Source organism: Netta rufina, assembly GCF_964035555.1.
Source record: "Netta rufina genome assembly, chromosome: 2".
Classification (NCBI taxonomy): Eukaryota; Metazoa; Chordata; class Aves; order Anseriformes; family Anatidae; genus Netta; species Netta rufina.
Window position 1 is genome coordinate 96239009 of NC_140124.1, and position 144179 is coordinate 96383187.

General features: G+C 44.9%; 3 protein-coding genes across 6 annotated transcripts; all 3 read right to left on the bottom strand.

Annotated features, from left to right (window-relative positions):
• Window positions 1-26641: 26641 nt before the first annotated feature.
• Window positions 26642-49824, bottom strand: GLIPR2 (GLI pathogenesis related 2). The gene is made up of 5 exons (XM_084281794.1): window positions 49699-49824; window positions 38923-39031; window positions 36695-36798; window positions 29214-29291; window positions 26642-28170 (listed from the first exon to the last, which is right to left on the bottom strand). The coding sequence occupies exons 1-5, from the start codon at window positions 49709-49711 to the stop codon at window positions 28010-28012; spliced, it is 465 nt and encodes a 154-aa protein (XP_084137920.1). The 5' UTR covers window positions 49712-49824; the 3' UTR covers window positions 26642-28009.
• Window positions 49825-55581: 5757 nt separating this feature from the next.
• BLOC1S4 (biogenesis of lysosomal organelles complex 1 subunit 4) lies at window positions 55582-66165 on the bottom strand (the record flags this gene model as incomplete). Of its 4 annotated transcripts, none has more annotated exons than XR_014619360.1 (6): window positions 55582-55689; window positions 56655-60286; window positions 63710-63844; window positions 64594-64695; window positions 65652-65723; window positions 65908-66165. XR_014619360.1 is itself a non-coding variant. In XM_084307015.1 (5 exons), the coding sequence occupies 5 exons, from the start codon at window positions 66163-66165 to the stop codon at window positions 60191-60193; spliced, it is 663 nt and encodes a 220-aa protein (XP_084163141.1). In that variant the 3' UTR covers window positions 56413-60190. The 4 variants fall into 4 exon arrangements, 1 of the variants encoding a protein (XP_084163141.1); XR_014619361.1 differs by lacking the exon at window positions 55582-55689 and having other exon boundaries at window positions 56413-57212; window positions 60036-60286; XR_014619362.1 differs by lacking the exon at window positions 55582-55689 and having other exon boundaries at window positions 56413-57212; window positions 59514-60286.
• A 2747-nt stretch (window positions 66166-68912) lies between these two features.
• PARD6G (par-6 family cell polarity regulator gamma) lies at window positions 68913-114840 on the bottom strand (the record flags this gene model as incomplete). Its single annotated transcript, XM_084281485.1, has 3 exons — window positions 68913-70095; window positions 106912-107134; window positions 114769-114840. 3 exons carry the CDS (start codon window positions 114838-114840, stop codon window positions 69236-69238), a joined length of 1155 nt encoding a protein of 384 aa, XP_084137611.1. The 3' UTR covers window positions 68913-69235.
• Window positions 114841-144179: the final 29339 nt, after the last annotated feature.

The window sequence follows — 144179 nt, forward strand, 5'->3', positions numbered from 1 at the left end:
GAGGACGTGCTGCTGTCTGCAGTGTGACCTCAGCGCTTACCAAACAGTAGGGAATACGCAGAGAAGGGCGTTAGGAAAACTTCAAGCACCAGATACATTTTATGTGGAAACCATATTTCCCAAGATAACACTGGACACAACTCCATAATCAAAATGTATTCATTTCTTGGTTCATCCAACTCCTAGGTTTTAGGTTTAAAACGTTTCTGTCTTGGCTTAAAGCGCTCTCCCAATCTCTGTTTCCAGTTACTATGATTTCCTGAAATAGCTAATCCCATTTTTTTCTTTGTACAATCTCACAGTCTCTTCTTTTTTACCTCTCCCCAAGAAACTTAGAACCGCTCTCTTCATACTTGACAACTAGATATGGAGCTGTATCAGCCAGAAGGAAGTTTTCTTCACACTTTCTGCTTCTTCCGGTATCTGGGCTCTCACCTGTACTCTTACTCGCCCTTCCTACATTAGCACAAAGAAAGCTGTTTTGGAGATCTCATGTCTTGTTTTCCAGAAGCTACCCTGAATCACCTTTACGAGAGCTGTCCCACGCTGCGAGCATAAGTCTTGCAGTTGGGCCAGATATTTGCCTTCCAAGTCAATAACCAAATCTGTCAAGTTAAGAACATGTAATTAATGGAAAGGAAATCCTTGTATTTGTATTTGTATTTGTATTTGTATTTTTTTTTCCGAGACCAAGAAGGAATGAATTGTGGGGAACAAACGAAACTCATGTGAAAAATGAAATGAAAAATGTTAAGGTCAGGCAGCTTGCCCACTGCAAGTGCTACCCTGAAAGCAGATGGAGTGCATCTTCATACACCACAGCCTGAGACACTACTCGACAGGCCAGCCCATGTGATGAAGTCCATTGCTGTCCTGAATTTGAACGTGACAGGAGTACTCTTAAGCCTCTTGTTTATGCTTTAGTCTATGGGAGGACCACAGCACGCTCTTCTCTGTCTACCCTTATTTGTTGATTGCCTGTAGGAAGAAGAGAACGTGCAGAGGCCCTCACCCGTACATTGGGTCTGTTCTCACTCTGTGCAGCTACATCATTGAGCAAAGTACCAAGCTTGATGCTTCTGTAAGGACTTTACACAAACTACAGAAGACTAAAATGAAGCATTTGCAACAAAACCACATTTTTTTCCTCAGCCAAGCATCAAAACACTTACAGAAGGGCATGGGCCCTCTCTGTGCACCTCAAGGGGAGATCCACAAATCCTCACGTGCTTTCGTCACATCCAGCACCCTTCTCTGTCCCTCCCAGCTAAACGTGCACAGAGGCAGCTGTTCCCAAAGTGCTGTGGTGACATAATTCAGGTCTGTTTCTGAAGTCATCACCGCAGGCGCCTCGCAATGACGGCACAACACTCCCTGTAGCTAATGCGTATGTCTCAGCAACAGCTAGAGAAGTACCACTATGCCCACACTGACTTTAATTAGAGTAGTTCCCCAATTATTCTCTGCTCCCCTACATCTGTGGAAGGTGTGGGATAAATCTGTTCCTTGAGAAAGGATTACAGACAAAAAGAGCTTGATTCTGATACGTTGCCCGTACTTGGAGAGCAGTTCACCTTTGATTTCCATGTAAGAAAAAAGAAGGGGAAATCAACAATTCTCTTCCTCCGAGCTGGCAATATGAAATAACCCCAATTCCCCAGGAAGCCTTAACAAGGGAACTATGCATTTCCTTGTTAAACATCTTGTTTCTTCGGAAAACTTTTCCAGTCCTTTGCAACTGCGGTGGTCTGAATCGCGTGGGCAGCTGAGTTCCACCACGGCCGCTCTCTCACTCCCCCTCCTCAAAGGGAAAGGGGAAGAAAATATGGTGCAAAGGGCTCAAGGGCTGAGATAAGGACGGGGAGATGGCTCAACAATTATCGTGACGGGCAAAGCAGACTCAGCATAGGGAGACAGTAAGAGTTATTGCCTACTACCAAAAACTAGACACGTGAGAAACAAAGGAAAGAAACCAAAAACGCCTTCTCCCCATCTGCCCTCTTCCACCTCCTCCCCCTTAGCAGCACAGGGAAATGGGGGAATGGGGGCTGCGGTCAGTCCCTGATGCTTTGTCCCCGCCGCTCCCTCAGGATCCCTCCCTGCCGTGTCTTGCATCCCTTGCCTTGTATCCCTTCAGCAACACAAATACTTGGCTCCAGATCCAAAATGTCACGTATTTGGCAATTTTATTTATGGTAGCACTCCCCACCCCTCCCATCCCCTCTTTTCCCTTCCCTCCACTCCCCTCCCCTATGCTCCCTGTCCCTACACTCTGCTACACTCCCCTCCACTATACTACCCTACACACCCCTATACTCCCCTCCCCTACACTACCCTACACTCCCCTTCGCTACATTCCCTTCGCTACACTACCCTACATTATCCTATGCTCCCCTCCCCTACGCTCCCCTACACTCCCCTCCCCTATCCTACCCTACACTCCCCTAAACTCCGCTCCCCTACACTACCCTATACTCTCCTATGCTCCCCTCCCCTCCCCTCTACTACGCTACCCTACCCTATCCTACCCTATCCTACCCTATCCTATCCTATCCTATCCTATCCTATCCTATCCTATCCTATCCTATCCTATCCTATCCTATCCTATCCTATCCTATCCTATCCTATCCTATCCTATCCTATCCTATCCTCCCCTACACTATCTTCCCCAGCCCTCCCCTGCCCTCCCCTGCCCTCCCCTCCCCTGCCCTACCCTGCCCTCCCTGTCCCTCCCTGTCCCTCCCCTCCCCTGCCCTCCCCTGCCCTCCCTGTCCCTCCCCTCCCCTCCAATCCCCTCCCCTCCCCTCCCCTCCAATCCCCTCCAATCCCCTCCCCTCCAATCCCCTCCCCTCCAATCCCCTCCCCTCCCCTCCCCTCCTTTTCTTTTATTCCCTCCCCTCCCCTCCCCTCTTGTCTTCTTTTCTCCTCTCTTCTTTCTTTCAGGTAACTTCAGATCGCTTCAGTCGTTCTCATAGCTCCTATCCCTGGCTGATTCACGGGAACCCAGCAGCAGCAACCAGAAGCGCTCCAGCTGCTGTGTCACTGGTTGAGCAACAGTCTCCAAGTGGGAATCGCTGACTTGGTTCTGTGGCTCAGACAGGTGCCTTTCAGTTCCAGCCTGGCCTGGACGTGTCCTCTTGCTGTGTCCCCACCTGCATCGCGGTTCTGCTTAGATGCGGCAGCAGGGTTTGGAAGTAGTCCCACTACTTCCATTTTCAAGGGTTTAGCTTGGCTAGCCGGCTGCTGTCTGTCAACAGAAGACAACAAAGAGATTTGGGTTAGAAACAGCTAACTGAGTAGTTCCTTTCCACAAGGGCAAGGAATATTTACCCCTTGCTAATGGAGACTGCAGTGTCAGAGATAATGACAGGTCCTTCAGAGAGCTTTGAAATATCCCTTGGGGATGCTGAGTCCAGAGGACCAGAGTGAATCTGTCTAAAGTACACCATGGAATCACTCTGGATTACTTCCTAGCAGAAGCATGTGTCCGACACGGCTTCAGCCGGTTGCAGTGTTCTTCTTCACCTAATACCTAAAGTAAGATAAGAGGTCTCAATGCAGATGGAAAGATTGAGAAATATAGAAATCACTGATGCGCTTTGAGAACTTCTAAGAACTGAGAACTAAGTAAATCCAATGTTGTAACATTAAGGATTGGTTAGAAGAGTAAACGTTACAAACAAGTAAAGGAGAAGAACAAGTAAGCTTTCTTAAAGTATCTATTCTATTTAAAGGATCTTTAAAGAAGTAAATAAGTAATGAAATATATACGCAGAGAGATAGATAGATATACAGAAACCTAAGAAACTGCTGCACAGGTTAGCTTCTTGCTCTCTTTTCTCAAAGTCACAGCGAATACAGCATCTGTGTGCGTTACAAGCATTACCCTCAGTCCACCACGGGTACACACGAGAGGACAGCCTGCAGGTTCCGGAGGCAAAGAAACTGCTCTGGCTGGATGTGAAGAGCCAAGACTGAAGTTGCTGTCAGGGAAAAGATGCACAGAGGGGATGAAAAACACGCAGTGCGCTTCCGACCTTCACAACTTCTAAGCAAGTGGAGATGAGGGCGTGGAAGAACCAAATCAGCTGTTGATCGAGAAGCAGCCTGAAGATTGTCCTTAACCAGGGCCTTGCATTCTTCGTTTCTATAGCATTGCTTGCCTTCAAGTGCACGATCATGATTTTATTAACTTTATTAACTTTTATTAACTTTTATGAACTTCTACCACTACAGAACTGCACCGGATTCTTTCACAATACTTACGGGTGGTAATTGGAAATATTGGTCTGCATTCTCTATTGCCTTCTTCATCTCAATTCTCTTTTGGCCTGTGAAGCTTTTCGGATCAGAGGAGAAGATCCGCTGTAATACGGAGTTTTGGATACTGCAAAGGAAACGAAGAATCGTACTGACAACTCTTGTCAACCTCACCTGCAACCATCACAGAAAAGAATACCAAAAGCACACCGCTTTAGCATGGGAAGCATAAATTTGAGCATAGGTGTCCTCTAGCTGAAGCGAGGTGAAGCAGGTTCCAAACAAGGTGAAGGAGCACACCCAGAAGCATTTCCATAAAGCTGTGTTTTCAAACAAATGGTTTAAAGACTTAGATTTTCTTACAAGTGAAGAATGAAACAATAAAGAAACAAAAATTACCTGGACATCCAGTTTTCCTCTAGCTTGCTTTGCTTCTTTCAGAATCTGAGTCTGGAGTGACAGTCAGGGAGCAGCACTGTGCAGAAATGCCAAAGCCTCCCCAGCTTGTTGTACCTTCATCAACAAGGCCTTTGGTACTGCTGCCTCCTCAGCAACATCAGCAATTTCCTGGGAAAGCTGGTGTCTACCAGGTCAAATAGGAATGGGAAACCCCTCTTGCCACAGCTTCACACTCACACCAGAGCTGGCAGGACAGGCCGATGGACAGAGAAGTGTCTGTAAGAGTGTTAGAAAACAGCCTTGAAACAGATTTCCGTCAACCCAGGATAAATTACTTGCTCATCTCTTCAAACTGAACTCGAAGTAGAAGGAGGTGATCCCAAGCTGCACTCCTGACATCTATGCTGCAAAGGCATCGAACGTGACATGTTACTGTACCAGCCTGTTACGAACAGAAACAGGACTTTGAAGGTTATGCTGTCCACCAGCTTGAATGAACTCGGTCATAGGCGCAGTTGTGTCCAAGCCATTCTGTTGCTAGACGTGTTGTGAAAACAGAGAGCTAAGTGGTGGGGAGAGGACGTGCTGCTGTCTGCAGTGTGACCTCAGCGCTTACCAAACAGTAGGGAATACGCAGAGAAGGGCGTTAGGAAAACTTCAAGCACCAGATACATTTTATGTGGAAACCATATTTCCCAAGATAACACTGGACACAACTCCATAATCAAAATGTGTTCATTTCTTGGTTCATCCAACTCCTAGGTTTTAGGTTTAAAACGTTTCTGTCTTGGCTTAAAGCGCTCTCCCAATCTCTGTTTCCAGTTACTATGATTTCCTGAAATAGCTAATCCCATTTTTTTCTTTGTACAATCTCACAGTCTCTTCTTTTTTACCTCTCCCCAAGAAACTTAGAACCGCTCTCTTCATACTTGACAACTAGATATGGAGCTGTATCAGCCAGAAGGAAGTTTTCTTCACACTTTCTGCTTCTTCCGGTATCTGGGCTCTCACCTGTACTCTTACTCGCCCTTCCTACATTAGCACAAAGAAAGCTGTTTTGGAGATCTCATGTCTTGTTTTCCAGAAGCTACCCTGAATCACCTTTACGAGAGCTGTCCCACGCTGCGAGCATAAGTCTTGCAGTTGGGCCAGATATTTGCCTTCCAAGTCAATAACCAAATCTGTCAAGTTAAGAACATGTAATTAATGGAAAGGAAATCCTTGTATTTGTATTTGTATTTGTATTTGTATTTGTATTTTTTTTTCCGAGACCAAGAAGGAATGAATTGTGGGGAACAAACGAAACTCATGTGAAAAATGAAATGAAAAATGTTAAGGTCAGGCAGCTTGCCCACTGCAAGTGCTACCCTGAAAGCAGATGGAGTGCATCTTCATACACCACAGCCTGAGACACTACTCGACAGGCCAGCCCATGTGATGAAGTCCATTGCTGTCCTGAATTTGAACGTGACAGGAGTACTCTTAAGCCTCTTGTTTATGCTTTAGTACTTGAGGTCTATGGGAGGACCACAGCACGCTCTTCTCTGTCTACCCTTATTTGTTGATTGCCTGTAGGAAGAAGAGAACGTGCAGAGGCCCTCACCCGTACATTGGGTCTGTTCTCACTCTGTGCAGCTACATCATTGAGCAAAGTACCAAGCTTGATGCTTCTGTAAGGACTTTACACAAACTACAGAAGACTAAAATGAAGCATTTGCAACAAAACCACATTTTTTTCCTCAGCCAAGCATCAAAACACTTACAGAAGGGCATGGGCCCTCTCTGTGCACCTCAAGGGGAGATCCACAAATCCTCACGTGCTTTCGTCACATCCAGCACCCTTCTCTGTCCCTCCCAGCTAAACGTGCACAGAGGCAGCTGTTCCCAAAGTGCTGTGGTGACATAATTCAGGTCTGTTTCTGAAGTCATCACCGCAGGCGCCTCGCAATGACGGCACAGCACTCCCTGTAGCTAATGCGTATGTCTCAGCAACAGCTAGAGAAGTACCACTATGCCCACACTGACTTTAATTAGAGTAGTTCCCCAATTATTCTCTGCTCCCCTACATCTGTGGAAGGTGTGGGATAAATCTGTTCCTTGAGAAAGGATTACAGACAAAAAGAGCTTGATTCTGATACGTTGCCCGTACTTGGAGAGCAGTTCACCTTTGATTTCCATGTAAGAAAAAAGAAGGGGAAATCAACAATTCTCTTCCTCCGAGCTGGCAATATGAAATAACCCCAATTCCCCAGGAAGCCTTAACAAGGGAACTATGCATTTCCTTGTTAAACATCTTGTTTCTTCGGAAAACTTTTCCAGTCCTTTGCAACTGCGGTGGTCTGAATCGCGTGGGCAGCTGAGTTCCACCACGGCCGCTCTCTCACTCCCCCTCCTCAAAGGGAAAGGGGAAGAAAATATGGTGCAAAGGGCTCAAGGGCTGAGATAAGGACGGGGAGATGGCTCAACAATTATCGTGACGGGCAAAGCAGACTCAGCATAGGGAGACAGTAAGAGTTATTGCCTACTACCAAAAACTAGACACGTGAGAAACAAAGGAAAGAAACCAAAAACGCCTTCTCCCCATCTGCCCTCTTCCACCTCCTCCCCCTTAGCAGCACAGGGAAATGGGGGAATGGGGGCTGCGGTCAGTCCCTGATGCTTTGTCCCCGCCGCTCCCTCAGGATCCCTCCCTGCCGTGTCTTGCATCCCTTGCCTTGTATCCCTTCAGCAACACAAATACTTGGCTCCAGATCCAAAATGTCACGTATTTGGCAATTTTATTTATGGTAGCACTCCCCACCCCTCCCATCCCCTCTTTTCCCTTCCCTCCACTCCCCTCCCCTATGCTCCCTGTCCCTACACTCTGCTACACTCCCCTCCACTATACTACCCTACACACCCCTATACTCCCCTCCCCTACACTACCCTACACTCCCCTTCGCTACATTCCCTTCGCTACACTACCCTACATTATCCTATGCTCCCCTCCCCTACGCTCCCCTACACTCCCCTCCCCTATCCTACCCTACACTCCCCTAAACTCCGCTCCCCTACACTACCCTATAGTCTCCTACGCTCCCCTCCCCTCTACTACGCTACACTATCCTATCCTATCCTATCCTATCCTATCCTATCCTATCCTATCCTATCCTATCCTATCCTATCCTATCCTATCCTATCCTATCCTATCCTATCCTACCCTATCCTACCCTACCCTATCCTATCCTATCCTATCCTATCCTATCCTATCCTATCCTATCCTATCCTATCCTATCCTATCCTATCCTATCCTATCCTATCCTATCCTATCCTATCCTATCCTCCCCTCCCCTGCCCTCCACTCCCCTGCCCTCCCTGTCCCTCCCCTCCCCTGCCCTCCCCTGCCCTCCCTGTCCCTCCCTGTCCCTCCCCTCCCCTCCCCTCCCCTCCCCTCCCCTCCCCTCCCCTCCCCTCCCCTCCCCTCCCCTCCCCTCCAATCCCCTTCCTCTCCAATCTCCTCTAATCCCCTGCCCTCCCCTCCAATCCCCTCCCCTCCCCTCCCCTCCTTTTCTTTTATTCCCTTCCCTCCCCTCCCCTCCCCTCTTGTCTTCTTTTCTCCTTTCTTCTTTCTTTCAGGTAACTTCAGATCGCTTCAGTCGTTCTCATAGCTCCTATCCCTGGCTGATTCACGGGAACCCAGCAGCAGCAACCAGAAGCGCTCCAGCTGCTGTGTCACTGGTCGAGCAACAGTCTCCAAGTGGGAATCGCTGACTTTGTTCTGTGGCTCAGACAGGTGCCTTTCAGTTCCAGCCTGGCCTGGACGTGTCCTCTTGCTGTGTCCCCACCTGCATCGCGGTTCTGCTTAGATGCGGCAGCAGGGTTTGGAAGTAGTCCCACTACTTCCATTTTCAAGGGTTTAGCTTGGCTAGCCGGCTGCTGTCTGTCAACAGAAGACAACAAAGAGATTTGGGTTAGAAACAGCTAACTGAGTAGTTCCTTTCCACAAGGGCAAGGAATATTTACCCCTTGCTAATGGAGACTGCAGTGTCAGAGATAATGACAGGTCCTTCAGAGAGCTTTGAAATATCCCTTGGGGATGCTGAGTCCAGAGGACCAGAGTGAATCTGTCTAAAGTACACCATGGAATCACTCTGGATTACTTCCTAGCAGAAGCATGTGTCCGACACGGCTTCAGCCGGTTGCAGTGTTCTTCTTCACCTAATACCTAAAGTAAGATAAGAGGTCTCAATGCAGATGGAAAGATTGAGAAATATAGAAATCACTGATGCGCTTTGAGAACTTCTAAGAACTGAGAACTAAGTAAATCCAATGTTGTAACATTAAGGATTGGTTAGAAGAGTAAACGTTACAAACAAGTAAAGGAGAAGAACAAGTAAGCTTTCTTAAAGTATCTATTCTATTTAAAGGATCTTTAAAGAAGTAAATAAGTAATGAAATATATACGCAGAGAGATAGATAGATATACAGAAACCTAAGAAACTGCTGCACAGGTTAGCTTCTTGCTCTCTTTTCTCAAAGTCACAGCGAATACAGCATCTGTGTGCGTTACAAGCATTACCCTCAGTCCACCACAGGTACACACGAGAGGACAGCCTGCAGGTTCCGGAGGCAAAGAAACTGCTCTGGCTGGATGTGAAGAGCCAAGACTGAAGTTGCTGTCAGGGAAAAGATGCACAGAGGGGATGAAAAACACGCAGTGCGCTTCCGACCTTCACAACTTCTAAGCAAGTGGAGATGAGGGCGTGGAAGAACCAAATCAGCTGTTGATCGAGAAGCAGCCTGAAGATTGTCCTTAACCAGGGCCTTGCATTCTTCGTTTTTATAGCATTGCTTGCCTTCAAGTGCACGATCATGATTTTATTAACTTTATTAACTTTTATTAACTTTTATGAACTTCTACCACTACAGAACTGCACCGGATTCTTTCACAATACTTACGGGTGGTAATTGGAAATATTGGTCTGCATTCTCTATTGCCTTCTTCATCTCAATTCTCTTTTGGCCTGTGAAGCTTTTCGGATCAGAGGAGAAGATCCGCTGTAATACGGAGTTTTGGATACTGCAAAGGAAACGAAGAATCGTACTGACAACTCTTGTCAACCTCACCCGCAACCATCACAGAAAAGAATACCGAAAGCACACCGCTTTAGCATGGGAAGCATAAATTTGAGCATAGGTGTCCTCTAGCTGAAGCGAGGTGAAGCAGGTTCCAAACAAGGTGAAGGAGCACACCCAGAAGCATTTCCATAAAGCTGTGTTTTCAAACAAATGGTTTAAAGACTTAGATTTTCTTACAAGTGAAGAATGAAACAATAAAGAAACAAAAATTACCTGGACATCCAGTTTTCCTCTAGCTTGCTTTGCTTCTTCCAGAATCTGAGTCTGGAGTGACAGTCAGGGAGCAGCACTGTGCAGAAATGCCAAAGCCTCCCCAGCTTGTTGTACCTTCATCAACAAGGCCTTTGGTACTGCTGCCTCCTCAGCAACATCAGCAATTTCCTGGGAAAGCTGGTGTCTACCAGGTCAAATAGGAATGGGAAACCCCTCTTGCCACAGCTTCACACTCACACCAGAGCTGGCAGGACAGGCCGATGGACAGAGAAGTGTCTGTAAGAGTGTTAGAAAACAGCCTTGAAACAGATTTCCGTCAACCCAGGACAAATTACTTGCTCATCTCTTCAAACTGAACTCGAAGTAGAAGGAGGTGATCCCAAGCTGCACTCCTGACATCTATGCTGCAAAGGCATCGAACGTGACATGTTACTGTACCAGCCTGTTACGAACAGAAACAGGACTTTGAAGGTTATGCTGTCCACCAGCTTGAATGAACTCGGTCATAGGCGCAGTTGTGTCCAAGCCATTCTGTTGCTAGACGTGTTGTGAAAACAGAGAGCTAAGTGGTGGGGAGAGGACGTGCTGCTGTCTGCAGTGTGACCTCAGCGCTTACCAAACAGTAGGGAATACGCAGAGAAGGGCGTTAGGAAAACTTCAAGCACCAGATACATTTTATGTGGAAACCATATTTCCCAAGATAACACTGGACACAACTCCATAATCAAAATGTGTTCATTTCTTGGTTCATCCAACTCCTAGGTTTTAGGTTTAAAACGTTTCTGTCTTGGCTTAAAGCGCTCTCCCAATCTCTGTTTCCAGTTACTATGATTTCCTGAAATAGCTAATCCCATTTTTTTCTTTGTACAATCTCACAGTCTCTTCTTTTTTACCTCTCCCCAAGAAACTTAGAACCGCTCTCTTCATACTTGACAACTAGATATGGAGCTGTATCAGCCAGAAGGAAGTTTTCTTCACACTTTCTGCTTCTTCCGGTATCTGGGCTCTCACCTGTACTCTTACTCGCCCTTCCTACATTAGCACAAAGAAAGCTGTTTTGGAGATCTCATGTCTTGTTTTCCAGAAGCTACCCTGAATCACCTTTACGAGAGCTGTCCCACGCTGCGAGCATAAGTCTTGCAGTTGGGCCAGATATTTGCCTTCCAAGTCAATAACCAAATCTGTCAAGTTAAGAACATGTAATTAATGGAAAGGAAATCCTTGTATTTGTATTTGTATTTGTATTTGTATTTGTATTTGTATTTTTTTTTCCGAGACCAAGAAGGAATGAATTGTGGGGAACAAACGAAACTCATGTGAAAAATGAAATGAAAAATGTTAAGGTCAGGCAGCTTGCCCACTGCAAGTGCTACCCTGAAAGCAGATGGAGTGCATCTTCATACACCACAGCCTGAGACACTACTCGACAGGCCAGCCCATGTGATGAAGTCCATTGCTGTCCTGAATTTGAACGTGACAGGAGTACTCTTAAGCCTCTTGTTTATGCTTTAGTACTTGAGGTCTATGGGAGGACCACAGCACGCTCTTCTCTGTCTACCCTTATTTGTTGATTGCCTGTAGGAAGAAGAGAACGTGCAGAGGCCCTCACCCGTACATTGGGTCTGTTCTCACTCTGTGCAGCTACATCATTGAGCAAAGTACCAAGCTTGATGCTTCTGTAAGGACTTTACACAAACTACAGAAGACTAAAATGAAGCATTTGCAACAAAACCACATTTTTTTCCTCAGCCAAGCATCAAAACACTTACAGAAGGGCATGGGCCCTCTCTGTGCACCTCAAGGGGAGATCCACAAATCCTCACGTGCTTTCGTCACATCCAGCACCCTTCTCTGTCCCTCCCAGCTAAACGTGCACAGAGGCAGCTGTTCCCAAAGTGCTGTGGTGACATAATTCAGGTCTGTTTCTGAAGTCATCACCGCAGGCGCCTCGCAATGACGGCACAGCACTCCCTGTAGCTAATGCGTATGTCTCAGCAACAGCTAGAGAAGTACCACTATGCCCACACTGACTTTAATTAGAGTAGTTCCCCAATTATTCTCTGCTCCCCTACATCTGTGGAAGGTGTGGGATAAATCTGTTCCTTGAGAAAGGATTACAGACAAAAAGAGCTTGATTCTGATACGTTGCCCGTACTTGGAGAGCAGTTCACCTTTGATTTCCATGTAAGAAAAAAGAAGGGGAAATCAACAATTCTCTTCCTCCGAGCTGGCAATATGAAATAACCCCAATTCCCCAGGAAGCCTTAACAAGGGAACTATGCATTTCCTTGTTAAACATCTTGTTTCTTCGGAAAACTTTTCCAGTCCTTTGCAACTGCGGTGGTCTGAATCGCGTGGGCAGCTGAGTTCCACCACGGCCGCTCTCTCACTCCCCCTCCTCAAAGGGAAAGGGGAAGAAAATATGGTGCAAAGGGCTCAAGGGCTGAGATAAGGACGGGGAGATGGCTCAACAATTATCGTGACGGGCAAAGCAGACTCAGCATAGGGAGACAGTAAGAGTTATTGCCTACTACCAAAAACTAGACACGTGAGAAACAAAGGAAAGAAACCAAAAACGCCTTCTCCCCATCTGCCCTCTTCCACCTCCTCCCCCTTAGCAGCACAGGGAAATGGGGGAATGGGGGCTGCGGTCAGTCCCTGATGCTTTGTCCCCGCCGCTCCCTCAGGATCCCTCCCTGCCGTGTCTTGCATCCCTTGCCTTGTATCCCTTCAGCAACACAAATACTTGGCTCCAGATCCAAAATGTCACGTATTTGGCAATTTTATTTATGGTAGCACTCCCCACCCCTCCCATCCCCTCTTTTCCCTTCCCTCCACTCCCCTCCCCTATGCTCCCTGTCCCTACACTCTGCTACACTCCCCTCCACTATACTACCCTACACACCCCTATACTCCCCTCCCCTACACTACCCTACACTCCCCTTCGCTACATTCCCTTCGCTACACTACCCTACATTATCCTATGCTCCCCTCCCCTACGCTCCCCTACACTCCCCTCCCCTATCCTACCCTACACTCCCCTAAACTCCGCTCCCCTACACTACCCTATAGTCTCCTACGCTCCCCTCCCCTCTACTACGCTACACTATCCTATCCTATCCTATCCTATCCTATCCTATCCTATCCTATCCTATCCTATCCTATCCTATCCTATCCTATCCTATCCTATCCTACCCTATCCTATCCTACCCTATCCTATCCTATCCTATCCTATCCTATCCTATCCTATCCTATCCTATCCTATCCTATCCTATCCTATCCTATCCTATCCTATCCTACCCTATCCTATCCTATCCTATCCTATCCTATCCTATCCTATCCTATCCTATCCTATCCTATCCTCCCCTCCCCTGCCCTCCACTCCCCTGCCCTCCCTGTCCCTCCCCTCCCCTGCCCTCCCCTGCCCTCCCTGTCCCTCCCTGTCCCTCCCTGTCCCTCCCCTCCCCTCCCCTCCCCTCCCCTCCCCTCCCCTCCCCTCCCCTCCCCTCCCCTCCCCTCCCCTCCCCTCCCCTCCCCTCCAATCCCCTTCCTCTCCAATCTCCTCTAATCCCCTGCCCTCCCCTCCAATCCCCTCCCCTCCCCTCCCCTCCTTTTCTTTTATTCCCTTCCCTCCCCTCCCCTCCCCTCTTGTCTTCTTTTCTCCTTTCTTCTTTCTTTCAGGTAACTTCAGATCGCTTCAGTCGTTCTCATAGCTCCTATCCCTGGCTGATTCACGGGAACCCAGCAGCAGCAACCAGAAGCGCTCCAGCTGCTGTGTCACTGGTCGAGCAACAGTCTCCAAGTGGGAATCGCTGACTTGGTTCTGTGGCTCAGACAGGTGCCTTTCAGTTCCAGCCTGGCCTGGACGTGTCCTCTTGCTGTGTCCCCACCTGCATCGCGGTTCTGCTTAGATGCGGCAGCAGGGTTTGGAAGTAGTCCCACTACTTCCATTTTCAAGGGTTTAGCTTGGCTAGCCGGCTGCTGTCTGTCAACAGAAGACAACAAAGAGATTTGGGTTAGAAACAGCTAACTGAGTAGTTCCTTTCCACAAGGGCAAGGAATATTTACCCCTTGCTAATGGAGACTGCAGTGTCAGAGATAATGACAGGTCCTTCAGAGAGCTTTGAAATATCCCTTGGGGATGCTGAGTCCAGAGGACCAGAGTGAATCTGTCTAAAGTACACCATGGAATCACTCTGGATTACTTCCTAGCAGAAGCATGTGTCCGACACGGCTTCAGCCGGTTGCAGTGTTCTTCTTCACCTAATACCTAAAGTAAGATAAGAGGTCTCAATGCAGATGGAAAGATTGAGAAATATAGAAATCACTGATGCGCTTTGAGAACTTCTAAGAACTGAGAACTAAGTAAATCCAATGTTGTAACATTAAGGATTGGTTAGAAGAGTAAACGTTACAAACAAGTAAAGGAGAAGAACAAGTAAGCTTTCTTAAAGTATCTATTCTATTTAAAGGATCTTTAAAGAAGTAAATAAGTAATGAAATATATACGCAGAGAGATAGATAGATATACAGAAACCTAAGAAACTGCTGCACAGGTTAGCTTCTTGCTCTCTTTTCTCAAAGTCACAGCGAATACAGCATCTGTGTGCGTTACAAGCATTACCCTCAGTCCACCACAGGTACACACGAGAGGACAGCCTGCAGGTTCCGGAGGCAAAGAAACTGCTCTGGCTGGATGTGAAGAGCCAAGACTGAAGTTGCTGTCAGGGAAAAGATGCACAGAGGGGATGAAAAACACGCAGTGCGCTTCCGACCTTCACAACTTCTAAGCAAGTGGAGATGAGGGCGTGGAAGAACCAAATCAGCTGTTGATCGAGAAGCAGCCTGAAGATTGTCCTTAACCAGGGCCTTGCATTCTTCGTTTTTATAGCATTGCTTGCCTTCAAGTGCACGATCATGATTTTATTAACTTTATTAACTTTTATTAACTTTTATGAACTTCTACCACTACAGAACTGCACCGGATTCTTTCACAATACTTACGGGTGGTAATTGGAAATATTGGTCTGCATTCTCTATTGCCTTCTTCATCTCAATTCTCTTTTGGCCTGTGAAGCTTTTCGGATCAGAGGAGAAGATCCGCTGTAATACGGAGTTTTGGATACTGCAAAGGAAACGAAGAATCGTACTGACAACTCTTGTCAACCTCACCCGCAACCATCACAGAAAAGAATACCGAAAGCACACCGCTTTAGCATGGGAAGCATAAATTTGAGCATAGGTGTCCTCTAGCTGAAGCGAGGTGAAGCAGGTTCCAAACAAGGTGAAGGAGCACACCCAGAAGCATTTCCATAAAGCTGTGTTTTCAAACAAATGGTTTAAAGACTTAGATTTTCTTACAAGTGAAGAATGAAACAATAAAGAAACAAAAATTACCTGGACATCCAGTTTTCCTCTAGCTTGCTTTGCTTCTTCCAGAATCTGAGTCTGGAGTGACAGTCAGGGAGCAGCACTGTGCAGAAATGCCAAAGCCTCCCCAGCTTGTTGTACCTTCATCAACAAGGCCTTTGGTACTGCTGCCTCCTCAGCAACATCAGCAATTTCCTGGGAAAGCTGGTGTCTACCAGGTCAAATAGGAATGGGAAACCCCTCTTGCCACAGCTTCACACTCACACCAGAGCTGGCAGGACAGGCCGATGGACAGAGAAGTGTCTGTAAGAGTGTTAGAAAACAGCCTTGAAACAGATTTCCGTCAACCCAGGACAAATTACTTGCTCATCTCTTCAAACTGAACTCGAAGTAGAAGGAGGTGATCCCAAGCTGCACTCCTGACATCTATCCTCCAAAGGCATCGAACGTGACATGTTACTGTACCAGCCTGTTACGAACAGAAACAGGACTTTGAAGGTTATGCTGTCCACCAGCTTGAATGAACTCGGTCATAGGCGCAGTTGTGTCCAAGCCATTCTGTTGCTAGACGTGTTGTGAAAACAGAGAGCTAAGTGGTGGGGAGAGGACGTGCTGCTGTCTGCAGTGTGACCTCAGCGCTTACCAAACAGTAGGGAATACGCAGAGAAGGGCGTTAGGAAAACTTCAAGCACCAGATACATTTTATGTGGAAACCATATTTCCCAAGATAACACTGGACACAACTCCATAATCAAAATGTGTTCATTTCTTGGTTCATCCAACTCCTAGGTTTTAGGTTTAAAACGTTTCTGTCTTGGCTTAAAGCGCTCTCCCAATCTCTGTTTCCAGTTACTATGATTTCCTGAAATAGCTAATCCCATTTTTTTCTTTGTACAATCTCACAGTCTCTTCTTTTTTACCTCTCCCCAAGAAACTTAGAACCGCTCTCTTCATACTTGACAACTAGATATGGAGCTGTATCAGCCAGAAGGAAGTTTTCTTCACACTTTCTGCTTCTTCCGGTATCTGGGCTCTCACCTGTACTCTTACTCGCCCTTCCTACATTAGCACAAAGAAAGCTGTTTTGGAGATCTGATGTCTTGTTTTCCAGAAGCTACCCTGAATCACCTTTACGAGAGCTGTCCCACGCTGCGAGCATAAGTCTTGCAGTTGGGCCAGATATTTGCCTTCCAAGTCAATAACCAAATCTGTCAAGTTAAGAACATGTAATTAATGGAAAGGAAATCCTTGTATTTGTATTTGTATTTGTATTTGTATTTGTATTTGTATTTTTTTTTCCGAGACCAAGAAGGAATGAATTGTGGGGAACAAACGAAACTCATGTGAAAAATGAAATGAAAAATGTTAAGGTCAGGCAGCTTGCCCACTGCAAGTGCTACCCTGAAAGCAGATGGAGTGCATCTTCATACACCACAGCCTGAGACACTACTCGACAGGCCAGCCCATGTGATGAAGTCCATTGCTGTCCTGAATTTGAACGTGACAGGAGTACTCTTAAGCCTCTTGTTTATGCTTTAGTACTTGAGGTCTATGGGAGGACCACAGCACGCTCTTCTCTGTCTACCCTTATTTGTTGATTGCCTGTAGGAAGAAGAGAACGTGCAGAGGCCCTCACCCGTACATTGGGTCTGTTCTCACTCTGTGCAGCTACATCATTGAGCAAAGTACCAAGCTTGATGCTTCTGTAAGGACTTTACACAAACTACAGAAGACTAAAATGAAGCATTTGCAACAAAACCACATTTTTTTCCTCAGCCAAGCATCAAAACACTTACAGAAGGGCATGGGCCCTCTCTGTGCACCTCAAGGGGAGATCCACAAATCCTCACGTGCTTTCGTCACATCCAGCACCCTTCTCTGTCCCTCCCAGCTAAACGTGCACAGAGGCAGCTGTTCCCAAAGTGCTGTGGTGACATAATTCAGGTCTGTTTCTGAAGTCATCACCGCAGGCGCCTCGCAATGACGGCACAACACTCCCTGTAGCTAATGCGTATGTCTCAGCAACAGCTAGAGAAGTACCACTATGCCCACACTGACTTTAATTAGAGTAGTTCCCCAATTATTCTCTGCTCCCCTACATCTGTGGAAGGTGTGGGATAAATCTGTTCCTTGAGAAAGGATTACAGACAAAAAGAGCTTGATTCTGATACGTTGCCCGTACTTGGAGAGCAGTTCACCTTTGATTTCCATGTAAGAAAAAAGAAGGGGAAATCAACAATTCTCTTCCTCCGAGCTGGCAATATGAAATAACCCCAATTCCCCAGGAAGCCTTAACAAGGGAACTATGCATTTCCTTGTTAAACATCTTGTTTCTTCGGAAAACTTTTCCAGTCCTTTGCAACTGCGGTGGTCTGAACCGCGTGGGCAGCCGAGTTCCACCACGGCCGCTCTCTCACTCCCCCTCCTCAAAGGGAAAGGGGAAGAAAATATGGTGCAAAGGGCTCAAGGGCTGAGATAAGGACGGGGAGATGGCTCAACAATTATCGTGACGGGCAAAGCAGACTCAGCATAGGGAGACAGTAAGAGTTATTGCCTACTACCAAAAACTAGACACGTGAGAAACAAAGGAAAGAAACCAAAAACGCCTTCTCCCCATCTGCCCTCTTCCACCTCCTCCCCCTTAGCAGCACAGGGAAATGGGGGAATGGGGGCTGCGGTCAGTCCCTGATGCTTTGTCCCCGCCGCTCCCTCAGGATCCCTCCCTGCCGTGTCTTGCATCCCTTGTCTTGTATCCCTTCAGCAACACAAATATTTGGCTCCAGATCCAAAATGTCACGTATTTGGCAATTTTATTTATGGTAGCACTCCCCACCCCTCCCATCCCCTCTTTTCCCTTCCCTCCACTCCCCTCCCCTATGCTCCCTGTCCCTACACTCTGCTACACTCCCCTCCACTATACTACCCTACACACCCCTATACTCCCCTCCCCTACACTACCCTACACTGCCCTTCGCTACATTCCCTTCGCTACACTACCCTACATTATCCTATGCTCCCCTCCCCTACGCTCCCCTACACTCCCCTCCCCTATCCTACCCTACACTCCCCTAAACTCCGCTCCCCTACACTACCCTATACTCTCCTACGCTCCCCTCCCCTCCCCTCTACTACGCTACACTATCCTATCCTATCCTATCCTATCCTATCCTATCCTATCCTATCCTATCCTATCCTATCCTATCCTATCCTATCCTATCCTATCCTATCCTATCCTATCCTATCCTATCCTATCCTATCCTATCCTATCCTATCCTATCCTATCCTCCCCTACACTATCTTCCCCAGCCCTCCCCTGCCCTCCCCTGCCCTCCCTGTCCCTCCCTGTCTCTCCCCTCCCCTCCAATCCCCTCCCCTCCCCTCCCCTCCAATCCCCTCCAATCCCCTCCCCTCCTCTCCCCTCCCCTCCCCTCCAATCCCCTCCCCTCCCCTCCCCTCCCCTCCTTTTCTTTTATTCCCTTCCCTCCCCTCCCCTCTTGTCTTCTTTTCTCCTCTCTTCTTTCTTTCAGGAAACTTCAGATCGCTTCAGTCGTTCTCATAGCTCCTATCCCTGGCTGATTCACGGGAACCCAGCAGCAGCAACCAGAAGCGCTCCAGCTGCTGTGTCACTGGTCGAGCAACAGTCTCCAAGTGGGAATCGCTGACTTGGTTCTGTGGCTCAGACAGGTGCCTTTCAGTTCCAGCCTGGCCTGGACGTGTCCTCTTGCTGTGTCCCCACCTGCATCGCGGTTCTGCTTAGATGCGGCAGCAGGGTTTGGAAGTAGTCCCACTACTTCCATTTTCAAGGGTTTAGCTTGGCTAGCCGGCTGCTGTCTGTCAACAGAAGACAACAAAGAGATTTGGGTTAGAAACAGCTAACTGAGTAGTTCCTTTCCACAAGGGCAAGGAATATTTACCCCTTGCTAATGGAGACTGCGGTGTCAGAGATACTGACAGGTCCTTCAGAGAGCTTTGAAATATCCCTTGGGGATGCTGAGTCCAGAGGACCAGAGTGAATCTGTCTAAAGTACACCATGGAATCACTCTGGATTACTTCCTAGCAGAAGCATGTGTCCGACACGGCTTCAGCCGGTTGCAGTGTTCTTCTTCACCTAATACCTAAAGTAAGATAAGAGGTCTCAATGCAGATGGAAAGATTGAGAAATATAGAAATCACTGATGCGCTTTGAGAACTTCTAAGAACTGAGAACTAAATAAATCCAATGCTGTAACATTAAGGATTGGTTAGAAGAGTAAACGTTACAAACAAGTAAAGGAGAAGAACAAGTAAGCTTTCTTAAAGTATCTATTCTATTTAAAGGATCTTTAAAGAAGTAAATAAGTAATGAAATATATACGCAGAGAGATAGATAGATATACAGAAACCTAAGAAACTGCTGCACAGGTTAGCTTCTTGCTCTCTTTTCTCAAAGTCACAGCGAATACAGCATCTGTGTGCGTTACAAGCATTACCCTCAGTCCACCACAGGTACACACGAGAGGACAGCCTGCAGGTTCCGGAGGCAAAGAAACTGCTCTGGCTGGATGTGAAGAGCCAAGACTGAAGTTGCTGTCAGGGAAAAGATGCACAGAGGGGATGAAAAACACGCAGTGCGCTTCTGACCTTCACAACTTCTAAGCAAGTGGAGATGAGGGCGTGGAAGAACCAAATCAGCTGTTGATCGAGAAGCAGCCTGAAGATTGTCCTTAACCAGGGCCTTGCATTCTTCGTTTCTATAGCATTGCTTGCCTTCAAGTGCACGATCATGATTTTATTAACTTTATTAACTTTTATTAACTTTTATGAACTTCTACCACTACAGAACTGCACCGGATTCTTTCACAATACTTACGGGTGGTAATTGGAAATATTGGTCTGCATTCTCTATTGCCTTCTTCATCTCAATTCTCTTTTGGCCTGTGAAGCTTTTCGGATCAGAGGAGAAGATCCGCTGTAATACGGAGTTTTGGATACTGCAAAGGAAACGAAGAATCGTACTGACAACTCTTGTCAACCTCACCCGCAACCATCACAGAAAAGAATACCGAAAGCACACCGCTTTAGCATGGGAAGCATAAATTTGAGCATAGGTGTCCTCTAGCTGAAGCGAGGTGAAGCAGGTTCCAAACAAGGTGAAGGAGCACACCCAGAAGCATTTCCATAAAGCTGTGTTTTCAAACAAATGGTTTAAAGACTTAGATTTTCTTACAAGTGAAGAATGAAACAATAAAGAAACAAAAATTACCTGGACATCCAGTTTTCCTCTAGCTTGCTTTGCTTCTTCCAGAATCTGAGTCTGGAGTGACAGTCAGGGAGCAGCACTGTGCAGAAATGCCAAAGCCTCCCCAGCTTGTTGTACCTTCATCAGCAAGGCCTTTGGTACGGCTGCCTCCTCAGCAACATCAGCAATTTCCTGGGAAAGCTGGTGTCTACCAGGTCAAATAGGAATGGGAAACCCCTCTTGCCACAGCTTCACACTCACACCAGAGTTGGCAGGACAGGCCGATGGACAGAGAAGTGTCTGTAAGAGTGTTAGAAAACAGCCTTGAAACAGATTTCCGTCAACCCAGGACAAATTACTTGCTCATCTCTTCAAACTGAACTCGAAGTAGAAGGAGGTGATCCCAAGCTGCACTCCTGACATCTATGCTGCAAAGCCATCGAACGTGACATGTTACTGTACCAGCCTGTTACGAACAGAAACAGGACTTTGAAGGTTATGCTGTCCACCAGCTTGAATGAGCTCGGTCATAGGCGCAGTTGTGTCCAAGCCATTCTGTTGCTAGACGTGTTGTGAAAACAGAGAGCTAAGTGGTGGGGAGAGGACGTGCTGCTGTCTGCAGTGTGACCTCAGCGCTTACCAAACAGTAGGGAATACGCAGAGAAGGGCGTTAGGAAAACTTCAAGCACCAGATACATTTTATGTGGAAACCATATTTCCCAAGATAACACTGGACACAACTCCATAATCAAAATGTATTCATTTCTTGGTTCATCCAACTCCTAGGTTTTAGGTTTAAAACGTTTCTGTCTTGGCTTAAAGCGCTCTCCCAATCTCTGTTTCCAGTTACTATGATTTCCTGAAATAGCTAATCCCATTTTTTTCTTTGTACAATCTCACAGTCTCTTCTTTTTTACCTCTCCCCAAGAAACTTAGAACCGCTCTCTTCATACTTGACAACTAGATATGGAGCTGTATCAGCCAGAAGGAAGTTTTCTTCACACATCTGCCCTCTTCCACCTCCTCCCCCTTAGCAGCACAGGGAAATGGGGGAATGGGGGCTGCGGTCTGTCCCTGACTTATGCTCGGTCTCTGCCGCTCCTTTACGGTCCCTCCCTGCCTCTGCTCCCCGTGGGGTCCCTCCCATGGGATGCCGTCCTTCCCCAGCTGATCCCACATGGGCTGCCCATAGGCAGCAGCTCGTCAAGCACTGCTCCCACACGGCTCCATCCCACGGGGTCCATCCATCCCCCAGGAGCAAACTGCTCCAGCACGGGTCCCCCGTGGCTGGGCGGCAGCTCCCCCTAGACCCTCTGCTCCTGCGGTGGCTCTCCATGGGCCGCAGCCTCCTCCAGGCCACATCCACCTGCTCCACCGGGGGCTCCTCCACCCACGGGGGGGCTGCAGCGTGGAGATCTGCTCCATGGGCTGCAGGGGGACAGCCTGCTCCACCAGTGGCCTCTCCACAGGCCGCAGGGGAACTGCTGCTGCCTGCCTGGAGCACCTCCTGCCCTCCTGCTGCACTCACCTGGGGTCTGCAGGGCTGCTTCTCACTCCTCTCTCTCAGCTTCTGATCCTGGCAGGCTGTTTTTTTTTTGTTTTCCCTTGTCTTAAATATGCTCTCACAGATGTGCAAACAGCTGATGGTGGAGATGGAAGTGTAGATGGTTATTCTGGTCCTTAGGCTATATGAAGGAGACGGAAATAATGCCATTTTCACATTTCATTATCCTACTGTGCAAAAATTGTAGCAGCCTGATCCCTGACTTTCTCCTGTGTTCTCTCTGGCAATGCAGCTTTCTGATGCTTGTCATGCCAGGTTCAAAAAGGGAAGGAAGTGGCTTTGACTCACTTACTTTCTCTGTGCCATCTCAAGACCCTTTTCCACTCTGCTTGCCATCAGACAGCCTCCAGGTGGCATCCTACAGATGGCCCTTTCCTCACCAAGCCTCTGGTTGAAAGGATCTAGCAGTGTCCTGTATTCTGACCACAAAACCAGCAGCACTGATGTTTTTAACCAACAGAGCAGGAGGCTTTGCTCACTTTCTCATGTTATTGGCTTCCTAATACAGATCAAAACAACTATCAGAGACAGGAGCAAACTAAATGGCAGTGAACACTCTGTTTTCTTAAAAGTTTTATTTTCTTGTGTCATGGTTCTGCTCGAGTGGGCAACCGAGCTCCACCACAGCCGCTCTCTCACTCCCCCTCCTCAAAGAGGAATGGGGAGAAAATCTGTGAAAAGGGCTCAAAGGTTGAGACAAGGATGAGAAAATCACTCAGTAATTATTGTAACGGGCAAAACAGACTCGGCATAAGGAGATAGTAAGATTTATTGCCTATTACTAACAAGCGAGAGAAGTGAGAAAACAAAGGAAAAAAAAAAAAAAAAAAAAAAAAGCACCTTCCCCCCATCCACCCTCTTCCACCTCCTCCCCCCGAGCGGCGCAGGGGAACGGGGGAATGGGGGTTATGGTCAGTCTACAACACTTCTTCTCTGCTGCTCCTTCTCGGTCACTCTCGTCCCCTGTGCTGTGGGGTCCCACCCACGGGATGCAGTCCTTGATGAACTGATCTAGCGTGGGCTTCCCACAGGCAGCAGCTCTTCCAGAACTGCTCCAGATATGGGTCCGTACCACGGGGTCCATCTCTCAGTAGAAAACTGCTCCAACCTGGCTCCCCCACGGGCAGCAGCTCCTGCCAGGTCACCTGCTCCTGCGTGGGCTCCTCTCCACGGGCTACAGGCCCGGCCCGGAATCTGCTCCGGCAGGGGTCTTCCACAGGCGGCAGCCTCCGTCGGTGCAGGGCCACCTGCTCCACCGTGGTCTCCCCCACGGGCTGCAGCGTGGAACCCTGCTCCACCGTGGTACTCCATGGGCTGCAGGGGGACATCCTGCTTCACCATGGCCCTCACCACAGGCCGCAGGGGACTTCTGCTCCGGCGCCTGGAGCACCTCTCCCCCTCCTTCTTCACTGACCTTGGCACCTGCAAGGCTGTTTTCTCACTCCCTTCACTCTCCCGGCTGCTGTGTGGCGCAACGTTTTTTTCCCTGTCTTAAATATGCTCTCACAGAGGCACAAAACAACATCACTTACTTATTGTCTCAGCTCTGGAAAACAATGGGGCCCTTCCCAAACATGGGGCAGCTTCTAGATCTTTCTCACAGAAACCACCCCTATGGCCCCCTGCTACCAAAACCTTGCCACGTAAACCCACTATATCTTGTACTTAAGATGTCCTATACCTCAGCTGTCTGAGTTTTATTTATTTATTTTTCCAATCAGCTGCTTGGATGTTGTAGGACTGCTGAAAGCAGATGCTGAAAAGACAGGTCAAATTAGCATTAAAACCAGTCAACTGGAAAAGCATCTTTAAATACTGAATTAGACAAAAGAAAAAAAAAATAAAAGGCTAACAAAGTAAGAGATATTCACAAAAACTAAAAAGCATTCTTAGGGCACTAACACTGTTCAAAGGCCTGCAGTTCGGCAGTCCACCAGCCTGACACAACTCCTCCATAGTTCACACCACCAAGTTAACCACTTTGCTAGAAGCAAATCCACTCGAAAAGCTAAAGCCAGAGAGAAGTAGAGTGGCTGAGCTCATAAGAAGGAAAGTGTTTCCAAGTGGAGTTTGTAAGACTTCAGCCAAGTGCTCACATTTTTTTGCTCATGTGTTTATTATTATTTTTGTTCATGAGATAAGTTTTTTTGTCTTTCTTCTTTGGGTGGGCTGATTTTATCTAGACCTTTTTGTTCCCAGCTGATCTTTGAATCAGCTTTTCCCACAAAATATAGACATGGGCCAACCCATACGTACATTAAATATGAAATAATTACATTATGCCTACAGTTCAAATCAGGATTTGAACAGAAAAGCTATGAATGATTCTGGACTTAAAAGTCTTCTAGACAATTCTAACAATAAAAATGCAATCACAAAATATAATTGGCATGCATGGTTTCAACCTCTACTGTGGAAGAGATTTGAAAGCTCAGCTGGTAATTTGGCTTCATGTGCTACAAGATGAAATCACTTTACCTGTTTCAGGTGGCTAAACAACTGTTACATCCTTGCAGAGCCCAAGTCAGTTTACAAAAATAAATAAGCAAACAAACAAACAAACAGGAACATATGTTACAAGGAAGGAAGGCTTCATTACTGTATCTCAGAGAACTGCACGGGGGTACCAGTGGTCTGCAAGGCCTCTCAGGGTGGAATACAAAAAAATGCGTCACCCAAATCTTCACTGACTGCCTCTGCCTGTGTCCTGGTGCTGTTGCAGAGCCCCCCCTGCTACCAGTACTGCAGTGCTCTTGCAGTGCTTGTCCAGCCATGAAGTTTGCAACTCGATTTCCAAGTCATTTTCCTGCTCTTCCTGCAGGAGGCTCACATCATCCTTGTTACCTATGCTTTCAGAAGTGATGTTCTGGAGAATTATTTTGTACCATAACAAACTTGGTCAGCTTCAGGTAAAAACAGCTCCCTGGTCTTCTAACAATATTTCTACCACTTCTCAGTGTCATCTTCCAGTTTTTGGAGGGGCGATTTCCTGGTTTTTAGGACGATGAAGGAGTGAAGTTGGCAAATTAAAATGTGTAAGGCAGGCTTCCCTTTTGGCACTTTTTAAAGACCAATCCCATTTCTTGCCTATGTGCTTTTTTATTATTTAAACCAAAAAATCTGGAAATGAAATGTCAGACAATGTAGAAATCTTCCTCCTCCTTCTGCAAAAAAGTACTGACAAACCTTCTCCAGGCCTCTCAAGACAGATATTTTCCACTGGTATCAGAGCTGTCAGATCAGACTTTCTCTTCATTCCTAGGGTAAAGGTGGCTTCTATGTGTGCTTGAACATCTTGTTCTGTCCTTACATGACAGGAGATAACCTTTCTTTGCCACCTCCCAGTCACCACAGCTCTCTAAGATGTGGTGGAGAGTGGAGCTACACATCTTCACCTACATAGGGTCTTTCCATACAGATTGCTAGTAAATCAGGTTTCAGAGTACTTTTCTCCAAAATCCTATGGCTTTTGGATGAGCAACATAAGCAACATTACCTTTTTCTTTGCATTTGGATTCCTACCTATGCTGTGGCTTACTGAGCAGACAGTTCATTCACAGAAGGCATCAACATTTTAAACTGGCTTCACAAAGAACTAAATTGACAGATCATTGTTGTTTTTTTTTTGTGGATGTTTCTGATTCTATTTATTTATTTATTTTTATTACTATACTCATGCTTACTTGCGTGAAAACTCTGTAGGGTGTATGAAGTGTGTATTGGGTCTATTTGAGTGGCTTGTGTTCCTTACATGTCAGATTATCACTGACACCATGGTCTTTCTAAAAAGCTCTGAAAGCACACTTGCTGCTGTCATTCTAAATATAGATAATGACTAAGTTGGTTTTGTTTTGTTCTCTCTTTACCCACATTACCAGTTCTGACATTAAAAATCTACTGTGTAGCAGCAGAGAAAAAAGCTGACCTGATTCACTGAACTAGATACATACATCAACTATTCAAGTAATTATAAAGTCAATAGCAGCAATGTTATTACAAAAAATAGGGCACTTTTATACCATTAATTTATTTAACATTTCTCAAGTGAAGGTTGAAGATGGGGAGGGCCCAAGACCACATTTACTTAAATGGACACTTGTGTATGGAAGCAAAGTGAATGTTCTTTACTGAGAACATGGCAAATGAGAGAGGGAGTGGCAGAAACTGAACAAAATACAAAGTGGGATTTCAACAGAGAAAGATGTATGACTCTTCACCTTTGGATTCAAGTCAGTGCAAAATTTCTATAAAGAGGTGATAGTCATTTTTGATCTGCTTTATGATTTATCATTTCTTAGAAGGTCTCTCTTCTTTCTTTCCTGCACTAGACTACTTGCTGGTTTATTTGCATATCCTTACATAACTAAATAAACTATATGTTAATGTCCTGGAAATAAAATCCAAAGATCATCCAACAAAGATTCAGGTAACTGCAAAGACTTTAGTAATTCATATTCAAAAATATTTAATTTTCAGATGTTCATTGTATGTGTTAAATTCTTGGTTACAGCAAAAAGTTTATAATATACAGCATCACAGTGACATATAATCAAGCCGTAACAGTGCAGTTTATTACAACTGTGTAAACAAAAAGTATTTCTGCAATGGCACTCTTCATGAACCAAATTCTGGCATACAGAATCTCAGCAGAAGTCAGAAAGAAACATTTACATAAAAAATAAAACCCCAAATTAGAGTATATGAATCTGGCCAAAGTGTCCAGTCCACATTTTTTAAGGAGAAAAAAAAAAAGAAGAAAAGAAAAAAGCGTCCATAGAATTTTTGTTTGTTTTCTTTTAAAGAAATTATTATTTTTTTTTTTTCCCAAGACATCTATCCAGCCTGTGACACATTTCTGCTGTTATTGAATGATAACAACTAAGAGCAAATGTTTCTTAATTATGATCTGGGAATGTTATTATCTGCATTGTATGATACCTGCAGAAGGTATTCCCTAGGAAATAAAAATAAGTTACTGAGAAATAAAATCCAAGATGCTCTCCAAAAGAAACTTATTTTATACATTTAAGAAAAAAGGCACTACCTTGCTTTTCTGTAAGGGAAGTAAACAATTTGATTATAAGATAATGTACATACTGTAAACTGTAGGATGGGGTTAAACTTGAAATACACTTCATCTGAAATAAATTTTAAGTATTAGCACCTAAAAACATAAAGCTAGGATTTAAACATTTCTAGTAGCTTTCTGGTCAAGCATTAGTTATAGCTTGCTTGATGGATACAATTTTGCCAGCAATATGTTAGTGTTCTCTGAGATCCTTTTAATGAAAACATACAGGTCTGAATTGCCCTACATTTTATACAAGTACTTTTCATATGGGAGGCTTTGCACATGTTCTATCTCATCTGTAGAGAGCCGACCCCACAGTTGCAGGAGGTACAGAGAGAAAGCAAAGAATTTAGTTATTAACGAATACTGGAAAACTTGAAATACATGATATAATTACAAGCTGGTATCTTCAGTTTACACAAAGCTACAAACTTGCTTGTTAAGAAAAAGACATCCAACATGTGCTTACTCACATGCTGACACAGAGTTCATGCAAAAAATTTAAAAAAAGAAAAAAGAAAAAAGAAAAACAAAAACTTATAAACTGTTACCCTTCAGAAATACTGCATACACTTCATCCTCAGATAAACTGCAGCCCCCTCAGAAACAACAGGGACCTAATGTGTAGATTGACTCAAGCAACATGTAATTGCTTCCTCTGTAACGAGAAGCGAACAGCAGTATCCAACAGGAAATGTCATTGAATTGTACTTCATTTCAAACACTGTCAAGTCCAAACTTAGGTTCATTTGTCGCTAAACAATAACACTACCTTTTTTTTTTTTTAAAAAAAAGTTATTTTCTTGGAGGAAGGACATTTTCTTCATAGTAGCCTGGATTTACCACATTTCCAGCTGGATCGTACCTAGCTACCACAAATGTAGAACCATCACTAGCAGATGCTTTTCCGACTCCCATCTTTTTTGTGTTCTTCCAAACCATTGCTGTGAAGTGGCCTGAAGAAAGAGAGAAATATATGCAGACATTTTAGGTGCTAAATTTAAACTAGTCCTTTAAACATGTGGAGGGGTTGTTGGTTGGGAGAAAGAGACAAACCTGTTTTTTTCTCTAACAGGAAAGAAAAATGAAGGTGTGAAAAAACAAAAAACCTCTACATCTAGCATTTTGTCTTGAAAAAGCCTACTTTCATCTGGTTCGTTCTACTATTCCAGTTCCATATCCTATTCCCAACTAGTAAGAGAATCATGAAAGACGTAGTTTGATGAGTATCTGACATAAAACTCCACCAAGACATCATGGTCTCTACTTCCTGCAGTATGAACAGCAGTTCTACCACCTCATCTTCCCTCATCCTGCCTGCATGTGCAACTGTTGAAATTAGTACTGGTTTTTTGTGGCTTCTTGTGCCTAGGTCTAATAGCCACCCCCAAGTTGTGTTATCAGTCATTCCCCCTATGCACGGATGAGTACCATTGGAGAAAACACAGATTTTTCTTAATCTCAGATGAGCTTGGGCATATCTCTTGCTTAATTCAAGGAATGATGTTCCTATGTTCATGCCACACTGTATTGTCAATATGCAGTCAGTGACCTGTGGCTGATCTCCAAATTATAGCTGAAGTAATCTCTGTGATTGCAGTGATGCCGCTCAGTAGAAGACACGTGTCAATGTAAACAACAGCACAGTACATTTAATAAGACATCTACATGATTCCAATTCAGTGGCATTTACAAATTAATTTACCTTAAATATAAGTTGCTTTTTAAGAACTTTGAAGTTGGAAGAAAAATATAATATGTAAAAAAAAAAAAAAAAAAAAAAAGATTTTGCTTACTTCCTTATTTCTCACAAGTTTTTGTTTACCCTTCTGTCAGCTTCTAACATAAAAATTTGGAGAAATTCTAATATTATTTTCTCTCTTTTTTTTTTCTCCTAAGAATAAGGTAGATTTTTGAAAAATATCAAGAGAAGCAGAGCAGTCAATTTCTTAAAATAAAAGTTTTGCTTTTGAAGAGAAAGAGCTCAATCTGAACTTACCTGTCCCCGAAGAAAAACCTGGGTTTTGAAAGCTGTAATTTTTTATTTCACTGTACCATCTGTCAGCCACATCCTTCCCTGAAACACAAAAGAAACATGGAATCATGACAGGTCACATAAACACAAGAAAGTAGCTCACTTACAGCATGACCAGAAAGATCTTCTGTTAATAGCTGATGAGAACTGTGCAACTGAAGGCACAACTTCTGGAAACATGATGAAACAGTCTTTTACTGAAGAAAAGTTTCTGAGAAGTAGGTAACATGGTGGCACATGTTACTTACCAAGTATTTATTGTTTTGCACCAGCTGTTGCTATACGGTTACTAATTAGTCCAAAGTTTTTGTGAACTATCTCCTGCCACCAGTTACTTGAGTTTTTCTCAGCTTCTTGATACAAACACAGTCCAGCAGTTTCTTCACTGAAGTGCTAGGAAATATGTGGCCAGCACAGTCTGGCTCAAAGCTCAAGCAAGCTGCAGGAAGAGCTCATCCCACTCCAGGGAGATCTCTGTAGTGCGTTCTCCTCAGGTAGGATGGAGCTGATGAATCACAGAATGGTTTGGGCTGGAAGGGACCCTAAAGCCCACCCAGTTCCAACCCCCTGTCATGGGCAGGGACACCTTTCACCAGACCAGGTTGCTCAAAGCCCCATCCAGCCTGGCCTTGAGCACCTCCAGGGATGGGGCATCTACAGCTGCCCTGGGCAACGTGTTCCACAGCCTCAGCATCCTCATATTAAAGAATTTCTTCCTTGTAGATGATATAAATCTGCACTTTTTTTACTTTAAAGCCATAACTCCTTGTCCTATCCCTACACTCTGTGATAAAGAGTCCATCCCCAGTTTTCCTGTAGAACCCCTTTAGGTACTGGCAGGCGCTGTAAGGTCTTCCTGAAGCCTTCTCTTCTCCAGGCTGAACAACCCCAACTCCCTCAGCCTGTCTTCACAGGAGAGGTGCTCCAGCCCTCTGATCATCCTCATGGAAGGAAGAAGGAAGTGAAAAGAATGAAGAGCGCTTTACTACCTCCAGCAGCTCAGTCAACAGGGCCACATGCCCGTTGTTGCCTGCAGTTAAAACTTTGCAGGGTTGAAGTTAGAAAAACCTACGGACAACAGAGACCAGCGTGGTGTAGCATTTGGATCAGGAGGGTTAAGAAATCCATTTAGCCCTTAACAAAGCTGTCTAGCAGTTTAACACATTGAGTGTTTTTTTGTTTTGTTTTGTTTTCCTGCCCATGACTGTCTGTAACTTTAAGCCTGGAAGGTAGTGAAAGAGCACTCATCTCCCCCATCTTGGATGGGCACTCCTATCACTAGGTTTCTGCATACCTGTTCAGCAGATACTCCCTCTTGGGACACATTTGAAAAGAATTCAGTGAGCCTTGCCAGGTTTTCTGAGCAAAAGAGGGAAGCCTCTGACCTGTGGAGCCAGGTGTTTGAAGAGCTCCAAGCAAACCAAAGAAAAATGACCCTCCTGACATCCCTTAGTTTTGTGCTTTCATCAGCATTTAACACCTCAAATTTCTAAACGCATTTATTCTTAATGGGGTTTACTCAGCACTTGAGCCATGGGGGATTTCTACTTTGAGGTGCTCTAACCCAGGGTCCTACAGTCAGGCACATTAAATATACATGTCTAGGAGCTGGCACTGCATGGAAATCCTTACATGCAGCACTGGCACATCTCCTCAGAGGCATTCACTGACCACAGTTATTTAGGGATCACAACTATGGTTAGTGGCATAGCACTAAATGCCTATAGGTCTCTAACTGTGACGTTTGCTGAAGAAACAATCCTCCCTTGTTTTGTGCTGAAACATTATGGAATCCCATAGACAAGAGCAGATTCTGATAATCCACAATGAATCTCGTCAAACTGACAGCACAGAGGGCAGAAGCTCAGAGCAGAGTTGCAGATGCTGTGCACTCAAAGGTCAGACATGACTTCTTTTCCATTACTGCTTCTTAGGAAATTCTTGTGTCAAACATGGAGGGGGTAAGAAGGGACAGGTTTTTCCTTGAGCTACATCAATAATGAAATTTCTGCTTAGCATTCCAGGAAGTATGACATAAAGCCAGTCCATCTCATAACTGCCAAAGATGTTAAGACTACTGCCATGAAAAATGCTGGTCCCTGGTGGACTCCTGGCTGCAGAACCACAATGACTCATGTTCTGCTATTTTGCAGCGAAAAGTCTTATGTTTGCACTGTTCTAGGAGTCAGGCATTGAGATGTTAACCTCTTTGCACTCATAAGCATCTGAAGTCTAATCTGCTAAACTGATGGCATCGTTAACCTGGCAATCTGGCTGTCAGGGCTGTCACAGAAAAGAAAATATTGAATGAACTGCCATCTCTGAAAGGTTTGTGGAAATACTAAGAACTTACCCATACACCACGCAGCTCATTAGGAATGGTGCTCTCTTACTAAGTCTATTTACATTTTCTGCATAAAAATTTAGCAAAACCTCTCTTGATTCCCAAAGGAAATATTTTGGAAATAATAACAGGTTCCTACTTTCCCTGTTCTCCTTGCAACAAACAACAAATCCTGTAGACCTGTTTTATGGCTGAAGTCTCTAATGCAAATAAAATACCTGTTCATCTGTTACTCACACTAAAGCTAAAATGAAGGCTTAAAAACTTGCAAAGACCAATTAATGTGCAATTCAAGGGAAAAATAAAAAACACACAGGGTAAAAAACAATCATCCTGTCTCACACCAGACCTCGCACCTATGAAGAATTCAGATGTGTTTGTGGCAAGCTGGGTGAAGCAGATGCACAGAGTGTGACAGCAGGCATATCAGCCTATAAAGCATATGTACTTTGTATGTACAAGTGCTTAAATAACTACACTATATAAATGAATTTTTACAGATGTAGTACTGCATTTCCACTGCTATCAACACTTCACTCCATCCATTAGTACACAGCAGAAATAGGAGATCACGAGAAAGTCAACCTCACTCTCTCTACTGCAGCTCTAAGAAGCTTATCTAGGCTCTATGCAACAAGAACTAATAGTCAGCATAATGGAAAGGTTGCAAGACACATGGAAGTTCTGATGTAGTACCTCTTCATTTATTTTATTTTTTGTCTGTTTGCTTGTTTGTTTTAATGTAAAGAATATCATAATGTGAAAATCTGGTAATGCCTTAATTCAAGTAAGATGGCAGTGACATCAGGCAAGAATGCCCCAGTCCTGCACATGCAAGACAACGAGCACAGTTATGCAAGATAAGTTATGATGTGTTAAGTCCCAGCCTTAGTAGTTAAGTTAACTTATTGCAGGCAGACAGTGAAAGTCTAGAAGCTAATAGCTATGCTCTGCTTAAATGTGAAGGATCGGGTTATCATTGCACAGTATTGCTGTCATCCTTGAATTGAAGAGTCATTGCATCAGCGGCTGTGAGAAATTAAAGACTGACTTGTTCCCAGCAAGAGGGAGGGTCACCAAAGGACCAGGAAATGTGTGAAAGACTCTGCCCTGAAATCAAGTTGAAGACGTGCCTCAGAAGTGAAGGGGATGAACTGTATCTGTCAGATGTTGCAGGAGATGGGGGGTTCCTATGTGAAAGTTCCTACCATATGAGAAGACAGGCAGGTACCTAGTGATTAAATGTACTTTTATTCTGACTTTCTGTTCTCCGGGAAGCAGTAAGCAATAAACCACCATTGAAAATAACAGCTGATACACAGGTCACTATGGGAAAACTGTCATGAGCCCAGTGGGGAAAATGAACAGAAAGAGAACACAGGGGAGCAGAGCGCTCAGCCTAGCCCCTTGGATAACAACTTGCATCCTCAGACATGCTGTTTTGGGAGATTTGACCCCAGTATTTCCATTTCCATCACAAGATACATGATGCAGTTATATTCAGTGCCCATTGATTGACCTTGCATTTGAATGTTTCACTGAAAACAACTCCCTCTCCCTCACCCCCCAAAACATGGGCTGATGAGTGTTTGAAATGTATTTCAAGAAGGAAAAAAAACACAGAAAAGAAATCATACTCCCACCCATCATTGCAGATTATAGCAGAAGTGACAGAAGTTTAATTCTATCAAAATCATCCAGATCTGTCCTACAGTCAGTGCTGCAGCTTCTCTTCCGTAGCTCCACTTGCAGAACCAGTGAGTGTATCGCTCTTTCTTTAAATACCCTTCCTGTTTGCATCGCTGTTAACCACATTTACAGTTTCAACACTTTTTCAATGGAAACGTGCTTCAGCTCCACCCTTCTCCTAATGATAGCTGACTGATGACCTGCTCAGATAGACTTACCAGCTGCTCATTTCAGAACAGGCTGTCTTGCTGTGATGAGTTTTGTCGGTAGCACTACTCTCTGGGCACAGCTACATCATACAAACTTTGGTGCAAAGATCCTTAATAGCCAAGTATAGTTCTGATCAATACTAGGTACAGAATAAGCATAGCTGTGTGTATCTAGCATTTACTCAAGCTAAGGGCGAGCAGCATGGCCATTCTGTTTGCTCTCCAAGTGAATCTGACTGCACCTATCTGCGTGGGTCTGTGTGGCCACCTGCACACATATGTGCAAGCTGTGTATGTGTCTGTGTGCACACCTGGGAACACACTCATCTTTGCTGCTGGTTGGACTCAGGGCACAAGGCTGTGGCAGTCCAGCAACTGTATTCAGCTTCATTAATATTTAATTGCTCTGAGGCCAGTCTTACTGTCTCTTGTTATACCAAATAAACCTTAAATCTCCAAGACAACTCACAGAGTAAATTGTTAAAAACATCCTAATAAAATTACAGAATATAGGCCATATTCAAGATCTCTTTAAAAACCAGGTACCCCAAACCTCATATCTTTCTTTTATCATTTTTCTAGGTTTTGTTACCACAATCTCCCTTCCACCAGTCTGAGTGGAAAGCAGGAGAGGCGGGTTTAAGTTTCTCTCAGAAATAAAATATATATCTAGATGGGAATCTAGATACTAGATAAACAGTTTTAGGGAGTAATTCTCTACTCCCAGCATTCCTTGTGAAGGTCTGTATTAGCAGTACTGCATAAGCATGGTGTTGGAGAGTAATAGAGAGCCACAGATGCCTCAAGGTGTGCTCAGAAACATTTCTGACTCAAAGCATGTGCCTTCAGGGCTGGTGCAGAAGGTACCTGCACACTAGACCAGATCTGTCCCCAAACCTGGGTTCCTCCCATCACTGCATGATATCACCCAAACCTGTTCATTTGTCTCACGAACTCCCCCATCAGCCGTAGTGTTTTCAGGGGCAGCACACCACACTCTTCACGACACCGTTCATCCCAGCCAGGATTTAATCATTCAGCGCCTGCCTTCAGCCTGCCGGTACGTGAGCAATGGCGCGAGGCATCCTAAGAAGCCTGACACACCACAGCTGCCAAGGCAGGCCGTGGTCTCCCACATCAGTGGCAGATGACAGCTCACTTACTCGAACGCAGACAAAGAGAAGCCTGCCACGGAGCAGTTCCTGCAGGACTTGGAGGGAGGAAACAGCTGTCAACTATTTCTTGGATTACAGGGATAAACATATTTCCAGCTACAGCTTTAGGCTATGTAACTCCAAAATCCTGAATGCAATGTCAGAGATTCTTGTGCCAGGAGAGGGTCAGGCTAGAGTGCCCTTATAATGTAAAGCTTAAATCTTCTCCAAAACAGGATATACATCTCCTGGCATTATTACGGAACTCCTTAAGAGTCAAAATAAACAATAAGATCACTTTCTTACAGACAATACACAGTATGCTGGAGGTTTATTGAGTTTTGCTTTATCTGGGAAGGAAACTGGAAGACACAGACTCCCTTTGTTAAGCCCTTGAATAGATGCCTAATACAAATTTCAGCCTCATTGAGCAGGCTACAAATTAACTATCCAAAGGGAACTATATGAGAAAAAGAGGAAGAATGAACCAGCTCCACAGAGATGAAGACTAAGCCCAGCTAGGGGAACAACTTTCTTTGAAGAACTAGTTTTCTCATTCTGACACTCTGAATGATCCTGCTACATAGGAAATGTAGAACAGAACAAAAGAGGATGTAGCTTCATTTTCTTAGCAAGGCACTCAACCCCATGGATAACAAATAGCACTAAAATTGCTCAAAATTGGCAAGTTATGCATGGAAACAGCGCATAGAAGAAAACAAATGTGATCCAGAAAAGGACTGGCATTATAAATTTGTGGAAGGATTCGTGTGTTTTGTTTCCAGCTCTCTGAAAGAGAATCCTGTTTCTTTAACCTTGGGGGAAGGAGCACAGGCCATTAACGCAAACAAGAAGGAAGAAGTAAGCTCAGCCAGTGAGTCATCGGCACTGCAAATTTTGCCATACATCTGTGTTTTCCCATGCTATTCTGAAGTCTTGCCTCAGACTCTTGCAATGGACAGAATGCCAAATGTTAGTAGGTCCAATTGTATTTTTCCACCCTGCTTTTCTTTTTTAATATAAAAACGTATACACCAGGGACTAGAGCTGGCACTTGAAAAGGAACCTAGCAGTTCCTTTTTTTGGAACTTTTAGGCCCAGGGACCTGGGTCTGAAACTCAGTTCCTAAAATTGCCAGGCCCTTAAAACGGGACCTACAGTCTGCAGAAATGAGCTTCAATCTCCTCTAGACTGTGCTGGGAATTCCAGGGGCGGATGGGAATAAAGAAGGCAAGTGGTGACTTTTAATACACACCACCTGCTGCCTCAGCAGGCAGAGGTGTTAACCCTGAACACTGGAGGAGGAAAGAGGGAAGAGCCTGCTGAACGTAGCTCTAAGGGTTCACCACGGGCTGCCAGCAAGGCCAAAACTCAGCTCCTAGGGCACCCAAACTGAAAGCTGTCAATTGTGGGTTATGTTTATGAGAAAATGCATGCAGTGCTTTGTCTTCAGAAACAAAGGCAGGGAAAAAGGTTTAGAGCCTGTTTACTGACAGAGCAGAAGAGACCAGATGCTGCTGCCTCTCCCTCTTTGGCTTCCCCTCGCCTTTTTGCCCCCACGAACAGGAACTGATGTGCCGTACGCAACTGCCACATTTCCATCTTCCTCACCACAGCTGGCTTGTGGTCAGCCCTTCCTTAAGTGAGGGCAAACTAAGGATAAAGGTGAAGAACAGGGCACTGGCAGCTTCCCTCCCTTCCTGTCAGGGACAGAGAAATAGCACGCCAAGTAACATCATGTCAAGGACAAACAGAGCAGCCTAGCCACCAAGCCCTACCTCTGAAGGGACATATGGCACTACCAGAGTTCATTACCCCTTCAGAGCCAGTGTGTGTTTCTTGCTCTCAGCACACACAGGTGACTGCACACCAGCATCCTGTCCCTGTACAGCATGGGCTGGGCTGTGGTGGCTGCTTTTTCAGAGCAGAGGAAGTGGGGGTGCCCTTGCAACCAGCCAAGGCATCCACCTCGTTCATACCCTGAGCACAAAGTACAGGAAACAGGCCATTTATCTAGTGTCTGTGAGACAGACAGAGAAGAAACTTTACCTGGTTGATCATAGGATGCCCATGCCAGGTTTTCTCCGCATTTTCCATTAGCAGACTCGGAGCTGTGTTTGAGGACCCTCGTGGTGGCCAGCTCTTCCGCATACCTAGCAAAGGAATCCACACATCATGTCACAGACTGCAGCCAAGTTGTTTCGAGAGAAAGGCTGATTAATTCACTCTAGATCAGGCAGTTGGAAGCACGAGATCTGTGTCTGAAATCATCACCCTATGCTTCATTACAGTCAGAGATAAACAGGCACCTGCTGAGGGTGACTCAGTCATCCTAAAACGGGGATCCAATAGTCAATTTATTTAGCCTGCCTCAATTCTTGGGACTCAAAATAGTAGAAAATAGGCCATTTTCAACACAAGCAGAGAAACAGAGCAAATTAACCAGAGATAGACCAGATACTTACCAACAAAGATACAAGATATATCCAAAAGAAAAAGGTGAGGCTCCTCCTTGTATTTAAGATTATGCACAATCTGTCCTGACAAATATGAGATTTGATATTTCATGTCTGCTATTCAGAACAAAACATTTCTGGTTCTTACCACCAACCAGTTACACCGGTTTCTGAACATGCTTTTGATACTTATAAGTAAGTTACAGGCAGCCAACAAACAAAGGTTTCCCACTGCTGCTCGCCACAGTGAGGAAAGTCAGCTGAGACTGGAGAGGATTGTGAGGAATTCCAGAAGGACCTAAAAATACCCAGGAAGGGCAACAGCACACTTAGAGATAAATGCGGAGCAATGCCTGTTTGGCAGAAATAATCTGAACTATTCATACAAATTGATTCGTTCAAACCATCGGTAAAAGTTTGAGGAGACAAGACGTGTGGCTGACAAGTCAGTGAAACCTCTTCCTCATTGGGAGGCACCACATAAAACAGGAACAAAACAAACCTCTGAAGAACAGGAAGAAAAACTCAGATTACATAGGTATGGAGATGCATCACTGGCATTCCAGAAATACTGCATCTGGTTATCGTGGTGCCTCAAAAACTGGAAAAAAAAAAAGGACCGAATTAGATTTTGATTGCTGCCAGAGGGCACATCAACAAGCCATGTACATGGTGTGCCGTACGGCACATCACCTGGTAGGGATTTCTGGTCTGGGCATGAGGGGACTGTAGCATCTGCACAACAGAGTGTGGCACCATGCTGAGACAATAAATTGGGTTCTGGAAACACTACAGCTTCTCTGGTTCCTGGCCAGACAGCATGGAGAACTCTGCAGAGTTAGGGTAGAAAGCCTAATGGGAGATGAGAGATGATAATGGGAGATGACATTTGCAGGGATCAAGCTGACCAGTCTTTAGCTATTATGTGAAGACATTTATATTCTGAATAGTTTAGTCATCATTTCACCCTTCAACTATTTCTCCTTTGTACTGTGAAGATCTATTCCTCAGCCTGAAAAATAAATTGAAGATGATCAGGTGACCTCCAGGTCCCTTCCAACCTCAGCCATTCTGTGATCCCATGAAAATTGCTTTGAAAATTGTTGCTGTAAGGGGAAATGAAATAATCTGGTTTTCACATCTACAGCAAAGAGCAAAAGCAGTAGTGGACTAGAATTTCTGCAAGGAAGGCTTAAATCAGGCACTAGGAAGTTGGATCCACTGTATGTTAACTGTACATTAGGGAGTTTGCACAGTCTTCAGCACTGGAGAAGAGGTAAGGTGTGTCCCTCCTGAGAGACTAGGGAACAATGTTACACTGACTTTGCTTTCGTGGAAGGAAGACAGACAATTTGATCTGAAATTACTTCCCTTTGATTTCATTGATCTTGGGCCAGTCATCACGTCTTACCATGAAAGACTTTTCTCCACTATTTCAGCAGCAGCTGAGGTTCTGTAGCAGATGACAGTTCATCATCTGACAGAGACAGTGGTGATGAAGCATGTTTTAGGCAACTAGCAAAGGAGACACACGAGTGTAGACAGATGCAGCCCATGTCTCGAAGAGGGTGCAAGGAAGATTCACACACTTGTGGCCAAAGAAGTGCCTGTGTGACTAGCCGGTGTTATGTGATAGAGAAAGAAAGGAAGAAAAGATTTGGGTAGGTAGACAAAAAGAGTAGGGTCCTTCACTTCCCACCCAGTAAGCTTACGTTGAATATCAGCATATCAAAAGGCAAGTATTTTTGCAGTACGCATAGGCAAGCCTAACCAATAAAAGTGACAGAAATCTCATTAAAGAAAATAAAGGACTGAACTCACTGTTGGGCTCCTCTGTTTAACTTCTTGCAGAGTTTTAATGGGGGGACTCCGTGTTTCTTCCTGTAGTCATTGTGTGCTTTCAAGACCTCTTCAGCAAATTGTTTGGAAGCTGAAATCATATCAAAAAATTGGAAAGGTCTGTCAAATACAGACATCAGTGAAGACAGAAAAACATACCCTGTAGACTAAGATGCTGGAGAAGGCTGGACAGAAAGACAGGAGCATACCACCCTCATTACCTCTGAGTTGGATGAAATGAAACATTAATGCCTTCTGTCCAGGAACTCTAAGAGACACTCCCAGTGGGATGGTACAGATGCACTACAGGTTGAAAAACAAACAAACAAACAAAAAAAAACACCCTAATCCTTATTCCCTTCCTCAACAGCAATGTGATTTAAAGTTAGTTTGACTGACTCTCATTTCAAGCTCTCTATGCACCGCATAGCCACTGCAAAGAAATCAGAGTAAGCAAGGATTAGGTCCTCTGAGGAGATACACTAAATATGTGAATTGTTATCTGTGTATGCAAGAATTTGTATCAGTCAAGACACTCCCAAAAGAAAATGGAGATATTAAAATGTGTAGAAGTATGCAAAAGCTTTGAAACACACAGCATTCTTTGTAGGCACTACATAGCACAAATTCACAGAACACTCCAGGTGCACCTGTGTTTGGCTCAAGACGAATAATAGTCACAAACAGCAGGTGGTAACGAAGGAAATGACTGCTGGGGAGGATTTTTCTTTTTTAATCCCCTGTGCTAGAGTGTATTTGGTAAATATCTGAATTTATTACAAAGCTTTTTTTTTTAAACAAAAAAAAAAAACAAAAAAAAAAAAACAAAACAAACAAACAAACAAACAAAAAAACTCATTTTCATACTGTTGGTAAACCTGGGAATTTCAGCAGCAGTAGACAGAGGACAAAGTGCTAACTCACAGTGGCAAACCAGATGCGATTCACTTTGATGGCAATGTTCTCTTTTTTTTTTTTTTTTTGCCTTCCTGATTTTTTCTCAAGTTTCAGGAAAAAAAAAATATCTAATAATCTTCCCTGGAATTGGTCACCTGGTGGAATTTCCTGCATCAAGAGGAATTTGGAACCTCTGAAGTAAGGTATTAGGATAGTTAGAGAAGAATTTTTTTCACTTTCTCTGTACTGCTGTAGCTTCTGAACAGGCTGAGACATATTTTAGTATTTACTCCAGTTTTACTGTAAGGCAGGTTTCTACATGTATTAATGCAATTTGTGACCTAATTTCTGACATATTAGGTATCAGCTTTAAAATTCTATATTCTATGTATCTGAATAATCATAAGTCCTAATTAGGACTCCCATCACTTTCCTTGTAAGATGTTTTCAAAGCCCATATAAATCTCATGACTAGAAAGCTGTTCCTGTTATTAACCTTAGATTTCTCAAGTTTCCCTCATTGCTCAATTTTAACAGCTACAATCACTCATCCCCTCCTTTATTAGCATGTACACTATTCTCCTGTTTGTAGTGATGCATTCTCCCACAGTGTAGCTGTCAGTGTGCATATACTGCTCTTGCAATGCTTTTCTAAGGTAATTACCCAACCCACACTCACGCTTTTAGCTGTTGCCAGAGTTTTCACTAGTTTTAAAAACAGCTTTAAGATAATATTGTGACCTAAAGTAATCTCAACGTCCAAATGCACATAGAAAGCCATCACTGTTTCACTCAGGACCTTTTAACTTTTGAACAGAATATGGAGTTGAGTTTGCTCATTTCTCTGGACCAAAGTTGTGCTGTGGGCATACTCTTAATATATTCTCCATCAAGATGTTTTCAGGCTAGATTTTTTTTTGGTAAAACCTGTTGGCATAAGACAGCTGAGACTTCAGCAATAGGAATCTTATTGAGGGAGATGAGGTCTGCCCACCACATTCCTCCTCCTAGGTCTGCCTTCACTCTTGTGTCACAAATTGCATACCCTCAAATAAAACCGGCGCCCCCACTTCAGCGTGTAAGCACCCACACACCCTTTGCTAACAAAACTCTTCCATCATCCTTACTGGCACTGCTCACAGCTCACTGATGCTATGGAGCCAGGATCATAAACCTCTCATCTGCTGCATCACGGCCTTTTCCTAATGCATCTACCACAAGTTACTGAGGAAAGCAGGCCTACAGGTGATTTCACTGATGCAGGGGTCCATGCTTCCAGCAGGGACATTTTAGGGTAGCCCACAAATCAAAGAATTTGAAATGCACAGCATTAGAATTTGTATTGCATACTCCAGGCTGCCTATTTTCTGCACAAAACAATCTTAGAGTTAGTGGCTGTTATCACCTAGACTTAATTTCTCATCTGCTCAGCATTAAACAGCAGATAAACACTCTGACCTGCAAGTATGAATTTTGGATTCAAGTGATTTGTTTTTGACTACAATAAAAGATTTAAACTCCAGGAAAAAAAAAAAAAAAAAAAAAAAAAAAGAAAAGAAAAAGCTTGAAATCAATTGAAATGCAGTCTTTTTCAATTGTCAGTCCATCCACTAACAGACATTGCACAGTCCAGTTCTGTGCTAATATTTTGATCTACAAAGAGCAACAAAACATGGAAAAAACAGTTTCTTCCAGCCATGGCAGACACCACTCTGCAGTGCTTAGGGGTCTTTCCCTTCCCTTTCCTTTCTTTTCTTTCCCTTCCCTAAAGGTGGCTGCTATATAAACACTTATCTCCAGTGACTCAAGCTCATGTGCTAACCACCTCCCTCTCCTCTGCTCTCTGAAGCGTGGAGAGGGACGCCCAACTGCCAAATACATTTCAGATTTGTTCTGGGAGACATGCTAAGTTTTTCCATTTTAATCAATGCTCCATACACTGAGAAGCCAGATATTAAAAGTGAGAGTTAACGGGAGTTTTCAGGCTCCCACCCAAATGTGAATAGCTTCCCAAGCAGCTCTGGAGATGTATTTTTTTTTCCCTTCACATAGGCTGCTTAAGCTGCTAGAAAAAAAAAAAAAATTTCCTACTGCCAGGAAGTGGGTTTTGGACATGAATCATTACAGGGCTTAACAGATAAAACAATTAAAACTATTAGCTACAGTTGTTTGTTTCTCATTATTCAAACATTTACTGCTGTTTTAGATTCTGCTTGAGCATTGCCTAAGATACGACAGCACATGACAACGAATTTACAGGCTAAGATGTAGTATAGACCACCTTGTAGTATAGTCCAAGAAGGCTGCAAGGTGTGCTTTCAGGTTCATTGATGAACTTTGTTTGAAAAAGTATGCAGAGTCATCTGGGTTGACTTTTCCCATCAGATTTATTTCCCCGAGTATTATATTTCACCATTCTTTTCCTTCCTCCAAGCAGTGCCAACCTCCTCAACCTCTCTCAGGTGAAGTGCTCTTCATGCCTGAATCCTTCCTGCCTCTTCTCTTAACCTTGTCTTCTCCTGCTCTGCTCTCCCCGTCATTTGGCCACCAAAACAGAAGTGAGTCATCTGAACACGTCCTCCATGGTCCTGGCTGCTCTATATCACCTCTGCAGCCATCAACTGCACCTACTCCACTGGGCTTGCAAGATGAGGTGGGGAAAAGTTAACAGTAAAATACTTCACAAAATACAAACACAAAACTGCTCCACCCAATACCTACAACAGATATGCTGCAGGTAGCTCTTATGTCACAACTCAGGGCCCACAGCATTATGCCAAGCATACACTTGAGTAGTAAAAAAAGACACAGGTTTTTAATGGCTATGTATCCATTGCAGTGATTCAAGAAAGAGCACGGTTTTCACTTCTAGGAGTATCATTGTCTTCTCAATGCTCTCTGCCCTATTGTTTATGGGTTAATCTTCACTGGCAATTTTGTACTTTGTGTAAATACTAAGTTTTTCTTTTTGCCTTCAGATAATTAACACATAACAGAGTAGACAAGAAATAGACCTCCTGTAGAATCCTCCCCAGAAGCGTACCAAAATGTGTGTCTCAATTCATCTTTGAGCCATGAGACAGACCTCAACTTTTCACTCTGTGTGTGCACTGCAGGTAAACGAAGATAGTGACCTCACCTTTCAGTTTTGCCCCGAAATAACTAAACAGAAGGGCAGTCATGTAACAGCTGGAACCACATTTCCGAAGGCAGATGCAAAATACGTTTCAAAGAATCCACTCTTTTAGGAGGAGGTAAATGCAAAGAAACTGATCCCAACAACTTTGGTGATATGACTCATATTACCCAGGATACTGCACATTATTTCGACACTCCTTCCTGCCCAGAGCACAAGGAGGAACATTAACAGGGAGAAACTGCTCTGTTCCAACAGAAGAAATGGAGTGTGTAAAGATGGTACAGCAAATACAGTTTTTAATATGCCCAACAGCTTTGTGAGAAAATTGCTTTGAAGTTTTAGGAACTACAAAGTATTTATATGAAGAATTCCTTTTTTACCCACCCAGATAACTAAGGATAACTCTATTTTGACAGACTTCTCAAAGTATATTAACAGATTGGAAACAAACAAAATTCTTCAGTAAAAGCCAACTAAGCCAATGACCACCTCCTCACCTAGACCTAAGAGACCTGGTATATTTCTTATCAGCCATCTTCGTCCTCACATGAAATGATTCTCTAGAAACTAGCCACAGCTGAGTCTTTCGCACAACAAGCATACTGCTTCTCAGTGGAGAAATGATGGCTATGTAATTAACATGAGAAAGGTTAAATGAAGACAGTTGCACCTCTGTCACCATTTTGACTCTGTGCTTTGATTTGAGGACACAAATGCTCTGTGGTGGTTTTATGCTGGTTCACCTCTGCAAAGCCACAAAGACCAAATGTTTCATATTTTTTACTCCATGTATTTGACTGCACCTTCTTGCTCCCTGTCTGGGATAAAAGTGTTTTCACAGACTGGTATCCCTAAATACATCACCTGGGAGCATGGATCTGACACACTAATTCATGCATCACTTCCAGTCACAAAAACTGACCTCCTTCTGCGAGAAACTCCCCCGTACTGTAACAAAACTGGCTGATTGCTTGGAAACACATAGAGGAAATGAAATCATATATACATTTTGAAGGGAAGGAAAGATAAAATGATACCATATTCAAAAAAACATTACATCCTGGGTGGTGTTTCTTTGTCTTTTTTTACACCTTTGAACCAAGAATAGAATAGAGGCAACACCTCCATCCTATACAGTGGGCCTTCATGGGGAATACCATAGTTGTTTGTAGCCAATTTCCCTTCCAACCTGAATTACCCTATTTCAAGTTAGCAGAGAAAATATTGCTTAAGGGCTTGCAAGGAATTGGGGTTTATAATTAGACACAAGTTTGAATGAGAGTAGTTTCCTGGAACTTTCTTGTGTTTAATCAGTCTGCTCAAAATAGCTTTCCCCTCAGTTCAGGGGATCCCACTTCAGGGAGAAGATTCTCCGGACACACTCCCCACTCATTTCATTATCCAGGTTTCCTCTACAGCAAACTGGCAGCTTAATAACCTTGCATTACCTGTGCCATGTGATGTAACACATTGTTCCCCCTCTCCCCCATTCCCAATTTGAGGCATATTGCCTGAGAATATGAAACCACCGGTGTAATAATGTTTCAATGGCATTAGTCATGTCACTCTTTGATTGCAAATCCTATTCTTGCCATAATAGACAGTGTTGATTACTTCCTCACTTAAAGGCCTTTTATAAACTGTTAGGCAATTGACTCCGCTGATTAAAAAGGAACACCTGGTAAATGGGAAACTGCACAGCACAGAGAAGCAGTGGAGCCTTCTGAAATAAAAAAAAAAAAAAAAAAGAAAAGAAAAGAAAAACTAATCAGTCTTGAACACCGACAAAACAAAGCTCTCTTCCATTTTTTTTTGTGGGGGAGAGTGGCATGGGAGAAGAAATGCTTTGCTTGGGGTCCCTCTCCTCTCCAAATAACGAGACCAGCAAACCTTTCAACAACCAAGTAGTTGCTGTCATGGAGTGGTCATCATGCCTAAGGCTGGAAGTGACTGCTCATCAAATCTAGAGAAGCCAGAGTTGGATTTGCACGAGAGATAATCAGAAAACATTATTTTTACCACTACTCTGCTATGGAGGACCACTAATGTTGTAATCATGACACACATGCACAACCCTGGATAGACAGTTAGTGAGTAAACTGCTAACCCTTTAAAAAGGCTGCGAACTTCTCATTAATAAGGCCTTATATTCTTAAATCTAATTGGACATAACTCTGATGGCCTTAACTAGGCCCATGTTGTCTTCCTCCAAAACACCCACGCCCATTGCCATCTCTTACAGGCTCATAGCTGCTTGCACAGGGGCCGGTTCTGAGTGAGAATTGTTAGCCACAGGCTTGGCCTTGCCTCCTCCTCCTCACAGGGCCACGCAGCCTGACTCAGACACAGTTTCTATCTAGACCTTCAAAGACTGGCCAGAACTTGCTTATATCTGCCTGTAAAAACACAACATTGATATGCTTCAGCTAATCTTTTGGAGAACAGAATGGCCTTTACCAAAACAGCTATCTGAAATACTCTGCTGGCCTGTGGAGATAGGCAACGAACGACTCAGCAGTTACCATCAAGAGATTCATTTTCTCTTACTTTTGGTTCCTGTACAGGGCAGCAACCGAGGCAAATTCACATTCAAACAAGATAGATATTAACTGTTGTACTGTTAAAAAAAAAAAAAAAAAAAAAAAAAAAAAAAAAAAAAAGGTCTTTGTTGAATGTTTTCAATGATTTTGAGCAGTAAAAGTTTTCTTCATGCTTAATTATTTTTTAGAATGATTTCTTGAGGGATGCAGAAAGGAGGGTTGATGCTTTTTGATGTGTAACAGCATGGCATGGGAAACCTCAGTAGGCGTCTTTGTTAATACAGACCATCCCATTCTGTCTCATTCCTTGTGAGCCACTTCATGCTTGTTTTGGTGCTTATCTGCCTTGAACACCAGGAGCAAAGGCGACTAATCTAGCAGCAAACAGGAGTAACTACTCTTACAAGAGATGGCTGCTGCTCCTCTGGCCAGTTGTTGGCCTTCTCCTCTGCCTAAACTATGATTATAAAAATTAAGCCCTGAATATTATTTGCTGAAGCCTGATGCCTTCCTGGAAGATCTTCCTCCGCTTCCCATTCACCAAACTTGAACTGAGTAATTAGCATCATCTACACACAAAAACTGGAGAAGCGTGGCTTTTTAAATTGAACCAGCTTGATTTTTGAAGGGCCCTTTTCCTGCTACTCCTCCAATTCAGCTCTGATGTAAAAAGAAACCGCCAGTAACTTGCATTAATCACAAGTTCTGCAGATGCCCCAGCATTACCCAACATGCAGGGCTGGTTACTTGCAGTTTAGGCATTCGTTTCCTGTATCACCACAGGTCCTCCAAAGCCAGCCAACACAAAATGCATTGTCATTTTGTCAGTCTGTGAGTATCACATTTCTCAGAAAGCAAACAGGTCATTTCTCTAGGATACTTGAGCTTGGTTAAGAGCTGCCGCAGCTGTCTCCTCTCGAGACGCTGAGTGCAAGATCAACTGAACATCCTTTTTTTTCCCCCCTGCTCCAAAGATGCATCTTCAAAGCTAAAAACCAGCACATGCTTCTCGGGAAGCCTAAAGGCAAGGAGGAAAAACTGCACTGGGTTTGATTCATATCTCTCTTCTTGTTATTGGAACCCTTTTGTGGCCCTTGCTTATTTTTTCACTGACTCAACGCGCAGCACAGTGGGTAACTCCCAGCCACCTCTCTGGAGACCCACCCACATTTGCAGTGGCAGGAGGGGGGGAAGGAAAGAAAATAAGGAAACCAAACACTGTAAAAAAGATACCCAATATTTACTGAGCCCATTCTTCTCTTTGTCTGCGTGCCCTGCACCCTGCAGCCAGGAGTCAAAGAGCACTTGATTCCCTCCCCATCATCTCTGCTTGGCGTTTAGAGGGCAAAGGGGGGCGAGATCCCTTTCCCGGAGGGGAAATGGAAGAAATGAGACTTTCCACAGCCTCTCTGCCACCTCCCCAGCCATCCCAGTGCGGAGGAGTGGCTCTGGCCGCCAGCTGCCTTCCTGAAGAGGGCTGGCAGCTGCTGCTGTGGATAACCCCTCTGGGGCGATGGCTGCTCTGGGACCCCGGCCTCCACGCACAGCTGCAGGGGGGTCAGAGCTGTGCCGTGACGAGGCTCATAGCAGCATGCCAACAAAAAAAGAGCAGCCAGCTCACTATCGGCTCATTTCCTGCTGAAAACACTCGCCAATATAATTTGGGAGGGGGCTGAGATCTCACGGGAGGGGAGCCTGAGCCACCTGCTAGCCCAGATGCTGCGTAAAAGAGAGAAGACCAGTGGGAGGACAGAGGGGGATCCCCGTGTTTTGCCTCAGTGTTTGCAAAAGTTGTCTCCATGGGAGGCATTTTTCTGAGTCTGATGGGGGAGTTCCAGCGTGCACTTGGTTTTAGCAGCCTGCAGCTTCCAAGGAAGCTGAGTCAGAGATACTGATGTCTTCCAGGGCTCAGTCATAATAAGCGAAGCAAAAACACTGCTGCATCTGCGAGCTGGCTGTAATACTTACAAAGAGCACCCCTTCAAGAGTAACCTAATAGTTAGTAACAAACACATTACTGGGGAGCTTTTATCAAAGTTCCTGCAAGGAACTGAGGTTATAAGCAGCGGGATTTATCTGCTCAGGGACACTTAGACCTCAGGATAAATTCACCAGAGATACAGAGGTAAAGAAACTGCTCTGAAGACATTTATTCTAAAATAGAGAGCCCCCAGTTTATGTGAATTAGGGGTGCTCTAATTCATGAATTATTCACTAAATTTATGCCTGCAGGTAATCTCTGCTGTAGTCTTTCTGATCCAGGAGAGGAGCGTGCACTCTTTGGGTGTCACCAAGAGGTCAGACCAGTCCCAACCTGTTATGTTTCCACACATCCCGGTACAGAGAAACCTGCCCACATCTCCTAAGCCTGCTGTGTGCCCTCAGTAGTACCACGGCTGGACCATGCGATGTTTTACCCAAAACACAGAGGAAGCTGTACTCTTCCAAATAGCTGCTCTCACCCGTTCAATGGCAAACAACACTGAACAGTCTCAGACAGGAATTTAGAGACTTCAGGGCAGTGAAAAGGGCAGATTTAGTCAATGAACCAATTGTCAGGACAGGAGCTCTGATTGTGGTCCATCCAAAAAATACCTCACACACTTCAAAGGCAGCTACCCGGACCCAGCTTGCCATTAATTTGAAAAGCATGACACGAGTGAGAAAAAAAAAAGTTTAAGATGTGCTTAGATCTCAAGCTCTATTTGTGTAACTTCTTGGAGAAGGAAACAAAAGCCTCCATGAAAGGAATTGCTGGTGTGCCTTTGCTCCTAATTTTGAAACAAAGAGCTGGTGTGCAGGGCTAATAGCTAAAGATAGCAATTGCCTTACAACTGTATTAGCAATTTGCAGAAGCTAGGCATTAAAATTAAGAGATTTTAAACCGTTTGGGATTGCGAGGGGCACATCAAGTCTCTACTGCCTTTGCCCAACCAACTTTGCTAACATAGCACGGGGATGCTAGGCTTATATGGCACTTGTGCCTTTCACGCCACTAGCAAGGAACTTTTGAACGTGACACTTTCGAGCGACTACAGTTATTTTAACAGCTTTAAGGTAATTTTACTAATCCTAACCCACTTGAAAACACACAGACTGCAGGCCATGGTGCTAAGCCTGGGCTGGCTGTCGGACTGCCGCCGCATGCCGGGCAGTAAGAGCAAGCCCTGCAACAGCCACGCTTTCAGATGGCTCGGACTTCATATGGCTGCTGACCTTTAAAAAGGAAAAAGAAAGAAACCTCAACACACTTATGCTGGGGCCCATCAGAGTGTTACCCACACACGGATTTTCCTCAAGTTTCCCTGTGATTTTAAGTGAATTTATTGAGATTTTTTTAAACTGGATTTTACCCAGCATGTCCCACATGCGCTCTTTTATGGAAAAGACAGGTAGATAACATGCCACCGGGCTCTGATTAGTTGCAGAAATAACATCCTGACCACAAGAACAAGACTAAACTATCCATTTTTGTAGCGGTTTAAAAATTAAGCACAGATTTCCAGGCTCTAGGCACGTCTCTGTTCAAGGGGAACTGCTTGCAGCTCTAACGGGACGAGGGCGGACCAAGCCCTGGGGCGCGAGCTCTCTCTTTTTAAGGTCTCCAGCTTGTAAGGCAGCTTCAGGGGGATTTTCTCCAACACAGAACGTAGGACCCAGGCCCACAGACAGAGATGAGCGGGCAATAATGCAACCAACAGCTGGCAGAAACAAGAGGCTTCACAAAAATCCGCACAGCTGGGGAAGAACTTTTGAGCCCAGCCAGCCTGTACTTGGTTAAAGCGTAACCAGAGCTTAAATCTAAACCCTCCTGAAAGAAAGGGCAATAAAAAAGCTTCTCTCTCCAAGCCAGCAAGTCTGCAGACTGTCTGCAGCACAGGAAGTGTTGTCAGGCAGCTATACACAAAGCAGTATTAATGCTATCAGGCTTACAATACAACCTCTACATTTTGCAGGTTTTGGGGGGTGCTTTTTCTTTTTTTTTTTTCCCCTTGCTTCTCTAATGTAACGGTCCCGTTTCACTGTGTCATAGAGAATGCTCCTCCCAGCCTGCAAGATGCACAAATGAAAGCAGCCTGCTGAGAGAAAAGCCACTAACGTTTCGGGAAGGCTTTCGGAGCACAAACCCGAGCCATGCTATCGTAAGAACATGCAGCCAACTGCGCGGAAGCATTTGCTCACCTGATTTTCCCATGATCAAGTTGTGCTTTTTTTGTTTGCTTGTTTCACCTGATGTCTCCTCTCTTGATGGAGTTTCTCAGCTTGGCGCTGGCGATGAAGGGCTTGTAATTTCAATGCAACTTCTCCACTCCGCTGCGACTTCTGCTGGAGGAGCTCCGCTGAAATAACCCGTTACCGCCCCTCTCACAGTGCTGGGGAAGCCTGCCCCTGCCTTATAAGGAACAGGGACACTGCTTCTTTTTTTTTTTTTCTTAAAAAGATTCTGTTTAGGGTCAGGAGCTGCGTAGCCTCCACAGTAACCATGCAGCTCAAAAACACCATATGGTTTCACATACCGATTTAGTTTAGTAATCGGGGCTATTTCCTGATAAGAGTATGCTGTGGAAAAAAAAAAAATAATCTGCTGACAAATAGTTATGCTGGCACAACAGGCATCACCCACGGGGTTAATTCATACAGCTGATTACTCGTTAAAGTTTTACTAAGTTATTGCATGTAAAGTTAAAATAGGCAAGTGACACACGAGTTTAACTATATTTTATGACTATGAAAAGTTTCTCTGCACTGCTAAAACAATCTGTACAAGATCTGGGTAAGATGCAGCATAGGATTCTTCAGGGTAAGCAGGAATCATGATGATGGTTTATTTATTTATGTGAAAAGAGTTTGATGTTCATACGCCTTATTTCATCTGTGCAAGCACGCTACAGACTGTATCACTGATACCTTCATAGTACATCTAAACACCTCACGCTAATCTGACAAATATTAACTATCATTTCAACTGCTGGGTGTGGAGATGTTACTCTGATTATTTTTTATTTATTTTTTTAATTCAGAAGTGCTGCATCTCTCCAAGTAATAAGTCAGTTATGTGCTTCCTACTTCCTTCTTTTCTTCATCACAGAAAAACATCTGAGGTCAATACTTCCTTTTTTTTTTTTTTTTTTTTTTTTCTTTACAATACATTTCAAAAATTTGAGGTTTTACTTAAAAAAAAAAAAAAAGGAATAAAATGATTGTTTTTATTTTATTTTCAAATAAAAAAAAATAGCAGGAGCAGATTAGGAAGACAACATCCCTTCACCAACACAACCCTCTTGCGATTGCTTCACCGGTGATGCTGCAGCACATGCTGAGCCTGTGTCATTATCTACGAGCTGCCCTGATTGCTAGGAACAGATATGGGGGTGAGATATGGGGGTGAATGATCACCAGCTGGAGGAGGAAACTGCAGGCTGCAAGGTCAAAGCCGTCTTCACAACTGCCTGACACCTCCCTCAGCTGGTGGCAAGCTTGAGCAGGGTGGAGACAGCAGAGAAGGCGAGCAAGGAAATCTCTTCTGCTCCCCCTGCCTTGAGAGTGGCAGTCACTGGCCCAGGCAGGAGGCACTGCAGAGCCCTCTACACAGAGATGTAAGGGATTTGTTGGATTTGTTTGCAGAAGTCAGCAAACCGTGGGCCAGTCTGTGAACCCTAGCCTCTAAAAATGCTCTGCTAAACCTGAAACGCTGCGTTGTTCTACCCCTAGGATGAACATCAACACTCGGTAATATTCTGTGCCATCCCACAGCCTTGACAAATAGTAGAAGGGAACTCAAATTTGCATAGTTAAGAGGCTCTGGTATTTAAAATTTTAATTTATATCCTCATAATTGGCAGTTATATTTTATGCTGTCCATGTTTTAAGTCTTCATAATATTCAGCTGCATTATAAAGCGACGTGCACTCATGACCCAGATGTCATAAAAATCTCCAAAAGTTAGCACAGTCACCTGCATGTGGTTTTCAGCATATGCTGTGCAATCATTGCTTGGGAAAGAGGGTTCCTCCAATCTGGCAAGATCCAGTGTTACCTGCAGGCAAAACCAGTGCTTTTTCTGTCCAGGAAACATAGAAATCAAAATCACTGCTCGGACGTGAAATGTTTAAAGAATCAGTACAAAATATGTGCGGTGACTCATCAGAGGCTGGAAAGCAATGTAAGCTGAGATACAAACAACAAAGAGGAAGTGGGGAGCAGGGCTTTTTAGCATTTTAACATGACCCGTTGAAATTTCCAGACTAAAAATTATTGCTGACCTTATCAGATGGCAATTTGGAGGAAGTATGTACACTAATAACTAAGAACGTAATCAAATCTTTGAAAATAATGGCAGCGATTAAATAAAAGCCACTGCTAGGGAGAATTGCCAGCTGTAAATCATTAATATGCCTGTACCAGTTTCAGGTAGTATCAAACACACTGAAATCTGAGTGGAAATAAATGGGATTTCCCATTTGCTTGATGATATATCAGAACAACCCCAACTGTGTTCTTGTTTAATTACTGAATGATTCCTTTATACAAAGAAAATAGTACGATGGCACTGGCGTTATCCACTAGTGGGCACTAGGAACTGTTTTCCAGAACCAGAAATGCCCTGACACAATCAGACATGGTCCAGCACCCTGGCTCCTATAGCAACATCTCCTAGATGTTTCTGGAAAAGATGCGGAAAAAAAAAAAAAAAAAAAAAGTATAGTGTGGATTGAGTTATTTTTAATTGTTCCCTCTTTTTGCTAGAAGGAAAAAGTATGGGGACACACTTCCCAGGGGAGTGCACACACATCTGAGGAGCACAGCTGAGGACTCATCTCCATTGTGGATTTCAGCCTGAGGATTTTGGGGTACAAATGATGAAACAGCCAGCCAGGCTGTGCAGGTCCCCAGCTGCTTGTAGGCACGTTCAGACACAGCAAGGGAGGCCTGAGATGAACCTTTTTACCTGTTCATGCTCTGATGGGCCCGGCTGATGCAAATGCCAGTCATCGTTAATGCTGTGAATCACTAATTCAGTGCATGAATTGGTACGAGTTAGGTACAATTAGGTGTTTGCACAGATGGGGACAGACATATGATGATGTTGTCATGTGTAAGCCCTGCCAAGCTGTGTGTGCCTCTCAGCTTTCTATTAACACAACACCCAGCAGTTAGTTTCTCAGCAAGTCAAGCCACGCATACAAAAAGCTCGTGAGCAGTACTAAATATAACAAATCTGTTCTCCCCAGAGACTCTTAACAAGGGATCCTAGGGCCAGCAGTATTCGTATCAATATGAAGACATCATCTGTGAATAACATCATACTTGGTGACAAGAACCATGAGTGAATGCTAGAATAATGCACCAGGCTACCAATGAAAATAGAAAAAATGCATATTGAGGTAAAAGGAAAATGGGGCAAAAATGATGGTAGAGGACATGAAAAAATCCTTCCTGTCCCCAGTTTTTCCAGACTTTGTTTATGGGACCCAAACTGGTGTTGCCATTTCAACTGAGCTGAACACAGTGATCCAGGCTGTGTGGCAGGTCACAACAAATCAACTTCAGCACAGCTGGAGGCATTATTTTTCCTTCAAGGAGAGAAGATGTTCATCTCTGTTTTCTACTTTGGCCACGATTCTGGAGAGAATGGAAAGAACTGAGCTGAAAAGAGCAGCAGCACAAAAGCAAAGCCATTATTCTTCTCTTGGCACTGTGCTGTTATCGGGTGGCTGCATCCATAAAACCCTCACAGAAAACTGGAGACTGTCACTGCAGAGTAGTCAGTCACTTTAACTTCTTCCTACACGCAGCAAGACAAAAGCAGTGCATGATTAATCACCACCAACAATCTTAGTGGCTGGATTCAAAGCAAAGGTTTTGGAGACAAAATGTGGGGATACCATTGGCTGGTGGAGAGTGTGGCACAGAAGAAAGACAGCACCATCCCTGGCTGACATTCTTGAGGCTCAATCCTCGACCCTCTAGGTGTCTGTGAGCATGAGCGCACACAAATCTCATCAGAGCCAGGCCATGAAATGCCCACTTCAGCCCAAGGATATTACAGAGACACAGAATGGTTGAGCTACCAACCTGAGGAAAACACTCCCAATTGTTTTCAACTAGCTCCAAGCAGGAGGAGGAAGATGATACAGGACAACCTCTGTCAGACATGTCACTTCCCACCTCTGCTTGGGGTCCTTCCCCTGCACAGTGCCATGGAGAAGGGCATGGAGGCCTGCTGCTCCGTGAGGGGAGAGCAGGGGAGAGCTCATCCTCAGGGAGCGGGGTACAGAGGGGTTATGGTGCAGAGGCAGAGGAGATGGTGCTCTGAAAGAGCTCTGGCACCAGAAATGGTCTGAGGACATTCAGAAGGAAGAAGGTTTCTGTCAGTGCTGCAAAGTGTTAGCTCTCCCCTACAAGGCTCATGTGGCCTGCACAGTGCCTGGAAGATGTTTATGGGCTTTCTGCTTCCTCATTGTACCTCAGGCTAGGTTAAACTGAACTCATTTTTAGGACCGCTGCTCTGTGGCTGTGACAAAAGCCAAGGGACAGCCCCGATGAGCACAAACGCACACAGGGATCAGTCGAGTAGGCCGGCTGCTGGCCTCCTGTAGCGGTACATCCCTATGTATATAAACAGAGCCACAACAAACACACTGTCAGCACTCACAGCCAGCCCACTGACTTCGCAGCATCCGTGGTTTTGCCTCCTTGTCCTGGTTTGGCCAACTACTCCTTTTCGTACCAGATCCACTTACACCTTTGTTTTGGCAAAACCATCACTCTACCTACTGGAATCACCTGCTTAATGTCCATATATTTAGCTGTTCACTAAAATACCCTTCTACCCGAACCGTTTTATGAGTCAAGAAGTCAATCTGAGCAGTTACTCATGAATGAGATCATGCAGTTATGATGGGTCCTGAAAACATCAGTTTATACGATAAGAAGCAGATAAGAAAGCACATCCAATACTGGGCAGAGGTAGAGGAGGAACAAACAACAGAGCAGAGAATGTTATTGTGGCACTGTTTAAACCTTTGATTTGCTTGTGCCTTGAATTACATAGACAGTGCTGGTTTTCTTATCTCAAAAGGGTAGAGCAGAAGTGGTAAAAAGATCAGAGACGAGCAACAAAGGGCATGGAAGCTCCACACAAACCCACCAAACTTCTTCAGTCAGGGAAAGAGATCATGCAAAGGGAAGTTAGACATTTATGAGATGATCAACACAGATGGGTGTTAAATCCCACAGGTGGGGATTAAAGGAAGTGTTCGGAAAAAGTAATATAGGATTTACCATATTAAATATTATTAATTAAAGTATTTAATAATTTTATCTTTAATAGATAATAATTTATAACTATTAGATTTTATCAACTGTCATATTATGTGTATTTACCACTCTCAGTGAAAAAGAGTGTTTTCTTATGTTCAGACAGAATTTCATTTTTTATTTTGTTCCCATTGCATCTTGTTGTACCAGTGGACACTGCTGAAGTGTCTCTGTTCTTCACTCCCCTGCATCTGGTATTTATATACCATGATAAGGTCCTCCCAATCCTTCTGTCCCCAGACTGAACAGTCCCAGCTCCCTCAGCCTCTCCTCATGAAATGCTCAAAAATCTTTCTGGCGCTGCACTGGACTCATTCCAGTACATCCACACCATTTTTGTACTGGGGAGCCCAGTAAAAACTTACCATGAGGCAAAGAAGGCGTTGAGTACCTTGTCCTGTCCCATGTCACCAGGGCTCTGCTGCATCCAGCAGTAGATCCACACTCTCCCTCGTGCTGTTTGTGCACCCGTAGAGTCCCTCCTTGCTGCCCTTGACATCCCTTGCCAGATTCACGTTCAGGCCAGTACTGGGTGCTGACTGTCACCTCACTGCTTCGTGCAAAGAGCTCGCAGCCGCACTGCGTATCCACTGCGTGCTAACCGCATCCCAGCTGATTTTCCTGAGGCAACGCTTCCCTGGCATGCCTGCCTTGTGCTCCCCATCCCTTGGCTGCAGAAACACAGCTAAATCCAGGAAAAGTCAGGCTAATAAATCCCGGAGGAAAACATGACACGAGATAGTTGTTTGATGACACTGTTTAGAGCATTTTTTAATTGTTTTTCCTGCTGCTGCCTCCCCTCTTCCCCTCCCTGAAGAGCTCGTGCTGCTGTGGGACTGGCAGCAGTGGGCCCTGAGGAAAAAAAAATAAAAATTAAGCTCCTAAACTGCAAACAAGTAGCAAAATCACATGTGTATTTCAGGTCCACTCTGGATTTTCATTTGTACTTCCCCAGCTCAGGGACCTTGCCCTTGGCTGTTTATGCTTTCGGAGGCTCTGGCCCACAGCTTTACCTCTTGGCATTTGCCTTGGCTGCTCTACTCAGTAAACTGTTTTCTGCTTCGTCCACTTCTACAGAATGGTCTCACCATTCCTATTTTTTTTCCTTGTTTTCATATGATTCAGTCTGAACTAGCTTTTCTGCCAGTTTGCAGCTCTCTGCAAACCTTTCACATTCTGAGAAACCTTTCATGTTCAGAGAAATGTTTCAGGTGCACATCAGTTGTAGCGAGCTCTGATTTACAGTCACAGTATTGTGGGGATTTTGGCTACTGCTTTTTTTTTTTTTTTTTCTTATACTTTCTTGTCCTTTCCCTTCCCCTCCCTTCCCCTTTTCTTTTTTTCTTCATTTATATATGCTGTTTTCCATATATCCTTTTTATAAAGATAGTATTCAAGCTCCTGGATGGATAATGTTTCACCAAAGACACATGATTATGTCATTTTAATGTCTTTTTATTCTATTAAATAATCCATCAAACAATGTACAGTCAGTAATAAAGTTGGCCAAAATTAAAAGATGTTTTTAGTCTTTAATGTGAATTTTGGACAGGATACTATGGTTTTCCTATGTATCCATTCATCTTTTATAAAGACATTATTTCAGTTTTTCTTTCTCAAACTGTAGAACTGTTTTTGTTTTGTTTTGTTTTGTTTTTCCATTTCTTCTTCTGTGCTTGTTAGTTAGCAAGTTTAATACACTGATCATAATGAATAATTTGAATTCATGGTTTTGTATTGCAAAACTATAAAAATGACTAACATTAAAAGTTTGTGAGGAGATACCCTCAAGCAAGAAGGTAAAGAAAACACCGTACCTCTCTGAGATGGGCTGGAGGCTGCAGCACCGCCTTGAGGCCGTACTAACACCCATGGGCTCAGAGCCAAACCAGCAGCAGCATGACACAGTGGGCACTCAGGAGTCACGGCAGAGCCTGCCACATTCACCAAACTCCTCGATCCCCTCTGCACTTCTACAAGCCTGTGGGTCTCCACAGCTGAAGACTTTTCAGTCCTGATGATTTAGCTGCAGTGGCTAAAAAGATTACCCACCCAAGCCACGGAAACACCAGCTTCTTTGACCATAGCCAAACCCAGCAGGGATCTCGGTTTTTCAAGGCAGGGCATGTGGGAAATTCTTGGTAGCAGTTCCAAGACAAGATTTTATTTTTCTTCCACAAAAAAACAAGGAAGTATAAAAGTGTCATAATTTATTTATTTTTCTTGTAAGGTAACCTGGCAACATTTACAAATTCCAGATGTAAAGTGCTCTTCATAGACGCAGATGCAAGTTATCTTGCTCCTCTAATTCTGGAAGGTGTTTTCACACAGTATCGCTCTCTGAATCTCAGGATCTGAGCATTTGGAAACAGTTCCTGTGCATGACAGAATCCAAATTAAACTTCCTACTAATTTGTTACCACTGTAGGTAAAACTACGTAAGCTTGAAGGTTATTGTCAGCAGAAGCCATGCACTACTATCAGTTTTGATAACATCAGTGTAATCCAATGCATCTTTAAATCTTAAATCTCAATTTATTAATTGTCTAGATAAATCATCAAATCCGTTTATTTCCATGGCAGTAATTTCCTTAGACTTTATAGCACCTGCACTGGTGTTGCTCAAGTGTGGAACAAAATATGCATGCCCCAAACTAATGAATTACTAGTGTCAGTCTTTATCTGCCTTCTGCAGGCACAGTTTATCATGTAAGTAAATATTTAGTTAAGGCAAATTGCGTTGATTTTTGTCCAAGAGCTATGAGAAATGCGGAGCTCTGACATTCAACCCATCCTGTGTATCTTGTGGATGCAGCTTTTATTATATCTGAACACGCCTCTTACAGCATGCAGATATATTTTAACAAGTCACAGTACTACTTTCAAATAGAAACCCAATCCATACCTAACTATAAAGATATAAAAACTTTTAGCATTCTCTCTTCTGGGATAGGTTAACATTTTGTGTGAGGGAAGAAAAGTAAGATTTGGGTGTAGACGATTCTGTTGCTGTTTAACATCAGCTTGTTTCATACACTTGATAACCAACTTTTAGCAACTCAGCTCATTAAGTGTGTTGTTTTAAATCAGTCCTATATGAAGAACTCTTCATGTTAAAAATAGGTAACATATTGCTATTGTTATTGGCTTCAGATCTTGAAACCCAGGCAACAGGAGAAAGATAAACAGTGTACAGAAAATTATAAATATCAAGCTTAACTCATAATATAGCTAATACTGGTTTCACAGTAATACAAGGTAACAATGGCAGACAGAATAAAGGATTTGAAACTATAAGCTTTCTTTACTGAGCGTGAGCTCTTGGGTTTTACATTATTCCTGCTTGATGAAGAGTTACCACGAGCGAAGAGACGGGCAAGGTAGTACGCATCAGCCCACTCAATACCAGAATGAATGTGTGGATCTTGTATTATAAAAATGCATCAATTTATTAAACTCTCTAATACTATGGTCTCAGATCAGCTGTGACCTTGTTATTCTGTACCATATATATATAAAAAAGCCACAGCTTAGGTATCATCAGTACTTTTATAGAATCACAGAATGGCTTGGGTTAGAAGGGACCTTAAAGCCCAACCAGTTCCAACCCCCTGCCATGGGCAGGGACACATCCCACCAGACCAGGCTGCCCAAAGCCCCATCCAACCTGGGAGCACTGCATGTTATAGCATTTCTTTAGTGAATCTTCAATGCTCTGTCCATTATTGTCAGAATTAAAAATATTCTGGAGCATTTACAACATACAAACTATGAGTCATGGAAATTGCATTGTTTTCGTTTATGGCGTTCTTTGAAAATAAATTATGTTTTCCATGGAACTGTTTTAACGTAAAAGCCCACTTCAGTTTTTCCTCCTTGCATTTGTCAATGAATTCATCCAGCTCCATTCAGTAACAGGAAAAGTTATTTGAGCAGTTGATCCATTAGTTAGAAAGTGGTTCTAAAATTAGGAGGTTTTGTACCATCAGTATCAGTGTGCTTGAGAGTATTTGGTGTGCTTAAGAATATTTGACTGCAGCCTTACGTTTTTACACTAAGTTATAGGCACACCATTTCATTAGATTTCACTGAGAAGGACTAATAAGGCTTTCTTATTCTGACATAAATGGAAAGGTACCCTGCCTTTTGGAAAGGCATCTGCTGCTGCAATGGAACATCTAGAACGAAATGCTTAGGTATTGAAGAAAGTAAGGAGTGGTGAGAGTGTGGGGTGTTCCTCTTCATAGAAATTTGTCTGCTCTTTCCTGTGTGTTCCCATGTAAGTGTATGTTCTAGACTCTACGGTGAAGTTCAGGTATTGATTTTATATTAAAACTGTTTTTTTTGCCTAATGATTTTAAGAATGTAACAAGTAATGATTAACAACTGCTAGATGTTACAGCAGGCTGTCGGCAAAAAGGTTCTCAGAAATAACTGTGCAGTTCAGGACCCTCAGGTGTGATGCAAGAGTACACCAGGTGTTAGATAGCCATTAGTTTATTGACATTTTACTCCCACTCCAGTCAGCACAAGCAGCACCAGTCACTGCACAGAGGTTTGAAAGGGAGAAGTGTAAGGTCAGGGCAGGTGTCCTACAAAGGCTCAGCCCAGGGATAGCCCTGCCTCAGTTTACACACTTTTTCTTTCTGACAGCAGATCATATATACCATGCCCACCTGACTCCACATCGATCAACACAACGCTGCAGGAATTAGAAGGTATGGCCACAGTGACCTGCTGGTCATCAGCAAGGGTGGAATGTCGTGTTGTGAACTGCTACAGGATCCCACACGCCAAGCCATGTCCTTGACTCCTCGCCAATCTTCTGAGTCCTCCCCTTGCCACCTGCACATCCTGCTGCGGTGTGCTTGTCTACACGCAGTGCAGGGACCAAGTTCCAAAACTTACAGTGATTTTATGCATAGAGCTTTTCTTTCACCTCAGTCAGTATATTTAAAAAAAAAAAAAAAGACATCCTTGAGGTACGGCTATTTACATTTGCAGCAGCACAGATACTGAAGTGTTAAAAGATATATAATATAAAAGTATGTTTCCTATTATTTCCCTATAAAAAAAAAACAAAAACAAAAACCAAAAATACACAACCCTGCTGTAGAAGTTCATTTCCCAATATAATCTGAAAATGTATACTGTGTTTTAGGAAGACTTTTCAAAGAATATTCACAAACAAAGATTACCTGAAAACACTGCCTGAAGGAAGACAATGAGAATCAGAATGGCAATATGCCATTAATAACGCTCAGAAATGCAGCTGTTTTGAGGTTAGCATTTCTTTTGTTCACTTGGCTTTCTCTATTCTGGCTGATTAATTCCAATCCCAGAACAAAAATTGTCAATAAGGTGCTTCATTAAGACACGGAAAATAGTCTTCAGTCTTGAAGAGGACTGGAGGTTCATAGGGGGTCTGTTGTCGCGAGGAAGACGATTTCTGCAAATTAGATAAAGTTTATTTTTCACCTCCTTAAAAATCCAAGTTTCAGAACAAAACCCACAGAGCTAAAATGCAAAACAAAAAGGAGTTTTAACAGCATATCCCCTTCCTCAGGTGACTTTAAACCACAGCTCAGATGGGTCTAGCATATTCTTTATGTTACCGAAGAAAACTGGCTTTGGCTTTTGCCATTCTATCACCTGAACAGACTCAGTCTTGCAAAAAAGTAAATGCCAGCTTTGCAGGAGCCAAACATGTAAGGGTCAAGTCACTGTAATCTTTGTCTGCCCAAACCCACAAACCTTTACCTTTCCTCCTCCAGCCTTTTGAGTTCTCCTCAGCCACTCCCTCTGTTAACCCTAGCCTGTGTTCTCATAAAGACTTTTTTTTAGCTTAATAAATATGAAAACAAACCTAGCAGATGTTTCTTTCAAGAAGGTTGCTGCTCCTGCTGAGCTTCTTCAGTAAGTATATATGTTAGAATATATGTGCTATGACATGCTGTTAAAATAATAGAGTAGTAAATTTGGAATTTTCAGGAAAAGTGCATACACTCCCAAATATTATTTGTACATTATTTTGCTATACCAAACGTCTCCTGTAGGTGGACAACAGCAGGGACCACTACCGACTATCACATCGTGCATTTAAGTAATATTGCACTGCAGCATACAGCCATTGTATGATTTCAGTGCATGCCATTAAACAGATGGCTTGAGGCCAAGATCTCATTCGTTAAAAATTCCTATGGACTCATGAAGAAATTCTGATAAACTTTTGCAGAGCTCTTAGTCAGTTTGTCTGCAGAGTTCTTCACGCACTTTTTTTGCCTGTCTGAAATGGGGAAATTAGAAAAGTCTTCACTAATAATAAAGTGAAAAGCAAACCAGTAGTATACTTGGACTTTGGGATGCACCAAATGAGGATGTAACTAAGTGTACCCATGAAACATTTACGTGGAATTTTTCCAGTATTCAGTTAAGGTGTATACTTGTACTCCATATGAAAAAAAGTACCTATTATCCTGTTTATATGCAAATCTATTAAAAACAAGCTTGAATTTTACAAATTGTTGGTTTAGGGTATTTAAATGATATTTGTCTATAACTTTATGATGCCACTTGTTTCTCTGAAATAAGCTTTGTTTTGCTTTTTATACAGCAATAGCATATATGGAAAAAATATATATAAACCAAGGTTAAAACTATCAATAGGAGATATTACCAAAGTTTTCTATTTGAGAAATTTTGCCAAATGTAGGAACAATCTTCAAAATCAAAGTTCCCTTTTAAAATAACATTTCTTGTCCTGTACTGATCTACAAGAAAACACCTTGTAAGCAAGAAAAATGGGTCACAGGTGTTCTGCAGCTCATGACTCTGATTTAAGTTGCATTTGCATGTGTGCAGGGAGGGGCTGATTTAAATCCAGTGAAGAAATTCATAGGCAGGCACAGTACCCACAGTTGCCTAAGAACACGTTTACAAATTTTTGCAGCTGCTTAGCAGACATTTTAACCTTTTGAGTGTCTACATCCTTAGTGCTGTTAGAAGCCTGTACTTTACATTGCCTGGCATTAACAAGGGAAGAACTTGGGGCAAAATCTGAAAGTGAGATTACAAATACACAGCTGAAGAAATACAGAATATACCCTTTCCGTAGAGAAACGGACATTCAAATGAGAAGAGCGTGAGGGGACTTGATCTAATGGAAGTTTTTGCAGGAAACTGTGAACTAACAGCCATGATGAAAAATCATGACACCGATTCCTTCTTTTCCAAAGGGCGAGTGTATTGTGTAAGCTAGTTAAACATCAGGCATGAGGAAAAATCTCTATATGCATTTTCATTCATGCAGAAGTGTGTTTACTAATGAAAACAAATATTTTCCTACACGATACTCAGCTCACTGTGGAACAGTCACCTAGCTTTTATTTACTTTATCAATTAACACCAGTCAGTTCTGAGCGTTGATTATATTCCTATCCATTCCCAAACCACAAAACCATTGGATGTGACAGGTTCTGCTTGCTGACTCTTTCAAAGACTTTCCACCCTATTGATTGTGGAAAAAAATAAGCTGATGAAGCCTTCCCATGCAACAGCAAAAAAAAAAAAAAAAAAAAAAAAAAACACTATTAGAACTCTCAAGCTTCTCAGCTGAAGATTTTAATTTTATGGAAAATACTGTTGAATATTTTTCAAGGCTGAAGTTTAAGGCTACTAGGCTCCTAGCTACAACTGCCATTGTTTTTTTTTTGTTTGTTTGATTTTTTTTTTGGTAATTGGCCTATGAATAGCAGCTTTGATTTTTTTTTTATATTTTTTTTTTTAAGGGAGTGGGGAGGGCTGTTTTTCTAAAAGAAGAAATAAGCAACATCACCCTGAACTTACACGCAAAAAAAACCTACGGAGGAACTGGAAGTTAACTAACTTTAAGATTACACAGAAAATAGCACAGGAAAAGTTTTCCTGAACCAAGTCTTACCAACACAATACATATTCTATTTAGAGCTATTTTTCTCTGCTACCACACAGTTACAGTATGTAACACAAACACCTCAACAGTCACAAATACCTTCCTCTCCCCCTCTGCAAACCTGCTTTATTTCAGCATTCTCCCCAGCATTACGAGACGGAGACCTGAGCTAGTGCAGCAATACTGGGTGCTGACAAAACGCAAGGAGGAGCACTTGTGTGTGGTGTATTAGCAGGTGATGCAAAGAAGCATCAGGTGTTCATGAGGGCCAGAAGATTTTCTTTTTTAATCCAAAATTTATTTTAAAACTAGTGCACAGTGCCAGTTTTTAAGACTAGATAGGGTATCTCCTTGAAACATACTAGAGAGAGCACTTCACATCATCTGAAGTGGAAAAAGTCCACGTGTAGTCATGAAGAAAGGTAGAAATAAATCACACCCCTCTTACCAAGTTTTAAGAAGGTGCTAACACAATTACTGAACTGCATAGATTGGGTATAAATAGAACCTTTATTTTAAAAATACTGTGTAGCACAGCTTTTACTTCCTTTTTTAGATAATATTTTGTCAGTGATTATATTAATGCAGTATAATCCTTTAACAGGCTGTACAGGCTCTTTCTACCTGCTTTCATATTATCAGAGATGCTTTAATAAAGGCTTGGTCATTCTTTACTTGATTTGGACCAATTCATGTTCCCTTCTACACATATTCAAACTACCTTTGGAATGCAACTCAAAACCTTTTAAGAATTCGTGATTTTTTGAGTGTTTGTTTTGCCTTTTTTTTTTTTTTTTTAATTAAGTCTGAGAACTTCACGATAGTGTTAATAAAGTACTGCATTTAAATACAGTTATATTTGTAACAAATTTACAATTATTTTAATAATCCTCTCCGGTAAACAGAACTAAGCTGGACACATACTAACAAAAGCTTACTTACGTTAAGGAAGGATGGCATGCTGATTGTGTGCAAGATTTTCTTGAATGTGCTTGGGAAAGCTCCGAGGTCTGTTTCTGCCTTTATGACCCGTTCTTCCATTCCAGCCACACAGTTTCCAATCATCTTCACAAAAGCCTATTGGAAAATAAATAGATAAATAAGCACAACTTTTTCACTAATAGATAGAAACAGGGCTTTGTATTACACGACAGCAGTAACAGTACTGCTACTACAATGAGAAGTAAAAACAAAATAAAACAAAACAAAAAAACTCTGTACATTATTTCCTTCTACCTACAAGCCCAATTTATTGCTAAAAAGTATTTATGAGATACTTAGCAGCCCGCAAAAACAGGTTAAATCTAATAAAACAATTATTGTTCCTCTTCCTATTTGTTTTTCAAATAACTGATTTAGACTTATTAGGATTTAGATTTTTATCTGCTTTTCTAACTGAAAGTGGGATCAAGAATCTGGATCACTTAGAATTCTAAAGTTTTACCAGAAATCAATAGCTGCCTCCTTCTTTTAATCTAAAAATAGCTTTGAAGACAGTACTGCTATCAAAATAACGCTATCAATAACAAAAAGAAGAAAAAGTGGTACTATTGCTTTCTGAAAAGAGGACGGTTGCCTTGCTTCGAGCAGCAAATTTAGGAACAAAAAGGCATTTTGTTTTTAGAACGTCAACAGTCTCTGGAAATTCCTCATGAACTGTTTTCTCTTCATCACTCTGAGGTAAGAGAGCTGGATTGGACACTGAAGAACAAGAAGGAAATCTGAGCCTGCTCCATGTTCATGCACGTGCACGTGATTATAGCGTATCATCGATTCTTTCCTCCTGCTGAGAAACGGAATGCACGTAGAAGATGGCAAGCACATACCTCTAGGTTGTCAATCTTCTTGTATACCTGTCTCATTTCTGTAGCTTTTGTGTAAATTTCAGGTATGCTTTCATTGATGACTTGGGAGGAATCGCTTCTAATCTAAACAAGATTCCAACAGATAATAGAAAGAGATTAATAAAACAAAATATTATGTACCAGGTTTCACTTCTGAAGCTAGAATTGTGTTCCAATTACACTTATCAAAACTAACAGATTAAAAACACTAAATCAAAACTAATTATCTAGCTTCTTTGTACAGTTTAGCAAGTACCTTTGAACAAAATTTATTTTGCAGAGGAAAATACTTAATTTTATAGTTATATTAAAAGCAGGCTGCTGTAACCTTATCAGAATTAAGATATAAGACATACCGTAGAATCAAATGTATTAAACTGAAGTTCTAACTTCAGTTTTACTACTTGTGTGTTTCCTCATCTTTACAAAAAAAAAAAAAAAAAAAAAAGATTTTGTGGCCTTGTACTGATATAATAAAAAACATAATTAGGTTGTCCTTAGATTACAGCTGCAGGACCATGTGTGCTGTGCTTTCAAAGGCAGCCTGTATACTAGTGCCATTGTACATGGGCATTTCATGGAGTTCCCCCTTCTCCTCTCACGGGGACGCAAAAACAAAGCTGTCTTTCTGACAAAATGGTAAGAACGGGTCTGCCCTAAACTCGTGTCTAGTTTTGGGAGTCTGGCAATTCCAACCAGATGTTTTAATCATTAAAACCATGTAAAATGCCTGTACGTATATTAAAGGGGGATGAATATCACATTGTCTTTTTAAGTGTCTGTCACTGTACTATCCAAAAATGAGATTCCATGTATGTACACCTACAAATGTATGCAAAAGCAGTTATATAGCTATATGTGAATCTTGTTTTGCTCATGCATGGAGGATCAGTAGTTTTCATCCGTGAATTATCAACCAAAACAAGTTTTCTCCCCAGTGACTTACCGTACGGGAGCCCACAGGCCAACACCAAAGGCTGCTTCCCTTCTGCCCCATACTTCAAAACCCAAACCCCATACCGAAACCCAGCACCACGCACCATGTCCAGCATCCCCACGAACTCATCCACCCTGGTCAGCAGCTCGTCCAGGCTCCTCTCCAGGCTCTCCACCTGCCAAAACACGGTTAAACTTAGGAGATGGGGGGGCGGGGGGGAAGAGGCTACGTCCCGCCTGGCCCAGAAAGGAACAAACAACAAAAAAAAGAGGCGTTGGGACGATGCAACGGCTCCCCAAAATAAATAAATAAGCGGATAAATAAACGAAATGCAGGCGCTGCGGGTCTCCGCCCCCCACCTGCTCGCTGAAGGCGCTGCGGTCGACGAGCAGGTAAGCGGCGTAGGCGGCGGCGGTGGCGCTGAGCGACGCCTCCAGGGCGTCCCCCTCCTCGTCCTCCTGCTCGCCGAGCCCGGAGGCGTTGCTGTGGCTCTGGGAGACGTGCCCGCTGTCCCCGTTGTCCCCGTTACCCCCGCTGGGGCCCGGCCCGGCCCCGTCGCCGTCCCCCGGTGCCGCCGCCATGCCGCCGCTGCCCGTCCCGTCAGGCGGCGCCGCCATTACGCGAGGGAGGAGGCGCCGCCATCACGTGAGGGGGCCGTGCCCTGCGCCTGGCGCCGCCCGCCCGCCCTCACCACAGCGGAGGGTGGTGGGTGCCTGAGGGAGGGACTCGGCTCTGTCCCCTCAGCCACCCGCCGGCTTCATCACAGAAACACAGAGGGGTTTGGGGCAGGACGGGACCTTAAAGACCGTCTAAGTCCAACCCCCTGCCCTGGGCAGGGACACTTCCCGCTGCGCCCAAAGGTTCCCTGGTTTCTGCCTGAGCTTCTCCCACCTGGTAGAGCAGAACCAGGTGACAGACCAAAAAGGGGTCCTAAAGAGAGTTAATTCTAAAGAGAGAACTAATATGTGTGTGTGTATATATATATATAGGACTTTTCAGAATGGTACATGCAAAAATAAAAGCTTTTTTTGTTGTTTTTGTTTTTTTTACCTGATGCAAACAAGGGCAGTAAGTTTGCAAGCCTTAAGAGTTACGTTACGAAGTGTTAGCTCCAAAGTTGGTTTTGTCAATGCTCTGCCCTTCTCAACTTGAGATTGAAAGCCAGGGTAAAATGCTTTTATTCATGCCTCTTGAGGCTCTGGGGTGTGAAATGCAACTCGTGTTTCTCCCTTCCTAGGGTGAAGGGCCTTGTCTGCTTCACCCAGACTGCCACAGAGCCTTCCTCCAAACAAGGCTCCGCAGCGTATCATCCTGACAGGGGTATCTTCAGCTTATTCTGAAGCTTCTGAAGCTCTGGAAGTACCTGAGGTACTCAAGGAAGACAGGAGACCTGAAGAAGTCATGCTATGAAGAGTATTGCAAGTTACTTGGTTCCCATACAAATCCATGTAGCAGTACCCTTTAATAAAGGCAGCACAGGGCGGAAATTTTCACTCTTCTGGCTGTTACCTGTGCTAAGTCTTTAATAGCAGAGAAAAAGGCATCAACAAAATGAGTTGGCAAAAAAACATGTCTTGTTTCAACAAGGAAGTGAAACACTTCTGCAGGAAGATGTGCTTCAGGAGAGGGGAAAGGATATAGCATAGATGTAAGATTAGTGCACATTTTATTGCAGACAGGAGGTCACAATTTCATCAGTTAAATAAGGCAAAATGAGTAACTTCAGCCAGACAAATCCACTTGTTTAAAGAAGTTGTCTTATTTAAGATATATCACAATCCTCTGATAAGATGGTCTGATTGACTGAAGCATATCCAGCTCTCTTTTTTTTTTTTTTTACTGCACTGATATAGTCAGATTTTTTTTTAAAAAATGAAAACCTTTGGTAAAGTACAAACATTTTTAAGACAAACAGGATCAATGTGCTGTTCTTATTGTGCTGGGAAAAATAAGTATAGCTCTATATCAGCTGTGACACTTAGAAGAGGCTTAATTAGAATAAGTGAAAGAATTTTAAAATAAAATTTCAAAGCAAATCTAAAAGAAACACACTATGTTCAGCGTCCAAAACATTTAACAACGAGCAGAAGAAGCAGAAGACTAGCTGTTCCACAGGTATTCTTAATCAGCAGTAATGAATTAGTCCACACATCCTTTGTCCAGCCTTTACAAATTCCAAAATGGAATGTAACTTTTTTCAAACCAAGACTTCTGAATGTTCATATCCATACAATATTTAAGAAATGTCTAGTTCACCATATAAAAAAGCTTTAATGTACTACAAAGTTAAAAACAAACAGAAAGTGACACAAGCTAAAAGTAGAAAAATACATTGTAAAACATTTAGATTTTGTTCCTTACACTGATCAAGGTATAACAAAATATTTTGGATTTGACCACTTTAATAAATCCATGGCATTTTCAGAAGTGAACGGTTATCGACTCAGCAGTCGCTGGTTACCCCTTAACCAGCATCCAGTAGAGATGTCCAGCCATCGCAAACACCCAGTACACTCTAAGTTTCTAGAAATCATGTGTAGACATTAAGCTTTATGATTACTAGAAGAGTCCAAAAATAATAGAACTACTCTAAGGTTAGGTTTGAAAGAGAGTCGACATCCCTAGCTTGTACAGCAATTGGCCAATCTTTTGTAAGAAAAGACCTTGTGGGATTTTGGTTGCCCCAAACATGCAGCAAGAACCTGTTTCGGTGGTGAAGGGGACAGTCCTAGCATACTCTTCCACTTTTGCCTTCTTGCATGAATCCCTAAAATTCACATGAACCATAAAATTGAAAAAAACAAACAAACAAACAAAAAAAACAGAACGAAAAAAAATGAAAAAGAGGTATTATCTAATAAATATCGAAAAAAGAAAAGGAATAGATTTTACACATAATGGTGCTGAACCTGGTTTGAAGCCCTCGGTGTCGTGGTTTTCTGTTCCAGGACAGTCCAAAATCGTGTTGCAGGCAGGCCTGCCTCTGACCAGCAGGTGGTGCTGATCTCAAAGCAATAACGTCAATGTCCTCCAACCTCCCCACCCCAGACTTTTTTAAAAATATATATATAAGATCTACTTTCATTTGGAAAATGGATTTGCAGCATCTCCCTACCACTGTTACCACCAGAGCAGGAAACCGCCCCTGTTATAGAGCGTGTCTGGATTAGACATAGCATTGCAAATATGGAATAAACAAATGAGTGGAAGGTCTGTCTGTGATGCTAGAAGAACGGATAGCTATTAAGAAGCGCTCTTTTTAAACTCCTATTAGAGGAAAAACAGATTCCACTTCAAATAGACACGTCTGTTATTACTATTAAAACCTAATTCATATACATGCATGTATAAATACATCCACCCATGCATTCAAACCCAAGTACGTAGCACTGCCAGTGGTGGCCTATAAAACTGCTCAGATTTATACAAACTAAAACTAATTCGCCTTCTCACTTCAGGTCTGGGGTATCAACCAGGTTTTACACCCTGGTATTCTCCTGACAAATTCTGCAGTGCGTGACAGTCTTATGTCTAACTCCAGATGCCACGTTTCCTAGACAGCAACAATTTTCTGCACCTCTGAGGTCTACGAGAATATCAGCTCTCTGTAATTGTGCATAACGTGTTGCAAGACTTAATTGTCCTCATTGGCACTTAAGACTGAAAAGAGGGTTGCAGGAATTGCTACTAAAGTGTAATGACTGTCCCGTCCTCCTCGATGCCTCCTCTGGGGATAACCAGACTGTGCCGGGGATCAGTTTTTAAGGAACTGAGTAATTTGTGGATGTTGCCGTTGCTTTCTCGGCCAGAGTTGTTGTTGAGCACCAGGTCCCTTTGAAGTCTGTGGCTAAGGCTGCTGCCATTGATTCGAGAGAGGCTACTGGAAGTAAGGCTGTGCAGTTTCGGAATGTGCTGTGGCTCCAGGCCGCCCTCGATGACAATGTCAGCCTCTTCGTCACTCTCCATTTCATCGGGGTGGAAGTTCTGCAGCACGTGGGATGTAGGCAAGCTGTGGTGACTAGCAGTGCTGTCTGTAGACTGGCCAGAGCTACCAGACATCCTACTGCTTCGGATAATATTGTTCCTCTGGTTTGCTGGCTTGACCGTGATAATAAGGTTATGGCTGTTGGCAATCATCATGTCTGTGACTTGGTCTAGAGTCTTTCCTGCTACTTCAATGCCGTTAACTTCCAGGACTTCATCGTTGACAGCCAGCAAGCCCGTGCTCTCCGCTAGCCCCCCGGGAACCATACGAGAGATGAAGATGCCAGGCACTTTTTCCAGTCCATGAGGGGTAACCCTTACGCTGGTGCCATCGCGAATGTAAAACCCGAGGGGTTTCTCACACCCGTGTCGGTACAGCCTCACTCTCCTGTGTGTTTCGGGGAGAATGTCCACGTCGATTATGGAAGACACCGGTCTAAAATCATGAGGCATGCTAATGTTAATGTGAGGGCGCCGGCGGAGATTGTCGTTGCGGAGGGTCACCAGGGCCTTCTTCTTCCTCGATAGCGTGTTGGTCCCAAAATTACTGTAGTCCACTTCATCTGAAAGAGAAGCAGCAACACCACGTCAATCAACCACAGAATAACTCAATCTACGGGGCCGTTCTCCTGTTAAGTCTGGTTCAGTGAAGCCACATTCCTAATAATACGGAAGAAATCACGTGAATTCTTCTGCTTACCCTGACCTTTGTTTCGTTCTATGTCCATCAGCACACCATTCAGAATGAATTAGCTGTTTTCAATAAATTATCCTTATTTCTTCCACATTTTGATCCCATGCTCCCGTACAGAACGCAATTACTTGCAGCTGCAGGCCTGATACACCGTCTTACATGGCACCAGATTTTCAGAGTTAGATTGCCTTTTTTTTTTTTTTTCACGTTTGACATGTATAAAATTACATTATACACATTCCTAACCTAAAAGTCTGAATCAGAGAATATTTCAATATCCAACACGGGCTTAACTGATAGCAGACCTTAGGTGCAAACAAGAAGGCATGGTACGGGATGTGTGGTTTTCGCCTAGCTGTTTTCACTAAGGGATTTCGGTTAATACGTGTCTCTCAGTACTGCACTCTTCTCCTTGGAGTTTTCTAATTTATTTCACATGAACTTCCCAGAAATAAAAAGTGCTAAAGTGCCAAGTTCCCAAAAGCTTTGTGGAAGTAGCGTGGTAGAAATAAAAGCAGGGAGAAGTGCTCAGTTGCCTCGCCCATACGCTAAGGATTGAAAGGAGAAGAAAGGAGAAGAAGCTCAAGTTGCACTTTGCATGAAAAATACTTAAAACAGTTATGAAGGAGCTGGTGTACAAAATGTGTCACTGCAGCTCACATTAAAAATACTGTGCATATTTTAAAGATGAAGCATGCACTAGCTGGAAAAACATTTCACCAGGAGTTTAAACATGCTAACACTTTTCAGCTACAGACGAAGGCTTTCAGTTCATTCTGCTGCCGACGGCAGCAGTGAGATGCAGCAGTACAATCAGTTTACAACAGTGCCACGAGGAAATTTCTCTCCTACAAGTTAACCCTGCATAACAATGTTTGGGAAAGTCAATCTCTATCCAATAAAGGTTGAAAAAAAAAAATGTGTTAGCAAAAAACAAGCCTATAATTATTCTTATTTCTTGCGAGGTCTCATCTTCAGAGACACACCTACCTCTCCCCTCTGCTCCAAAGGTTGTTCAGAAACCTACCAAGTGCTGTGCTCTGTCTCCTTGCAGCTAACCCTCATCAGCGTAGCACCAATTCTGACAATTTTTCTTTCAATTTTTTCTGATCAAGCATGGGTCTGCCTGAGATTTCTTCCATCACCGCTGCCTCTGACTTTGCACCCTACCTTCTCACAGCTCACTGACAGGTTTCTGTGACAAGGCTACGAAAACAGCTTAGGGGTTCACGTTTAAAACTGAAATTCTTCTTCACCTGAAATATACAAGCGCTATTGAAGTGCTCTGTGCCTTGAAAACCGAGGTAGCCTTCACCCTAGGACTTTTAAGATGGTAAAATTAAAATTACATGTGAATTTTTGGTTGCCAGCAATGTTTTCTTCCCCTTAAGCCAACAAGAACGATCCGGAGCGTCGATTCTCACAGCATGCAACTTTGTCGTGACAAAGGTGAGCCGGAGAAGCACGACCGGCCTCCTGACACACACAGGTGGGTCATCTCCGAAGCAGCTTCCTTTGGCTGAACAATCACCGGGGCAATGGCACACAAAAGAGGTCCTTGTTTTGCTTCCGTGACCTCCTCACCTGCTCTCGGCCCACTAATCTGCCTCCCCAGATGACTGCCAGCATTCCTAACCTCTGAGCAGCGTCAGGACAGCCACCTCCTTTAATAAGAAAGAGCCCAGCTCACCACAAAAATGTTATCTTTTGCCTCCAAACACGAACCAGGCTGAAGCAGAGACTGCAAGTCATGTGGGCTAATTCAGTGTTGGACCACTGACCAGTTTGTGTTTTTAAAACATCGTCACTCATTATTTTCCAGTTCAGATCCCAAACAGGATTACGTATAAAAAGATGAAGTCCCAGTTTTAACAGGTGGAACTGTTAAAACCTACCATCAATTGGAGAAATGGAGAAAAACACCAATTGACTGTTTTCTAAAAGTGTAAGCATGGAATGCACGCAAGAAAAATGTCCCTGCTCACAGGGGAAGTGGGAGAAGTCAGGCAGCACCACTGCCCTCTAAGAGCTCCGGGGTGGTCACACAGTGGTCTATCACCTCTTTCTAGTTATGAACCATTCAGGTGGTGCATGTCAGAGCGAAATGGAGCTGTGTCATAGCGTTATTTGCAGTGACACACTGCTAACGAAGGCCAGTTACTCGGTTTTGAGTTTCCTGGCCACGTAGGATTCCAGGCGGGAGTGCCATTTTCCCTAATAAAATGGTGTGTTTGATCTCCGGGAAGACAAGGATAAACTCCATGAGGCAGACAGAGCTCGCTTTTCATGTTTCACTTGTTGCAGTATCAAATTCTCCTGCTGCTGCTGAGCATGAGCAAAAAGCCTGCATAAATCTGTACGCACGCTGGGAGATGATGTGCCATCAAATGCAACATCTAAACAGAACTTAAAGCCTTCCATTTTATGGGGTGTCATGTATTCCTGGGTATTCAAGAACATTTACCACAACTGGAGGAATCCTCAGCCCCCCAGTTCTGTCCTACATGAAACCACAACCCAAAGCTGCACGAAAAAATACCTCCACTTCTTCTGGAGGCACTGAGCATCATTCCACCTCTTCTCCCCGAGAAGCTACATTTTTCAGTACATTTTGTTTTCTGGCAGTAAGTTATATACAACCTTAAGTATTTCAGCTGCATCCTTCCTGTTTAATATTTGTGCTTTTTTATTTCCCCCATTTCTTTTAAATAGTTGTCACTGCCTACTTACCCATCAAAACCTTGCTGTTAGAGAAGAGAGAGATGCTACAGCTCTCTGCATTTCTTGATACCAGTGTTTGTTTTTTTTTTTTTTATTTGTTTTAATTGGTAGAACTACCTCCACTTGTCCAGCAGTAAAACCCATTAAAGGAGGTTTTCACTTCCAGGCACGGATGTTTTACTGTCAGAACTTCTTTCAAAAACGTATCTGCAGAGTTACAGATGCTAACATCTTTGAGGTAAATACCCTTCCGACAATCCTGTAGTCAGCCCGTGACTTTCCAAACTAGGTGATACCGTCCTGGTGGGCATTGGGAATCCCGTCGTTGAGTCGCACAGCACAGCACAGCGCAGCATACCTGAAGGACTATTCATGAGGGAAAGCAAACTGCTCACAGCATCTGGTTGCAGCCAAGAGAGTATTGTATTTCTTTAATTTACATGAAACAAGAAATTATAGACCTTCTGAAAAAGCCACCAGGAGCACCACTCCCATTGCTTGGACAGCTGCTTTTCATAGGAATTGCCTGCCAGATGAAATACCAAAGCTTAGCCAGATAAGATTGTATAAACAAGCTGAATTCCACAGAGCAGCAGACTGCCAGGCTCCTATAGGAACAGTTCATTTCAGCCTCTACTTTTGCAGTGTACATGCACTCATGGCTTATTATTTCCTCTGGGAACTGTGGAACATTAGTTGACAGCTCTGGAAAGTACTTCAAAGACAAAATTACTTCCACTAGGGAGAGCAGCACTTCAGGCAGCTTGGGAAGGAGGCCAGTGAGTCATTAATAGCGAAGGGTAACCCCTCGATCCAGCAGATCTCTATTACCGAGCGCTCAAACTAGCAGCCCACAACCCTTTGGAGGGAACGTGTCGTGTTTTAACCCTTCTACCTTTCCACGTCTCTGCTACAGGCAGCCTCTGTACTTCACACGAGTTGCTTTCGGCATCTCCTTCCTCGGAGAGATCAAAAGCAGAAGCGTTTGTGACAGGCGTGGGACAACAATCAGCTGGCAGCCTCTGCTGAGCCACCACGTGCAGAGGGATCGAGGAGGAAACAGAGACGGAGTGAACTATGGCTTGGGGGGGTCCCCGTGCCAACATCACTCAGCGAGGAGCATTAACGGGGGGAAAAATAAGGTTATCTGAATGCTAACGGAGCGTTTTGTGTGTTACAGGAGCACTGAAAAAAAGAATCTAGCTGCTGCCAGCAACCTCTGGGTGGTGAGCCAACCCCAAACACACACTGCAGGTAAAGCTGCTGTAGCTGGCGTGCCCTTAGGAGTCGAGGAACAGAAGCACACCGTAAATGCACACGCACACACACTCATTCCTCTCTCTCTATCACAAGGAACTGGACATAATCTCATCACCCTTCAGAAGACTCCCGAAATGTTACAGTTCATAGCTTATCTGTGACAATCAGCAGTGCTTTGGAAGCACAAAGAAGATCAAAAGGGACGAATGCAAATTAAGATGAGAGCAGGTTATCTTAAGGCATGAGTTTCTAAAACAAAGCTTTCCAAGGACTTGGCAGACTGTAAACTCAGTGACACCTCTCAGAACAAATTTCACCAAATAACTGAGCTAGAAAGAAAATTTGAGAACATCTTACCCTGGTAAAATCAAGTAAAGCACAGTTTTTCAAAGGCAATCTTCTACAGCAATTCACTGTTAACAAGATAAATCTGCTTTCCTATGGAGGAAGTGTTTGCTTTCTGATCAGGATTAAAATCTGAGCAACACAAACGTGTCTCTCTTCCCAATTTGTTTATAAACTCAACACATTCTGCCCTCTTTCAAGAAGGTGAACATTATTTGTCCCTGCATGTTACGTGTTATAGCACAGGAAAGTATCATTGCATTAGATTTGGGCTGTCTTTACAACACCAGATATGTGTAAGGAACATTTTTAGGCCACTTGCCTGAAGGATGAGGACAGCCCCTGGGGAATTTGATCTGCGCTGCTGGTGTGGCCTCCTGCACTTCCCTCTGCTTGTCATCAGAGGCCACTGTTCCCTTGCTGAACCTCCTTCCTCCTCAGGAGGAGGCTCCCTGTTTCTGACTAGCTGCACAGCTCCGAAGAAGCAGGAGCTGTTTGACCTACGAGCTTGCCCCATGACACACGAGAGACTTCAGGAGGATGAGGATGCTACTAAATGCAAGCAAGCGTCTGGGTCTGTACCTCCCAGAGCGATCCTCACCCTCAGAAACATTCAAACCCAGCAGACAGCTCCCTTAGGTAGCCAAAAACCAGCTCTCAGACGCCAAATTCTACATGTGTAGTGTAAGTGTGAAGTGTTCTGGGTACACACACACACCGATGATCAAGACTGAGCAGCCACTTGTCTGTGAGGGTTGTGTTGTGAGGATCTTAAAGTTGTTTCACCAAGTCTGCTGTCTTCCTTCCTTCTTGGGGCAACAGCCCCAGTACGATCTTCATTGAAAAAGAAAAAAGCATCAGGGTCTTCTTCTTATTTAAGCTTCACGTGCAACTTCTACTCTAAAATGAAACAGAAAGGGTCCCCTTCCCCTTGTTTCCTTCCACAAACCTTTTCTAAGGTGCTTAGGGAAAAATATCACCCCAAAAAACAACCCCCACCACTCACCAGCCTGTAATTGCACGCAGTATCTTTGGCCAGTCAGCATTATGAACCGTGCCATTTAAAGTTATTAAAACGCCAGCCTTTAATTATCTGATTTCACTCCATTTCTGACCTGTAACAAACACACAATCTCTCTTCTATTCACTCAGAAGATTACGGTAAAAATCTTATTAATGACAAAAAAAAAAAAAAAAAAAAAAAAACAACACAGTGGATATTTTTTGCTGTGAGTACTGTTTTGGTATGAGAAGTAGTTACTTTCTGTACAAGTCTGAAGTTTGGAAGATAAGCAAGGTAAACAGATCAAACCAAAGAGCAAATCTGGGTGCACACTGTTGTATTTCTCACAGCTGTGACATCTGCAAAAGCACTGCAAGTAATGAAAAAAAATTCACCTAAGGGCCACGTTCATTCAGGGTATGAACTTTATACCTCTGACAAGGAAAAAAATGCTTCACAGTAGGCTCGGAAGAAGCTGCAAACGGAGCTTGGAAAGGCACCACAGCAAGGGGCACAGAATAAAGCTAGTGTGTTTGTGCTATTTACACAGCCGTGGGTCCAAGGGACAGCTCTGGGGGAGCTGCAGCACTGAACCTGCTGAGAAGTGCTGCTCTGTCGACACAGATCCTGAAGCACATACCCCAGTGCTCTCCTCCGCTCCAGCCCAGGGTGATCCTCCCTCCACAGCTAAAAGCAAAACCGATTGCAAGCAAGGTTGTCTGCTATCCTGCACGCAGGTAGCTGCTGATCATGTTTCTGTGAGAATATCCATGGGGTCATGCAGCTGCCGCAAGCATCGGACCTGTGAGATCCAAGGGTGCCACCAAAAGGAATGGCTGCGGCACAGAAAGCTGCCCCTTTCTCATGCATTCTTCTGCTGAGTAACACCTTATTCATCCCGAGCTAGTTCAGACACGCAGGCTTCCCTAACCTTTTTGGTTACGCTTCTGAATTCCCACCAAAAAATAAATAAATGTGTTACTTTCAATGTTCGATTAGCCATACCCCGTCCTGACCATCACCAGAAAGCAAGCAGCGCTTAACTCTCACCCTTTGTTGTCAGTAAAAAGTGACCATTTTAGTTAAAAGCAGCTTAAAGAATCAGAGTGACTCCAGCAGGAGGATCAGCTGTGTGGAGCTATCGGCAGAACCTGCCTGCTTGAGGGGTCCAGCCCTCAGGCCACCACTAACCTGACCATGAAGCTTCTCTTTCTCCAGAATATCAAGCACTGGTCTGTAAAATTGGAGAGCAAGCAAGAAAATTAAACAAATACAGAGAGGTTTACACCACTTTAAAGCTTTGCTCCTTTCTTCACACAACGTTTGAGATGCCGCATCGCTATTTCAGCGTGGTGACCTAGTGGACGCGGTACTTTTTCCTTTAAAAAGGAGTTTCTTCCTCCGAGCACATGACACAAACAAGGGAGTGGCAGGCAGGAAGCCACGGTTCAAAAATTAAAGAATTAGATCAGCTTCCACGATACCAGAACACAACAACGAGGCACGGCAAGCGGAGCTGCCAGTTACTGCTTTGAATGGACGGAAGCATTTTGGGGCTCACGTTTTGCCTCCTTATTGAAGATCGGTGTTGGCAGCTGCTGGCATCGATACACCTGCAGGGGAGCCCAGCTTACTCCTTGCATTTCATCAGCAGAGCCCTACCACCTGTGCAGTGCAGCCCTCCTGCTTCTAGCCTATATCTAAAAGAAGATGGGAGTATTCCCAGCCTGGTCCCTCTGGGTGAAGAGCATGGGCAGCGCTGGGCTTTTTTCTGTGCCTGAAAAAAAAAAAAAAAATGAAGTTGTGGCCAGAGCAGACGTGCAGCTCTTTAGTGCGCACCGAGTGATTTAGCACTGCTGTAAATTCCAGGAAAGTCACCCCAAGGAAAGGCATCCCACACAGGGAGCCTAATTACAAAAAGCACTTCTGATCGGTGGATCCCGACGAGCTGAAAATAGAAGCGAGAGACTTTGCTCCCATTGCGCTGGTCGAGCTAAAAGCCTGGAGAACACATCAGAGGTTACGCAGAGCCCAGCGGCTTTAAAGGAAGGAGGAGGGATTTGTCCTGTTCAAAGGCAGGAAAGCACAGATGCAGTACGTTAGGGCTTCTTTGCATGACGCCACCTAACTCGCTTCCAAGAATGCTTTCAGCAGCAGCATCCCCCCGTAAAAGCAGCCGACTTGGGCAAGCTTCAGTACAAGCTGTCTCCTTGCCCAGAGACACCGAGCTGCTCCCAGTAACTTCAGCTCACCACTTCCTTCTCACCCCTAACTGTGACACCTTCCTCTGCCTCCAGCTCCCTCTGGGTTCTGTCTGCTCGCAGTTAGGATCACATCCTCACCCTCTGTATAAAAGGAAGAGCGAATAAAACCCCTCTGTTTTCCTCTGACAAGAGCCCGGTGTTCCTCTTCAAGTCTTTCCTCACCTCACTCTCTTAAATTGCTAGACAGCATCAGGAACTGGCAAGCCCTTTCATAATAAGATCAGGCAGCATTACTAAATCCATACTAAATTCCCACAGCGGGAGCCAAATGGTGACCAAGACCATTTTTGTTTGATGATGCATCTCATCTTCAGGGGAAAAAAAAAAAACACAGTTCCAGGGACGTGGAGAGTGAAGACAAATGGTTACATAGCAGAAAAAACACTGGCTCACAGGTTGATCAAGGCACGTTTTTGCTAAGGTGCTCCTGGGCGGACGGCAGGAGGGTAGGGGGAGGAATACAAACGCTCAGCACTACGCTGTGCTGTATTTCGGTGTGCATTCGTTAGCACATGGGCTAATAAAACGCCTTCTTTCAAGTCTATCAAATCCACGACGTTTTGCAGCTGTGGAGATGGACGGCAGGAACCAAGGTTTGCACCGGGCTTGCGTTCAGCCCCGGGAACGTGCTTCAAAAAACGTGCAGTGCAGAATTTGTGCGTTTTGTGCGGTACTCACGGGCACGGCAACAAGGCAGCACGCCTCCTGCGCAAAAATCAGAGCGCTTCTCCCATTCAGAGGAGCGGATGGAGCAGCCAGGAGACAGGCTGAACAGGTTTCGGAGCTAACAACACCTGCCCTTGGCTTGGCAGCTAACTCCACGTTAATCCAGGGAGCTGCAGTGGAGGAAAATATAAATATATGACACAGAGGTATGAAAAAAATATATATATCTGGGTTTCTTTTCCCTTCACCCATCCCAATCGTATTTATCAGCAGCTCAGCTCCAGTTTTTCCTGCTGGGTGGATGCAGTGTAACATCCAGACCCCCAGGCTGGAACTAAACAAGACAACTCACCTTGGTTTTGCCTGTTTCAGGTCATTTTACACAAGTCAAGCCCTTGGCCATGGCATGTGAAATGATGGGTTAGTTGCAAAGAGTAATGGTAATGCTTTAGTCTCCACCTTTTAAGGCACATTGCTGAGAGTTTCAGAAAGAAAATGGGGAAAAAGAAAAAAAAAAGGCAGTGGCTATGAATCACCTGCTTGTCTGGGCAAGGAAGAAATCTGGAAAATCCTGATCCCAGCAGTAACTGAAACACACTGAACGGGTGGCACGGCACTGAGGAGCAGCTGGGCATTGCGGCCATCAGAAAGCCAGCCCGTGGAAGCGAGAGCTTTGCTCGTAACGTGTCTCCCCTGGGAAAGCACCACCGTCCTGTTTGCTCTCGTGTCAGATCAGCCAAAGGCCAACGCAAAGCTCCCGGGCCAGATTTCACATCAGCCGCTTGCCCAAACAGCCGGGGAGGCCGTTTTAGCTGAGCTCTGCTCTTTCTCCGGCTTCAGATGGTTGCGTTAATTACAAAGCCTCGCTCTGGTGCTGCGCAGCCCAGGGGGAGCGAGGAGGAGCCTCCTGGCCCTGTAATAACGGCAGGCACTCGCTCCCAGCGCTCTTGCTGGGGTGGTGTACAGGGGAGGATGCTGCCTGCGTGGGAGCCTCGCCGCCTTGTGCAGCGTCAGCCCGAGCTCCTGCACAAAGGGGGCTTTCTGCAGGAGCACAGCTGAAATCCTCCCCAGAACCAGAGCCCTCTGAGCGAGCTTCACCAGTGAGATCTGCTCCATCGACGAGAGGCAGCTGCTGAGTTGCTGGGTGCAGGATGTGTCACCTCTGGGCTCGCCCCGACGAAGCCTTGCCTAACCTAGCAAGTAGGCAAAAAAAAAAAACACCACCATTGTCAGCCCCGAGCTCAGACTGAAGAAATTCCACCTTGGAAGCACTACAAGAAGTGAGTCACTCTATATGCCTTGGCAGTGGCTCGCGAGGCAGCAGGGAATATCCAGAAGGAAATAATGTCACCAGCCGGTGAGGCAGCAGCTCTGTTTACCAGCTCTAACAAGTCGGTGTCTCAGCACTTCGAGTTAAGCATGGCCAGCAGCAAACCTCCAGTTCAGAGGCTGTAAAACCCTCAATTCAGAAGTCGTTTACACGTAAGTGCACCTGAAAACCAGGCATTTCCAACAGCTGTCCCAGCTGCTGGAGAAAAACACCACCTCAGGATCAGCACCGAGCTTCTTTCGAGCTCGGTGAGAAGTGCTGGCGCTTAGGGAAGTCTTCCTTACATCACTTCAAAGAAAAACCCTAATACACCTTATGTTTTGAGCTCAAAGTTTCCTTTCCAGAATGGCTAATGGAGCCGCATTAACTGCACCTTTGAAGCAGACATGAAGGGGAGGGCCCAGAACCAGACTTCTGGCACGCACGGGGGAGTTAGGCCAAGTGTCAGCCAAAAGGCTGGCTACCAGGCTGGGAACACCACTGAGCAGCCACTTGAGGGAAAGCCTAGCCACTCAGCAGGGTCCTCAAGCTGGTTTCCCTCTGCCTACTTCTAACAGATCTATTATCCCCAGAGGATTTCTTCTCTCCGAGTATGCAAACTGCCTTTGTTACCAAAAATGCTTTAGAAACAGTGAAAGCTGGATATTTGCATGAGGATCACATGCAACGACTGCATGCCTTGAAACAGCCGACGCGCAAAAAATGAGGACACAAACCCCTTCTACCGCATGGATTCAGAAAGCAGGAGACGTACCTTGGCACTTTAAAACTCTGTAAGCATCCTTCCTAGCCTGTTTAATTCTCTTCTTGCAAGTCTCCAGGTTGCTTTCCTTAAGGCCTCAAACAGAGGAAGATAACCATCAGCACGCAGTCCTCCCTTTCTCTTCTGGGATTTATAGATGCCTTAAGAAGGCACTAAAATAAGTAGAACAGCTTGACTAAGGCACTTCAATCCTCGTGTTTTCTCCTTCACAGTGTACAGTCCGTGCCTTATCTGCTGATAATTGTTAGCAGGCAGAAACAAAGGTGGCTTACGTTTTTAACACCCTAACCCCAAAAAAACACAAAATAAAAGCCTTGCCAGGGTCTCACTTTCTTTTAATAAAACACTAGGTCTCTGCTGCATGCATCATAGGTCATTTGTAAATGACCTTATTTTCTCAGCAGACAGAAAATGTGTCTTTGCAAACACGAGTCATCATTATGAAACCTGTTTTGTTCCCAGGAGGAAACAGCTTTCTTAAATTAGCTTTAAAATTCCCACTTCCAGCATTTCAGCGCGCAGGGGCAGCGCTTAGATAGTGTCCCGAGCTGGCATTTGCAGTTGTTGCAGATCCTGCTAATTGCTCGTGCAGATATTCCAGCTGTCAGCACACACATATCACCAACCACAATTATTTGCAGACTCTTCAAAAAAAAAAAAAAAAAAAAAAAAAAAAAAAGCCTGCCCTTGTACAACAGCGCTCTCACTGTGCCCATTTGAAAAAATCACTCCTGTTACAATGGAAACGAATGGATTCAGGGGACCATCTCCCCAAAAAGCATTTAAATAGATGTAAAATAAAATGACTGTATCAGGCTTTTTCCCTCCTCCACCAATATTTTCACTCTTTGCATCTCTAATGGGCCGTAAAAACTGTTGCTCTGTCCCATGTGCTCTGTGGCAGCAACACGGTCAACAGATTCCAGCTCTAACATTTACAGGCTTTGTTATAACCTGTCAACACCTCTGATGCAAAAAATAAAAAATAAAGAAAGATCCGGATTGCACCCCTTAGATAATTTCCATCCGAGGAAGTCATGCTGTCAGCAGGGTGGAGAAAATGGAGGAATTCCTGTTTACCCTTCGACTTGAAAACTTACTTGGGAGGGGACTTCCAATTACAAGCTAACACCTGAAGTACCCCACCGGTTTTTGAGTCATTAGCTCGTGTTTATCTAGAAGGCTAACCTGGAGTTTGTTGATTAAGAGCCATTGCAGAAGCTGAGCAGCAACTAATGCGAGAGGAATGGAACAGGCAGGAAGCCGTTGCTCAATGTCTCTTTCATCCTGACAGGTGACTGCGTTGTCCAAGAGGAGCTTGCTTATCAGCCTGGAGCATCCCGAGCGCTGCTGATCACACTACTGCAATCAGCCCTTCAGCAGCTGCTCCACACAACACAGAGAAGTCGAAGGAAAAAATAATAAACACCAATCAAAAATGGGGCCACAGGTAGGTGAACCACCTGGGGTACCAAATATTTTGCCAGCTACCGACCTGATTCACCCTGCTAATACAGCTGCCCTTTCTGTTCTAGTCTCTTTCCACAGACATCCTCTTGTGTCCACTTTTTTTTTGGTCCACTCTGTCTTCAAATTCAAGACATTTAAGCTTGGAGTATACCTGCAAAGGACTGGTATACATATAAGTATATATATCTGTATACAAAAAGATGGAGCTCACAGATTTCAACGGTTAGGATCCATACCAGATTCGGGATAAATAAATACTTATATATATACACTTACTATAAATAAATACTTAAATTTCAGTCTCTAATATACAAGATTTTCTACCCTAAACTGAACCAATTTGTGTTACCCCCCAGGAGAGGATGGGATCACGCCTTTTCATTTATTTCAGCCCACTGTGGTCTAGGAGACAGCCACGCGGTATCAAACATTTCACACTTTCCAAATCTAGGCCAAAAGGGCCCAGGGAATTAAAAACAAAAACCACCAACAACAAAAAAAGTAATCTGGATTTAATTCAGACAGCAACTTTGCCTTGACCGAACTTTATGGTGGGTCTTGCTTGCGAAGAGGCAGCTGAAGGGAAAGCCCACCTCAGCTTTACATTTCACCTTGACCACACAAACTGTCGGTATGAAGTCTTTGATGCTCTTCCCACCAAGGGTAGAAAAAGCAGTATGGGAAACACGCCTGAGACTTACCTGCTCTACCTAAGTGTGAATTTGGGTAGACTTCTGGTCATTTTTTTGTGGCCAAATCAGGCAGTCCCTGACACTGTGCTCAGGGCTGCAGCGAGCCGTGCCACTGCGTGACCCCAGCTTGATCTCAGCCTTGCTGCAGCAATCCAGACCCGCTGCTGTATCGTTCTCCAGCGAGGCTAGTGGTTTCTGTGGTCAAGTAAAATCTTCCTCGGGAGCCTCTGAGCAATTGGAAGTCACTGCTAGTTCCTGTAGGTCACTGACTATGGCTTTTTGCCTCTCCCTGTGGTAGCTTAGAGGTTTGGGATTCATCCGGTTAGTGCAACAACAGCAAGGCTACCAGCCGTGCCACGGACCAATAGTAACAACATTATTTTCATCCTAACCTGTCTTTAACTACAGGATACCAAACGCATTAACAAGCACTTTTCAGTTCTCCGAGCTAAATACGGAGAAGTTTCCAGGCCAAGCCAACTCAGTCAGACCTCTCTCAAAATTACCAACAAAATTATCAACTCCCCCAAGCTCGCTGTCCTCCTGCTCCCTTCCTAAGAAGTTTCTGCGAGTACAAGATAAAAAATAAAAATAAAAATCACAGAAATAGCCTGGGAAGACAGGATTATTTCATGCAGGTTATGTGTTTGGATAGTCAGAGAGCCATGTTTATAGCAGCAAGTGATGAACTCATGACCAACAAGTTACAGCACAGGCTGAAAAGATTGGTCCTTAGGGGTAAAGGTGGTCCTAGCTCAACAGCCTGGGCCTCGCCTGCTCCACAGGCACAGTTCTGCATCAACTCTACATCAGCTATTAATGTTCTGTAGGCCTTCAGAGCAATCAGCCACCTCAGGGGTGCTATCACCTGACAATACGGGCACCACATCTAAAGGACCGACCGAGGAAAGTAGGCAGGAAATGGAGTCACAACTTCTGCTTTGGAGATAAGGGACTGGAGGAGAAACACTTGAAGGATCGTTAACAAAAATCCCAATGATAGCGAGCTAGCAAGCAGCTGTCCACCTTCCCTGGCTTCAGAATAAACCTTTTAAGCTTCTCTTTCAATCCCAAAGGAGCCCAAGATCAAAAGGACGGCAAAGCAGCTCTGCCCTCATCAAGCTCCTCCTGGGAAAAGAAACATCCACGTACACACACACACGTCGGGGCACAGATAATGAAAAGCTCAGCAGAGTAAGTCTTGAAGCCAGGCCATGTGGCTAACATCAGAGGGACGGTGAACTCCACGTGAATGCATCTGCATAGGAAAAAAAAGCTTTAAAAGTCAAACCGCTGGCTGCGTGACGTGCTCAGCTCCTCATGGTACCGAACGGCAACCTGCTTCAAAAGGTTGGCTGCTGCCTCCACGGCTGCTCACAGCCCTCGAGTCTAAGGGTAAAGGGTTAAGGCCTGTGGGTTTAGCCCTTGCAGATGTCATCTGAAGAATCCACACACGGGCAACAGCACAGATCCTGCTCTAAGCGTGGCAGAGCACCCCCAGCCCCATCTGCAGAGAACTGACAGGAGCAGAGGGGCCTGGAGAGGGGACAGTACCACGGCTCACTTGGACAAGCTATTGGATTTATCTGTTTTCTCTGGAGACAGTGGGTCCTGGCTTTTGTTTGCGGTCAAGCCTTCAATGTCAGGGTCTAGCCGTGAGATCTTCTTCCTAATCTGTCCCTCAGCACGCTTAAGGGAGTGGGGGGACTTTCATGAAGCCAGGTCTGAGCTACAGCACTGGGATTCACACTGCGATTCCACTAGGCCGCAGTTTGACGATGGCACTTCACCATGTAATTAACCTCACTGCATTTCGCAATCCTTCCTCCTTTCTCTCTCCATCAGCTTCTTAAACACTAGGGACATCCACTTCCAGGCAACGCTTACTTCAAGCTCACCCACTCCGTGAAAATGGGTTCTTGAGGAAACCAGGATGGCCCAAACTGTTCAAGCCACTGTCCTTTTCACCTTTAGGGAAAGTACCTCAGGGCTCTGCGGTGCTGCTGTTTTCATCGCACCTGCAGGCCTGCAAACAACAGCTTAAAAGTGCTGGAAACACATCGCCCCTCTTTGGTACTGCTACAGAAACAGTACTCAAGGCAGCAGGGGGAGGAAACTGGGCCAGCAGAGGTCTGTGCTGGGAGCAAGAGCTGGGACCACAGAGAAAAAAAAAAAAACTAAAAGTCTGCACTGTAATGTTAGGTGCTGGGAGGAGGGCTAAGGGGGTGGTGTCGGTGAAGGATGATCTCATGCAGCTATCAAGAAAAACAGGAGGGAGGGAGGGAGAGGAAAGACAGCACACCTGACAGACATGTCGAGAGGTGTCTGAACACGAACAGGGCTGGCCCAAAACCACAGCGCAGCCTCCTGGGAGCAGTGGAAGTAAAAGCAGTTCTGCAACTGGAGGCACTTGGCTTATCGACTGCTCGTGCATGTTACCGAACCCCTGAAGAAAAAAAGAACGTGGAAGACAAGAATCAAAGGATGACTCAGACAGGCTCCCAGTCTCAGAAGGGGAAAGCTGATACGCGCAGAAGGGCCAACGTGGAAGAGGTGCCAACACCACGTTTGGGAAAAGCCGAGGCATACAAAATGCCCCTAAGCCATGCTGCTGCCTGGAACGATTCCTATCTCCCTTTGCATAACCAGTGCCTTGATATTCCCACTTACAGACTCCCCCAAAGCATCCCTTCGTCTTCAGCAGTGGTGACTGCGAGGCTACAGCACACGAAACAAGCAGAGGCTGGAGGAAGGAAGCAAAGAGCCTTCAGCTGACTTAAAATCATGCAACTCAGTCAAACAACAAGAATTCACGCTCTCTGTGAAAGGGGAGAGGAAGAATTAGATGCATACAGACATGCTGAACTACCACGTTAGTTTATCGTGCACCTTCGGATCCGCTTTTTCCCCAGAGGGGACAACAATCCACGCAGGGGGTAACGACCCAGGGCCGGTGGTCAGCTCGCTTCCCAGGGAAGGAAGCAAGCCTACTAAGTTACAGACTTAATCCTGAAAAAAAAAAAAAAAAAAAATCAACACCGCCTTGCGAAAACATATTCCAGCCTAAGCTTGTTTAGGTAATTAAGGCAAAAGATCTTCCAGCCTACCTCTGCTATAAAGTATTCCAGCACAACTGTACCCAACGCTTAGCCTCAAAACATGCCCATTCAAGTCCGGGATTCAACCCACTTAAAAATTCTTCTGTATAATTTGAAAAACTGAACATGCACTTCATTAACAGCTGGCTGATTAGCATTAACCAGCCATTTCGCTCCTCTCACACCATCCTGGTAGCTGGGGCTGAAAGCACTCACCCGAAAAGTCTCTCATTTTATAAAACTTTGCCCCACGATAAATATGGATGTGACTGAGGGTTCCCAAGGGGCCTTTCCTAACTCAGCAACACCAGACTCTTAACAGGAGCCGTATCTTTGGAGTGGTACAGCCAGGTCTCTGCCATCTAGTGAGCTCCCTTTTTCTATTTTCAGTCTCTGGATGAGAAAACCCTGAAGAACGAGGCATCTCGAGGCATCTGCCTGCAAGAGGTTGCGTTTCAGCACCAACATCCCATTATTTCACCTATGCCAGAGTCAGGAGTCTACAGCGAGAATAAGAATGGGCACACGTGTGCTCTGACAAGTTGGGGCTTGAAAACATGAGTGGAGGGTAATGGCAAGCAGGAAAAAAAAGAACAGTGAAGTATAGAAAATATGAATTTCTTCTCAATTAGATTTAAAACTTCATCTTGCGCTTTCACAGGAACTAACAGAATATAATGAAGTCCTTTACCATGTTTCTGAGGACATTTCTGGAGGTAGGGCATGAGAAGGGGAATAAAGAAACAAACACACCCCCCCCAAAAAAGCCCCCAGGCCTCAGCATCCATTTCTCCCCCTTGGCTCTCCTGATATCTCTTGGCACACCAGACCTGAGCATGAAAGGCTCCAAGACTCTGCTCGAGCAGTTTCAAATGAGCGCTGCCACCCCTCAGCCAGCATGCCCTCCCACACCCCAGGTGGAAATATTCCTTGTATAAAGCCACACCTGGGGAAGGAGCAGAGCTCACACCACTGTCACGCTCATTATCAAAAAAACTCCACTTGCGAGTGAGTTCAGAGAGACAGGGAGAAGAGCACGCATAATAACAGAGCATGACAGCAAGGGCTTTCCTGGGCCTGAAAAAAATAAAAGTCAATAAAGCGTATGTTTTCATTTAAGAAGCAAAACTTAGTCATGGCTTTAATAAAAAATCCAGCCCTTATTTGTTCTGGAGGAGAAGGAAGGAGATTAATGGGCTGCTCCCCTCGCCTCCCCGATTTTGAGTGCATCTCATTGCTCCTGGCAACAACGAGCGAAGTTCAGCTCATCCCTAGGAAAAGGGTTTGCTCCTAAAGCGGGTGGGAAACCCGGGCACGTGTTGGGTGGAGGGAGGAAAACCACTTGGAGGTTCTTGCTTTGCTTCAAAGATTAATCTCATGTTTTAAGTTTGGACCAGAAGCGGCTCAGCAAGATAGGGATTTTGTTTTTAAAGGGCAATTAGAGCCTTCCTCCTCCATTTGTTCCTTCTTTAGAAGAATTTTTTTTTCTATTGTCTCGATATTTTGGAAAGGAAAAGCCCCACTGCGATTGTTTTATGGCACTTTTGAAACGCAGCAGCCCCAGAACATTCAGCCCTGGGTTTGTGTTTTTGGTTTTCTTTTCGGTGCTCGGCCTGGGCCGTGCACACATGAACTCATTTGCCCGACAGCTCAGCTGCTGGTCACTTATCTACGAGGAAAATCACTGATAACTGCGAACCGAGATAAACACCCCAGGCGTGCACAATGCGAGAACTTTTCAAAAAACAATATGCTGTGTTAAGGAGAGCCCACAGGGTAGCGACCCACTCCTTTTCCACCTTAGTCACTGCCTCTGCCATAGTCATATCCTGGCATCGGCCTGTCCTAGCTCATTTTACTCGATGCAGCATAGAAAAATATTTTGCTTATAGAGCACACACAACTCAACGAGTTACCCTGGAAAGCACGCTGCCAGATTTGTCCTCGAGAAGCGCGACCATTGCCTTGCTCTATTGAAATGGCATCTGAAAAGCCAGCTTCAAAGCCCTTTAATGTCTTATCTTGAGAAAACTTGCCAGCGCAGAATGAATCGCAGTCTTGCTGCCTGCTAGCTAAGGTCAAGAGTTCTGCAACACGCTGCCACGCTGATTTGTATCAGACGTGAGAAAGGCAGAGCTCCTCACATGTGCCAGCAGCCACCCCGCAACACCTGGGGTAAGAGCTGGCATAAACCAGGTGAGCGAGCCAGGAAGAGAAGTTTTCTAACTGTGAGCAGTTCCCCGCGGACATCTCAGGCTCCTGAAAATCTTGCAGTCCGTGAGGTGCTCCATTTCTCTCTGCAGCAAGTTTGCAACTTAATTTCAGGGTCTGAACGAGCAACCTTTGGTTAGCCCTGGTGGAGACACACCAGGGCAGAGCCCACTGCATTGTTCAAGGCAACATTCCTGCTTCGCCAATTTGGCAGTCAGCAAAAACCAAAACTCCCTGGGATTTTAGCCTCAGATTAGGGAAGAAAAAGAAAAAAAAAAGTATTTGATTCTAGATTTCCCACAGTGATTAACAGAGTTTGTAAAAGTCCCCTGGTAAGACAGGAGAGCTGTACTCATCCAATCGATTTCACGCCACGACGCTGACAGGCAGAAGCCTTCCTGCCAACAGCTGGGTCTCGCTAATCCCTCCATCCAACCTGCTGAAACACGACTTTGCACCCAAGGCCACATGCAAAAACATCTGGCTCCGGAGCAGAAACAGAGATGCTGCTAAGCAGGATGAGCTCCACACCTTTCCCCTTCCATCCCCGTACATGAACACAAACACTGTCTGGTGCCAGAGCCCACAGGCTTGAAGACGGAGGCGACAGCCAGGAAATGCTTCGTTCAAAGGAGGGGTAGCAGCATCTGCTATACAACCCAACGCAGATGGCCACAACGTTGTAATGCAAAGTAACCTTAATTTAGGATTAATTTAATCCTTAACCCAGAGATTCACAGTAGGTTGCTGAGGTCTCTGCTGCTTCCCAAAGTAAATTGAGAGTCTGCTGGGAATTCCTTAAACTGCACGATAGCTGATTTAAATACAAAGATCAAGGAGGGGAACAGGAGCTTCCTACACGACTGAACTCCAGCAGAAAACATTTTAAGAAGTTAATGCAAACCGGGCTGGACAACTAGAAGTCTAAAACCAAGCAGGTTCAAGGCACTCCAGCCCTTTCCTGCTATAATGTGCCATGTTTAAAAGAAATAAGTATTCATGCTTCGATCCAGGGAGGATTTCCTTTTCTAGGACAGAGTAGGATATGATTTCCTTCCCTGAAATAAAGGCAGCAAAACTAGGTCTTCTGAACTTAACTTGATCCAGCAACGCTGGCAGAGAGGGCAGGTCAAACAACAAAGGAAAAATCAAATTAAAAAAAAAAAAAGTGTAACGTGATAGTTCACTTGGAGACTACCTTTGTGCTAGGACTCAGGAAATGGATGGCAGAAGTTTTATTATAACTAGAGGGGGAGCATTTTTCTTTAATAATCTCTACAACCAAAGTTACTCAGGTGTGTCTCCAGCAGACCTAGTCTCAGACACATTGCATAGTCAAAAGATGAAGTCATCACCAGTGCAAAAACCAGTCTAGCCACCAAAGAGGGAGGCTTTTCTCCCACTCAGCTACTTCACAGTGCCTGAACGGAGCAGGGGACGGCCAACCACCACTGCAAGCAGCAAGACCCCTAGGAAGAGGTGAGATAAAAGAAAATAAGTTAATAAGAAAATAATTCAGTAATGGGAGAGCCCTGTGACAAAACATGGCACCGAGCTGTGTGACTGTACCACGTCACCAATGTGCCCAAGGGCTGAAGGAGCACGGACACATCCACCTTGGAGCTGCAGAACAGGACTGCCAGCGAGCCTGTAATGTGCTGCTCTCTCCTATGTCAGGAATGCCCGCACATCCCAGCCACAAGGACACGGATAATTAATGGCTGGTTAATAATCAAAACTGCTTCCTGAGCTTGCCAAGAAAGCCAAGCACGCGGTCTTATGAGCGTATGAGAGATGAGAGCCATTTACGACACTGCACCCTTAGTTTGGATAAGGTTTTATGTATTGACTGTTCACAGAAGTCAAAAACGCTCCCTCCTCTCCCATCTTCGGAAATTTCAAACATGGGTGGGTGGGGAGGAGAGGAAGTAATACACTCTCCTTTCTTCCCATCTCTTAAAAAAGGTGAAAAAAAAGGGATTTACAGCTTTGGGGTTGCAAGCAAATACTTACATGGTTGGTGTTGGGGAACTGTATCTGGGAGTTCATAATCCAAGGGCAACAGCACTGCACAAGTTTACTTGCATTTTCCAGCTTGCCATTCATTTGTTACATGAGGCAAACAGTAGATTTGGACTTCAGAGGGCCAGAATAACACACATACTTAGATCAAGCATGTTTGAAAACAAAGTCACCCAGACACATGGAGGGCAAAGGGTCAGGAGATCCGCCTCCAAGAACACTGCAGACTTCACCATGGGAGCTCTGCTGTATATTGAAACTGGGCTGTTTGGGAACAAAAACTGCCAGTGGGACCAAATAGAGGACAAAGAAGCTGTCCTGTTATTTTGCTTCACCTGCTCGTATACAGGTAAGAAATTTGCTCAGCCACAAACTGGCAAACTTCAGCATACACAGGACATACCCCACAAATTTCTCCTGCACCTCACCGACATAAAGGAAGCACTGCCCGTGAGGAAAGCTAGCATTTCGCTTCTGGTGGCTCCAGTCTTCCTCACACTACCCTCTCTTACCCATTTCTGGAAAAAAGCAAGCCACTTTCCCATCCCTCCTCTCCACTTGACATTTAATTTTTTCTTACATACCTTTCAAAGCACTTGATCTGGGCAAAACACTCTAAGACTGCAGCAAAAGCATACGCTTATTGTGAAAGGTGTGCACGCATTCCTACATAACTCTGCGGGAGCATAGAACAGCTGAGGAAGCCTCTTACCACGTACCACTTGTACAGGAGTTTGATATGCATGGACCTCAAGAGACCATTTAGTGCAATCCTCCATGGTGAGACACAAACCAATTATCTCCCGGGAAGGGAGAGCAGCGAGACAATGAGAAAAGGGCCCCTGGCAACCTTCCATGACAGCGTGAAAGGCAGCTATTTAAAAATACACATACGTATATCATCAAACCTGCTGTCAGAGAGCGTGAAAGTCTGCCACACGTCTCCACTGGAAAGCACGCGGTGCCTGCAGCCACGGAGGGCTGAGGTTTGCCATCACGGGGCAGTCTGTCCTGCCGCACCACCGCGCTGGAGGTGGCCCCAGGTGGGCCAACCCAGCAGGGCTCTCCATAAGGCAATGGTACCGAGGGTGTCGACAATCAGACTAAAAGCTGGCAAGGTTTTTGCTTCACACGAGGCCTGGTCTCTTGCCACGGCATGTTGGGTGGGCTTTGGGTAAGCAGCTTCTAGTTTTATGCAGAAGGAATCCGGCTTGCGTGCTCTGACACTTCACGAGTGCCCTCCTGACCCAAACCAAGGCACAAGGACAAACATTATCTAACAACTCCCAGTGCTTATAACCCACAACAGCGTCAGACGTTTCTTCCTGCCTCGATTTGTCCATTTAACATGGGGAAAAATACAGAGGAAAAGTTTCATAAGCCTCTTCCTCTCGCTGCTCACCTCTGGACTTTTCCAAGCCTCTCTTTCCTGAGACAAAGGGTCAGGACACAACACACTGAACAGAGGCTCCCCTGTGCCAGATTGCTTTTCAGACGCCCACGTGCTGATTTTATTGATGAATGCACCCCACCACGTCAGTCTTTGCAGTACTTTTTTCCGAGATGTTCTCTAGGTCTGTCAGTGACAACGTGGGACCAAAACTACTGAGCCTAGCAGCTGCTCTCACAGCAGCGGCCTGCCCCTCAATACAGGGGCTTAGAAGTAAAGGAGGAAGAGGACACCACACGGAGATGGTGTAAAAGTAAAAAGTACTCAGGGTCTAAAAGTACAGTTTGGCCCTTCATTGTAAACTCCCTTTCAAAAAGGGATGCGACTTGTGGGAAGCTTTGGCAGAGAATGCAAATTCCTCCCCCTTCCCTCCCCTCCGCTTTTATATGCCTCTAAGAGCTGTGAGCATTAGTCAAAACACTCCCGAGACTTTCATTTGCTGTCTCAGCTTAACAGACCCATACACCTTCACTCTCCCACGTGCACATCCTCCCCAATTTTCCCTTAAATCCACCTTTGGTGGCATGAAGGCAGGCAGGGGCCATGCTTCTGGCACAAAGCACAACATGGCCGACCTGCAGCAACCCCTCACAGCACAGAAGAGTGGCTGGGAAAGGGGAGAGCAAAGCACAAGGGGAACTGTGTGCTTTCCTTCTGACTGCTAATACTGAGTGGGAGTGTTTTTGTTCATTTCAAGGGCACAAAAACAATAAATTCTTATTAGCATGCATACTGTAATTCAAAGGCTTATGGGCCGTAGCGCAACAGCAAAGCGCAAGGCATTTCCAGGCAAAGAACTGCTGTAGAAAACTGAAGTAGAAAAGCTTCAGCAAGTAACTTTTCTTCCTTTTCAGAGGCAGATTTACCTCAACACACTGGCATTTCACCTCCTCCCTCCTTCACCCCAGTTCGCTGATGCTCTTCTGACATGTCTAAAGGCTGACGGCAACTACCTGTACCATTGTCCCCAGGTGGTCAGAAAAGTGACCCTGGAGGGCATGCATTTGCTAGCTGTCACTTGGTGATCCTGTGTGGTGCACAGATGTGTGTATTAACACCGCTAAAGAACCATTAATAGTACCTAATTCAAAGAAATTTAGGTGTAGTACACAGTGAGTACCTGCTTATAGTATCTACGAGTATCTGGTGGAGCCCCATGTAATTCCCCTCTTCCGCTTCCTCCCCCAAAAAAGGGCATAGCATAGGGAAAAAAAAAAATCTATCTATATATATATATAAATAAAATATTTATACACACACAGAGCTCTGTTAGCTTACCCCTGGAGCGCCAAGGCCCAGGGCTATCCCATCCACTACAGACGCGCCCATCCTGCTGCAGACACCAGGCACAGGAATCCGAGCTTGGCACCACGCTAACACAACTATGTGGCTTCTGGAGCAAAAGTGGTTCATGTCCTGCCAAGAGAGCACAGAGGGAGCCAAAATGCAATTGCCTGTACCAGGATCTGTGCAGCTAGGCCCGCAGATACTCCGCTCGGGTTTTCAGGTCTCAGATTTTCCTTGGTAACTGGGAGACCTGGAAGGCTTGCAGGCCCACATCAGCAGTCAACCACGGGCTGTAGAAACAAGGCCTTTGCGAATAAAAGCGTACAGCATTGCCAGAGCTAAATAGAGCAAGTGAAGCTGGACCTAACGGGGAGCATGTTAACTACGTTATAGCTTCTCGGGAATCACTGTGTTGGTCTTTGAAGCTACGAGCAACAACACGTGCCACAAGGCTGTCTCCCAGAGCCTGGCTGAAGGATACATCCCCTGCTACTTTAATTTTCTACTCCTTGAATTTTTCCTTGAAAGTCTCCACCCCCAAGGCTGCATTCCCATCTATCCGCCCCCAGGCACTGGGACTAAATTAAGCCAAAAAAAATCAAAGCCAGCTGATTATTTATTAAACAAACAGGATACATTTTGTCTTTGGTGGAATCGAACACTCCTGGTCACTGAAGACTTTAAGCTTTACTTTGGTGGGGTGGGGGGGGAAGGAAGGAAGCGGTGTTTCACTTCAGGAGAGCACACTGAGAAGTCATTATTTTACCTAAAAGCCATCTGCCTACAAAATGAAGCTGTACAAGCACCTAAGACTTCACGAGCTACAAACACGCATCAATAACAGCACCCATCTTTCAGTGATAATAGCAAGCTTTGATCAAGTTTCATGAGACTAGCCCCACTCCCCTTAAAACCATTTTCAACTCAACTCCTGTCAAACCCATCTCCTACATCTGCCGATTAAAGGAAGAGGCAGAAACGAGAGTTATTGGGGGCACAGGGGGGGGAGCTAGGGCGCTTTGTTTCTGTGCCAAATGTTCTACCAGCATGCAGAGAGGTCCCTACCAAACCGGGGCCGGCAACACGTGCAAATGAAGGAACGCCACAGTTATGTCGATGGAAAGGCATCCCTAATTTTTTCCAGAGAAGTTCTGAACACTTTGTTTCCTCTGGAAAAGAAAAAAAGGAAAAAAAAAAAAAAAAAAACACGAGCATTTGTCTAGAGACCTCCTAATCAGGAAACAGACAAGTCAGGTATTTCTAGAATGCTAATGAACGGAGCAGCGTTTATCTGCTGTCTGCCACAGCTGGCATCATGGACTTGAGCATCTGAACTCCCTCCTGCTTTTATTCAAGTCAGAATTTGGAGACGGATCTTCTGCACGAAAACTAAACAATACACAAAGTCAGTTCCCAAATGGATACAGAAAGCCACATGTGGAGCTACAGGAAGACAGAGCTTAGAAACCACTTGCATCAGGAATTGTTTTCTTCTTTTGGTTGAGGGAAAGAGAAAACATATCCAAGACAAGAATGTGCAATAAAATCAGATTAAGGAATGTTAGTCACTCCTGGCTTCCCCTCAAAACAGAAGTCAAAGACTTTCCGCCATTCATTCACAAGACGTCTAAACATCGAGTTTGCTGAAAGGGGAGGGAAAAAAAAGGGTAAGAGTGAAAGGATGCAAAAAAAAAAAAGTCACAGTTGCTCCTCTCAGCCTACTAATAAGCTCCCCAAAGTGCTTTCCCTTCGTCCAGATGCTAAATGCCAAAGCAATCCCTGCAGCATCAGCAGGCGCTGTGGTCAGGGCTGGGTCCCAGCCAGTCAAGAGTGCAAATTCAGTATTAAATGCATTCATACTTTCCCACTGAGACAAAGACTCAAAAGCCTAACCACTGCTCCATCCTCTGCGCTGCCTCTTCCCAGTTAAACCTCCTGATGTTGCTCCTAAACAAAAATATCCTGACTGCTTACATCCATGTTTATACAAGGAAGAGGTTCAGGGTCACAGGCTGGAGGAGCTGAGAAGCACAGGCACATTGCTGCAAACGTGTCCACTCTTCTTCGGATTTGGCTTAGGTACTCAGTGGCTTCGCTGTTGCAATTCAGCATCCACTTACACAAACACCAGTGCGGTCGCTGGAGAAAGGAGGATTGTAATTGAAACCACCAAAAATAACCATTGGCAGACAACACCTGTTATTTAGCACAGACCCCCTTCAGCGGTTTTCATGGTCATGATTCAGCAGACACGGTGGCAGCACTCCAATATTAGGTCTCTCCCCCCTTTCTGAGGAAGGACCACAGAGCTGCACAGAGCACTTTAGGAGGGGACCTCAAGCCCCGAGTTTACCCAATTTACCAGCACATTACATCCCAGCCACCGGAGAAAAATGCAGACTAGTGAAAATCCAGAGAATTTCGTTAAGCCTTTGTAAAGTCTCTCCCAGGGAACCCTTTCCCTGCAAGTAAAGTGGAGCTAGGCTGCTATTCCCACTAGCTGGTGAGTCAAGCAACTTCATTAGGAAATGCTTGCTTAAGGCCAGGGTTGTTATTTGAGGTGCTGGTATCTCACCTCCCAGCAGAAGCTAGTGAACGTGCAAAAAAAATGGGGTGGTTTTTGTTTGTTTTGTTTTTAGACAAATGAAGATCATTTAAAAATTATAAGTTCTTCAAAGAGGGACTGGCTGAAAAACTTACTGAGTGGCTATGGACAGTGACATTGCTCTCCAGTTTTACCCCACAGAGCAACAGGGGGTAATGCATTTACCCTGGACTCCTTGTGCATATTTCTCTATTAAAGAAAGCAGAAATCCACAGTTTCCAGAGTCAAAATATAATACTCCTTTCCTTCCTATAAATCAGCATTTCCAGAGAGATGCACGCAGAATCCTCCAAATAAAGCTGGCAGAACTATTCTGCTTCTTGCGGTTTTTATAAGGTTTGGATTGAACTCGGCACCCCAATTTTAACAGATAAGGAGACTCATTGGATCTGAAGTATCTTTAAGACCCCAAAATATCACAATTTATCAGGCCAGTGCAGATGCTGTTCACCTACCTTTCAGCGGGATGGTAAGAAGTTAGGCGTGTAACTTGCCCACCACAAGACAGAAAATAGGGAGAAAAAAGAAAGAAAAAGAAAGCCTACCTGCCTCGTGTTGCTGGGAAGACAGAAGTCTGCACATCACAAAAGCTCACATGCATTATCACGGAGGTGACTACGTTACACAGGAGTGACTGTGCCACCAGCGGCAGGCACACACACCACTTGTATGAACTGGGAACTTGGTAATCATCAGACTCACACCTTTGGTTTAAAATTATTCGTGTTTTAACCATATAAAAAACGTATTCTGGCAAAAGACCTAGGAAGCTTGATAACACAGAGTGTGTGAATTTGGAACTGAAGTCCTTACTGAGCCCATTTTTTAAGTGTGAGTTAACAGCTGCATGGTGACAAGACCTCCTGAACTCTTCCTCCCTGCTGCTCTGAACCACGTGTGCCACTTCTGGCAGCTGTGCATCGGGCCAGCTCGCAGAGCTATCTGCACGCACTGTAGACAGGCACCACGTCTGAGAGGAGAGGGATTCCTTCACGCATGGACCAATATCCATGACACTTCAGGCGGGTGTACACCTCCAGAAATACCTCTAACAGCATTCCCTGCCGCTGTGAGTCCTCCTCAGCAGGGATGCAACTTCCCCTAGTTATTTCTACGCACAAGCAGCTCTCCAGCAACACTCATTGCCAACGCAGGCAGCCTCTGGAGTGCCAGGAGGTCTGCGAGGCAGGGACACCTGGTTGCCAATGCAGACGTAGAAGCACCTCCTTCACACCTCTGCTTCAGCTCTCCTGGGACATCCACGTGGAGCCGACGGGAAGGCTGGGGCAGAGGCAGTACCACTTCTGAAGACGGATGGAGCTGGTAACTGCGATCCTCCAAGATAAGCACCCCCGCCCATAAACCAGACCGACAGGACTCCGGAGGGAGCGTGCTACCCACGCACCGTGTGACACCCATCGGGGCAGAAAGGCACCCACACCGCGCTGCTGCTCCGGCACTTCCTCGTGATGCAACACGGCCCTGGGAACCCGGGACGCACCGCGTGAGAAGCAGGGTGTGGGACACAGCCGCCACGGACCGACCGAGCTACGGTGCTGGGGAAAAAAAAAAAAAAAAAAAAAAAAAAAAAAAAACAGGAAAACAAAAGGCAACACAAACAAAAATCCCAACCCACACACTCAGGAAGATGTTGCTGCACGGCTTTACTCCAGGCAGCCAGAGGGAGGGCTGGAAAATTGGTTTCAGGGATGCTCAAATACCATCTCTTGGTGTTGTCTGGGGCTGGATGCTGGTGGAAGCCCATGGTTAGACAGGTCTCTGTGCGCACCAGCAACATCCCTCCTGGTGCTTGCCAACACCACACGCTTCCCAGCGATGATGCAGGTGGCTCGGGCCCTTGCTGAGGGTCATCTGAGCAAAGGAAGATGCGGCTGTTGCAGCAAGCTGTTTCCTGCGATCTGCAGCCCGGGAGCTGGCTCCTGTGGCCAGCTGCTTCTGGGAACATTTCGGGGAGGGGACGTGGGTTTTGGGGTGCTGCCAAACCAGTGCCCACAGCAGCATATGCTAAGCCACCGTGGATATCCAGCCAAGGCTTCTCTCAGTGCTCCCCCTCTGGATGACATGGCAAGCCACCTCAGAGTGCTCTGCGGCACAGGGACAGCAGAGATCTAGCAGAGAACCTGGATAACGCCCCAGTTACTGCATTTCTTCACTACACTGCATGCCTCTGAGGTACGGTGAAGGCAGCATGCAAGGCCTTCAATGCACAAGCTGCTTGAACTTCCACTCCAGGTGGGGCATGCCAGGAACAGATCCCCATAACCGACAAGTTTAATGCAAGAAAAGTTAAGGTCCCAAACTCCATGGTGTGACCAGAGCTGCCAGGTAATGCTGTCACATAACCTCTGAAGCCCCTCTGTTTTTTGAGATCAGCCAAAAAACGGGGAAGGGGAAGTTTCTCAATACTCTCATATACCTTTGCTTTCAACAGCAGAAGACACGAGACCTGGACAGAAGAGTGAAGCTAAACACAAAGTTTCCTGTTTTTCGTAATGATGGCCCAGTGCAAGGCCAGATACCTCCGAGAGGTCACAAAGGCACCAGCCACACCACTACTGAAGTCAACTAAAACAAAGAAGAACCTGTTGCGCCCCCCGGGCTTGTCCTATTTACACAAGAAGAGGCGTTAGGCAGACCTAATGGAAATCATGACCAGCGTTAGCTCAGTTACCCTTGCAAATGCAAGGCTCGCTAGCAGGTCATCAGCACTCTTTGTGCCTCGGTTATTATCTAGGGGGAACCCTTAGGACACAACCTTTGAGGTATGACAGCCCGATAAAAGAAGACACGATGTGGTTACCCACATGGAAAAGTTACTCCCTCGTGAAACAACCCAACGGATGAAGAAGCAGCCTTTCAGCCACAGCACTGAAGGATCCAGATTAGTTTAACACTGGAAACAAGAATCTCATGTTTTCTGAGAGGTCAAATCCACCATAAAGAGGTCCTCTGTAGCTGTAAAGATGATTCGAGCTTGAGGAGAGAGCACGTCCCAAGGGCTTGATGCACAAATGTTAAGCTGGCTCCTTGTAAGCTACCCTCTCCTCTCTAATACTCAGCCAGAAGTGGGTACAGAAAATCAATGATTACATTGCACACGTTCCCAGTGCACTTTTAAGCGAGCAAAAATAATGTGAGCATAACAAGACTGTCACATCTCCTGCTGATATTCTGTGTATATACACCTTTAGCTCCACTCTCTACTAAGGCACAACCCAGACCGGCTGTCATCAGCGTTCAACGAGATGTCAGAAGTGACAGACCTCCTCTCATCACACCTCCCTGGTACCTGTGGAGGACTAAAACAGGTTTAAGCCTTCTCAAATCCTGGTACCTCCACTTCAGTAGAAGCAGCCTTGGCCACCTGCAGTGGAGGAGGAGGCAGAAACTCACCCTCAGAGCCTGCTGCTGCTGGAGACCTTCCACGACTTCTTCGTGCTCGGACACTGCCTTCCACCAGCCCTCCAATTTTCACAGTGACCAGGCACTACAGAGTTTCTTATTCATTAGTGAAATAAACGTAGATAAGTGTTCTCCTTCAAAGACTCACGCTGCTTATTTTTAAATCCCCAACTTCTCTATTATTTCTAATCCAAGGCACAAGCAGAGAACAAATAAATTTAAGACCCCGACTGTGGGCGGTTTTTCCTCACTAATTCTGATTTCCTTACCTGCTCTGTCACTGCTGCTCCACTGCTACTAACACTCTCCAAGCTTTCTTCTAATGCTTGGAATACCAGGTACCAGCACCAGGGTGTTTTCACCCACAAACACACTGGCCTTGCAGAACAAATCAAAACTAAGATAAGGAGCAGAAAGCAGAGAGCTGAAAAAGAAAAAAAAAAAAACAGTAAGGGGGAGAAACCAGAGAGACAGAAAAAATACAGGAAAATGAAGGAGGGAGAAAGGAGGAGGAGACGAGTGGTGTGGAAGTTGTTCATGTGAAGCTTTTAGAGGTTACTTGGTGTTAGGATATAGCAGGGGACTGAAGAGCAAGAACAGTGAAGTTTTCTAGGTTAATAGTTTCCTCAGTATTCCTCCGGGATTCTTTGCTACTCTAAACATAGCACAGAGGAAAAAATAAGATCCAAGCAGCTCTTCGTTAGGGACAGGCTCAAGAAAGAGGTCTTTCAGCTGTCCCCACACCGCTTTTCCCCTTGGAACTGAATATCCTGAGTTCTGGTGCAGATTTATTAAAGCTGACAGTCACATTGGGGAAGCGCGATCCTAACACCACAGGCAATGAGAAGACAAAAGAGGAGCTTTCACTTTTAAAAAGCATGTATTTTTGAGGTTTTTAGAGTTATATTTTCAATTAGGTAGGTTTTTAGAGTTATATTTTCAATTAGGTAAGTTAGCTTTTCGATGCCTACTACGAACAGCTCGCAGAAGCATCCAACACCGCACACTTGCTTGCGGTGCAGGAGTGCACCCACACATTAAGTTGTCAGAAGCCCTTTAGAGCACTTCAGAAATTCAACAGAAAGCCTCTTCCCAGCGGCCTGAATCCCGAGGTAACGTAAGCATCTGCATTGTGCTATCTATCCTCCCTCGCCACATGAAAGCTGCTTTGAGCGTGCGAGGTCTCTTCAGGTGAACTCCACCGCCTGTGTCAAGAGGAGATTGGCAAGTGCCTTTCATCATTATCCGCACGCTGTCGTACTTGTTTCCATCATTTGGGAACGGAAATGACAGCTAGGCAGGACAGGAAAAAACCTGAGCCATGTGCAGGAAGCAGAATCTTGTATTTTGACTGCTAAGGTAGGGAAATATAAATAGTGGAAAATTCCCTCGCAGAGACCTCACCGGGAGAGGATCGTCTGACAAGCCTTCCTCTCCGATGTTTTTGTATGGTCAAGCCACCTGTTAGAGCAGATTCTCTATCTTAAATTAAAAGGGCCAGACCAAGGAAGAAAACAAGATTATAACAGTACAAACAAGACGATAATTTTCCTAGAGAATGTCTTTGTGTAGACATCATTGGGAATAACTGGGGGAGTCCTTCTGTCTTGTTTTTCTAAGCACTGTCACAGCAGCAATCTGCAACTGTAAGACAACACGCACGGCAGTGAGGAATGAAAGAAAAGACTGGTTATTTACTTGTTCTCACGCGGCTCACCAGCGAAAGCCAAGCATGGAGCTGAGTAGAGTTTCTTATTAAAGGCTGCACGAGCTTCCCCCGTAAATGAGTTCCTTCAGCCTAACTTCAGCTGAGCTTGTGGTGCCGGTGCCAGCTAAACGCAATTTAAATGCAATCAGCTGTAGCAGTTAAAGTATAATTTTTATTATTAATATGCTTTCATTATCAAGCTACTAAACTTTGCAACTAAAAGCAAGCCCCATGTAGCTTTAGTACAGAAGTGCCACAAGTTTTTTCTGCCAGTTACAGCACAGCAGCATTTTCACAAGGCTTTTGCTGCATCCCTAGTGTACAGTGCAGCTACCAACATTTATACAGCGCCCAGTGAAACCTTTACTGTAAAACAAGTTTCAGATTTACTCTAGAAACCCAATTTGCAGGCAACACAATTTCCACGTGCTCTCCTCGCCTATCACCTACAATTCTTGCTCACCACCTCTTCTGGCTGCAGATGAAAACCAAATATCCACATACTCCAAAAAGGGAGTTTTCAAGGAGCCTTGTGCTGGCTCTGCTCAGCCACCAGGTATTGCTAACCATGCCAAAAACAAAATCCAGGGCTGTTTTGTGTTTATGTCTGACAAGCCAGATAAAACGTAATGCTTTCAAAGATGCTTAATAAAGTAGTTGAAAGATTACCCGGTCTCATCATTTGCACATGAAAGGTGGGGCAATGGAGCTCCAGTAATTTGTTGCCAGACTTCAGTGAAACAAACAGCTGCATTTTACTTATCTTCAGATATCAAAGGACTCGAGTGGGACAAAGATTACTTGGCTTAACAAGCAAAGACCCCTCCAGCTCAAACACAGAGATGTTTCTGAGAAAAATCATGAAAGGGTTTAAGCCCAGCAGCAATTCCTATTATATTAGCATGAAATCTACCACCCTTCCCTAATCTCGTCAAAGCTGAGGCAAGAAGCTTTTTCCTCCTTTTACAGTGCTTGCAGACTTTGGAAACAGGCAACGCTGCTGCTAACTGCTTCCTCCCAGGAAGCTGAGGCTTCATGGCAACTTCAATCGGCCGTCCTGCCCATCCCACGCTGGTGCCTCACAAGAACAACTGGTTTTCTGCCAAAGAGCTCTCTCAGAGAGCTCAGACACTGGGTCACACCCAAGCCAGGGCAGAGGAGACACGGTGGCAGCCCTAGGACAGTTTGGAGAGCAGAAGAGCTGCATCTTCTGTTTCGTCAATGAACTGCACCAAGTGCCAGAGCAGTGGCTTCTCCTCCCTCTTTTACAAGGGCATACAAGTCTCAAGTCACCTTCTCTGCACCCTTACCTTTAATTTTATTCCCTCCAATTTGCAGAAGAACATTTTGAAAATCTGCGCAGCCCAACCAAGAGCAAGACCAGAAGCAGTTCAGGATTCCCCTCCACATGAGCTGCTACCTGCTTTATCATTTAATATATCAGGTGCCTCTGAGAGCAGTAAAACCACCCTACTCTTGTTCAGGACAGCCTTTCGAGGTGATAAAGTTAACGCCTGTGCTGTAAAATAAACAGGAAGGTTACTGAAGAACCAAAACGACGTGGAAGACTTCAGCTTTTCCTCTGGAAGCCTAAGCCGAGAGTTAAGGGTTTTAGATAGCTGAAAATAGGTTTAATTTTAGTTGGTGCCTCAAAGCCAGTTCTCATGCTTAACACATGTGGTTAGACAGCCAACCACCATTCCTGAGGATTATCTGCTTAGAGTATGAAAGACAATAAAACAACCCACCATCAGTTTTGCAGTCAGACCTGGGCACGATTCCCATTAGCACATTTTTATTTTAAAACTCATAGCTGCGATTGCTACGATTTTCTAAAACAAGACAGCTAAGCACAGATGTGGGTACCTCAAGCAGAACAGAACTTTGCCAGGTAAAAATAAATAAAAACTGCAGAGCTATTTATCTGCTTCTGCACACAGAGAAGAAACTTTCTGCTGCATGGCACAGCAGTTTAAACACATCAGTCACTGCACGCTGCAGAGGAAAATTAGCTTTTTCCAAACTCATTAAAACGAGCCAAATTCAAGGCCAGATCCAAAAGGCAGCCTGGTCAGCACACATTTCTCCCTGTTGATTTTGGACTGAGCTTTAAGTGAGAACTGATGGTAGACAGCAGCGCTAACCACTCCAGGAGAAAAGCAAGGTCTGGTGTTCGATGTGCTGGTTTACTGTTACAGTAATAGGCTATTAAAATATAACTACAGAAGAGCAGACACTTAATAGCGAGTCTCTGAAGATGGGACTTAATGGCTTTTTACACACTATCAGTTTTCCAGACTGCAAAATACAAGACAATAAAGGTACTACAAGACACCAGCCTCCTCTAGCTTCAGGCCACCTCAATTAACAGCTGCAGTTCATTTGTGGCATTAACTAAATTATTATGTTAGGCCTTGTTCTGGTTAGCTTTATAGAGTGTTTTAGGTTTAGTTGCTCTGTTTGAATGCTCTTCAGCTTCTTAGGGCTTTCTTTTTCTTTTCTGTTCCCATAGGAAGCCTGATATTTGAAAACATGCAGAAATACAGCTCCAGCATCTGACACTCCAGCACTCCACCTCTTCCCTACCCGTAGGATACTTACATAACCATTCAAACCTTTAGGAAGCTTTAAAATTAATTGTATTAATGGAAAGAGTGTGAGTTTGATCTGGATTCTGTTTTAGGCTTAATTAAGCTCCCCAACACCCATAGTTTACTGTTGTGTTTATGGAAGTTGCTTAAGAACCACAGCAATAAGCATGCTGATTCAGATTATCAGCAGCTGTACGCCTGCAGCAGCCACAAGCACCATCTCAGTCCTTACACACAACACCTCCCGGAGCTCCTAACCTCACTAGATTAAGCACACCATAGCTGGTATCTCAAGCAAAAGAGGGGAAATCTGGGATCTGTTGTCTTGTACATCTTCACTTAAATCCTGATGATCTGCTTGCAAAGCCTGAGGAGTCATTTCAGGCAGGTTTACGATGAAGGAGTCATAACGCTTCTGCTGTTGGTCACTCCCTTCTGTTTCAGAGCCCCCAAAACAGCCTGGTTTGAACACACTCTGCCTCCAGGAGACAGGCATTAAAACAAGATTTGATAGTAATGTCATTCCATTTAATCATAGAAGAAAAAATGTAATGCAGTCACACTATGTAATACTGACCCATTTGTTTTTTTTAGTTCGTTTCTACTTGAATACAGAGCTTATACTTTTAATTTTTGCTGTATTAAATACTGCGTCTCTCAAGAGCTGTAGTTTAAAACAGACACAGAACAAACGAAGTCTTGCAACACTGATGAAGAACTGCATCAACAGATAAGCCTTTCCTTCATGCAGGTCTTGGCCAGAGTACAAGAGCTCAGTTATTGTGGAGCAAGTCGAACACATCCATAATTCCTCGCATTGTTCTGAGGTCGCTGGTGCATCCGTCCTTTCCCCAGCAGCAGGCATCTTCCACGCAGGGTTCTGGGTATGTTTGACACCAGTCACAGCCAAGTGAGTAAATTCTTGGGCTGGAAGCATCAGCTGATATAAATCGCTATTGTGCTAATGAAGTCAAGAGCCACATCAGTTTACAACAGCTGAGGACACAGCCCATGCTGTAGCCTGGGAAAGCAAGTCGAAAGAAAACTGGCTTGTTTTTCTTTTTATAGCCTGCTTGTCTAATTAGGATTTTTATCTGCATTGTAATTTGGTGTCGGAGGGGAGGGGGGAGGAAGAGCAACACATACTTTGTGCAGATGGATCACTACCAGCTATAAAAACTTGACACAGCTGAGCGCGCTCAAATGTAACCGTCAGATGTCCCAGAGACCTCAAGACCCCAAAAAGCATCTGCAGTGATTGTCGCAGGCACACTGGGAACAGCAAAGCCAGTTCTTAATAAAAAGGCTGGCTTATAAGCACGGACATTTCCCTGCCGGGAAGAAAGAACAGCTACTGTGATCCTGAAAATTTGGGGGCTCAGGTGTGGGAAAAAAAAATAATAAAATAAAAAAAACAAGGACATAGATTAAGACAGCTATCCCATACCTAGACACCAGCCTCACAGGCACATGGCCTCAGGACAAATAAGGGAAGTGCTTTTGAATTTAAGTGCAAGACTAAGCTCAGATTTGAAATAAAATAAAATAAATCAAACTAGCGAGTTGTTGCCTGATTATTGTCCCCAGTTCTGTCCCCCTGGTAACAAACAGTTAAGCTGGTTTATCATCGTTATATAAGCCCCTTGACAAGAGAAAGGATAGCCCAGCTATAAGCTATGAGAACAGCCCAAATGACTAATCACGCAGCTGATAAACAGCCCGCTCGGCTAGAAAAGGACCTCAACTTGGGCTACTCAGTTGTTCCACGTCCACACGCTTCTGCCCAGTTTCCTCCCTGCTCAACAGCACTGCGGGAACAGCCTCTGGCAGCCACCCCCGAGGACTTCTCCTACGGAAGAGCAGCGATCCACGGCCCAGCGAGCCGCACAGCCCGTGCCCTGCAGCCTCCACTGAAGTCGGAGGACCGGCCTCGTGTTTTACTGGCATCCCTGTTGACTTAATTTCCCACCTCCGCAGCCCGAGTTGAGGGTGTGAGCTGAAGCACAGCGGACACACCGCATTCCCCAGGATGGCACAATGGTTTCCTGCTCGCTGGGAAAGGGGCTGCTCCCCTCCTTCTCCAGCAGAAGGACCAGCACCTTGGTCTGAAGAAAGGGAAAACTGTGTTTGTGTGTGCAGGGGGGGTTATGGTGGAGCAAAGGAGGGAAAAACAAACACGATTTGATAAAATTTCAGGCACTCCTGCTATTTTTGAAGGGAACAATTCCTCCAAGTCTCTTCTCATAAAAGGAAATGTACGAGGTGGTTTGGAAGCATCCACAAGCATTAGCCACAGGAGTCCTGTGTTAAAGGCGCCTTTTCCATTAAGGTTACAAGTTAGAAACCTCCCTGACTAGCATACAATTTCCTGCTGAAGAAGAGGAGGGAGCATCTTCCCCACACGGAGCCAACAGTATTCTTACTCGCCTGCTTGTGTGTCCAGCAGTTTGGAGGCAATTCCTCTCCCAGTGCCACTAGGGATACTCAAGGCTTCCAGCGGTCTGCTCGGAGCAAGGACTGCTGCGTTTGGAACAGGACTGATCCAGAGACACATGAATAAACTTGAGCTGATGCAGGCATGACAGTCATGCAAGCAATTTCTCATGACCTGACCCACCACGAACACTCACAAGCCCTAACAGGCGTTGCAGGAAGGAGATGTAATAGGTCTTGTCATCCAGCTCGGCGTTTCCTGCACCAGAAAGGAGAGCTACCAACCCAAGTCCTCTTTCACAGACGTTCCCACTCATCTGACAGACACACAAACAAAAGAAACTGGTCTGGATCCTCTTCCCCACTGCATTTATTTTCATCCGAAAGAAAGAGGCAGACAACATGTTCTGGATGGGGAGGGCCACACAGCTCTGCCTGTATCTGATGACACAGAAGCAAACCACAGGCTACACCAGCTCCTATCAGGGAGCAGGCTGGAGCCTCTTGCTAAATCCCCATCAATACAAGAACACACACAGCAGAGAGCCCAGCCCCAAAAAGCTACATGACTGTTCAAAACCACAGATCAAGTCTCGTTTCTGACTCTGCCACTGACCAGATTCTAATTCCAAACCCTGTGCTATAAATCGCTACCTGACTGCACACACTGTGGAGGCAGTGTTAACACAGCGCCGGCTGCCTCTGGGACTGAAGGAGTTCTGCAGGAAGACAACTCGTTATAAAAAGCAACCCTCGTCTGAAGCAACTGTCAGACACAGCCTTTAGGGGGAAGGCAGGGTCTACTTCCAGACATCTGCAATAAAAGCTTGACAAGAACAACGCAGCTGCTCAAATCTGAAGTCACCTTGACATTCAGGCAATTCTGCCCAACACTTGGCTGATGATTTCAAAAAGGGAAGAATAAGCACTCCTTTATTTAAGGACAGAAGAGAAATTATCAGCTGTCTGCCAGGTCAGAATCAAACAAGAATTCATTTGTGACATAACTTTTTTTTTTTTTTAAATAACAACAGATCTGTGTGCATTCACATGCTATACAGCCATGAATGATTTAGATGTGACACTGATTATAATGGATGACACGCAGCACGCTATCCCTCAAACGCCTGACAGGCATCAATGCCATACCCTTGCTTGCCCTAAAGTCATGTCATTTTACATGCTTGTAACAAGGTGTCCGAAAGAACAGCCTGTGACCCTAAGAAGTGGAAGGGGTCCCACATCCCTCTTGTGTCATCTCAGCCTTTAAATAAAGGCCACAGATCTGCTCTTCACCTTGTCCCAGCACTGGCCAAGGCACTGAAACGAATTTTGTGTCTTACCTTGCCTTTGTATAAAAACCCTGAGCAGCGGATGGGCACTTGAAACGGCCTTGAAGAAGTTGTCATCGTTGTTAATGGGGAGGAGGTCTCCATGCACGTCAGCATATCCGATCATCACTTCCAGGTTGGCGATGTGGTGAATGTGGAGAATTAGTTTATAGAAGTCTTCAAACTTTCCCGGCTTGTAGCGGTCCAGGGAGAACCTTCTGAACTCTGCCCCAAACTGCAAGAGAAAACAACAAAGAGTGTCTGCTATCACACATCTTCACAGCCCAGAGCTCTAGTTTGACACTTGATCGTGGTACACATCTCTTTCTATGAGAAATACAGCCACATGTCAGTGCCTTCAAGTCTACAAATACCCTTTAAAGTCCTCCCATTAGAATAAAACCATGGCTACCAAGACACCACCCTGCTTGACAACAGGTATGCTCCCATGTGCCACCTTAATATTTAAAGCATATGCTTCCTTTTAAGTTGCCATCCCAGAGGATTTGCAGGATTTAGCTTTGAAGCTCCATCATTCACTACCATCATCTCGGGCATCCACAGAACCACTCTTTGAAGCAGAAGTGTTCACCCTACTGCTTTCAAAAGAAATTACTCAGCTATTCAAACAACCTTAATAAGAATTCTTTACACGTTTTCTATCAATACCACCGGGATCCCAACCACAAGACCTTTAAAGAAGTGTGGTATGCGAGCGCACAGGCTGCTATTAGCAAGTTACACTCCCTCTCCATGCCCCCAGAATTTCCTGGTATCCATGTTGGATGAGGGAAGTTCTTATTTTAAATGAGTTTTTACAGGTTTAAACCTTCTGCCACTGCACCAGCTTTTATTCCTGAAGCTTCATAAGTGACTATTAAAAAAAAGAAGGGGGGTGGCACAAGATAATTGAAAATGTTTTATTTAAAATAACTTCATGTATTTAAGTCAGGAACTGATGGCAGAAAACACTTCAGTTCGCTTTATCTCTGCTATCAGAAACCAAGCAGGCTACTAAGAGCAGGAGGAAACAATGAGATTCTCCAACCATGGGAATGAATGAAGTGAAACTTCATTCAACTGCTTTTAGGCATCTAAGAGAAATCAGGCAGTTAAACTTAAGGTAGCTTAAATCATCCTTCTGGTAAATTTCTTTCCATAGCTTAGATGGTTTAGTACTAGTAATCTACTGTTCACCAGCTGAAGCTCTACATCACACTAACTCATTCCCAAAGAACCATATCCATAAATCCATGCTTATCCAACATATACATAAAACCTCGCTTAGAGGTTTGCAGTTGTTAAATCAACTTCCATATGCAAGCCACTCTTCTGCTGAGACTAACAAAAGCCCGAATCATCGCCAGGATCATCTTCGAGCAGAAAAAAAAAAAAAAAAAAAAAAAAAAAAGCAAAGCCCTACCAGCTTTGGGTGCAAGCATGTTCTCAAATTATTTCCGCAGTTATGAAAATCCCACTCTTCGGCATCAAAGCCTAGTTGTGATCATCCGAAAGCCTGTTTAGTCAAACTATGCCGCTTGTTTGTGATACTGACGGCTGGTTCCAGTTTGGATTTCAGTTCAGGATGCCCATCCAAAGGCACAAAAGCTGAGCAACCCACAGCTGGTTCCAATGGAGGAGAAACAGTCCCTCTTTGTCCTCCACCCCCTGCTCCTCTCCAAAAGAAAATCTGAGCAACAACTTTTTAAACCAACAGAAAGCTGACGTAGTTTTCAAACAGAAATATCTTAAAGCTTTCTTTCTCATGGATTCAGAAGAGAAGAAGCCATCTTCCCATGACAAGAGTAGCACCTACATGGCAAACCCAAGAGGCAGGAACAAGATCTCTGGAGGCTTCACCTCCTGCCTGGCAGGAGCGTGGGGTTCCTTTAGGCACCACGGCATCGTGCCAGGCTATGTGCCCTGGTAAATGCTCGCTTGTAGGAAAACACAGAGCCCCTTCAAAAGGGATTTTGGCAGATAGCGCAGCTGATGCCGTGTTGTTTAAAGGTTAGCCCTGCTGCAGTCGTGGTGTAGCTGATGAGTTTACCCTGGGCATATACACAGGCAGCAGCCATTGTCAGTGGGGCTTTTCAGAAGAGGAACAAAATGCTTCAGCCCTGACTGTTCATTCATCCTCCCTAATGAGGCTGATAGTGAGTATCGCGGTGATAATAGGTTTCGCAGTGCCACACGGCTCAGGACCGGGTGCTCTGCATTGTATTCAGCCGGGATTTCAAGATAACCCCCGCCACGGGTCTTCCAGAAACTACACATTCAATGAGGGCTCTGCCAAGACAGCCAAGACGACCGTCTGCTTTCCTGAGCCAGCCACAAACAAAGTTCATCCTTCGTGTATCACTCGAAAGGCAGAGACACAAGGACTGGTGTCTGCCAGCAGCCTCTGCCAGAACAATACCGTGTTACGCTGCCTGACAAACCAACAGCTTTAACAAGCCGATTAGCCCTCCATCATGAAGTAAATCACTCCGACCTATTTACCTAACGCAAATACGGCACCCCCTTATTGCAGGAGTCAGAGGACAGGAGGGTCCGAGGGAACTTAAAGAGAATTTAGTCTGACAGAGCTCAGCACGACTGAAGGGAAAAGAAATTCAGAAAGAAATTCTGGGTGCAGCAGGGAGGGCCGAAGAGAGCATGGGGGAGAGGAGGTAGCAGGATTTTGAGGTTTGTTTACCTGGAGGGCTGCTGTTCTGTAGAAATAAAAGGGAAGAGGTCTCTGCCAGCAGAACAGACCTTTTATTCTTTTTGAAAAAGGTTAAGTTTCACAAATTTTACAGGGTGGAAAACAGAAGTGCTATGTTCAGGAGGTGCCATCCCTCTAGCTCATTGCTGGAGTCGAGTTTAGGCTATTGTAATAAGACATCAAAGGGCAACATTTAGCAATAAACACGAATTACATTAGCCACCTACTTCTCCCATGGAGTATCGGGGACAGAAAGAAAAACAAACACTCTTAGCCTCGCAGACTGTAATTTCTGCCTACCTGCGAGCTCCTCAGACTGAGGCAGACCTGATCAGGGTGAGAAGGAGCAGACACGAGGTAAATGGATTTGTGCCGGGTGTTTTCAGCTGGGACTCGAGCTCTGCTGCCACACCTCTGTCTGTACCCTGCTGTTCCTTTTCTCCCCTCTCCATGTCTCCCCCAGCTCTCCTTCGTGCTGCTCCCAGTCCCACAGCGGCTGTCCCTGGAGCCAGGGAGGAAGGGAGAGGGATGGCCCCAGGCTGGGTGGCCCTTAGAGACAGGGAATGGCTCAGAAGGCAGGTTTCATCCTCAACTTCTGGCCTGCATTGTAAATGTAATTAGGGACGAGCAATCCGTCCATGGAAGTGCTTCTTGGCTACCAAGAGCCCCGATTAAGCACCCACAAAGCTTCTTACAGAGGCGTGATAAGGGACTACTGGGGACAGCACTATTCATTGCCCCCTGAAGAACTCCTTAGAGGTGGCTGGCCCAGCAGCCTGCCGGACCCACAGAGCCTCCGCAGGTATTTTAACCTCGGAGAGGAGACATTCCTTTCTGGCTCCGCCTGTAAGCAGCTTTTCAGCTTCACAGGGCACCTCAGCAAATTAAAGGCCCCTTGCTCAGTGCCCTTTAGGGCTGTTTCAGTGTGCCCGGGCTCAAATTCGGAAGCCAACTCCGAAAGACAGACTTGTTGGTTGAAGTTTCGAGCAGGTCATAAACTCCCGAGCCATTAGGATAAGAGTGGCTACGAAAGCAAGGGTGAGAAGCTGGAGGTGGGATCCATCAAAAGAAGGAACGGAGCAAACACAAGACCTCTTAAGAGGTTAATGTTTACAGCCCGACATCTTCCTCCTGACACTTTTTGCAAAAATCCCGAGTGACTCAAGCCGATATTGCTATGGCATATTGCCTTCATTTGCGAGGGGAAGCACTGTGGTTTTCTCAGTCCGTGCCACATTTGGTTTGCATACAATCCATGTTTTGAAGCTCAACACCAGCGGTTACCATCAGCCAGTCACAGGGCTTTTCTCTGCAGTTATTTTCCTGGTGTTCTAGGTATGGCAAGCATGATCCGAACTTGGAAGAAACTAAAGTACTGCTTAGAAACTTAAATAGACGACATCTTTTTAAACCTAGAGGACGTCAAAACAGTTCTGAAGAGTGCAACACATGGAAAACATTTCTTGAACTCCAGAAGGCCTGCATGACTTTCAGGGTTAGAGTGAAATCACACAAAGTACAAGAGGCTGGAAAAGACGATCTGTAGACCTCTCTCACTTGGTTAACACCAGGCAGAGGAGAAGCAGAGCTTTATAAAAGCTTTGCAGGGGACTGGTAAAGGCAAGTTTGCTCTTACCATTAATGGTAAAGGTAAAACACCGCTTGGTGTCACACATTTCAAGGTAAGAGCTGCAGCGTTACGTGTATGTGCAACATCGCTAAGGTTATCTGAACTGCATCAGCAACTTCTGGAGTGAAAAGAAAAGGGCATTTCAGGTTAAAACAGCTATTTTTAACCTTCTGATATGAAGCATGACGAGCTGCACACCAGACAAGGCACCCACAAGGTGTTTGGCTGTTACTCCAGCCCAGCACGTGGGAAGAGACTCGTGTGTGAGTCAGGAGATGCTTCAGCATGTCCAAGGCCCAAAGACACCATTTTATCTGTGAGGCACTTCTAAAAGCACAGGGCACAGCTGACCCCAAGCATGCCCTCTGTCTTCAAGGACCACACCACTGTCACATCTATATCCTGTATGCATGGGAATATGACCAAAAGTTTATTCAAAATCCAGTAGCAGCATTCAGCTGAACACCACCACTTACTGGAACAGGGAAGAAACAGGATGGGAGGAGAGAGCACAAGAAATATGGTTATAGTTAACTGGATGTATTTATCTTAATGGGTTTGTTTATAGTAGAAGGATGTTAGTCACATTGTTAACTTGTAAATCAGTTGTTAATACAAGAAAATATGACACTATTAATATGGCAGAAATGCCACAATCTACCACCAAGTATCCAAAATTGCACTTGAGTCAGGTAGCTGTGCTTTTATAATCCTCAGCCATTACCGAAAGTTTTCATTCTTGAAGAAGGTTTAGCAACTAAACAAGAGGGTTTTTTTTTAAAGGACTATTTTTGGAGGGAACCAAGAGTCCTTTTGAAAATCTGAAAGTTAATTTGTGCTGGTATATACACCTTACAGAGAATAATGCAGGAGAAGGAAAAAATAATAATTCTGCACTGCTTTTAAGCCAGAAACATAACACTGTCAGCTTTAAAATGCAAAAACTCCCCCACAACCAAGTCAGAGAGCTACCATTTAAAGGCCTGAGGGAATCTCATACCTCTACCACTCCAGAGCATCCAAGTGACTGGAAAAGAAGTGTACACTTCAGCTGACAGCTACCCTCCTATTCGAAAAGCTACATGTGCAATTGAGAAAATCATCTCTCTATTTTTCACTTGATCGGAGGAGGGTGAGGTAAAATTGACTGCATGGAGCTAATTAAAGAGGAAGCCTCAGCATTACCATATAGTAATTCCCATTTTGTAAGTTTTTGTTCTTCTGGTAGATTACTCATGGAGAGAGGGGCCTTCAACCTCTCTGCAGAGCTAGAGAGAGAAGATGAAAATAGGGCTGCAATCTCCTGCCAGCATGCCAGATTCTTAGTAAAACAAACAGAAATCCCCACACACTGCTTGCCCTGGAGATCTCGGTAAAGAGGAGAGAAAGAGTCATCTGGAAACCTTTTTCAGAGATTAGAGGTAATTTCTTCAAAGGGAACAGACACTCGCTCCTCTTGTCACCAGGCTGGGGAAGGGAGCCACGGAGCACTAGGCACATGAGAATACACAGTTGTTCTACGCCAGCGAGATAATGTGCCTTCAGATCCTGCCTAAATGGGCTGAAACATTTATTCTGAGCTATGCAGACAACACCTAGATAACAACCGAGCTTCTAATTCACTCTGTTGAGAAAGACTCGGGAAGAGAAAAGGGATAAGATATAATTACGATTCAATTATTATTTTCCTATGACATGTGCCAATTTCTAAGCAGGTTTCTCTTTCTCCTTCCGCTCTCCCATCCAGCAATAAGCTCTTAAGTGTTTTGATTATAAGGCCGGCTTTCAGGGGAGGAGACAGGCAGGGAGAAAGCACAGAGCCTGAAGGAAGATGACTGCTTCAAGCAGAAGACTATTGCAATTACAATTACTGCCATGCTTGAGAACAAATGCACGCAGAGGGCTCGTGCTCCAACTTCACCTTCAGCACCGACTGCAGCACAATGAGCAGGAGACTTGGGAAGCACCTTCCATTTGCCCAGAGGAAAAAGCTGACCTGGCATACACCAAGAAGCACTACGGAGAGCCACAAAACTAGTCTTTTGGCAAAGATTTGGAGCCAGGGAATCCATCACTCCGAATGCTCCCGCTGGGAGAATCACAAGGCATCAAAATAGCTATGGACAGAGGAATTGGGAGCAGACACATCCTTTAGGGCCTCCTGCCCAGCTGGAGTGATGGGTCAGGCTCGGTCCAGGAGAGGTACAAGTCCATTTGCACCAGCTGTAATCCCATCGCACACAAAGCTCACACCGTGCAAGAAAGACGCTGATAAATCAGAGCTGGCTGCCAGGATGCTCCTTCCCTTTGTATTCATTTACGTTTTCAAGTAATCCCCTGACACGCATCAGAAATCACGAGATTTAAGGCTACCGGGGACTGCCAAAGAAGTGCCTCATCCAGGCTGGTACTGAGAACCTCACAACCTCTCTCCTTCCAGTAACTAAGGGCACTTTTAAGAACTTTCCTTTGAAGGAGAGAAATAAAATCCAGGTACAGCTAATCCTTAACGAGCCTGGAAAAAGTTCGGCCAGTTTTTAAGAGGCGCCACATCTGCCTGGTGACCAACGCGCCGCACCAGCTGCCTGGCTGCTTACCCTTACGGGGGAACCACCCAGCTACGGTAAAATGGTCAATCCCGTCAAAAACATCTAAATGATTAAAAAAATCACGTTTTCAGGCCATCACCCACCTGACTGCCCACTGATAATTTCGCACGGGGTTCCCTTATGCCTGTGCAGGAGGGAAGGGGCTGCTCCACAGCAGCACCCTCTCACCTTGAGGGGCTCCTCCATGCCGGGGGGGAGTCCAGAGACCCCAGACCCCAATCCCCTGTCCCCGTGGGCTGCCCAGCAGGGCTGTGGGGCCGGGCTTGGCGGCGGGTGGGTGCCCAGGCGAGCTCTGGGACTCAACTTTCTCGTTCTGGGGCAGGCTGGGACAGGCCTGGCGCTTACCAAACAGCGCAGCCCAGGGCTGGGGGGGCTGGATACCGACAGCAGCACGACAGTTCGCTGGGTTTATTGCTGATTTCGGTTTTATTTTATTTGATATTATTTTATTTCATTTTCCCTGCTCGTTTCTCCAGGTCCATCCAATCTGTCGCTGTTTCCAGAGGCTGGCTCCAAGACCACTGGTGCAGGACAAGGTGGCTGTAGGGTCACCAGCCCCACCAGGCACGATGCCCTCCCATGGCCCCTTACCACCAGCTTTCCCCTAAACCCCTTTAACCCCCCAAAACCAGCCCTCCCCACACCTGGAGCCCATCCTCCGCTTAAAAACTCGCTCCCAGCTCGGGGCACAGGACCCCAGTGCCACCCGTGGGGGCTCCCCAGAAGCTGCAGGCGCCCCCTTCCCCCCCCCAAGCCGGCCACATTTGGGGTTTTTCCCCGAGGCAGCGCGGGGGGCGCTTTCCCGACCGCCCGGGCACGCCGAGCGCTGGGGGTGCGGGCGGTGAAACAAAAGATCGAGCGGCGGTGGTGGTGGTGTGGCGCCCGCCCGCTCCGCTCCGGTCCCCGCTGCCGCCGCTGCTCACCTTGCTCTTCACTTCCACGGCGCTGCACTCCAGGTAGCGCAGAGTCTGGGACTTGTTGAAGCTCCGGTTCATCTTCCCGACGCCGCGGCCGCCCCGCAGGATCGCCTCCCGCGGCCGCCGCCGCTGCCAGCCCCGAGCCCTCCCGCCCCGCGCGCGCGGCCGGCGGACAACGGCGGGGCGGGCGGCGGGGACGCCCACAGGCCACGCCCCCTTGTGGCTAGGCCACGCCTACCGCCTCCAAACCACGCCCGCTCGCCGCTAAGCCACGCCCCCGCATGTCTTAGCCCCGCCCCCGAGCCCCTCAGTGGCTGTGCCCCCCTCAAAATGGCAGCCGCGAGGGGGGGGGGCGAGCGCCGTCGTTCTGGGGTTGGACTTTGTATCGTTTCAGTAAATAAAATCAAAGTTTCATACATTTTTTCAATAAATCTTAAGCTTATTTGAAGTGAATCTGGTGGTTATTAAGCGTATTTGGCTATCTCGTGCTCCTTCCTGAGAGTGCAAAAGCTCCGCCGCCATCCCATCCGTATTAACAAACCCCTTTCCTACCCAGCTGTCTGTGACCACAGGGGGAATCGCAAAATGTGAACCAAAAAAACCACAAATACTAATGATGACATACAAGCCGTGCTGGGTTCATACAGAATACAGACCCATTTCCCAAAGCAGGACCCCGAGAGCTGAGGGGACGTCACTCGCCCTGCCCCATCCACCACATGGATACCCGGCCCTCTCCTCCTCATCTGCCCCGTCTTTGAAGCTGCTTCAACAAAATTCCCTCTCTTGTTGCTGTTCCTCAGCTGATCGCTTTTTCCTCCCGAAAAATGAGCCTGAATAGCATTTTAATGTCAATTATTTTTGCTCAGATCTCCGTGACTTCAAACACAAAATGAACAGACTTTTGAAATTCAAGTGTCTGAGTCAAATGAAATCCCATTTGAGCTAAATATCCATTAGTGTGTTAAATTAGGATGAGCCATTTTTCCCCAGTCTGGTCCAGGGAATGGCTGGTCTCCAGGTAGCTCACTGATGAGGCTAAAATAGGTGGACACATGGGTAGAACAGAGGATGAAAACCCGACTGTATGCTTTAATTAGCAGAAAAACACAATAATGTTAAAAGTTAATAGAATATATTAGGTTTGATCTAAGATTCAGGTTTTTTTTTACTTTTCCAAACTACTGTCAGGCTTACACCCTTACCTCCGGAGCAGAGCAGAGGCCTGATGAGGACACCTTCAGAAACCAGCAGTGACTTCATCTCCACTGATGAGCAGGAACCCAAAAATGTGTGTGCTCTAGGGCTGCCCGGCCCCGCATCATGGTGGGAGCTGCTGCTCCTGCCAGCTGTTTTCCTCTTCAAACTCCTGCCACGTTTCAGCCACCGAGATGGTTTTAATTTAACTGCTGTTACTCAGGCACCTTTTTTTTTTTCTTTTTCCTTTTCTTTTTCTTTTCCTTTTTTTTTTTTTTCTCGTCACCAGCCAAAGGCATCACGTTCCCTTAACTATTTCTTTAAATCTTTGTCTGTTTTGCTAACCAGTAATTTGTTTGCCCTGTTTCTGACCTAAAGGGATTAAATTGTGTTTCTTGGTGTGCAGGGGACTTCACTGACTTGCTGCATGCCTTGTCAGTGCTCACAACAGTCATCTACGTGCTCTGAGAGGTAAAAAATACCCCGGGCTCACCTCTGAGGATTCATCTTCCCCCTCCCCACACTGAATTTGCAGGAGTTATGATCAGCAAGTCCTGAGGGCTTGGGGGAACTGCTGCAATGCCAGACCGGTTCTGGTTTCTCTACATGCGAAGCAAACCGCAGCATGGCAAAAAGAGGAGAAGAGTTGGGATGAAAACTGTTGCTTTTTGTGCATGAAGTTGGCATTCCTGCAACGGCAGGGATGGCTTTTACTTTATCGGCTGCAGAGGATGACAGCTAGGGACATCATGGCGCAGGATGCTGCCCATGGAGCAGCGATGGCCACACCAGGATGAGACCACTGCTGTTCCACTGTCCCTGGCCTCTTGGGGGAATGTCTTCTTTTTCTTCCCTTTTAAGAGCTTTTGCCTTCAGGCCTTCAAGAGCCCTGTGTTCATTTAATAGGAAAAACAGCAAAGAGAGGTTGCTGTTCGCTCTCAGGAGTGGGGAATCCCCATGCTGGTTCCCTACCAGAACGGTGAAGCATTAAGGAAACCTCTTGCATGACTGTGCTATCAAATAAGCCGAGGAAATCTTTTGCATGAGGTTTGAGTGCTGTTACATACTCCATGGTCAGAGCTGTAGCTCAGGAGACCTCACCTGCTGAGCTGCACTGCAGCACCCACCAGTGAGGGTGGAGATGGATGTTTGCCTGTACAGCTCCCAGAATTTCTCCGGGACGCTGCTCTGCACTACCAACATCTTTTCTTTGCTTATCCTGAGCACTAATCCCCAATTTTTTGAAATTTCCCAAATTAATAATTGATTTAAAGACACCACTTATCACGGGCCTGGTGTGCAGGAGTGTCTGCCTGATTCTCTTCCCCCAGTATAAAGCTGTGCTTCACTTTGTCCCTTCTTACAGTTGGTCCTACTTCTCCAGTAAACTGAAGCACAATTATAAGTTGGCAAGCACAGGGTACATCTCCTAATTAGGCCTGCACTATCAAATAATTTATGTAGTTGACATCATCTTTATCTTCTCAAGCACCTTTCCTCTGTGAAACTGTGATTTAAGTTAGAATGGGCTGTAAAAACACAATGATACGGGAGCAACTTTTCTGCTGTGTTTTTCTAAAGGACATAAGCTGACCAGATCATAATAAATAAAATAAATTGAAGGAAAAGCAGCACTGTTAATTTTAAATTTTAATGCCAGAATGAGAAAACTGCTAAAGATGCAATTCCTTATGCTTATGGTCCAAGTGCGTATCTAACTTGCTTAGGGAACAGAGAAACCGGCCCTGTGGCATCCTTCTGCAATTCTTTTCAGTTGCAAACTGTGTTTATTCTATTTTGGGTAACCATTTAACTCATAGGAATGCTGTCTGGCATATTTTTTTAGTCCTGGAAGCTGAAGCTGGGTTTTGGTGACAAGGTAGGAGAGTACAACCTTAGCTCAGTCTCAGTTCCTCATAAAAACACAGAGAGGTTTTCAGCCTGGCATGGGATGCAGTTAACTGGAAGGAACAACCAAAATCATAATGAGAGTATAATTTCTGAAAACTTCCATTTGGAAAGTGACTTGAAGGTAAAGCAACAAATAAATAAACTAATTTCATCTTTAAGGAACATGTAAGGTCTCATGTCTAGCTATTAGGTCAAGCCCTCTCAGAAGTGGATAGAGGCATCACCCGATAGTAAGGAAAAATGACAAGGAACAGTTGTAGCAATGGGAGTCCCACGGTGTACAAATTTTGTCTTTCACTTACTGATTTGAATCCCTAAAAAATGTAACTGCAGCTGAAAACTTCATACCAAAAAAAAATATTACCAGATGGCTTTTTAAGCCTGTTCTTCATACAATTTCTTTGGCAGAGCTGCCAGAGCAGTTGCCATGTTAAGATAAAGACAGACATTGAAAGATGTAGTTCCTGATTATTAATAATGATTTAAAAAAAAAAAAAAAAAACAATTAGAGGGAGAGGTCACACATATTCACACAGCCAAATCCATCCAATGTTTGCCAGACCGCTGCACATAGCTGTACCAGGCAGGAACCACCTGATCTTGTCAGAACTAGTGAAGCAGATCCCGCATGGAAAGGCATCATGAAGCTCTTAATCGTCTGGGACTGGACATAATCTCTTCCTCACCCACCTGATTTGCAGAGAGATTTGCCAAGAAGCAGCTTACTACATTAGAGATTTCTTCCAGCTTGCATTCATGCCCTGTAAACGCTGAAGTTTTGAAATGCTTGTGCACAATCGATCCTTTCCAGAGCTTTCAGCAACAGCACACAGTCCCATGTGAGGAGTCCTTCAAAGCAGCTGCTTAGAAATGCATGAAGCATGAGGCACATTTTATCCTTCTTCCCACAGGCTGAGGGCCAGATGTTCAGTGGGTGCAAAGCAGCAGAGCCTCGCTGTGACTTTTTTGGGGCCGGGACGAATTATACCAGCCAAGAATCCGTCCGTAAGCCTGTCGTCCAAGTGACTTTCCCTGACCTCTGCGGATGAAGGGCCCGATTTTGTAGTCTCCGGTCCTAACCTTCATCCTGCGCTGCCATCCGCTGCAAGGCGAAAAGAGATGTGAAATATTAAGGACTGCTGGGTCATGATGCTGAAGAGGGAAATCTCACATAACATCCCTGAAACTGTTTCTCCAGCCCAGTTTGCTGAACTTGTCTCAGGCTGTCAGCTCTGAGGCATTTACCTACTTTCCTTCCCGTGTTTCTGCTGTTAACCATGTATTTAGGCTCTTTGTATCTGTTTTCCTCCAAAGTGGGCTCCCCTTTGCACCTTCTTAATACGAAAAATCAGAATATGTCTCTGCAGAAGTGATGTTCCTATGCTTTTTCTTTTTTCCTTCATAATTCACGTTTTCCTGAAGCATGAATGAGGATTATTTGCAGGGGCATGGCTTTCAGAATCAGGCCTTTTGGCCATTTTGGTGGTATAATGGGAGGAAAAACTCTTTCCCAGAACCAAACAATTTTATTGCATTCCAGAATCATGTGCAAAACACTGATCCCATCTGTTCAGCAGCATTCCCCCTAAGTACGGGGCTGCCTCTAGCTCACCAGCATGAGCAGTTCAACAAAGAAGCCTCAGTTTTCCATGGCAAGTTTTTCTTCAAAATACAATACATCAGTAAAAAAGGCTTCACAATAATTCACACGTTTGTCAAGGTGCATTTTCTTAGATACTGTTTTGACTGGTACAGCAGTAACAGAGCAGGATGGTGCTACAGCACTTGCTCCTAAACGTAGGTGTCTTTGAGGTCAATTTTGCCAATTCCTCTAAATCCACCATAAATTAATAGACTACAAAAATATTAATCTCAAAATCAAAATTTGACTGAAACAGACTTCCTAGTTTTTTCCCCTGATGGTCTGAAGACTTCTGAACGAAAGGAGCTTGCATTCAGCACTCTAGGTATTGGCCGCTTTATCAGAGAGATTTTACAATAAATAGACTGTGAAATAGAGAGAATTTAATTTATGAGATTCCTCCAAACTGAGGGCTGGTGCCTCAGATATTTATCATCATCACCAGCAAGTTATGCTTAACAAAGACTTCTAGACTTCTGGGAACTCGAGGCAAAAGGTTTTTAGTTGCTTAATTCTGCTTATCTCAATTTCTATGTGCCTGCTTTGGGTCACCCTAAAGACCTTTTCATGATGTCTCCATCTTATTGCTCAAGATCCCCTCAACAGCTCTGGAAAGTCTAATGTTTTGCTCTTGTGTTTTTACTTCCAGAAACTGATCTGAAAAATAAAACACACTTTCAGGGGATGCTTGCCAGTGGAAAGAGCTCACTATTTGGCTGGGAAGCTAGAGCCCCTCTCCCTGCCCTCACTGGTGTGCATGCTTTGCCTACAGGCAAGGAGCAAATGCCCATCGAGCCTGTTTTGCCATGGTAGGGAGAAATGTGGACAATGTTGAAGCTCCTCATGTTTTTCACCTTTCTAAGAAATCCCTCTTAAGATTCAGCAGGGGCACAGGATGTAGTTTGCTAATTTTATCAACAACAGGTAAAAATCTTCTGCCAAGTGGGCAGGCACCTAGTGGTTAAGGCAGAAGGACCTGGAGAAGGTTTGGGCTTCAGGACAGGGTAGCGGGTGTGAGCTGGTCCTTCAGCTTCTTCATTTGTAAATCAGAATGAAAAAAAATCCTTCTATCTCTGCACCACAGGGCTAGCATGGGGCTTAATTAACTTGTGCTTATGACACCCTGCCGGAAAGGTGTTAAGATAATTAGAAACATAACTCTTACATCTGTTCGGGCCTACTCCGGTGGGGCCACAACCCATAATTAAGATTTCTAGCAGATGTCATAATGCAAATGGTGACTCCTAACAAGTGCAAGTACAGTAACGAGGCACACGACTGATTCTCCTCCCTCCCAGAAGATGCACGCTCTGCTCCGGCCTTCACTGCTGTCCCTACGCCCTCACATCTCACGCCAGTTTCAAGGGACAGTACTGCTTGGCTCAGTATTGAAGGGGGACGGGACCTTTTTTACTGAAATGTGGTGTTTTGCGATAAACATCTAGCCTCTGTGAAGCACACTAATCCAGTGCATGCCTTGTACGCTCCCCACAGGCAACAGTGGAAAGAAGCACTCGCCATTGGAAAGGATATTTTATTGATGCTGCTAAGGGGGAGAGTGACATCGTTTAAATTTTTTTTTTTGGAACAATGGCCTTTTTCCCATAGCTGCCTTGGCTTTTGTTCACTCTACACTGGCGCCACATGACTGGCTAGGATCTGACGTTATTCTGGATGCTGGGTGCCAAAAGAAAACAGTCTCCAGAGACCGGGTGATTGTGAGGAGTCAGCAAAATGCTGACTGGTTTTGGTTGCTGTTCTCTTGTGTGTGTGTCGGAGGAGGAATGACGGTATTTGGTTTTGACCTGCTCCATATTTCAGACTCGTAATTGGCTAGGAAAACTCCTACCTGCAGAGCAGGGATCCAGCTTGCTGGGATCTGAGGCGCTGGAGGTGGTAACGCAGGCAGGCGGGAGGGAGCCCAGGCTGGGTGCTCTTGGGAAGGGCTGGAAACGCTTGGTTGGAGCCAGGCACTGCTGTGCTCAGGTCCTGCTGAAGGACGGAAACAACACAGGACCCTATAAACAACAGCTCCCCTCATCAAAGCACAGATCAGTGCTTTGCATCAAGGTGAACCTTGGTTTTCCTGCCCTTCCCCTGCCATTTCCCTGGAGTTGCCCTGCTTCGCCTCATTCCTTCTCCTCACCTGATAGTTGGTTCTTGCAGTGCAACTTGGAGAAGTTTTCCATCAAGGTTGGGTCTAGCTGGGGTTCACAGCTGTGCCAGGCCTCCTAACCCCTCCTAATACAGGTGCCTGTGCCCAGCATGACCTGCGAGGAGCTAAGTATGCCCAGCTCAGGGAGGGTTTTCTACGAATTTAACCACTCAAAACTGAGAGGCTTGTGCAAACTAGGACTCCTCGCAGGCTAAGGGTTTGGAAAACAAAATGAGATGCATGCCAGTGGGGATGCCAGAAGTCTCCTCCTCAACAAAACACTGCACAATTATCCGCAAAAATACACAGTCTTTTTCGCAAATCCCACTGTCATAAGTAATTTCCAAATGAAAGGGCACATAATTTATTTCCTTCAAATATGGATAAGAGGTACATTCCCTAGCCTCCTCCTTGGCAATGGGTAAGCTGTTTTGCCTGAGACAAAAAATGAAAAAGAAAAAAAAAAATACCAAACAACCCCCTCCAAACCACAAAAATCCCCAAATGAAATCAACTCCTAGCAAGACTAAACTAGCCTGAGGTAGGCACCCGGGAAAGATTTCAGCCTGAGCACTTACTTTTGGCAGTGCTGTAAGAAAGAGAAGATGAGATCTTATGCCAGCAAAGGCCAGGAACACGAGGCAGGCTGTTCACCGCAGCTGCCCTGGACACTCAGTGCCCCATTTCAGAGGCACTGGCTGGCTTTCGCAGGTGGTCTCTGTTAGTTCCTGATGGCAAGCTTGCACTTAAAAAAAATATATATAACCTTTTTTATTTTTAATGCAAAGCAGTATGAAATATGCAGTGCTGCAAGGACGACATAAGGCAGTTTGGGTAATTACCCTGCAGAGACGTAGTGTCTGTTTTCTAAAACAGCCATCTCCTGGGGGACACGGGTTCAGCATCCAGCAGTAGTTGAAAAGACAAATTGACTCTTGGTTTATCAGGAGGGGAAGAACAAAGCTCCACCAACATCTATTTGGAATATCTGGTGCGTGGTTCCAGTCCCATCCCTCCAAGATGGCAGAGCAGAACAAGAAAAGGTTCAGAAAAGGGCACCTGAGGCGGCTGGAGGTATGATTGAGGTTCTGCACCACAGTGTGGAAAATATAGAGGAGAAGCTGGAGAGGTTATATAGCTGTTAAGTGAATCAAGAAGGTGAACAAGGAGTAATAATTAATGCTTTATCATGATACAAGGACTGGGAAGCATAAGATGGAGTTTTCAACACAAGTACAAAGTATCCTTCATTTGGATTCTACTCTTCTTTTTTCACAAAAATTGTGAGATGTAACTGGTGTAATGTGCAGCATGCTGTAAGTAACATTGTAAAGCCTCAAAACCACTTCTTAGGCAAACGATAGTTCTTAGAAAATTGTGCCAGCTAAGAATTAATGGTGATAAAACCTACATTTCTCTTCCCTGGGAGTCTCCTGGGAAAAGTCTGGTTTTGCTGTTCCGAATTATTTTCAGAAAATGCGCTACCAAATGTAGGTGTTCTGGAAATAGATGAAATGAAGGAGGAGGTGACAGGCATAAATATAAAACGAGAACAGTGAACTCTGCGTCACTGAGCTCGTTATGCGTGACTTGAATGCTCCTGAGAAGATAAGCACGACCCTACAACCTGCTTGCTTTTAAGGCAGCTGCCAGGTTGCAGGAGCGAGCCTCCCCATTCAAATCAGCTTCAGGGTGAATGACTGATGAAGAAAGTTCCTGGAAAAAATAAAAAATAAATAAATAAAAAGAAATCTCCAAAGGTACCTTTTCCCTTTAATAGACTGCCAAATGTTTTCTTACAACAGGAAGAGTTAGTTCACATGGACTGGTGAGCCAGGATTTGGGCCTCAGACACAGGAATAGCAAAGTTAAAATGTATGAAATTACACTGCTAACAAGCCTAAGACAACTGGCAAGTCATTATCTCCTGTCAAAGAAGCTGGAAAAGCAGTGTGAAGCAGAAGAGCCTCCACTGCCTGCAGGACAATTTTGTCTGCTAATGAACCTGTGTGTAGAAAAAACATCAAATTCGGGCCAAGAGTCCTTCTCTCTCTCTTTTTATTTATTTTTTTTCCTTGCAGGAATGTGTCTGAAGCTGCTTCAGACACTTCTCCCTGACTGCTTCAGATTTCACCCAGTTTCACCCTTTTGAAAAGAGGATCTCAGACCTGTTTCCCAGTGGGGATGGGTACTGGCGTGGCCCCTTGCATTTCCCTCAGCATTCCCCACAGTTGCTCTTCTCCACGTTCAGCGTGGGCAATTTCAACTCAGCTCATTCTTTCCCCAGCTGGGAATAACCCGGCTTTGTGATATCAGTACGCTTCCCAGAAAAGGAAGCCATAGGCATTTCCCCCTTGCCCGTTTCATTCACGGTATGTGTTAACAACTTTTGGATCAAAAGCATTGGGCTTCCAGTTTGGGGCTGAGCTCTTCTGCTATGAGGAGCGCACCTGTGTTGGTATTTTGCTCATGAGTGACTGCAACCTGTCGTTCAGCTCTTTCATGTCATCCCCAGCATCAGCAGTGGCACATCAGACCTGACCCTATTCACCTCCTCAGGTTTCACTCGGAGCTCTCGAAGCCAGGCCCCACTCCGTGAGAAGACTTCCTCTTGCATTTAAGATCATATCACCTCAGACTTCACCTTCTCTTCTCCATCTGCATTTGCACATCATTTTGTCACTTCCTGAATCCAAGATTTTCTTTCCTTCAGGCCACAGGCCACTTTCCAAATGCTTTCTCTTTATTCTGCCAAGTCCTAGTAATTCCTGACCACTTTTCCCATGTCCCTACCTGTTGGGGCAGTGTGGGATAAAACATTCCCAATTCTGTTTTTAAGGGCAAGAGAAAGCTCTCCTGTGGTTAGCATGATCCCTTATTTTAGCATTTTTATATTAACCTATATTAGGTCTACCAAGGAGTGATTAGTGGCCACTACAACATCCATTACTGTCAGAGGAGCTGTTAAGAAGACGGGCAGCCTGCACTTCCCAGCAGAGAACCAGGAAGATATCCAGGGCTCCCAGTGAGGATGAGGAAGCTCTTGGCAGACAGAAGTACCCTGGAAATACATTGGGTTTGATAGAGAATCACAGAATCATCTAGGTTGGAAGAGACCTCCAGGATCACCGAGTCCAACCTCTCACTAAGAAGTCCTCCACTAAACCATATCACATATCATAAACCATATGCAGAGCAGCCACACAGCTGCGATCCCAGCTGCGTACCCCTGAAGTCCACTGAACTTTGGGTCCTGAGTTCAGGAAAAGGTTTTATGGGTCGCCTGGGAATGGTGTATGCTCAGCCCAGCTCAAAAAGGGATCTTTTTATCAAGAACACTCAAAGTGAGTGGAGGCCCACGATGGGTTGATTTTAGTCAATGCTTTAATCAGATTACCTGAAAGACAGAGCATGGGGGGGAAGTTCATGTAGTTTGTGGATGACACCATGTTTGTGGTGCCTGGCTATGGACACCCAGCTCTAGGATGAGGCTGGGACTCGGGGCAGGAGACACAGGCTGAGCTTCAACACAGGCTGCAGGAGGGAGATGCTAATTTGCCAATACAGGCACCCAGTCACAAGCAATGCCAGCGACCATTCCCAGGGGACAGCTCTGGATTATTCTGTTGTTAAACAATTTTGTTCCGATTGCCGAACAATTGCAAAGCATTGCTAAACCGTTCACATAGCTCCTGGCATGGGAGCATCTGCCAAAGAGGTCCCGGGCCAGGGACCTTCCCTGGGAGGCTGCTTGGGTAGGGGCACAATTTTTGGTGGGTGGGAGAGGTTTAATATGGGAATGTGGGGTGCTGAGTGCCAGGATTTATTTTTTTTTCTTTTGCTATTGAATTAAAACATTCACATAGACAATTCCTTTGGGTCATGAACATTTGTTTCTGGGAGACGAACGTGGATGTTGCCGCATTTGTCCTGCTGGTGCTTGAGAAACTGAAAGCGGAAACAAGCAGAGAACAAAGGGAAACAGCTGAGCTCCTTCTAGCCCTCCAAAGCGAGTGAAACAAAAGCAAATAAATAACACAGATAATGCAACCGATGACTATAGGACTGAAAGGATCATTCCAAAAGTCTGAGTGGAACCAGCGACCCCCTCGGTCTATCTGCTGCTCTTGTTTAGCTGTCGCTGAAACAACAGCGTGCCAAGAAATATAAACTGCAAACACAGCATTTTAATAAACATCAAGTGAAATAAAACAAGCCAGAACAGATCTGTTGGCTCTCGCAGTTTTTTGTTTGCAAGATGGGGAAGCTGGAGGTGGGGGCACGCAGGGAGGGTATTACTTCTTGCACATGTTTGCCTGCTGCTGATTAACAGGGGCGATGCTAAAAACGCTCTGTGACTTGTTACAGGCTATAATCTTCAAATTGAGGGCCTTGTACTGCTCTCAATCTATTCACTCGAACCCTGTTAAGGAGTGTAGAGAGCCCTGAGGAGAATTTGTGTAGTAGGCTTTAATGGAGCCTCAGAAGCAAAAACCTGCTTAATTGTGCCCAAACCATCTTTTCTCACATTTTGCAGGACGACCTTGGGTGCTAATATTCTCCGATCGGGTGATCTGATGTTCTTTAACAGCATTCACAGAAATACAGGCTTCAAACAGATCTAATTGATCGAGTTGGCCAGACAGATGTAACAGCAACGAGGGTGTAGAAATGCCAAGAACCTCCCCAATATGAATCAAGTGGCCTGACACCCTTCCCTCCCTCAGTTTACAGCCATACACCCATCACTGTCCCTGCCACTTGCTCCATGCCTCACCAGCCCCTTGCTCACAGCAGCAATGCCGATGTCAGGGTACTGGGACCCCAGGGCTGAGCTCCACTCCCTGCCCCACGCCACCCCAGCCCCATCCGCTGCCTCCCTCCTGAGCAAGCTCCCGCCCGACGTTGGAGAAAATTAATGCTAAGGAGAAAATGATGAAAGCATATTACCTGTAAATTGCCTGACTAATCATGTTCTCTCTCTCCTGGGCCCTATTACGCTTCCGAGCCTGCAACTTAGTCATCCTTGCAGGCGAGCTCTCCCCGTTTCCCTGTTTTGCTTGTCAGGTTCATCCAGAATATTTGCTTATTTCTTTGCTTTCCTCCAAGCTAGCAGCTCAGTCCCGCCAGGCACTCGGCTCTCCGTGCTCTCTCCGGGAAAGTAATTAAGCACATTGCTTGATTTTAAGCATGTGAAACTGATGGTAATTAGGGAAAAGGTAGGCTCTGCGGCACTCTTTTTTTTTTTTTTTTTTTTTTTTTTCTTTTTGGCTGGCAGTTCCTTAGGTAGGTGTGATGAACAGTCCTCTGGAGATGCCGGTCTCTATCTACCCATTGGCTTTTGAGGAAATCCTGAGAGCACATGCCCCAGTGAGAGCAGCCTGGACGTACCAGCCAAGACATAGCGTGTGCATCCCTTGCGTAGGGCATTTTGACTCGCAGGGAAGATAAGTCAAGCGCTATTTTTAGCAGCCTTTATTGATTCCTGTATAATTTCCCTTGCTCTTCCTGTGGAAGTTCCTTCCTTTCCAGTAACACCAGCATTTGAAGTAGCACATCAATCCTTATTATGTGTCAAACCTTACTTTTTTTTTCCCCGAGCCTCAGCACGATGCGGAAACCCTTAAACACAAAGCCTTCCTGTAATTTAAACACCCGGCCGTACATGTAATTCAAATAAGATGTGGTGAGTCCTGATGAAGTTACCCCCAGGCTCAGCAGCGAGCGCAGCTTTCCGGAGTATTCGTGGGAGGGTCAATACGGCGCTGCAAAGCACTTCACTTCGTCAGGGAGAGGAGAAACAGCTCAATGATGGCTACATGTTCAATGAGTCTGGCTCTGCACTCGCGTGAACTGGCTCTGTAACACCCCTTCGGTGGCTCTGATTTATTCTGCCCTTGTGAAAAGTGCAGAGGCAAAGCAGATTTTCACAATGCTATTACGCTTGATCAAGGACCTTAAGCATTTCCAGGTCTTAAGCACACAGAGCAGGAGTCCACCAAAGGTCTTAGGACCAGATTTTCAAGAAGCATTTGGGCCTGTAAGAATGCCAGGAAACACCCAATGGGACTTAAAAAAGAAGGAGCTGGTTTCTTTGCTTTTAAATATAAAATATTCAGCTTTCATCCGTTAATGCGAGCTGTACTGCAAGACTCCAGTGCAGAAATTGGTTTCCGTCCAGTCCAGGTGAGCCCTGTGGGGACATATGAAATGAGAAGGCTTTGAAGCGTTTGAAGGAGGCTTCAAGTACTTGTCTAAGTGCATGTGGGGACAAACTGATGCGCTCAACGTCACACAACAGTTTTCTGTCCTCATTCCTAGGCGTCCAGCTTGGGTCCCGAGTGCCAAAAGCAGATGCTTAATGAATAATTCACAGGCTGCTCATCTGTGATTTATCATTTTCTTCTAAGCACTGAACAGTTTAAAACATTTCGTGAAACTTAAGGGAAAGCTGAACTCAACAACTGCTCTGCAGCTTGCTCAGAAATGTGGCTATCCACCTCACTCACAGCTCTGAAAGGCTTTAGATTGATGCTCTTGTGCAAAACATCAGGACTGTTAGAAATAAATTGCGAGTTGCATGGGTCTGACCCAGTATTTACCAAAAACCCGCATTTGCTCCCTTGAAACAGCCACCTCCCAGAAAGCCTGCCTCCTGCACAAAGGCACGTAGCCCGTGCATCCCTCCAAAGGTCAGGGAAAGCAAACCTAGAAGGTAGGGCGATTGCACAAGCGGTTCTGTGAAGGCTCTTATCTCCTGGGCAGGAGGCGGGTGCCAAGACGCCAGGGCAGTGAGCTAAAGCAGGCTCAGGGAGGATGCGAATTCCCGGAGCCTCGCCGCGCAGACGTGCCAGAGGAATTCCTGCCTCCCTGCACCGGCGGCCCGAGGGAGGAGAGCACCAGGCACGCTTTGCACAAAGGTTCCCACCCACCATTTTTTTTAATTTTTATTTTTTCCAAGACTTGGAGCATAGGGGAAAAGAAGCTCTATGTTTTAAAAGGGCTTTTGGGTTACCCTGCTTTGGTATGGGCCACCCTTTTAAACCCAAAAGCAACCTTCCCGTCCCGAGATGAAATCTGATCTGGCAGACATTTCAGTGCCAGAACCTCTTTTCTGTTGACTCCAGAGGACTTAAGGAGATTTTTTTTTGACCAACATTGCTGTTAATTTCAAACGGGCACTTGGCCTAGTATTTTTATTTTTTTTTTTCTGAGACTGACGTTACCCAATTTTGCCTACTCCAGTACTTTCTATGCATGCTGTCACTGAAGCTGTGTCCATGAAACACTTCAATGCCCTTAGTTACATGTTGGCAAAGGCTGGTGTTCTGCTCTGCAGACCTATGCAAGCATGTAACTAACTCTCAGCCCACCTCTCCTTGACTTTGCCTGGTGATGGACTTGCACCAATGTGTCAAAGAGGCTTGGAGCCGTCCATCACCAAGCACAGTGCAAGCTTCTGAACTGGGCTCTGTGGGGCAGCTCCAGCTCAGGCACCACAGCATGGGAAGAAAGAGAGGGCAGAAACCTGGGGAAGTAAGAAGTTTCCTACTCAGAAGGAGGTGCACTTGCTGCAGGTGATGTCTGTCCTTGTGCATAAGGATAAAAGACAATTTTGGAGTTTCTGACACCTGGTAAAACTTTGAGCAGATGGAGAACCCAGCACAGAGGAGCTGGGAGACCCTGAGTATCACCTGGATCCACTGAACCCTGAGCAGACAATATCCAAGGGCTTCCAAAGCAGAAAAACTTCTCCATAAAGACCAGACCATAACTCTTCTGAAATCACAGGTTGTGTGTAAACACTCCACATGCACCAGTATTTCCACTGTTTTTTATTCATCTAGAAATAACAAAAGGAGTCAGAGCTTGCCTGGAGTTAGGTGGCGAGCACTGTCTGACCAAAGTCTACATTTCTGAATTGTAAAACAAGGCAGGCTGCATGTCAAAATAGATGACATTAAATCCTCATTTGTGGTAATGCACTAACCCCCCCAGTTTTGTGTCTCCCTTTCCATGTCCTGGATCCAGCTGATTTGGGATCGCAGGAGGGGAGAGCCGCGAGCAGCATTGCCCTGCCCAGCCATCACCCTGGGGACTCGCCACGTCTCAGCCGCTGTTACTCCTTCCATCGCCCTCCTGAATGCATTAATTGCTTTGCACGCCCAAGGACTGCTCTTTTAATCAACTGCAGTTTCATCAGCTGTGTGTTATTTCTCAGCCAGCTGGAAATGCTGGATTTCTCTGGCGTTTGCCACAGTGGGATGGGAAAAGGGAGAGAGCCACAAATCAAGCAGCAAAGCATACGAGAGCTGAGCGCGCCGTGATGCACAGCCGTCTCCTGCCAAGTGGATGAAACATGAGCGCTCTGCTCCCAATTTGACGTCCCTGATTGTTAGAGTCAGGATAAAATACGAACTTGAAGCATTTGCACAACAGCCATCAGGCCGTAATGAGATTTCTATCCTGTGGTCTCTTGGATATTTTAGACTGCCAGGCCCGACAGTTCGCAGCATATGGTTTAGATTTATGCTTTACATGTATCAGGCTTAGGGCATACATCTGGAAGGACACATGTAGAGTGGATACAGGTGGGCCGTTGGGGAAAAATCTTCAGTGTCTCAAACATTAGCGTTTGCTTTTGTTTATTTATTTGCTTGTTTGTTTATTTTTGCTTTCCTGGAGGCCACCTAAATGCACACATGTAGGGTCATACCTAATTTCTGTCCCTGGAAAGGCCACGGTAACTATTAAACTACAACTCTGCCCTCCTCAGTGTTCTTAAAACAACCCACAGGAAAAATTCTAGAGTTAAGCATAAGAAAACCTAAATGCTGAGATGTTTACCTCAAACACATGTGCCAGAAATATGCTTATCCATGAACAAAATCCAAGTATTACTATGCACCTGGAATAATAGAAAGAAAAAAAAAAAAAAAAAACAGGAGTACTCTAGCCATGATCTCTAGCAAGTGCAGATTTAAAAAGTAGAGTTTTGCAGTAAACTACCCAATCTGACAGATTTGGGATAAAAAACGGGAAGCTGTTGCTGACACATGGGAAACCCTTTTAGCCATTTACCTTCTGGATTCTGCAGGAGCACAGGCTGGTGCTAAACTGGAGCACAAACCCTGTAACACAGCGACAACATGACTTTCGTCCCTTGCAGTTCCGCCACTGGAGGTGTTTCAATGTTGTTTCAAGCCAAACGCATGGCTCTTGAGCCCCAGGTCTGAGCAAACAGTTGTTAGTGACTGCTGTGAATAGATCCTGAGATCTTCCTTGGACCCTCTTTCCTCTTTTTGTGAGTTACCTTTGGGGAAAGCCAAGAAGGGGGAACACGTGCAGCTCAGAATCTCCCTGTGGTTATTCCTGGAGCTCCTTGAGCTGCAGCTTGCTCTTACGCAATGCTAACAGTCTTTGAAGGGATGAACAAAATACCATGAGGAGGAAGCTGGTGGGCCAGCACTGGCACTGATTTTAGTACAGCTAGTAACTAGTGGTTTAGTCTTTCCAGGTTTTAGTATGCAAGTAGTACACACTCACAGTTCTCTCAGTGGCTCTGCAAAAGGCTTTAGAGTCCAGCACTGAGGATCTTCAAGAGTCCTAAAGGTAGCCAGAGAGGCAGACTAATCCCTCCATGATTATATGTAATTATATACATAATTATATATATAATTAAAATAAATAATTTATTTACGAAAGGGCTTTGGAAAAGTATGTATTTGATGCTGTTGAGTAGTGGGAACCACGACAGGGATGCAAAGAAAGTAACATGAGCCCAGAGGAGAGCTTCCAGCTGTCCAGGAGTTTAGAGAAAGCTGAATATTTGCATATACATATGAGCTGAGTAAAAGACTGTGCAGAAAGTCGGTGTGATTTTCACACTGCTGGCATCTGAGGACATGAAGGGAGGGAGCAGCACACCAAAGGTAATCTTGTAGGATGAGCTGAATGGCGCTGGTGTCTGTGGTAAGCAAGTGAGAAAGTACCAGGGGTGACTTGAGGAGAATGAGTATCACACCTTGCTGTGGAACATGTTTATTTAGAAACAACCAAATGAGAGTACAGAGTGGCTGCCCCTTGCAGATTAGCTCACTGTTTATAGAAACCTCTCACATACCTTAAAACCTTCGCTTTTCTGTCTCATTTCTCTTTTTAATCACTATAATTGATGGAGTCTCTATTTCTCCAAGTCACTGACCCACAGACAACATCACTACCAAGGATAATGTATAACCTTGTGGAGGACATCAGGGCTTTGCACCACCTCTGCTCTGAGAGAACATCCAGTGAACCACGCCAGCAGATCAGAGAAAGTGAACCTTATCCAAGAAAGTGGCTGCAGATTTCTTTCAGAGGATGCTCATGCCTGTGATGTGGACAGGTTGAGTGTCTATGGCCTGGGGCCCCTTCTTTTGCTTATTCTCGGTGTCTTGTATCCATAGTAAAGTGCCTGCTATTGGTTATCACATGGCTTGTTTGCCTTTTCTACTGTGTGGCAGTGTAATACTTTTTAGGGTATATATTTTCAGAATTCTGGCTCCACATGAGGATCTGGGGACTTTGTGTGTTTTTATTCAGGGAATGACTTTTCTGGCCTCAGTGAACAAACTGCACAGGCTTAAGGCAAGCTACAAAGCAAAGCAACAACCCCTTTCCTAGAAACGCTTTGCTTGACATGCTGTTGATAGACAACCTCTGAGGAGGCAGTAACAGCTGTCGTCTTTGACTTGAATGCCTAGGATGTTTAAAAACCGAAGTAAGTTGCTTCTATTGAGAGGTGCTGGACAGACAATGTCCCTTCTCTTGTCAGAAGCTGCTAAATATAAATCTCAGGGCCTGCCCTGAAGGCTCCAGATTTGGCCGATGTAGTTGCTGTCTCGCAGGGTCCGATCCCGGTGTCTGCTACACAAAATGGGACACAAAGCACACTCACAGTCCATGCTGTGTCCCTGTTGATGGGCACATGTGGCTGAGAGCAGAGCTGGGCCACCAGGCAGTGAGGGAAATGGCCAGCCTGGAGGCGATATGAGCTCACCACAGCCCCTGCCCCTACAGGGCGAGCCTCCCTCTGCCTGATTGAAGCCCAAGACAAATTTCATGTAATTTCAGTGGATGAGCTAACCGTTCCTCATCGAGGGCCAACTGGAGTTACTCATTTTAACTCTGATTACCTCGGGCTAAAAGCACCCATGTGGCTGATGAGCCACATGGAGCGCTGACCAGTTTGTGTGCCTGGAGCCCAGCCTGCTGCTCCACCACCTGCCTTGATGTACAGCCGGAGCCTGCTTTGCTGATCCCTGGGAAGCTCAAGCATGAAACATCATGAATCTGGCTGTGTCCCCTTCTAAACCACTCACTGCCACCCAGATTACTGAGATTTCTCACTGCTCATCCTTCAGGGCAATTTCAGGAAAAGCTTGGCTCACACAGAACACGTTAGCTGTATCCAAGGCCTTCCTCTGGCACCCTGTTACCAAACACAATGCTATTCACCTTAAAGAGGTGCTACCAGCTGAATGAGCCCCATTTACCCCTAAACATGACTTTAAGAGTAACAGAGAGGATAACAGTGGTCTGAGACAAGCTTAGGGTGGCTCAGCAGCCAGGTTGTTGGTGGGAGCTGTGTGAAGTCAGCTGCTAATCCATACAGATGACATGCTTATGCTTTATAAAACAAACAAAAACAAACTAAAAAAAATCCTCATCAGGTGAGCTTTGTTTCCCTCTGCCTTTTCCTGCTGTAAAGTGCTATTGAACAGGACACAATCAGTGTCAGCTTTTTAGCAGGAAGCATTTGTGTGGCCATGTAGTTTTCTACTTAGAGTGGGAGTGTTTTGAGACAAGGCCTGGGAGATGCCTCCAAATAATTACCATTGCTTCTTTAATGAAATATATAGTTTCACTCCCTCTTTAAATAACAGAACTGCCTTATATAACTAATTATTAAAGCTTGCAAGCCTTCCTCAGGCCCATAGATGGCATATTCTAACTATTTGTGCTCTGTAAAGCCAGCAGTGGGATGGAGAGCAGAATAACCTAAAAAGCAGATTAAAACTGAAGTGTTTTTTCATGGGCAAAGGAGAACGGGAGGGTTTATTTTCCCCACACCCAGAGGCAGAGTGGTGAGGTCTGCAGAGGAGATTCAGGGAATGCCCATGGTAGAATCCCACCGGCTGCTGCTGCTCTAATGATAGACAAGAAAAGCAATGCGATGGCACAAAACATTTATGTTTTCTCAAAAGCAGACTGGAAAATGAGGCACAAAATGTAATAAATATGGGAATTACAAAGAAACACACCACAGATGAATCCTGAAGGAAACAAAATTCTCCTCCGTGGTAGCTGTATAGCACTGCAACGGTACTTGCCATGCTGGGTCAGCTTTTAAAGGCTTATCAAGTGTCACACTGGTGGGTGACCTTCACAGGCAAGAAGACAACAGAAGGGACAGAGAATGGACCAGGGTTCAAGTCTGTTTGCTGAGCTAGCAATCAGAAAGCCTGAATAGCTTAAAAGGTGGGCAAGAGGAAGTATTGTCCAGATCTGACCCCTCTGGGCATTTTGTCTTGAGCTTCCTGTGCCAAAATCTAATCCAAGACATTGCATAAAACTAAAGTCGTGTCTTCCTCTCTCACCTCTTCAAGGTATTTGCTGATGTTGTCATTTTCCACATGTTAGACAGCAAATGTCTTCCAAAGGCATCCTCTGAGCACAGCAAAATACCAATGCTGGCAAGATCTGGCTGTTGACCAAGAGAAATTCAGGTGTTGAGAATTTGTATGAACCAGCAGGGGTAGCCAGAATCTGTATAAAGGGTAAGGGAGTTCTGGATAAATAGTGAAGTCCTTTGGGACTTTGTGAAGGATGAACATGCTGGTTTGCATGAAGAGAAGAAGAGAGAGACATTGTACTCTTTAGAGCATTTTACAAGCAGACCAAAATATGAGCCTGCTGTGACCATCAGTGTTGAGTTCTGTTACTGAAAGGCTCACATGAAAACACAGAACAACACAACACTGCACACTGCAGCTTTCAGCAGGGACGACCCGTTAGGGAGGATGCTCAGAGCTTTTCTAATTACCTGTGTGCCAATCACAGAAGCCAAGTCATTCCTAGCTCAGCAAAAATGATGCTCAAAGCTGTTACACATTTTGCTGTGCCATAGGAAAGAACAATGCTCGCTGGCATCCCTGGTGGGACAGATATCAATGCCCCCAGATACACATGCACAACCCCAACAGCACCTACAGCAGGATGAGTTCCCCCATGTCCAGGCAGGTGGCCCAGAAGCAGACCTGGTGACAAAGGTATCTGACATTTTAAATGTACCCCATGCCACTTGCTGCTGCATAGACTGGTTAGTCTGAAGTCTGAATAACCCTTTGTCTCCATCCCTGGAAAAAAAAAAAAAAAAAAAAAAAAAAAATCAACCCACACGCTTCTTCAGAGAAGACTATGTGATGTGCAAGCGGAGTGCTCAGCAGCACGTCATTCTAGTAACCCTCTGGTATGCTGATGAGTCAACTTTTTGCTGAGGATTGTTGCACATTTTTGTGGATTTTGGCACCTTCTGAACTGTAAACAGGAGAAAAAATACTTTTTACAGGCCAAAGTTTGCTGTTGTAGGGTTAGAGGTACCTTTATGACCTAAACTGTGATCCGTCTGGAGATCTGCAGCAAAGCTCACCAAAAGCTGGTAAAATAAACAGTGGATGAAGAGAATTTATATTGGAAATTATCTCAATAACAGTAATAGTAAAGCAGGCCACGTGCAAGGGTGCCGAGCATTCATCAGAAATTGTTCCAATGATCCTCAAATAACAAAGACTTATTCTTCTTTGTTTTTGTAACACACGCAATGGTGAGTTTTTCAGTGTCCTTGAAACTTGCCAAGAATGGGGAAAAAAAAAAGAAAGGAAACCTACATAAAGAGAGGGGAGTGTATTGAAAAAAGAGGATGACAGAGGGTAGAGAAATGCCTGATCAGCTTTGATGTGGAGCAGATGTACCCTGCATTCCACAGGCAAACACAACACTGAGGCCTCTCAGAAAACAGCGAGGAGGGAAACTCCCCTGGTTCTGGGTAAAAGCTAATGGGAGACCTTTCAGGAATTAGGATGTGCAGCAAAAATATTTCTAACAACACCCCCCACACATCCCAAAGTGTTCCTATCTAAGGAGGGAAGGTAAAAACAGGCAGAACTAGGATTCCACTCTTGGGTACATGGCAGCATTTTTCCAAATTATGCCTGGATTCAGACACTTTGCAAAGTGCCCTATGTTACCCTCAGTCTGGGGGTGTTTGCTCTGCCTCCTGTAGATAAAGCTAGAGTGTCATATTTAATACATTACATAAAAGTGTCCAATTAACATTATATGCAAATAAGGAAATTATCTAATTTTGATATACTGCACTAGCAGAAAATGGAAGACAAAAGGCACAAGCAGTGGCAATTCACATTGTTAGTTCTTTTTTTTTTTTTCCTCTAATAAGAGATGATCCTTTCAAGCTGTTAAGTCATAGCAGTACTCAGAAAGGGTTGGTGGAGGGGAAGATTCACGGATTACTTGGTATCAGCCCACACTGGAAAGCCTGTGAAGCCTTTTACAATATTCCAGTCTGGAGAGCACAGATCTGGCCTTGCAAGAAATTAATGGCAGAAGCAGCATTGACTCCAACAGAACTGGCATTTAACCTTTTGGACCATTTGGCTTTATGAGAAGCATGTCAAAGGCACAAATCGCTGATGAGTAGATGAGAGGCTTCTTCTTGTGGCTGTGCCTCTAGCAGCATGCTGAAATATATGTGTGTGTGTTATAAAGTGCACTTACTGGGCAATTGAGTATATGTGCATATACAAATACACATAAATATATTTTGGGAAAGCGTACAATACAATTTGAGAAATGCACTTTGAGATGCGTTCTTTCCATCAGTTGGAATATTATATTATTTTATTTTTTTAAGAGGAAAAATGCCCCACTGAATTAGATGAATAGAAAAACTTAAATCCCCAAACTCTACATCAGATTTTTTTTTTCTTCAAACAGTACTGACCTTTCCAGAGAATGAGCTCTGTGTCATACATTATTGCTTTTCTAACATTAATATGGTTGAAAATTAGAAGTATTTATGATCTTTCCAGTGAAAATACTCTTCCCTTACTTAGGTCTAGTCTGTTCAATATGAAGAAATAAAATTAGTGAGATTAATGCTGAAGCATGTTATGCTTTTTTTTTCCTGCCTGCACTATTCAATACTTTTATTAGATGTGATAAATAACAGTTAAAATAAAAATCAAAACATGAGAGAATGACAAGAATAAGAATAGCTACTGAGGACACATAGAAGTAATCAAAATGCTCCCTACAGCATTTGGGGCTCCAGCATGATGTGCTGTTGCCTTTCCAGCCCTGTATTTCAAGGAGTTCCACAGGACCTGAGGTTTTGCAAGCTGGACTTTTTGGCCCGTGAGGGCTCACATGAGAGAAAGCTGAAGAATCAAGCAATCAAGGACAGGGAGTCACGTGAGAAGGGCTACAAGAGCACAGTTATGGTTTAAGCTGAAATAAAGCCTGCCTTATGGCAGCAAGCAAAGCCCCCTGTTTCATTTCATCTGTGCTGGGGAATACACAGCAAGAAGTCCCTCAAAGCCCCCAGTGCCTGAATGAAATTGATGGAAGTGGAAAAAAAAAAAGTCAGGTATTAAAAGCCCTGAAAGCAAGGTAATTGCTTCCAGATGTTTTAAAATTGCTTTCAGAAATGAATAATCAAATCCTTCATAAGCAAGGCACAATAGCAGAGGCACAAACAGTCACGAATATTTATGAAGAGCTCTGTGGAGGGCACCTCTTCTTTCATCAGGGGCATAAAAGCCTGAACAGCCAACAGCATCCAAAATCTGTGTTTTGGATGGTGGCTTGCTGTAGGCTTTCAGATTGGCAGCCAGTTAAGTAGAAAGGATTGACATGCTAATTACAAACGAACACAGCCATGACAAGTGTTGTAGGCCACAAGTTTTTCAGACCTTAATTAAACGTGATAAGAGATACAAAGACTTGGTTTATTGAACCAACAGCACAGGGCCACCGCCTGCCACTCATCTTGGTATGTGGTCTTATAATAAACAAAAAGGTGAACCTGGAGCCTTATTTCCCTTTTGACTGATTCAGCACAGGGAATATTTTGTCTCATTTAACTTTATTTCAGAAAATTGAATTTATTAGGTCAGCCTAATTTTTTAAGAATGAAAAAGACAGCATCTGCCTTGCTCTTTATACTGTTAAAGATAGGTCATGGCACAGACCTGGATCTGACACCTGCACCACCTCGTGCACCACCTGCCCTTTGGGAAGCTGAGCTCATACCCCAACCTCAGGACTAAGGAGGCACCAGGATGCTCCACCATGAATAAATGTCTGACCCAAACCAGTACCTTCATCCCTGTCCTTTTAGTTGCCAAAAACCTCATGCTGAGGCTGTGGTGATTATAGGCTGCCTGACTCGGTAATACTTTTGGTATCCCCATTCATTGACTCTTTCTGAATAGCCCCATTAGGAAGGAGTCATGTTTCAGACCTACTAGCTGTGAGAAAACCTGGATCCTGTTTTACTGCAAATGTTGCGCCAAGTGACAGTCAGTGTAAAGATTTGAATTGGCCAAGAGGGTGTATTAAAAAAAAAAAAATGCCCTGAAAAGTTCCTATATATTATTTTGAGGAACTTACTTGAGCCTCAACTGAGCAGAGAGTACTCTTAACATCTACTGTCCAAGCAGCTTAACAGGACTGTTTTTCAAGCAAGCTGCACCAACTTTGAACAAGAAGTTTGAAACATCAGTCCTTTCCATAGGAGCGAGTACTACACTGATGCATAGGTTTCCACACAAATAATATCATGATGTAGTAAAGGAAAGGAGAGAAAAGATATGGCCACAGGAAAAAACAATCTAATATAGATTTTCAGTGACATTAGCATAAATCATTTTTTTGTTTTTATTTTTTTAAGTCCCAGAATGGTTTGGGTTGGAAAGGACCCTAAAGACCACCCCATTCCAACCCCCTGCCATGGGCAGGGACACTTCCCACCAGACCAGGTTGCCCAAAGCCCCATCCAGCCTGGCCTTGAGCACCTCCAGGGATGGGGCATCCACAGCTTCTCTGGGCAGCCTGTGCCAGGGCCTCACCACCCTCTGAAGTGAAGAATTTCTTCCTTGTATCCAAGCTCTTTTAGTTTAAAGCCATTACTTCTTGTCCTATCCCTATACTCCCTGACACAGAGTGTCTCCCTAGCTTTCCTCTAGGCCCCCTTTAGGCACTGAAAGGCTGCTATAGGATCTCCATGTAGCCTACTCTGTGCTGAATAACCCCAAATCTCTCAGCCTTGAGCTGAACATCTGTATCTGTGTGTTCTTCAGTTTAGAAAGAAATCAGAAGACAACACATCCAAATTTGGTTCCTGTGCTGGAAGCAATGACGACAGCTGGTGCTTCCCTGCCAAAGCAGGGCTAAGAGGTGACATGACTTCCTCTGGGGTAGATATTTGTAATTAAGACACTCTCAACAGGCAGCTGAGTAGAGGATTAAAGAGATTAAACTGAGCTGAAATACAGGAGTAACTATTTCTGAGGACATGCCCTGCACTCACGTGCCTGTGCACTGCCCACCAGCCAGCACTGCTCACCTGGCCCTTGCTGCAGTGCCCTGGGACTTTACCCCATCCAAGCCCATCTTCCTCATCTCCTCTTTGAAGCTGGCATGAAGTTTGCTATTTTACCCCATGTAGCAGAATAGCTGCCATAAAACAAGAGCATGAAGTCCCCAAGGATGGACACCAGCCTACCTTGAGGAATTAAAGCTGATCCCAGGTTTATCCCCCAACCTCACCTTCCAGCAGTCTGCTGGTACCAAACCCAAGTCAGGTCGTTCATAACCTTGTATTAATACAGCCTGTCACCATCTCATGGGTTTCCAGCTCAGTTTGTTATATCAAACAAACCATGCCAGAAAAAACATTTTGGTGACCTTTACTTCCTCATTCTGCTTCAGGCAGTGAGCCTGGAAACCTCCAAGCCACAGCCAAGGGCTCTGACCTTCTTCCACCAGCAGCTGGGACTGAAGCTTCTGCCTGTCCCCACGCTGCTGCAGGCTCCAAAAGCAAAGCCCTCAGAAGCACAGAGCTTGCACCAGGAGGAAGAGATGGATAAAAGAACCCCATAACTGAACTTGCTCCTTCCTCTGCTGAGTTATTCCATCTTCCTGACCCAAAGCCTCCCTCTCACAAAGAAAACTTATGCTTTTTTTTTTTGAACAGCTCTAGCTACACTACTGAAAGAAACTTTTTAAAGCAGAGGCCAAGGATGCACACTTCAACTTCCCCTGATTTGTTCAGAGTTTATTTCATGGATCATCTATGCTTGGACAGGCACTTCACAGGCACTCTGCAGAGCCAGGAATGACAGCAAGAACAAGGGCAGAACTTGGTATTGCTACAGTGTACAATAAATACTTCATTTTACTTGTCTAAGCAGCTCTCCTGGTGTCAACAGGACAGGGAATGGGAGCATGGTTAAATACCAACTGAAACGTGTGCAAGACTTGTGCCTTAAGCAATAAATGTCTTGTTTCACATAGAAGGCATTATTTGTGCTAGTCTTGCAGGGGAGACAGTCAGAATTGAGCAATCGTTCAATGCAAGATGAAGTTTTTGTGCAGTGAGACACAAGCCATTATCAGCACTGAATTAGCTGAAAAAGTGATAAAGATCAGTGATTTTCTAAGCTTGGGATTGAGATCGACTGCATTTCCACTCATCTTGTACAGCAAGCCTGTTGACAGGTTAGAGTACAGATGTCTGTGCAAACAAGAGAATATTGATAAAATGAAGACATTTTCCCTCCAAGAAGTGGAACTTATTATTTCCCTTTCAGATCATTTTCCTGTGTGTCAGGTGCAAAAGTCCAAATGCATTGGTCCTGTTAGTTATTTTGATGTAATTTTTTGTTTCCATCTCCAGATTCCCCTGATCCACTGCCTACTTCTTCCCCAGATTCTACAGATGGTATTGTGTATGAGAATTATCAACAGCACTCTTTTATCAAAATGCTTAATCAATATAAACAACCTAGAAGACAGGGTAGAAGGGCAATGGGAAAACCCAAAGGAAAAGAAAAATACATTGATTAACTTCACCTAGGGATATTTCCTCTGTTTGGAGTTTGTCAGATTGGCACATACTCTGGTGCAAACAGCTTCTACAACTAGTGCTAAAGCTACCACAATCATTTTTCTTTAAGAAGTTAGCTTTTCCAGGAACTTTCTTGCTATAGAACTGTGGCTTAATACTTCCTAAAATACCCTATTACATGGTGCAGAGGAAGTACAAAAGATTATAGAAGTACAGCATGTGTGATAGGTACCTCCTTTCTTACAAATGCCTGCTGTTTAACCAATTAGATGGTCTTAGCCAGTTTTCTGGAAGACAGATGAGTGAGTGAAGATATACACACAAGGAAAGAGTTTCCCTTTTGTCTCCGCAACAAAATCCCTCTTCTCAGCCCTGCAGTGAACACATGTAATGCCAATGAGATAATATCAGAAAGAAAGAAGTAACTCTCCGATGACAAATGAATTCAAGGACAGAGATGGAGACACAACTTCCAGCTGTGTTGTTCAGTGCATTCACCAAACCTTGAGAGAATTCTGCTAAAGATGAAAAAGTACATTCACAAGACAGCTGAGCATGGTCACTTTTGCTATAATCTAGTAAATTTGTTGCTCTCCAGATGACAGCAAGTCAAGAACAGAAAAGAATAATCGCAGAGGGCATTCACCCAAGCCATCTAATAAACACCTCAAGTAAAGGCAGCCACTAACACTACGCTGTGCACATGATATAGCTCAGAGCACTGGGTGGCCTCCTGCTGCTTTGAAGTCATCAGCCTTTAATCATCAGCAGCTGCATCTAGACCTATTCTGACAGCAAATCTCCTACCTCCGTAAGAGGTCCGTGTTGTCTAGTCAACCCATTTTGAACTTACCACTTCTAGGAGAGTAGAAGCCCTGCTTTTGTAGAATAAGCTCTTATCTGTAGCCATTCTTTCCATCTATGGATCATTTTCCTTCCCCTCAAGTCCCTTATCCCCGTGAATGGCTCCTGTTATCCCTTTAGGATAGTTTGGGTTTATTCTCTCCTCCAGGTGCTCCTGTGGCATTGTGCATTGCACATAAGAACACGAGAATCAAATGACATAAATACAACACTGTCAGCAGTTAGACTTCAGCATCCCAGGCACGATTAAGGGATACCCCAAAGCTAAGATACTAGCTGGCAAAGACTGAGTTCAGCCAACCTCAATCTTACATACTATGCAAAACTGCAGTGTCTGCATGTCGTTGAAAGCTTAATTATATGTCTCCTATGCATCTGTCACAGCAGGAACCTTCTCTCTTGCCTCTCCAAGATGTGTAAGGTGTGGTCAAGACCAGCCCAGCCAAAACACGGTGGCAGAGGCAGCCTAATCTGGACTGATGCTTTTCCTTAAACATAGAAGGGAAAAGTGCCCTAACTGTGTGGGTTACCTGTAGTTTATTGCTCTGTTCAGTGCCTGTATCTGGTTTGAAAACTGGACTTCTAGAAGAGGTACTGAAAGCTCCTTCAGCCAGCTGTCACCAGTTAGTTACACTTCAGGGTGTTAGTTAAACACATCAGCATTGTTTTAACAGCAACATTAGCATCTGCTTATTTATCAGTATGCCTCATTAAAAACGAGCAAGCAATTATTTCCAAGAGCGTGTTGTAGTCATTTGCATAGGAGGTGTGCTAATGCTACCGGTGAGCACTCACAAGGACCAGGGAGAGGAGTTGTGTAGAAACCATAGAGTCTAGGCCAAGTAACTAGGTTACCCAGCAAGCCTACTCTTACCAGCAAGGATGCATTTGCTTCTGCTTTGGTGCCAGGGCAAACAGCCCAGGGAAAACAGAGATCGTCTCACATGCATCTGCCTCGTTTGCTGCAATACATTTCCTTCTTTGCTAAGTGAGTTTTGCTGTGTGAATGATGTTCTAGATGGCTGTCCAGCCAGAGAAGCATCTGAATAGCTCTGAAGGCGAGTTGTGGCATTTAAAGGTCATTCTCATTGCTCTGCCTTGAGAGCTCTCAGCTAACTGGACCAGCACATTAAGTCAGTGGCATCGCAGCTAAGCGATGGTTGCCCTGAATGGCTGGTTGCTGAGGTGGAGAGAACAGTTAGAAAAACAGCGCTGGGCTTGGTGAGCCTTCTGGGTGAATTCATGGCTGAACAAGTATATAATGAAGTAGTGAATTCATAGCTAAATAAATATACAGCTAATCGGTGCCCTGCCCTACAGAGATCTGAGTGGAACTATGCACTTAGGAGTGAAGCTCTGGTACCGCGACCCTCTACTACAGTTTTTCATCTTATCAGCATGACAACTTCTTGCTGTCCACCCTGCCTTGGTGTGGCAGCATGAGAGCGGATGTTTTGAGCAGCTTATTGCTCCCTTGGATGCAGGTGCTAGAGCATCAGGGGGAGGCTCTGCTTGCAGGAGGCTGGCTGGGAAAGGCAACAGCCAAGGAACGTGAGAGCACCCAGATTTCTCCATGCACCTTCATCCCTACTTTTGTGCACCTGCAGTGGGGCATTTTTACAGCACAGACTGACTCAGAGATATGATGCTGGCTTCTCGGTCAACACCGCACAGTAGCTAAAGCAACCCAGCTTCTCTAAGAACATGGAAATGATACAACCACAAATCCCCAAATTAATTAAAAGTAACAGAATGGAAACAAGCAGTAAGTTATCTTGCAGCACTGGCACAAGCTGGGATTTAAGATAGGGTACCACTGTTATCAAACATTACACAAGGCTAGCTCACACCACCTAAACGTCTGGCTTAGGACCAGGACAAAAGCGAGCACTGTAAACTGGAAAAACTGTAATTGCTGTTAACATCTGATACACATTCCTCCTCCAAGCTTATTTATTTATTTATTTTAAGGGATGAAACATATTTTGTCAATTAAACTTTGGCCATCAGAACCACTTACTCACCTGCCATGGAGCATCTCAGCCTGGAGCACCCTTTTGGGGCCATGGTGAGGTAGATCAGCTTTGCTCACCCAGCTCTCTCCTTCCCCTATATGGTCCCTGCAGGAGGTGGAGCATCCTGGCTGCTCCTCCAGGCAGCCCTCCTGCAGGGGTTTAACCTCGCAGCTGTGTGCCATCAGTGAGGAATGCCCCCTGCCATTACCTAGAAGGATTAATAGCAGCCAGCCGATATTCAAAGTCAGTGATTTGTCTGTGGCCTTTGGAAACCTCGTAGCACAGGGAGGGCTCTGATAAAGTGGCAGAGGTTTTATATGCTGGTTTTCGTGGATATGCCTTTATATCTGGTGAAAATCATCACGGTACAAGGTACAGAAGCAGCCCAGCGTGTTTCCATCAGCCCCATCACCAGCGACAGACAGCAGATCCACCTGCAGC

What these genes read in the sequence shown, in the direction of transcription:
- GLIPR2 (XM_084281794.1), bottom strand. An exon ending in TTAAACAGAGGAGCCCAACA is followed by an intron (nt 36,799 to 38,922) that starts GTGAGTTCAGTC and finishes TTCCTTTGCTAG; the next exon opens with GTATGCGGAAGAGCTGGCCA. An exon ending in GGCATCCTATGATCAACCAG is followed by an intron (nt 29,292 to 36,694) that starts GTAAAGTTTCTT and finishes TTTGTGTTTCAG; the next exon opens with GGAAGGATGTGGCTGACAGA.